Raw genomic sequence first — 102,934 nt, 5'->3', positions numbered from 1 at the left:
GACCCCCATATGGAACTCTGTCTCATTTCTCAACCGTTTGACACAGGGTGACACGCCGGAACCAGGCTGGCCCCCGGGCGGAGTGGGCGCGTTCCTGGGGGTCTGGATGTTCCAGGGACTCCCCGGAGATCCCCGCACAGTACACTACAATACAGTACAGTCTAGAGCACAGTATACAGTACAGTAACTATAACAAAAAATGTATAGTGTCACCGCTCACTTCACACAGGTGTGATTTTTTGTGGCGCAACCACTTCATTCATAAGGAGCTTTGTTTGTCTGTGGGTGGGTGGCACTGTTGTGTCACTGTTGCGCAGCCTAACACACACACACATATTAACTGTATATATGATGATTTCGGGATGATTGACAGTACAGTACAGTGACAGTAGACCGTTTCAGACGTGGGCCGGCTCGCCGGGAACCGGGCAGACACCCTGGGCGCGTTCATGTGCGTCTGGAAGTTTCGGGGACCCCTCGGGACGCCCAACACGGAGTTAGACCACCAATCACGGGTGTGGTTTTTTATTCTGACACTTGCTTAATTCTGCTCAATCTTTTTTGGACCGATTGCTGCTTGACGGTTAGCAAGGAAGTCCCCTTTGAGATCTGCAGCCTGTTTGTCACATGAATTGAATTGAATTGAATTGAATTGAATTGAATTGAATTGAATTGAATTGAATTGAATTGAATTGAATTGAAGGCTGCTCAGATGGTCATGAATGATGAACGCTCAGGCTGTTAAGGCTGTTAAGTGTCTCTGATCAGAGACACTTAGGAACATAAAGGTCTTTTCAGACGGGGAGCGAGTGACGCAGGTGTTGTCGTCTGGATCAGCGACAGGTCTGCTCATGAGGGGCGTGAAAATACGTTTGCGTAATCGCCCCTCAACCTCAATCGCCCCCGTCTGAAAAAGCCTTAAGACCTGGGGGTGAACCGGTGAACTTCCATTTAGCAGACAGCCCCTCGATCAGTCATGTACAGCCTCCCCTTGTACACTGGCACTTGGCACTGTTATGACGACTGCTCACAGCTGCTGCTGCAGACAGCAATTAGGGATGTTATGTCCTGTTAGCCATGTGGAGCATGATGACATTTGAAATGTGTCTTCCTAGTAACAGAGTTCTATTCTGTACACAGTACAGGTGTAAGGAAAACAACAACACTGCATATCAGAATCAGAATCAAAAGTCGGTTTTGTGCATAGTTCAGACCGTGTAATAAAATTAAAAAAAAGATGGTCTAAGAAAGTCAGCCTAACGGCATTGCTTGTCATCGACATGACCTTTTATCAGGTCGCTGGGCAACACTCATGCCTTGCATGTTGACAGACTCATGCCATGCCTCAGCAACCCGACGGCTGTCGGGTGGAAACTGTTCCTTAGCCTGGTGGTGCTGCTCTTGATACCGCTTGTAACAGAGTTCTACACAGCTAGGTATAAGGAAAACAACAAGCCTGCATAGTGCATACACTACTACAGTGCCACGTGCTTTCTATCTGTGTAAAACTGTTCCAGTGGCTATAGGTTGAGCCATGCAGTGACAGTATTTGTTCACCTGCAGAGAGCACACACAGGGCTGCCCACACACACACACACACCCACACACACACAAGAACATACAAACACACACTGACACACACGTACATGCATGCACTTTGCGCAGGCACGCACGCATGCACGCACGCATGCGCACAGAAAGTACTATCTCGTTTTGATTGCAGGAGAACTGAGAAACAGCTCATAGTTCACATACGTTACTGAGCACTGTTAGCAGTACCTGAACTATCCTGCTTCATGTTCCCCGTTAGCTGACCTGTGTTACAATGGGAGCTCATCCAGCACGCCAGAGTGACACATGGAGAGTCACTTTGTCTTGGCAGTACATGAAATGGAACAGATGTGACACACACGCACGCACATATGCATGCACACGCACGCGCATACACACACACACACACACACACGGAAAAGATGACAGACTATTCTCCAAAGCTGAAGATAATAATGATTGCACGCACTGTTCAAACTAGAAACAAGTGTCCTTTGAGCGTTTGGTTGTATTTTTGCCCCCCCACCACATCACGACGTGCACGTGTCGATTTATAGGAGTTTATATATATATAAGCTCACAACACATGGCATTGTGAGCTTGTACAATGGCTATTCTTGAAAAACGTTTGAACGTTTTCGCACCAAGGTTAAAGTGATTAATAATCGGATAGTTCATGGAAAAACTGGTCACGCTTATAATCTTCCATTTCAAGCTAATCTGATTTCATAAAGTTTATCTAGCAAATGTGGGATTTGCTCTAATGTGTTCCCTGCTGCTCTTTCTATTTCAAGCCTCCAGATATGTTTTATTTATTTATTTACATTTTGGTGGTAACCGAATAGGCCGTGAGAGAGAGAGAGCTCCAGACCCCCCCCCCCCCCCCCCCCCAACCCCCCTTCCTTCCAGAGTGAACTTAAAAGCCCTGTGAGGCAAGGATGGGTATCTTCTATATAAACAAGATTAACACTCAACAAGGCTTGGAAAGCGTGGTGACAATTCCATTCCTACAAAATTATGTCTGCCAATTCCCCCCCCCCCCCCCCGTGTGTGTGTGTGTGGGTGTGTGTGTGTGTGCGTGTGTGTGCACGTGTCTGTGTGCCGACCGATAAATACAGGTGTGAAGGAGAGAGAAAAATGAGAGAAATAACAGAAAGTGCAGGTAATTCTTTGTTGTATGCCAAAAATGACATCACGTCGGTCATTTCTGTCACACAACACAGCCTGCAAAACATAATACCCCCTCCGTCTGTGGTCAGAGGCAGACTGGGTGTTAAACACACACATGATGCCCACAAACACATTGACACACACACACACACACACACACACACACACACACACACGTCACGATGTCGATGTTTTTTAACGTTAGGAGTATGAACAAACTATTACACACAGATACTAAATGTAATATCTTTATTGTATAGGAACCTTGCACACAGCACCTTCAAGGAAGTTTGCTAGGACAAACTTTGTTATGGTCTTACTTTTGCTGCTTTTCTTTGATTACCGGTATTCCTTTTTTAGTTGTTTCTGTTTATTATTATTGCTGCTCCAATGTCTGAGGAACCAGCACAAAATGATCGTACGTAGATATTAACAATAAAAAAATCTTTAATCTGTGAACTATCTCAGGAGATTGTGGAAGGGAGCATTGGTGTGAACATTCTTTTTGCATTCACCAGACATCAGTGCTACTCTATTTTCCTACCCCTCCTAAAGGCCGTCAGAGGAGGGATCTGTTTGTGGAGACACAGACACTGGTGTTCTGTTTTGGTGGAAATATGTGGCCAATACTGATAAAGCACCACAGCACACAGTACAGCCGTTCACACTCTGTCTCTCTGTCTTTCACTTCCTCTCTCTCTCTCTCTCTTTATCTCTCCAGCCCCCCATCTCTCTTTTATAGTGTTCTGTAACTAATCCATTGGGTCAGAAAGTCTCAATGTACTGGTACCACAGATAGACAGTAAACAATGTACTGGTACCACAGATAGTAAACAATGATTGAGGTTTATACTGATAAACAAAAGTGATTTACGTGATACGTTGTATAGGGTATAGGCTATGGCACTTTTCCTGGCAGGCATCAAGCCATGGATTAGAGTTGTGACTTGTAGATGTCCTATTTATATTATTGTGTGCAGTCGGTTTACAGTGCTTATACTCTTGTTTATAAAGGCTTCTGGAGTGACAGTATGACACAGTAACCACCCATTATAGTTGCTTCCATTGTGGCTTCATGCTCAGCAAAGTAAGTAAATAAGCTCAGCAAAAACACTGAAAAATAAATACCACCTTTGAAAGTAAACAAGAATGTTGATATTTCACTTCCATTTGAGCACGACTAAAGTCCTCGTGGTCACCAGCCGTGGCTGTCTCCAAAATAATTATCTACTCAAAGTCAGTAAATTACATAGCACTATAGTCTATTTCACAGCTGCTGTGTTGGCATAGACGTACTGTTCATATACATACTCTGGACTGGTGGTGGTTGGGTGTGGGGGCGGGTGTGTGTGTGTGTGTGTGTGGGGGGGGGGGGTCTGAGGGGGGCTTCAAATTGCCTTCTCAAAATTCTCTGTGGACATATTGTAAGAATGTCTGCTTTTAAACGTTCATATGATCCATCCTGAACAGGGACTTTGGGAATATCGGGGGCAGCTGGTATGCGAGTGAGACGATGAAAAAGGAAAACAGTAGAGCAGGAAAAGCATGCGTGGGACCCTCCGGACCCCTCCCCCATCGAGTTCCCACTTCCCAGGGATCGCCGAGGGCCCCTAAAACACACTCTGCTGATGTAACCACCTGGATATGAACCCTGGTCTTCAGCGTGGGAAAACCAAAAAAGGGGACAAGGGAGATATTAGGTTTCTGGTATCCAGGCGGGGCTATGCCCCAATAATCCCAATCCCAATAATCGAATCCCAATGGAATCAAACCCTGCTCTCTGCCGTGGAAAACCACTCTTCGAAAGGGAATCACTCCTTGCCAAGGGAGTTAGTAGGTGATATGAGGAAAAATACTAATACATCTCTCACAGATCCTGAATCTATAATTAAATAAGGATCTTAAGTGAAGTTTTTTTTTCATTTTAACCACATAATTCCCCATTCTGGGGGTGACCCTTCGGCCAAAAATAGCTGATCTACAAGTTCACAACGCATTGCGAGTAATGTAGATGTAGTATTTTCCACAGAGACATTTGGTGTAGAGGGGGAGAAAAGGAGGCGGCCTATATACGGCCTGGGTGACTCTGGTCAACACAGCATAATATAGGATTTAAGTGGCTAAGCATTTGGCCTTTATTGTTTCGAGGCAACGCAATAAAGTTTTACCATTGTTCTTGGCTCCGTTAATGTCCTCCCCTGACGCACTGGCCAGCATATATGTCCCTGTGTTCCATACCACTCCTGTGTTCCATATACCACTCTGATTGATGATTACTTCACAGCTTCTGTTTATCTCCACGCCATGTTCTAAGAAGAGCCAGGAGGAGGAAGGAAAGAGAGGAAAATAAGTCATTCTTTCCAAGCCACCGTTCGAGGCCAGACGTAGAGAGCAAGTTGTTTTGGGGGGGGGGGGGGGCCTGGCCGGAATGAGAGACGGCCATTGTCCAGCATACCCCAATGGATTGTGGGGGGTGGGGGTGGGGTCTAGCGTGCGCTAGGATGGCGAGGGGACTCGGGGGCCGAGTCGAGTGGGAGAGAAATTTGAATTTCTGCAAGGCTCCGTCACAATAACGGGGCTTGTGACAAAGACACACTTTGATATGTCCCGTGGGTCAAGAACTGAACATTGTTGTCTCCATGGTGATTATACAGTATACAGTAATAGTGGGTATTAATCATAAAGAATCCTCCTACTGACATGTCTCACAGACAGCTGTTGGGAGTTACGTATAGAAGAGGAGCTGAAAGATGCATTTTATTGTGCGTTTTATCCCTTCCTGAAGCAGGCTTTATAACACAATTTACCATTGGCAAATTGCTTGATTAGATAAAAGAGGAGATAACATCCTTTAAAAGGGAACGGTTGTCCATGAGTCTTTCTTTTGATTACTGCGATGAAAGTCTTGATATAATATAATCATGATACAATATTAATATAATGATAATGGCCTCAAGACAGCCACTGAGGCACTTTTCATTGCACAGTTAAAAGAGTATGCGATTTGAATGGACTCCACTGTGTGTGTGTGTGTGTGTGTGTGTGTGTGTGTGTGTGTGTGTGTGTGTGTGTGTGTGTGTGTGTGTGTGTGTGTGTGGGCACATACATGCGAGGGGGGGGTCGGGTAGATGCAGTGATATCACACAGGACATTGTACACAGTTACGAGCCAGTGAGGAAGTAGAACCCCTGAAACACTGAGGGAGACCCTGTGCAGCAGCCAGCTGCCAGTGGTCCCAGGTCCTGGGAAGGCGACTTTCACAGAACTCACGTGACGTCACCCCGGGCTGCATGGGGGACTTCCACAGTGAGACCTGACCTCTGAACACCCTCCGACAGCCTGGAAGCAAAGTTCACCAGCCATGTCTGTCTGTCTGTACGTATACAGTAGCCACAGCACGTCTCATATAGCAGAGGGGGAGTGCATTCCATACACCAGGGAACCTTAGGCAACCTTCTGCACGGGTGCCAACATTGGCACAGGGGCGGGTGAATGGGTGATCACAGGCACACTGGCATATGTGTATTTTTTTATGGAGGGACAGACAGTATAGGCCGACAGGAAATGGGGAGAGAGATGGGGGGGGGGGGGGAGACATAGAATAAAGGCTGTCGGGATCGGGAGTCGAACCCGCGGCACACGTACTGCCAGACTGGATTACAAGCCAAGGTGCCTGGACCGCTGAGCCACGGCCCAGGCCGAGAGAGGTTTTTTTTTGTTGTAGTTTTGTTTTTTGAGGGGCCCCCCTCCTATTCTCAGCTTTCCGGGTTTGTGTAAACACAAACATTGAAGACAAAAGTTAAGACAGAAAAGTTAGGATGCAAATTGTGATTGGCCGGCGTGATTGGGTGGGAGATGTGCCATTGGTTGAGCATCGCATAACGACTGTGACACGGGGGACACCCGTTGTTGCCGTTTACCATGAAAACCTGCATTTCCTGCAGTGCGTCGTGTCACGCCTCCGGTGTCACACCTCCATATATGGTCACACCTCATGACATCACGTCTCGTGACACATCACGCCACCATATGGCCGTCTCCATATATGAAGATCACAACACTGAACTCATCAAACCCTGGATAGCCATACATGGAGAACTCTGGAACCTCCTAGATCTGCATATATGGACCAGCAACTGACCTCAAACACTTAGATCTCCATATATGGAGCTGACCTGTTCTGATATTCCATAAGTTGATCCCTCCCCATCCATCCTTCCTCTTCGATGTCTCCCTTTTGGCTGATACATGTCCATTCAAACTCTAGACAGGCCCGCCGCAAAAGTTATTAGTAGAGTTCTCAACAGGCCCGAAAATTAAGGCCAGGCCCTACCTGGGCCCTCATCAAACCCTGTACACTCAAGACACTTCCCCCGCTGCCACCATTGGATCTCCATATATGGAGCCGACCTGTTCTGACATTCCATATGTTGATCTGACCTCATCAAACCCTGTACACTCAAGACACACTCCATACATGGCCAGACCTCATCAAACCCTGTACACTCAAGACACTGCCCTCGCTGCCACCCTTAGATCTCCATATATGGAGCCGACACACTCCATATACATGGCCAGTACAGAATTCATTCCATATCTTGATCTGACCCCCATCGCAAAGCGCCAGTGCTTGCCCAGCAGTCTGCCATCACCCAGGCGGATGCGTGCATGAGACATCGCAAGGTCGCTTCTTGCCCTTACTGGTACAGTATATATGTGGCTGGTATAGAGATGTCAGACATTGCGCAATACTCAAGAGATAATACTTGGACCTCTTAAGCTATACGCCCGTGGCTGTTGTATATATATGATAAGAGGATTGGCTGATTTGGGCTTTTTGTGAAATTGGCTTTAGCTTTTTGTGAAATTGTGATTGGCCAGAATGAGACGATATATGACGACGTATATGATGACAAAACCTTTTGTCAGTTATACATTAAGTCAGCTCACATCTATATACAAATTAATCCTGCACATCATTCTACGTTCATTCATACAACCAAATCTGAATGGGGAGAGAGTCTGGAAGATGTGGGTTATTGTTGAGTCTAAAGTTCATTACATCCTGATGTGAAAAAAAAAAAAAAAAAAGTTGGTGTAGGGGATAAGCGCTTATCTAACCCCTACACCAACTTTATTTGTATTGACGACGTCAGGCGATGATTCAACCATGTACAGGACTGGAGGCATGGCAGGCAACAAGCCACATACCAACAGTCAACTGATCCTTATCTTGCCTCACCACTGTCACCATCAATGGCATCTCAGTTCTGTGGGGTAGCACCACTTTACCACAGATAGCTGATGATGGTGTGTTGTGCTGCAACACCTCGTGAGCTTGTAGATCAGCTATTTTTGCGTGCAACCAGATATAAATCAGGCGGAATTATTTGCGTCAATCCAGAGAGAGAGCACAAACCAGGTGAAAGCTTTCCCTATAGGCTATACTATCGCCTATCATTAAACTTGTGTGTGTGCGAGTGTGCTTGTGTGTGTGTGTGACACTGTGTGCACACGTGTGCGTGCGTGCATGTGGCACCAGCTAAAAACACCAAAGCACTAAAAAAAATATATATACACATTTACCAATAAAATACAAGTGATAAAGTGCAGGGGGAATTAGTGGGTGAGACCATCAGGCTTCTACTTCATTCTGTCGACACTGTAACACACGAGGGCAGCAACCAGTTAATCCGTTCCACAATCATTTACTCTAGTGATGGTTCTACAGATAGGTCCTATACGTTGGCATTTGGCAACACTACAGACTAGCACTGAGAGCAGGTACTTACCCTGGGCCCTTCTGATGATGGCGTTTAGTGTTGCGGCCTCTCTACTCTCTCCTCCGTCCCTAGTATAGGCCAAGTTCACCTGGCTGAACTTGAACAAACTCTGAGGAGTCATCTCGTCTCATCCTCTCGCATCTGGGCAGCCCAGCCCCACCCCCCCCCCCACGGCAAGGGGCGCACACTCTGGTGGTCACTCTCGTGGCCGTGGCGCTTATAGAGTCGAGCATGGCTACCACTGGCCCCCCACGGGGGTCGTGGTCGTGGCACTAGCCCTTCCATTGTCGACATCATGGCTGCGTCTTGGCCCCCAGTCATGGTCACTTCCCTCTTCTCACCTTCCTTCTGGTTCTGCAGTCCTCTTCCCTGCTTGTCTCTCTCCAAACACTCCGAGTCTGTTAGGGCTCCTCATCACTGAGTAGACACACCCATACACACACACACACAGGTGCAAGTCATCAGTTGCAGGTCCTCATTACTCAGTGGGATATTTAGCCAGTCAATGGAAAGAAAATCATGCAACTCAACACAAAGGAAAATATTAAGCAAACAAGTAAAATCACTCGACAATAATCTTATTCTAATGCAAAATATACAAAACACAGCTAACACAAAATCACAAAAACCAAAACCAAAACACAACACATCGAAATTTCCGCTGGCTGACATGCACGTGCGTGCGTGAGAGGGCTGAGGCCACACAGTCAAATCGTCAGTTGTTAGTTTATCCATTTATGTCTCAAAGAATGCACAAATGTCACCAGAACGGACCCTTACGGGTCCGCCCGTAACTGTGGAGAGGGTCAGTACGTGGGGGTAGGATGTGAGACCTGTGGGGTCAGACATTCGACGTGGCCCCTGTAAAACCCGGAGCAGGAACACAGGGGGTTTATGGACTCTCCAGATGGCCTCGGTTAAGACCTCACATCTGAACTTTACACACATGTGTTGTCATGTACAGTATATGGACAATCAAAAGCAGTTGGAATTGTTTCATTTTAATGTTGATGTGGCACACATGTGGCTATCAAGAACATGAAAACATGACAGTTCATATCAAAAAGGTTGTTGACCCCTGCCATAGTCACTCAAGTGACTTCTGCTGCCTAGATCTGTCTGTATGTCGGTCTGTCTCACACGCACGCACGCACGCTTCCAAATTTGTCACAGACTTTTTATCACTTCTGTCTATGATCTAGGCTTTAGTTATATTATCCCGCCCTCAATGTCTTCACATATTATTCAGGCACATTTCAGCCACCTCTTTTGCCCATTATGGCCCACTCTATGCAACCACCTATGGTAACATCATTCTAATCTACAGGCCACAGGTTAATGTCTACTGTTAAAGCAGACATAACAATTCCCAAACGTCCCCTCCACCCTGACAAAGATATTCCTCTCACACACCTGGCTGATGATGATGGAAGCTTTAAATAACTTTAACCCCAGCATCCACATTGTGGGGAACGTTTCGCTGAAAATAGCCAATATTGACAAGTTCAGTTGTGATTGTGATCTGATATTTTCAGCAAAAGTGTTCCCCACAATAACTGAAAACTGAAAAGACACTAGTATAGAATAGAGGCCCTGAGGGACTCCGCTCAACCATATGGGGTTTATACGTGCTTAATGAATTAATCATGGCTCTACAGGTTCTCAAACACAAAGAACATGTAAGCTCCAGGCCTCATAGTCAGGTTCAAAACACACAACCTTCTTTTTGTGGAGAATTGATGCAAAAATAATGAGTGAACCACCATGGCCGGGGGTGGAGGTGTGGCTATACTGACACCAACAGCTCAGGTCAGAGGGGAGGAGGTCAAAACAGCGGCAATGTTAAGAGAAAGCTGGAAGCGTTTGAGACAGTGGGGGAGTTTAGAGAATACAGGGGAAGAAATAGTGAGGTAAGTATCCCTCCTATACATAAGATAAAGTATTCAAGATGGTGATGAAAGTGGGAGGGAGAGAGAGAGGGGAGAGACGAGTGAGACGGAGGAGCAGGACGGAGCAGAAAGGGATGATGGCGGGCCTTCACAGACACAGCCCTCGATCTAGACTCGGCCCTTAAAACAAATTAATGCTGTTGTCAAAGCCTTCTTCATCCATGCCCTCATCTCCTCCCGCCTAGATTTTTGCCAAATACATACTTATTTTGATATGAAAGGTTTGCTTTGCGTAGCGTTAGTCCGACGTCCCAATAATCCAACACCCATAAATACCCAATTGCACGATCGACTACCCAAAATTCTGGCATACTATTTGTATATATTTGTTTTGTTCCCCAACCCCTGGCCCCCACACATGTAAAGCGTCTTTGAGTGTCATGAAAAGCTCTATATAAATCCCAGATATTATTACTAACCCTAAAACCTAACCCTAACCGCATGTGGAAGCCCTTAACCAGCCACGTAGTCGGACTGAAGGGATGTCGGACTAACGCTCGTACGCCCCCCCCCCCCCCCCCCCCCCGTTTTTCAGTTAATGGTTCTATCTGAACTTCTACATTGATCCCATAAAGGTGCCAAAAACATTACAGCATTATTGTGAAATTCATATTCAACAAGGTTAAATTACACTACTTTGTATAGTTCAAGATCAACAGTTCAAATGTACATGAACACATGCACAGCCAGGGGATGCTGTCTAGGTGACCAGCCCTCCCTTCCAGAATCACTATCATGCACTCATGGATGGATGGAAGAGTATAGGAAGGAATGTGTGTTTAGGTCAGATTACTTCATTTCTCTATATGGGAAACGTGCTGCAAACGAGTCCTTAGTGGCTCCTTAGGAAATGCGTCAAGGCCAGGGCTTTTCTTGTTTTACCCTCTCACGTCCATCCTGCTCAAATTGCTCCCACTTCCCAAGTGCCCTGGCTCTGGTGGTGTCTAGGGTCTGTTTTTGTTTTGTTTCTTTGTATTTTTTCTCTCCATTTGTTTGTTTTAACTGAGCAGCTCTGAAGAGAGAGTTTGTATTGGTGGCTTGTATAGAACCTCTCATCACTGACAAATAACGGTGACTTGGGAACTGTTGTTTGTGGCTGTTGCAGGGGGTTGGTGGGTGGTGCCGACTGTCCAGTCATGAAGACAACTTCTACAGTAGCTGCATATTTCACTTTAGATGAGTATAATATACAGTAGGCCTATGTATGTCAATGAAAATATATTTCTTTCTTAATAATTAAGATATGATAAATGAATTCCACCCGGCACCTACTCTGCAATTTAAAATGTAGCCATTTAGCTGATTCTCATAATTTGCGAGTAAATGGCATCAACAACCGACAACGTGCATGAATACATTATCACATAAGTAGAGAACATCAAAGACAACAATTTCAGACTGCCGTGGGAAATGGGGATTATGTCTGCAGTCCTGAATTGGGAGGGGGGGGGGGGGGGGTGAAGGGGAGACTGGACATCATTCCACAGTCCACACCTTGGGAACCAGGAGAGAGAAGCGTCTAGGTCTAGGACATGTGGAACATTGGCCAGGGTGTTTTAGGGAAGGTTTGAACAGACTTCCTGTGTTAGTTAGCAGATCTAAGAAAGCGGCAAGGGGTGTGGGGTTGAATCATGTCCTGAAGGTACAGGGGTGCCATGCCCTTGATTTCCTCGCAGGCCATCGGCGCCAGTGTTTTGTACTAGCCGCTGGGAGCCAGCGAAGGGAAGAAGGGAACGCAAAAGGAGGGAGACGTGAGAATTTGGGGAGGTTGAAGACCAGGTGTGCTGCAACATTCATGCCGCAACTCAAGGCCAGTGAGGAGGGAGTTGCACGGTTACGCCTGGAGAACACTCAAGGCACTTGATAATGGTCATATTATGTAGCCTATACAACTAAATGCTCTGCATTAATTTAACTCTTTAATTAATTATTAAGACATTAGTGAACTCCATATTTGACAGCATTGTCAACCAGTGGATTTGAACCAAGGACCTTTTCGAACTACAGGGCAGGTAACTAGACCACTGTAGGCTTACCATTAGTAGGGGGTTAGGGTTTGAGGTAGGTTGTCGGTCTAATGACTGTCGTACCAATAATAGTGTCGGAAACCACGACATGCTTCATCAGGCATCAGCAGCTAGGTATACCAGACAGAGTTACGACAACTCGGTTCACTTCATGGGGCCAGGCTCTTCCACATGGACTTCTATTGGTTTGTCCCATTAAAAAAGGGACAACCGGACGTTTACGGAATGCATGGCTTTTTTCTGCATGATGTAGGCCTACCTCTAGTCTACAGTGTTGCTTCGCTTGCTGCCAAGAAATTAGTAACGCGTTTTTTTTGTCAGCAAGCAACACAACCTCTGTGCTCTGGCTGTTTCTGGCCAGGGACATCAGCGAGGGGGTATACATGAAGGAAACATGATGAATTCATGTATGTTGAGGCTGGGTCATTCAGGACTCGCGCCTCACGGCATCTCAACAATGAAGAGGAAGGATTTTCGTCTGCCCAGAAAACAAACAGAGGAAGTTGACTATACAGGCTTTCCGCTGGAGCCTGGCTAGAATGCTAGATGCTACCATAAAAGGAAAAGGCCGAGACGCTTACCGACAAAAGCAACACACAACACCCTTTGTACATTCTTCTTCCACTGCTCCAATCCATCCCTGGTGTGTCATTAAACGCTTCAACAAATGTTGTTTTTAAAACATCCAACAACTTGGAATAGGATTTCCCGCCATGATTCATATCAGGCATATAGTTCCTTTTTGGCAGTGGCGGAAGTAGCACTCAGATTTGTTTTAATTTGAGCTGGAATCCGGAACTTATTTTAATGATTCAATGTCATTTTAAACAATGTGTATAGGCCAATGGTAGATACAATACAACTAGCACATCTGCAGTGGTTGGAGGAGGTCATTGCCCTACACTTCTAGCCTGGCATGGAAGATTTATTTCCAAGGGGCGGTTACAAACAGATTCCAAAATCACAGCAAAACATGTCTCACTTTGAATAGTGGGCTCACCCAATTGGTCACCCAAAACTCTGGGGTGAGCGAAATGTAATTCAAACTGAGGAGTGCCAGATCAATCTCCCTGGGGATCTTTTCCGCTGTGTCTGGTTTCCAGGCTACTACACTTCCATTGAGACATTTATGACCCTGCATGGTGTCAGGAAGGACACCTACTGGTTGACAACAAGTAGTATTGCCTGAAGCTTATAAGACCAATATTTCCCCTGTACTGGCCAATGGCGATTCCCTCTTGGATGTTAATGTCTCGTGGGAGATACAAGTCCCTGATAGGACATTCAACTTAGCACTAAAACAATGTTAGTTACAAGTAAAACATTTTACTTGAGTGAATATTTATAGTAGCCTACTCACAGTAGCCTAACACAAACATGGATTAAAGCAAAATAGAATCTCAAAACAAAAGAAATTTGTGTTAGACCAAGTCTTAATCTGCAATTTGAGAAACTGCGTTAAAGGAGCCCCCACACTAATTCAAACTATTTGCACAATATGTACGTATGTACGTACAATAATAATGTTTTGGTAGCCATACAGCCAACCAGTTTGGGGATTGAGTTTTCATTTAACAGTTTTATTTATATATTTTTATATCCAAGATCCAAGGTTTCCTTTTCGGGAAGATTGAACATGCATTTTATTTATTTATGTCACTTAAAATACTCTCTAATCTTATACTAGTAATCAAAAATAGGCTACAAGCTTACAACACGTCGCAGTTTGTATAAAAAAAATACAAATACTCCTAGGCTACCAATAGGCTCTCAGTTCAGCTGTGGAGGATGAGACTCGAAGCCGAGGAAGGAAACTCGGTGTCAGAGTTATTGTTCTGTTTTAAGTGTTTTCATTGTTATTCAAGTACATGAGGTAATGGGAACCTGCAAGATGGTTCAACACGGAAAGGGTTATACTACAGTTATTGGAAAGGATGATTGCACGATTAGGCAGAATTCTCTCCCTCTCCCTCTCCCCCCTAATGTAATCCTGGGCCAGGCGCAGAGACTCCGGGGGTGCCTGGTAGCTGAAACACCCACGATTAAAATAATAAGCCAATATGCACCCACGTATTATGAAGACTGAATTTCCCCTCCCCCTGCTCAAAATGTCACGTAGTCACACACCTTTACGGGCGCTTGGGCAAGAGGTGTTGGGCCGCCCAACTTGGGCATTCAAATGCTAATAAGGTGGCTTTTGTTCTGCTGCCAGGTAGAGAGTATAAATGTTGCATACAGTAGAAGAGTACAGCTTTATTTCCATTTGACTACGAATCTACGATGAAGCACCCTCCACCCGCTGGGGGGGGGACTTTGAGCACTCACAATCATTATTGAAACATGACGCCCCTGTCCTGGGCGCTACACTTCCTCTGCCAACCTGTCCTGGGGAGAGCAATGGACTGACCTCATGCTTCCTTTGCATGTGTTGCTACGAGGAGTCCAAGCCGCTTCTTATCACCTGACAGGTGCAGTTTAATTCCCCGGTTGGACGTATAGTGTGTGTGGAAGGAACACGTTATTCTAACCAGTTCCTTACTTCCTTTCCCCTCCATCAGGCGCCCCGGCTGGCTGGGGGAGGCAGCTTAGAGCAGTGGTTCCCAAAGTGGGGTCCGGGGAGTTCCAGGGGGTCCCCAGCTAAATGATATTGCAACCGGATGGACCCTTGTGGGTCTGTAACTCTGAGAGTGTACGAATAGAACCAAATGGACACTACGGGTCCATTTGGTTCCATTCATACACTCTCAGTTAAATTAACAATACAATATAATTTGTGGGTCTCAGAGATAGAAATGTCATTAAATGGGGGTCCGTAGCGTAGCCTGTTGCATATCAAACTGGGGGTCCTTGAAATTAAAATGGTCACTGCTAGAGCTGTAAAAGTCTTCTCTTATGGCATATAGTTTCAAATGGGGCGTCCACAGGCTAATGAGTCCCCCCCCCCCACTGACACTGGCACACAACAGTATAAATCATGTTTAACTCTAATTCCAACTCCAGCAAGACCTAAAAGTCTAATCCTAGCCTGAATATAACAGTATAAACCAATCTATAAAACAATATTTTTTCAACCATAAAACTGCTTCTCAAATTCTACTATACTTGTGGGGACATAAGGTCTTCAAAAGTATAGAGGGTATGCGTGTGATATCATCATCAAACCCGGAAGTTATGTGGGAGTGCCTATACTGAGTGGCAAAAAACTACTTTCTGGCCTCGACAGCCCATACATCCAAACAGAAAAGTCCAATATGATTGCATTAAACGACGTTAAACCATGTTAAACTCACTTTGCCACTCGATTTGCCAGTCACTTTATGCTTGCGTGTAGCGAACCAGGCTGGATAAAGAGGTTGAAGGCCGACTGATGTGAAGTTTCTTTAATAGATCGACGTGAAAACTAAAAACAAGACACAAACATATAATCAACACAGGCAGACACATCCAATAATATCCATTCATAACATCCAGTCATATAAACAAATGTGTTTACAAATAACTAATAAAAAGGTATGTATATCAAACCATAATACCATATAAACAAACCAATAAAAGGTACATATCAAACCATAAAACCACATGAGCAAAATACCAACTAAACAAAATCCCATTTTTCACCTTGTTCCCTCTCCAGCTCGGTGCTAACTTGTTACCAGGTGTCCCAATATCATGATGTCACTCGACCATGTCATTCTCCAGGAAAGTCACTAAAACCAATAAATCAATAATTGAAATCTGGCAGTTCCATTTCCATTTCATTTGTTATTTCATTTGTCTGCACTCACTTGATCCTTTTGGTGTTCCATTTCATCCTGTTGGTGAGGTTAGGCTTAGCTTTCAATGATCATGGTTTGGAGCACATGAGGAACAAACATTGGGCAAACATCTCTGACTGATTCTGGGCTGTCTTTATCAGTCAGTATGACTCTGGTGAGTGAGCAAGCTTCCTGTTTGCCCACATAGCCTTTCAAAATAAAAGCCTTTCGTCCATTTCATTCCGGGGTCCGTTACACTCCCACCAAATCATTAGTGCTTTAAAAACAGGTTGCATGAATCAAAAATGATTTTACATGAAATTACGTGACCCCATACTCATTTAAAAATTAAAAATAATCGTCAGGAATGGGTCCTGCAGTCTTTCTCCCACCTTAAGTGGGCCACCCTCGTCAAAGAAGGCCTTGAGGGGACATGGGTTGTAGGGTATCTATGTAATAAAAACACACACATGATGATCATAAAGCATGCTTTACATTTCTGGCTAATTTAAAGGACCACTTCACCAATTTCCAACCTGTCTTCAACTCTTCATATACATGGTCCTCACTAATATTCATGATAAAATGGCACAATGTTTTTCTACTCAGTCTGTGTCTCATAGGAGGGCTGTGGGCAGTTCAGAAACCTGTCCACCAGTGGCATCATCGTTAGGCAGATTATTTTTAAACAAGAAGAACGATGGCTTCCATTTTCAGGTCTAGAAAGCCTGCAGTTTCTATTAGCTTGGATTTCCCATCAATGATGTCACTGGTGGACGGGTTTCTGAACTGCCCATAATGAGGACCTATTATATGATGATAGGTTGAAAAGTGGTGAAGTGGTCCTTTAATAGTAGGCCTATATAGCACTTTATGAAAACAAAGTAGGCTAGCTATTAAAAAAAGTCAAATCAAAATCGTACACTGCTTCTATGCTTCATTTTGGGGGGGAAAGGGGAAAAAAGAAAGAAAAATAATAAGCTAATTCTCACAACAGCTGTGGTTCTCAGTCAGGACCCCCCAATTAACACAGTAGGCCTATAGTTCTCAAACTTCTTCATGTCAAAGACCCCAAAATGATATGCATCATTATTGAGAAAGAAAGAAAGAAAGAAAGAAAGAAAGAAAGAATACATAGCTCAATTGTAGATGAAAGGAAGAGAAATATGTGAATTAGGCTTTGTATAACCTCGCCCACCAGGCTAGGCTTTGTATAAATTATTTTTATGAATAGAATTGATTCAATCACCGCATGAATCGCCATCGGTGATGATGTTGCGGGAAAGGCACGCAGACGCAGTTCACGAATCCAATGACTAATATTGCGCAACCATGCGCGCAGTTGTGATCCTCGGGAAGCACACACGGGTCAGCTGACTCCAATCAAATCAAACCGAATCGGAACAACAAGCATGGCGTCCACCACACAACAACAGCTAACATCTCGTCATTTTAACGCCACGTTTGACCATCATCACAAACACACTAGCATGGAATAGTGTACCGGTGTGTGTATGGATGCGGTATGGAGGGAATGGGACCTTTTAAGCTCCACGATGTGAAGAAACGAAGCGGAACGGTTTGCAGCCAGGACGACTTACATTTGAACGTAAACATCCGTTGAGTAACGTTACCGTTCAACCGCACGGTGCTAAGTTTAAACTGACCTGCTGCTGCTTGTCAATGTGTGAGGATTAATGAATAATAACTGTGCATGATGATGATAATGATATTTCAGAGCTCATTAACTTTACCTTGGCATCTGTGTGACTCTGATCTGCCCCTGGCTTGTTATTGAAACGTGACATGCACGTTGCCACGGGCATCCCGCCGTAAGTTTGGCTTTGCTTAGACGACTGTAAAGCAACGAGCTGTCGATCAGAGTCGACGTCCGAGTCATCATGGGTTTGGTGAACTTGGTTATTTCCTCCATAGGGAAATGCGTCGACTTGGTCTCCTTCCTGTTGGACCTAAATTTCGCCATTGTCCACACGGTGATACGGTCCGTCATAGCGCTGATGACGTTCATCAACAACCTGCCCATGCTGACGCTCCACTGTCTGCTCGAGCTGTGGAACTTGCTCCTCGTCGGCCTGATGCTGGCGGGCTCGGCCGCGTCCAACCTGGCCCACGGCGCTCTGGCCGTGCTGGGCAGCTGCACGCTGGCTCTGGGAGGGCTGGTGGAGACCCTGAAGATGGCGGGCTACCTGTCCACGCACCTGTTCCTCCGCGGGAAGGAGCACCTGTGCCGCGCGCTGCTCTCCGTGCTGGAGGGCTGCGACATCGCCGTGAGCCTGGCCGTCTACCTCGTCAACACGGTGGTCAACTTCGTGCTCATCGCCGCGCAGAACCTGTGCTCGGCGCTGAGCGGCGTGTGGCAGGCCGTGTCCAGCCCGCTCCAGAAGGTCCTGGAACTGGCGCTGACCCTCCTGACCTTCCTGTACAGCAGCGTGGTGGGCACCACCAGCGTCCTGTACGCCCCCTGCACCTTGCTGCTGGACCTCCTGGCCTCGCTGACGCACGTCTTCGTCAGCGTCTTCGTCCTGAACGGCTACGGCCTCCTGCTCGCCGCCGGCATCGCCGCCGCCGCCACCGCCTACCTGAACCCGGCGGCGAGCCGCCAGGCGGCGCGGCGCGTGGCGGACTACGTGGACTCGGTGCCCGCCCTGCGCCGGGCGTCGGTGGCGCTGCGGCGGGACCTGCGGGACGCGCTGCGGCGCTTGCCCGTCGCCGCGCGGCAGCTCCAGAGGCTCCTCCGTCGCCTCTACCTGCTGGAGAGAGGCCTGTGGCGGCGCCTGTCCCACCAGAGCAGCCGCCTGGGCCTGACCATGAGGACCTGGCTCCACGGCCAGGGGGAGGGGGAGGAGGAGGAGGAGGGGGAGGAGGGCCACAACAGAGTGGGCGGGGACGGCCACCCGGGAGGAGAAGGTAGGCCGGGTTGCAATAGTTACAAGAATCGTGAATTGTCCAAAACGCAATTATTTGAGAATTACTTTATCGTTTCCACATGGCGAAAAATGTTCATACATTAAAAAAAACACGCTGAAAATGAAATGGCTGATCTACAAGCTTGCAACGCGTTACGAAAGTGATGCGTTTTTAAGCTTGTACATCACACATTGTGAGCTTGTAATCTATTTTGTTTTCCTTTTTATTTATTTATTTATTTAAGTATAAAAATAATGAATATGTCAGTAATTTCTTCATTTATTTCAGGTATTTATCAATCGAAATGTATTGTGTATTGTCCATGTTCCAATGTTCAATGCCAAAAACACAATTAAATAGTTAACCGCAATCACCTGTGCGACAATTAACCCTCAAATGTGTAATTGTGCCAGCACTAGGAGACGGGCCCAGGAGGGACCCCCCGGACGGCAGGGCGGGGGATGGTCATGGTCATGGCCGCCGGGGGGAGCAGTTGGCCGCCGTCCTCCCCAGCTCCAGCACGGACAGGCCCTTAAAGAAGCTGTCCAAGTCGTCGGGCAAAGACGGCGGCGGCGCCGCGCTCCCCAACGCCGACAGCCTGCTGAGCCTGCTGAAGGAGCAGGAGGAGAGGAAGAAGTGCGTGATCTGCCAGGACTGCACCAAGACGGTGGTGCTGCTGCCATGCAGACACCTGTGTCTGTGCCGAGACTGCACCAACATAGTGCTGAGGCAGCCCCTCTACCAACAGAACTGTCCCCTCTGCCGGCACATGATCCTCAACACTATGGACGTGTACCTCTGAGCCGACGAAGAAGGCCAGCGCAAAGCTCATGAACCTGAATGTATATGTAAGGATCACCGCGGTTCCAGACTATACCGCCGTTCTAGTGTCATCCTTGCTAGCCGTTTTTTATCTCACCCGAAATGTTGCGTCTCTGATGCGGTTTGGCTTTAACCACTTTTTCACCCAGGCGTCCTCCCTATTTTTGGGCATGTCATTATGTTGTCAAAAATAGAAAATCTACAAGTCATGATGACATGGAGCTTGTAGATTTGTGATTTTTGCTATTTGTCATATGATTCATTTTATAGGGCTTAAGCGGTTAAGTGAGGGATAATATCTGGCTTGTCGGGAGATAATTCACAGACGGGGAGTTTAACCACCAGAGTTTAACCAACCATCCTGACAATGACCGCCTAGCCAGATATTATAGCCCGCTTATTACATAGCTACCTACCATGAATTAATAAACACAACAAAAAAGGTTTTCCATAAGCAGCTGGGTAGACGCTGGCTGCGTTTACCCAGCTGCAGGGATTGAGCAGTCGGGGAAAAAAACAAGGAAGTGAGTTGATCAAATGGAATCCATTTTCGGGTACTGCTTTTTCTATTTCTCGCTCAAATGTTTTCAAAAACATTTTTGAGAGCAATGTTTAGCTGTGAATTACATTGTGTGTCACAGTGTGTGTGTGTGTTTACATGGCTGTCATGTTGGAAACGGCAGTAATTCAGCGGGGCCCAGCAGGTAGCTCAGAGGGTTTGATTACAGGCAGCGGTCTGTTAGAGCAGAGCGGTCTGTTATCAAGAAATAACACACTACTGAATTCAGCGATTGACCAATCAGAATCAAGCATTCAACCAAGCCATGTAATAAAGGGGGATAAAATCCTTGCTTTGTTTTTGTAGTTTGCTTCCAGTTTGGGTTCAAAAACCACTACAGGGTAAAAGCATGGAAGACTGCATGAGATTGACCTTACAGAAGTTACAGTACACTGGTCAACAGTGGGTAAGGGTATGTTAAGATTTAAGTGTATTAATATGCAATGTTTGACCAGTGGCATATAATGGACCATGGATATAATCTCACACACCCATTTTAATAATTGTATTATCTGTAGTTGTGTAGCTTACATCACTCTAAGTTCAGTCTTATGCAGCCTGCCATGTTTTACCCTGCCATAGTTTTTAACCTAAACTGCTAAACAAAATGGAAAATCAGTTTCATTTCGCTTTAAGGTTCTGGTTGACAAGGGATGTAATGTATGCAGTCCACACACACAGTCGGCTGATTGGATCAACGCCAAAGAGTGCTTGATCCAATCAGCCCCCTTCACAGTAGACGGGTGCATTTTGTCTTTAAAAAAAGAAATGCCTGGTCACTTAGTTAAAGAAGCATACAAGTCCTGTCCCGGATGCTGAAATGTTTACTGCAGCCACCGTATGTCTTAAGATACTTTGCCATCAGTGGGCCAAGCGAAACGTAATGTCTCTGTCGAGTGGAAACCTCATACGTCATGTCCTACTGTTCAGAATTCAAATTCAAAAGCAGCAGAAAAGCTCAAAGGTTTGTAGACCAGTGTCCTGTGCTTTTGTGTGACACAGTAATATGATTAAGTAGGGAGTTGATTTATGAAAACGACAAAAAGCAAGTTCAAATATGGAGATAAGAGGTTTCTGCCCAAGAGCAACGATAAGATAAGATTCATGTCACTCAGCGCTCACATTGACATCTTTCAGTGCAAAGTACGGAACTGTCAAACGACTATTTTGTCAAAGCGTAAATTAAGCGTGACACTTTTTTTAATAATGTTCCTATACATAGAAGATGCCTGCATGTCCATTGTAAAGCACAATGCCTTGACAAGTAATCGACACAATCAATTCAGCTATGTAACATTGTAACAAAAGTGCATTTCATGAATTTGTCTAAAAAGCAATCCCAAAGGGACTGGAACCTCTTGTAAATGCTGTTTCTTAACGACCTTTTTTTCCTCCTTTCTTTTAATAGTGACCACTTGACCTTCTCTGCTTAGAGCTTTTCATGTGGAAGCATGTCGGGAACAAAACATTAAATATATTTAGTCTTTAGGGAAAGTGGTCAATATTTGGCCAGTTATAGTTGGTGTCCGTAAGTTTATCAGTTCTGTTGAAAGGGCTAATTCTAATATTCCACTACTGACGTATGACAGTCACTACCCAAGGCATTAAAACAAATGGTTGCGTTTTACAATAATTGTAATACGTATTTTTGGCAATGTAAAATGACATTTCCATATGTTTGGGGCTAAATGTTCATTGATCAATGTTTACAGCACATCATTTGCATCATTACTCATAATAGTATACAGTGGGCGTGTTGGAGAATCATTTCTTCAGAAAATGAAAGTGCCATATTTGATATTATGTTCTATTCTATTTACCAGTTTTTTTTTACAAATGTTGGAATGAGTGAAGAAGGGATTTTGAGTTGTAGCTTGTGCTATTTCTTTTTAGAATATCCTTTATTCAAATAGTCCCCTATTACTTGTCTTTAGGTTATCACACTATCCACTTGAAGACAAGTGATCGATTCTCTATAGATGTATATTGGCAGAGAATCCAAACCAAAGGTGAAGTGTTTCATCTACCCCAACTAACTACTGCTTTTATCCTCATATGCCCTGTATCACGGTGTAAGTTTGTATTGGCAATGCTCTGAATCTTCTTTTTTTTCTTTTCTTCTTTTTTTTTTAAGGTTTTGTTTTTGAATGATATTGTTATAGAGACCAGACTGTTTCCAGACCTATTTTCCTCAGGTAATCTTAAAGCCTTTCAGAAAATGTTAGTGGCATTCTGAACTGAAGATGCCAGTGGATTGTTGGCATTGCTGAAGAGCCAAGAAAGACTGAGTGACTAATGACTATACAATTGTTTGAAACTATACAATTGTTTGAAATGGTGATGGAAATCACAAAATGTCAGGAATGTGTTTTTGTAAAAACAAAAAATGAAAGAAGTGTGCTGACCAATCTTAGCACCTAATAAATGATGTTTCATGAATTACTCTTGTTGCATGGGTTGATGTAGCAAATGGATACCATGTGGCACAATACACCTTTTTCCCATTTCGTGTATCAGCAGTAGCAGATCTACAAGCTCACAACGCATCGCAGATTCAAAGTGCATCATGTTGTGAGCTTGTAGATCTGCTATTTTCAGTCAAGTATAAATCAGCCGTCATGATAATTTAGAACCTGGCCTTTTATTTGATTTCACGTCTTCTTATCCCACAAAGATAACATTAAAGCTGCACTATGTAACTTTCCTCTTCTACCCCAGATTTGAACCCGGTGCTGACATTATTTTAAGCTATTAGAACCTGCCTGCTTGCTCAGGGGATAAATTTAATCTTGTCCATCACGTCCATTCAAGTCAGATCCTCTGTCTAGGTGAGACATGACCATTGACACCATCTAAATTATGTCTCAATAGAAGATCAGGGAGACAAAATGCAACCACCCCAATTGCACAAGTTACATTAAAACCACCATAAAATTGACACAATTAAATTTGATTAAATTAAAATGTTATAGAGCTGGTTTAATATGAACAGTCCCAGACAAAAATGTCAAGAGAAAATTGATAACCAAATCATGAAGATTATGCATTAATTAATTAATTCATATTGGGGCAATAACTGAGGCATGGCCGTATGTGCTTTGTATTTGTATGTGTGTAGCATTGCATTATCTTCAGCCTGAGCTTCAAGTTGCATTCTTTCCAAGCTTTGCCATCTCCTCTTTGACCAAATTTGGTTTCATTTCTATATCTTCCCATTTCTGACGTACGTATAAGATTATTTATCATGTGGATGGAGATTTATTTATTTCTTTAGCAGTTCCTGGACTGTAAATGCAGGAATATGAACCAAGGTACAGATCCCTCATCTGGAAGGAGGGCAGAGAGTTTACATCGACAAAATTCAGTGTGTGTGTGTGTGCGTGCGTGCGTGCGTGCGTGTGCGTGTGTGTCTGAGTGAGAGAGTGGGAGAGACACAGGGTCAGGACTGGGACCCTAACGTCCACATGGGACCACTTCAACCTGACTATTCACAGAAGCTTCGTGGTTTACAGTTCCAGAACGGCCAACCCTTTTCCCAATGCGCACATTAAAATAACCTCAATTTAGCTTGGCTTGTCAACTGCTACAATGAAAGAATGCAGTGACTAGTATTACTAGATTATGACCGTTTTGTTTAGAGAATTTAAGACTTTGAGGCTGATTTGAATTTGAGTAAGGAGGACACATCCTGTTTGATCCTATCCCTTGTCCTTTATGAAGACTTGTCACTCTATTGTCACTTAAATGCTTAAGTCCTATCTCCTATTTTACAATTTGGCTATTCGAAATAGCCGATCTACAAACTCACAACACATTGCATCATGATCACATGATGGGAGCTTGTAGATCTGCTGTTTTGGAACATGAAATTCAGAGAGTAGCCGGTTTTATGATAACACAGAGTAAATGGTCCAGCCGGCCCGGGAATCGAACATGGGACTTGCTGATCAGGCATTTCACAACCTGCCTATGCGGCTAAAGTTTTGAAAGATTTTGAAAAACTTAATGTGGCAGATTCAGCTCTCTGTGAAAAAGATAGAAGAGCCTTGGTGCTCGAATTGCCGTCATTTGAACCTGACCCTACCTACATTTGTGTCTTTTGCATTTCTCTCATAATTCAGCTCCTTGGACATCTCCCTAAGAGCAAAGGCCAAGGGTCATCATCATCATCCATATAGCCACAACAACTCACACATCTCACCATGTTTCACACTATGAGGTGTTCACAGGTTTGCACTAACCTAAAGACCACAAAGGCCACACTGGCTCTGTCAGAGACATCAAAGAACAAAGGATGCTGTGAGTGATTGTGGCTTGCTGACCCCGTCAGCCTCAGTCCCAGCGTGGCTGTTTACGTGGCAGGACGTTAATGGGGACTGTGTTAAGTGAAAAGAGGAAGTTGGATGTCGGGAAAAGCAGACCAGAGTAAACGAAGAAGACTTTAATACCTCCTGGGAGCCGACCCTGTCGTTTTGACCCCCCCCCCCCCCCCCACCCAACCATTCTGCCCCAAAGCACTGTGGGAAAAAATGTCTCAAACCACAGTCCAACAACGAGGTTCACCCCTGGCTCTCTCTGTTACTGTTTCTACTCCCTTCCTCCTCATTCCAGCTATTATGTTACTCTGTATTGCATTTTTCACATATACAGAGATATTTATAGTGCAAAAAAATACAAATACTGTGACTTTCTTAATAAAAACTTCACGAAATACAATCAAATGAAGCTGCCGAAAGTAGCCTACAGCAGAAAATAAAATAAACAAAAAAGGGTTTTGCCAGTCAGCAAGGTATGGCCTAAAATCCATACCAAAGTGCAAATTCATATACCTTCTACACGGTTTTCTATATTGTTCATGTTTATATATGTTTATATATCACCCACCCTTTCCCCATTCTGATTATGATACTCTCTCTGTTAATTCTTCTTTCTCTATATCACTCTGTTTCATCCAGTTTGCTTCAGTAATGCTCCTGTTCCTGATAACTGGACATCACACGGCTGACCCGGCGTAACATGTCGTTGCCCCCATAGTTAACTCAGCAGCATCCTGATAACCCCACAGTTCACACCAGATAGAAGGTGATGAGAAGAAAGACATACTGAAGTGATGTGAGGAGGAAAGGAGATTTAGGGTATACCGTTCTTAGCTGACACAGAACACCGGGTCTTAAACCTTTCAGCTCAAAAGGGCCCAAAAGCTATACATTTGGTTTCTCCCCCGGGGACTCTTATACAAACTTGACAACACATGATCGGCTATGTTCACTATTACGTAAAAGTAGTCATGTTTTCTATTTTTTTGCATTTCTGAGTGGGTCCCGGACTCCCGGCCCATTGTTTGCGAAACACTGACATAGGAGATTATTACCAGTGACCCCAAGCCGGCACTGATATGCTTGAATAAAGCCTGTGTGTCGCCTGTGTGCTGGGCTGATGATTAAAGCCGGTGCCTCCTGATGATGGCTCCAACAAAATGGGATGATAGCCATCGGGGTCAGAGGTCACAGGTCATGTTAATGGCTCCTTGGTACTTGACCCTTCACCCTCCAGTCTGAGGGGGGGAGGGGAGGGGGGGGGGGGGTAAAAGGTCTGGCATGAAACGTACCACTGTTCCTGCACAAAAGAAAGTGTCATCTTCGGAATGTGGTCGCTGTGACACTGCTGTGCGAACCCCACTGCTCGACCATGGAGGAGCCGAGGAGGGAGAAGACAATTAAAAGTTCAAACAATGCCTGGGACTGGCCCCCCCCCCCACAGGAAGTATGTGTCATGCACGGATACATTCTTGTCAAATTTCCCCCAGATATATAAACTTATACAGTATGTGGTCGCATCCTCCTGTATAAACACAAGAGTTGCAGAGAGGAGGGAAATCAGACGTGGTTCCAAATATGAACAGTCCCCAGAGTGAGTGAGTGAGTGTGAGTGTGTGCGTGAGAGCTGTGGGCGGCCTCAAACCACACTAGTGGTGGACGTGACAAAGCCAATGTTGACAAGTTGTTGCTGTCACAGTCAAGCTGTGAAGAATGAGCGAGCCCTTCTCACAGCTACTCCATCCAGCTCTATACTCAGAAGAGGGAATGAATGTTTGCATAATTTCATTCACATTTCACACACTGTCTGATCAATCTGTTGCTAACGAGTCTGACTGCCGGAGTCTACTGGAGGTCATTATGTGGCTAAAATCCATTAGTGTTTTAGTCAATAAAAATCACTAATGGATGATCAAGATGTACATCTATTTTGTTTAAGAGGAGTAGTTAAGTATAATATCAGATTATCTAATCTATCTATCTATCCATTGATCCATCCGTCCATCCGTCTGTCTGTCTGTCTGTCAGTCAGTCTGCCTGTTTGTCTATCTCCCAACCTGATGATATTGCATCATTGGCAAAACACTAATATTTGAATGATGTCGAGTGATTTTTGTGGGAACAAAACTTACTTACTTACTTACGCCTATTACCCCTTCTGGGGTTAGGCCGTCAACAAGAGTTCTCCAAGCATCTCCATCCTCAGCCAACACTTCCTGCTGTCCCCAAGTGAGGCCCATAGTTTTCGCATCGGCCTCCAGGTCTCTGCGCCAGGCCGACCTCTCTTTCTTTTCCCTTGGGGGTTCCACTTGAGGGACTGCCTTGTGGTGTTTGAGGCTGGTTTTCGGAGAGTATGGCCTATCCATCTCCAACGCCTTTTGAGGATCAAAAGAGAAGAAACAAATGACATTGTGGCTTGACAAATGTATTTCTATTGTGATACAGATAAATAGGAACACTATTACTAAATATGAATTATTAACATGGAAAATGGTCCCCAGATAATCATAAGTTTAACCACAAACAACTGTACAACTGCAGTCTAATGTCTACACAAGACAACTCATTTGTAATTTGACGTTCATATCTGAAGTGATGCAATGCTGCCCTCTTGTGGATAAAGTAACAATTCAAAGTTATGAGCCACATGAGAATTTGGGCGTCCCTTTATTTTAGAGTCTAGACAGTAGACACTTACCTACTACTTACTTACATAACAGTAGACCTAGAATGGCTGTGATATTACATAAATTTCAGGTATCCTGATCGTAGATCACCGCATGCTCTCCCAGGTACTCTTATTGCGTGTTGGGTGAAATCAACCCACCTTGGGGTCAGCTAACTGGATGTTCTTACCGGGGCGGTACACATAAAATGTAGTTGTATTGAATTAACTTTGTTTTCATGTCTTTGTAAATCAAGTAAGTATACAATTCTGTTTTAATAGCCTTATACTCCAAATAAAACCAACGCAAACCAAAAAAGCTCCTGGATATAAAACATTTATTGCATGTTTTATTCAACCATTCAGCATTCAACAAAGGCAATTCGCCTTAAAAAAACAAAACAATAACAAATGGATGAAGAAGTGCTTAAGGACTTTTTGCTGTACTGTTTAAGAATAACATCAGTACTGCAGTGAAGGGCCTGAAACAGGTCTGGATTCAGTTCCCTTCGGGATTTTCTTCTCAATCTAAATACTGACAACCAACCCATGTGGCTCCAAACCAAATTCACGTTTGGCTTCGTATTCAGCAGTTTGAAAGCTTTGGGATTGTGTGTCATTTACAAACCCTATATTTGACACAGCCTCACTTTGCTTCATTATCTGTACATAACATTGCATAGCAATAATGCTCTTATGTTAATTGACCAAACATTGTTGAGTAGACTAGAAACCTTGTATGTCCATCTATCTACGTCCCTCCCCCCCATAAGTGCCCTTTTTTATATTTGTTCATATGACAGTGTCAAAGAAAATAGCACATCTACAAACTCAATGCGTTGCATAATCATTACGGCATTTTTGCCCAAGAGGGACCCTAAGCTGAAAATGGTTCAATCGTCTTAATTACCAATATAAACAAGAGCTTGTGACTAAATAACTAGGATCCATTGGAATACAGTTCCCCCCTCCCCATTTCCTGTTTTGGACATACAAGGTTTCTACCCCACAGTGAAGAAATTAAGTTTTAGAATTTAGAACCAGTAGCAGTAAAACCCTCTGGCATCCAAGGGAACCTTGGTTTACGGTTTGTATCATGTGTTTTTTTTTTTAACTTCAGCAATACATTTAATGGCAACGCTAGTTACAGCTGAGGATCTCCAGACTAGTGGCCAATATTTATGGTAGATCCGTTCATGAACCCCCTGAGGTCAATTTATGGTTTGCGCAAATGTCTTTGACGTTGAAATGTATGAAATTGAGGTCAAAACCACGGAGAACTTCTCAGAGGGTGTACCTCTTGAAAGGTATTCTCTTCCTTGTTTAAAATGTGTAGTGATGTCGATGAATCGCGGACAATATGAACGCTCAAAACATTGAGAGAGATGTAGTGTAATCATGCGCCATTTGACAGTTGTCGCTTAAAGCATAAATTGACCTTTACAGAGATATGTATGCAAAAAAATAATAATCCTATGTTCCACATGGATCTAAACCATCACCTATCAGAGTATCATCCTGACTCCCAACCTGGGGCTCTGGACCCTCACAGGGGCCCTCCAGAGTGAGGACAGGAGCCTCTAAATGATTGCTCCTATTGTACCAGTAGGAGCAAGGCACCAACACTTCATGGGTTGGGGGTTCTAATTCCTGTGTAGCTGGCGATGGGAGCGTCTTGCTCTAGCCATCATGCCCCCCCCACGGGGGAATAGAACCCACAACCCTGGCGGTGTTGGTGCAGGAGGAAGGTGCAGGTGAGGGTTCAGATACAGCGTTCTGTTGATGCAAAGGAGCAGAGAGGAGGAGGAGACGTACTCCTTACTCTCCCAACTCCAGCTCCTCCAGCTCCTTCAACAGCTGCTCCTCTTTCTGCATCTTCTCCAGCTGGGGAGGGAGAAACCACATGGATTAAAGCAAAAAGAAATACATTCTCACAACTGCGACGTGTTGTAAGCTTGCAGTGATTTATTATTATTGATGATTACTGAAATCAGTTGACTGAGAAGTTTAATCCGTAAAACCCATTGGACATGAGAGGAAACTGACCCTCAGAATATTCAGGTAGTTTTTCCACACAAGCACACACTGACCTGGTTTAGCTGCAGGGGTTTACCAGAGGCCTTCAACTCCTTCAACTCCTCAATGGCTCTCAGCTTCTGCAAGTCACAAAACAGAAGACATGTACTGTATAGGGCTTGGCAATTGATAGAATTGTCCATTCAATTCCAATTTTGGCTTTGAATATCACAGTGGAGATTAAGCGACTATTGTGGCGAAGCTGGATTTCGTATCACTCTCGTGATGTTTTGTATTATGAATCCAGTGCAGCACTTACCTTGACAGCAGGGTGCGTTCTCGCCCATCACTACAGACCTACTCACTCGCTCCTGTTCTGACATGCAGTACTGTAGGTGGAGGGCATACAGCAAAAGGCCACAAAAAGGCCATTTGTTTCCATCTCAAGCCCGACACACACCGGGTTCACAGCGACGCGGCACAGGCGAAATAGAACAGTGGCGTATCGGAGCGTCAGGCGAGGCGTGAACGCGCGTCGGACGTCGCCGGTGTGCGATAGGTTCATTGAAAATAACGGAGGAGGCTGTTTTGACGCGCGGCGTTCGCAGACGGTGTGTGCAGCCCTTAACCTGACCATGCTGCAGGGCATACAGCGACACGAGAAAGAAAACGTGATAGAAAGGGGCATTTGTTTCTGTCCAAGCACCTGGTACAGTCTTCATTACTGCTCATTTGTTTCTGTCCAAGCACCTGGTACAGTCTTCATTACCGTTTCTGTCCAAGCACCTGGTACAGTCTTCATTACTGCTCATTTGTTTCTGTCCAACCACCTGGTACAGTCTTCATTACCGTTTCTGTCCAACCACCTGGTACAGTCTTCATTACTGCTCACCTTCTTTACGCTCTTAATCTTCTTGTCTGTCTCCGGGTCACCAGACGTGGGTGCTGCTGATTGGCTGTTTGTGGCGGCGGGGGTGGAGTCAGACGGAGGCTCTGGGGCTTCCAGCTTTGCGTCCTAAAACATTAAACATAATTTTAAAGCTATGCCTACATTGTCATCATTTCTTTAGCACATATACCCAGAGGCTGATTTATTGACAGAAATTGTGTTTGTTCACACTTGAAGACCTGTCTAGTGTGTATGCCGTATGTCGCTTAGTTATTCCAGTCTCAGTTCAGGGTTCCCACCAGGGGGGCAGTCAGACAGATATGTTGTGAAGCCACTGAGGAAATCGGGATTTTCATATAATGGCCTGTTGTGGCGCTGTCCCATAGCCCCATAGAAGTCCATGTATTTGGGCCCAACTTCACCTAGACTGTATTACCTTAATAAACATGGTCATGAATACTTTCTGCTTCCAATCACTAGTTTAAAGTCTCATTTCTAATGTCATAATATTCTTTTTGGAAAATGATGGTCCCATTTATTAAAAAAATTACCATAAAGCAGCGTATGTTCTGAGGGGCGTGGCTACCGTTACAGTCTATGATCGGGATTCCCCTCCCACTCGTGTCAAAATAAAAACCAACAGAGAAGAAGGGGGGAAGTCCCGCCTCGTTGTCTGGGCCAGCCAATGGCCAGCTGGGCCAAAACGGATCTAGAAAGATGGCGACTTACAATACAAGGACTGACAGGCTTCATTTTACGTTCATGTTAGACCCGGAGAACGCTTTGTCCATATTTGTTACAGTCTATGGTTCCCACACATTTTTACCAATTCATTTTCAAAACCTTTCTAGAATATTTAACCCAATTTGGGCCTATATAACAACCATTCAGCACAATAATGAGTCTCTTACCCCTATGTGCAATGCCCAAAGACAGGCAATGTGGCAATAATAAAGCATAGAATAGCTATAATTCCATTCCAAATGTTTTGCTACACCACCTATCCTAGGGCATAGGATCACGCTGCAGCACGTTGTGAGCTTGTAGATCTGTTATTTTTGTCATGTTCAGTACACATTAGGCTGCAATCACACTTCCCGTTTGGCAAATCATTTACATATTTCGTGCAATGTTTTTTTTTTTATTATCCAAACCAATAGCTAAAAACAACGTATAACAATTTTTCCAGGACCCTTGATAAATTCAAAACATTTTCCGGTACTGGAAAATGTTTTCTTTTCCAAATTCAAAATACTTTATGACGGTGGGACCCCTGTCAGTTGTGTGTGTATACTGTAGACTGTATGTGTGCATACTGTATAATTGAGTGTGACCTGTCGAGCAGCTTTCCTGGCCTCTCGTTTCTTCTGGTTCTTCAGAGCAGCTTTGGAAGGTTGGTTGTCTCCAGCCGCTCCACCACGCATGTTCTGAGGGGGCTCCTCCTCATGCTGACACACACACACACACACACACACACACACACACACACACACACACACACACACACACACACACACACACACACACACACACACACACACACACACACACACACACACACACACACACACACACACACACACACACACACACACACACACACACACACACACACACACACACACACACACACACACACACACACGTGTCAGTTATTTGCCTAAACGTATTTATCCTAAACGTATTTTCCATTTTTGAGTAGTGCAACAACTCCAAGGAACAGCAATGTTAACCTGTGTGTGACTATGAGTAGCAGTAGGGGCAAAAGTGGCGCTGTTGTGCCAGAAACAGAGAGAGAGATAGTGCTGCACTGTTGCCTGCTAACGAGAGACAGATAGAGAGAGAGGGGGGGGGGGGGGGGAGTTGCACCACCCAGTTCACACGGGTGTGATTTTTTACTATTTTGAAAAACCTTTTAAAATAGTTCAACCAGCCGATCTACATCGACACGTTGTGAGCTAGTAGATCAGCTATTTTAACTATTTTAAAAGGTTTTTCAAAATAGTGAAAAATGGCAAATAGGTTTAGGGATAAGGCGTAAGGGGGTGGCGTAAGATATAGCCCAAAGTGTATAGGATGTGATCACTCAGGCCATGTTGTGGGAAAGGGCACACGCTTCCAGAGGTCTAGCTTTGTGTGGGGGAAAATGCCACAAATTGGGTTTAAAATTAAGGTAAATTACAATGAATGCTGTCATATATGGGGTGTTCGAGATTTTGTTTTCGTAGAACAGGAGTTTTACTGGACCGTTATTTGCACAGTTGTAATTTTCAATAAAGTATATATAAAAAGTAAAGAGCACACACGTGCGGTGTTATAGACCAACCAACACAACACAGCCTATCCCATTATGCTCCTCCTCACCAGTTTGGAGCTGGCTGTGACTGGTTGGTTGCGTAGCGCTGGTGGCCTGTAGGCCTGTGCTGGCTTGGCCTCCGTGCTGCCCAGCTCACTGGGGGCGGCCGTGTACTTGACCGGTCGCTCAGGGAACACGTTGTCTGGGAAGGACTGCCACAGGACCTGCCACAGCTCCGCGCCTTGTGGGGTTTCCTGGAAACGCCACAAAACCTCCTGTTACACAGAATCCTTCAACTGATCTACAAATGAACATGAAAACCTTTGGCACAAAGAGTTAAAACACTGCTCAACACCCTCCGCTCCATTGTTCAAGACGGAAATTAACATACATTGGGGAGAAAACTAAAATGCATTGGAAACCTGTCGTTGCATACATTTAAAAGGTATTATTATTCAACATATTACCGATTCCATGGCACCATTGACCCCGGCACTGTGGGGCCAGTGCCAACAGAATGCACGAAAAAAGACTCCGAGAACCGGAAGTAGTAAATTGGCCATTTTCGAGCCACCGTGGATCCCTTTCTCTAGCGTTAGAAAGGCTAATATGCTAACCGCTAATATTTTATTGAGCTACTGAGTTTTGGGATTTCAATGACGTCACAAGTAACGTTGCCTAGCGACTAATCCATTAATATTAATCCATTCTGGATTCATATTCATTTAACATTTCTCGTGTTCTCACGTTTGGCACTGGAAGGTTTAATACCTAAACACGAGATTTCTCGAGCATAGATTGTGTTATGTTCAGTTTTGAGGCACCGCTCAAAAATGTGTGTGACTGTCACTATGTATGTATGTGTATGCTTCCCCGTACGGCATACGCGTCCCAGCACGGAAAGCTGCACCACGATAACTCCGTCATTTCTCGACCGTTTCGGACGTGGGGCAGCTCGCCGGAACCGTGCCGGCCCCCTGGGCGCGTTCCTGGGGGTCTGGGTGTTGCGGAGAACCCCTCGGAGACCACCACACGGTACAGTTGCACTGCTCACTTCACACAGGTGTGTGTTTTAGCGTTATCATTACCTGCTGGTAGAGAACAGAGCCGGTGTAGTGCCAGATCTTGTACCCATTAGACACGCGTAACCGTGGAGCGCAGGTTGCCGTGACAACGTGCTCGCCGTCTGGACACCAGGAGAAGAAGGTACAGTCTGGAGTCTGGGGCTTACAAACCTGCGTACAGCAGCAATACATACGTGACATCACTGCACATGTTAATACATACAGACAGTACAATGAAACCAGACTTGTATATACAGAACATTAATATGTACAAATTGTACATGACATGTGGTGATGTCATGTACATCACATCTGGTTAGGAATTAATACATACTGCATATATCCATACATACATAATGCTGCATACATAAATACATACAGTACATGATATAATATCACTGCATCACTTTTCGACCGGGACACAGCCCCCTCATCTAGAGTGAGTGGCAAAACATTCAGTAGTTTGGGAGCTTTGGAGTTTGGAAGCGCTCACTGGAAATCACTCACCCGTCCTGCGTGCCACCTCGTTTCTAAATTGCACATAATGCAGGCGGCAGCAGGACGTTTCGATATTTAAAACGAGTGCTTCCAAACTCTTACAAAAATAAGCACCTGCACTGAATTTCAGAAAGTAGTTCATATGTCTATGGTGGATTTTTATTAAACAAAAACATTGCAGATAGAAAGAGGATAATTGAAGCCTTCCGTACAGCTGCAATGTTGGTGAATTTAATGTTGCTAATAATACAATCAGAAAGGACTTCTGTGTTTGGATGTATATGGGCTGTCAAGAGAGAAAGTTGAGTTAACATCCGGGTACGGTGAAGTCACGTGCAGAGCCTCCATGTATAAATGCATACAGTACATATGACTGCGGTGCAAACATACATGACTATAGAAACCTGCATGCATCAATACATACATGATATTAAGACAGGTTGTCTGTACTTTGTCACCTGTTTGTATTTCTTCACATCCCAAACCTCCATCTGTCCTCTCAAGTTCCCAAACCCAGCTAACACCAAGATATGACCCTGAGGACTGGACAGAATCAACAACACCTTCAATAGTAAGAATTAGAATGAAGACGACACACAAAAAAAAAAAGAAGACGAAGAGGAGCCAGCGTTTCATTTCCTCACCTGTAGTAGGCAGCGTTTCTGGACCCGGTGCCGAAGTCAAACACGGGGTCACATTTGAGGTTAAAGACGGTGGCCTTGGCCGGCATGAAGCCATAAACCACGCAGAACTCTGACGAGTTTGGATTCCACACCACGTCATATATAGGACCGTTCTTAGCTGTAAGATAGAGAGACACATACCACACCAGGTCATATATAGGACCATTATTAGCTGTAAGATGGAGAGATACATGACACACCACGTCATATACATAGGACTGTTCTTAGCTGGAAGAAACACATACACTCGGACCACACCATGTCATATATAAGACCGTTCTTAGCTGGAAGAAACACATATACTCAGACCACACCACGTCATATATAAGACCGTTCTTAGCCGGAAGAAACACATATACTCAGACCACACCATGTCATATATAAGACCGTTCTTAGCTGGAAGAAACACATACACTCAGACCACACCACGTCATATATAAGACCGTTCTTAGCTGGAAGAAACACATATACTCGGACCACACCATGTCATATATAGGACCGTTCTTAGCTAGAAGAAACACATATACTCGGACCACACCATGTCATATACAGTATAGGACCGTTCTTAGCTGTAAGATGGAGAGACACATTCACACCACGTCATATATAGGACCGTTCTTAGCTGGAAGAAACACATATACTCAGACCACACCATGTCATATACAGTATAGGACCGTTCTTAGCTGGAAGATGGAGAGACACATTTTTTCTCATGCGACAATCTCGCGAACACAGAGCGAACGGCACATACATATTCTGTGACTACATAAAAGGTATGGACAAACTAAACTAAATAATCATTTACTCTTGGCAGTGAAAGTGGTTAAAGTGCAGCAGTGTGTGTGTACTAACGTAGTTGGACCACAGCACTCTCTCCATTGACAGCCACGTAGTGCAGACCCTGCTCTCCGTAGTATGACGCGCCGGTCTTATCGACCTCGGTGCTCGTGGACACCAACACCGCTGATGCTGCACGCACACGCACACGCACACACACACGCACACACACACACACACACACACACACACAGTCTTTGTGTGAATTTCTTTTTTTGAACTTGTTTATTGCCATTATAAAATAATTTACAGGCAACTTCATTTCATATTACATATATTCCAGAAATATGTTCCTTTTCTCTCCGTTCTTTTTTCTTTTTTTAAGTGTACAAGTAAAATAAATGACATTACAAGAAAAAGAAAGAAAACTAAACAAAAATACATAGTAATATATAGTATCGTATTGTTTGCCTTGAGAGTGCCTTGGGGATAATTACATAATTACTTTACTTTTCACTGTGATATGGGAGGTTTTTAATTTAAGGTATCTATATTTTTAGTTTTTAATTTAGTGTATCTGGGCAGCGTCATTTGTAGATTCTGCTTCCAGATATTCCGCCACTAACTCCCATCTCTTTTTGAAGTAAGGAAGCTTCATTTGAAGCTGGGCTGTCATGTATTCCATCTTACATATTTATTTATTTTTTGTGTGTGAATTTCTAAAACGATATCTATATTTATATTTATAGTGCTTGGTGTGACTGACCGGCCCTTTGTAATGCCATAATTATATCTCGAATACAAATTGTATAGCAGTGAAACTATTCCTCGTACTGGAGTTCTAGGTGGTTTGTGCCGGAACAATCATGTGTGGATACTAGTGACTAATCTTTGACACACAAACCTTTTTTGTTCCACAGCATGGACACTCTGTCTCCTTTGAAGAAGCTCTTGTTGGCCAGGGCTGCAGACGGACCTCCAAAATTGGGGTACTGATAGAGACGCACGAAGGACGGGGACCCCTTCACACCTGGAACATACACCGCCACCTACAGGACGCAACACCACATTACATCACTTCACACGGCTACAATGAGGGCTGTCACGAGTCCACGACTGATTGTCATGCAAATATTTGCTACTAGCCAAGAGATTATAATGTGATAATTGTGACAGGCCTAGTTACAATGCATGTTGTCCTACCTTACTGGGATGTCCTCCTGGTGACAGAACAAAGTCTGACACCTTCTGCATGTGAAGCTTGTTGGCGATGGTGTCTGAGAACACAGGTAGTAACAGTTACAGTTACAATACTAGTACAATGGGATATAAAGCCGGTATTTTAATTAAATGGATCATCACAATTTAGGCATTTAGCAGAAACTTTTAAAATATATGTAAATAATCACATAAATAGAATGTAGAGAGGAACTACAGTGGCCCTCATTTATCAATGGAATGTAGCTTATATTTTAGAAGTGGGATTTATCAAGCAATCCTATACAGCAAATCCTAGCGTACATTTGGTCTGAGCTTTGATAAATCTTACGGTTGAAACAGACAGTCAAATACCACACCCTTAATGCTGCTCGCATGTCTACGATAGAACAACAAGTCAGAATGTCACACTAGTGGAATGATAAATTCAGACAATTGTGGTGATCTTGCCGTACGACCATTATTTGTCTACTACACCACTTCGATAAATGAATTTGTCTAAACCACATGCCATCTAAATAACATTATGTGCCTTGTAACTATATGCAGTGACGGATTAACCCCTCTCAAGGCCCTGGCGCTTCACCAAATCAAAAGGCCCCTACTGATTCAGCCAATTAATTAATTAACATGCATGCGTTTAGCGCATATCCACTGCTGCCTGCGCTGCCTGCAGACACACAAGACACATCAGGCACTGCCGCACTGGGCACAGCCTTTCCAACTTCAGTCTGCTAGTGCTAAACTATCTGCAATTTCCCCGAAAAATAATTAGCCTACAAGCTCCATTAGCAGGCAGCAGCATGTTTTGTCTAAATTGTCTTTGTGGCCAACAAAATAATAGCTACATTTGCAAACAGTGCTGTTGACCATGTTGTTACATGGTCCATATAACATGTGTGCACCAACAGACAATGCCAATATGCTATATTAACATTAGAACGTTTTAAAGACAGATTAATTATTGACGACAATGCAACCTGTGTCCAACGTCACTGAAAACTTTCATAATGGCAATTAAATTAATTTACTCACGAGTGCTGAAATCGTGAAATGGAGGATGTAAGAACACACTTTTGTTGTATTAGAGCAGGGTAAATATGAAGTTTTGCTCCAAGGTCTTGTTTATATTCCTCTTTACATAGGCTGTATGTTATTGTCGCAATTTGGTCCGTCTGAGATCTGAGTGAGGGGGCCTTCCTGGCGAGGGGGCTTCTGACGGCGTCGCTTACTCGCTTCCCCTCTGTCAGAGGTGGAAGCGACGCGCAGCCGTCGGGAACCCCCCCAAACCGACTGCCCCCCCCTCCAGAAAACTGCTACAGAAACTGTCAGACGAAGACCAAAAAAAATAGCGGGGGTTCCTATGTTGCGTTATATTTTTCGAAAGAAGCAACAGCTGTACCTATAGTCTCGTACCGGGCCCTGCAGCTTAAGCTCCACCTAGTTCCATTGTTAGTCCGGCTCTGACTATATGCCACCAGGTAAACAGTAGGCTAGGCTCCGCCTATGCTTTCTATGGCATAGGTTTGATTGATTGATTGAAATATGTATTAACAGTTTGCAGAATTACAGTACATTTCAAGCACAAACTCAATACAAAGACTGTTAACTGTGAGTGGACGACCCAATTAAGCCTTACACTTGTTTACAACAGGGTCCACATTGTTCAATTCATCAAAACATTTAGAGACAAACAAATAGACACTTCTATGTAGTTAAAGAACAGAACAGGAATTCATCATATAGGAAGCAAAAAGGGAAAAAATACATAAACAGTGAGGGGAAAAGGGGGGTAAAAGAAAAAGAAAGACAGAGTGTAGGGCGCCTGCACACAACACCATGCGTTGATGCCATGTGCGCACATGTGCAGGCACCCATCACCACGTCCATACAAAAACATAGTACAACAGATAAAAGAAGGACAAAGTGCAGGGCGCCTGCACACAACACCATGCGTTGATGCCATGTGTGCATATGTGCAGGCACCCAACACCACGTCCATACAAAAACATAGTACAATACAGATAAAAACTCAGCTTTTACAAAGGCCAGTTTCGAATTGCAGCCATCCGTAGGTGCCCTTTGAGAGCAGTTTTGAAGGAGTCAAGGGATTCACATGTCTTAATGACTGTTGGTAGGGCGTTCCACATTTTGGTGGCATACGTAGGAGCGAAAATAATTTAGTCCCTTATTTGTGCCGAATCTGGGTTGTACATGGTTTGTTGCACTCCCTCTGGTGTTGTGGGTGTGGACTTCGTTTACATTAAGGAAGTATTTAGACAGGTACATGGGTATCTTGGTGGTGTATCGAATCTTGTGGACCAGACCCATTGCAAGATGCTGTACTCTGTCGTCGACCCTAAGCCATGCCGGCCTGTCAAAGTGGGCAGGGGTGAGGTGGGTTCGGGGGGTGAGGCCAAGTAGGAGCCTGACCAGTTTGTTTTGGGAGGTCTGGAGCCTGTTTTAAGGGCCTTTGAGGTGCTGTGGTACGAAGAGGTGGATGCATAGTCAAAGAAACCTTGTACGAGGGCTCCTGTTAAGGACTTCAAGGTGTTTTTGTTGACCAGTGAGGAGATCCTGTAAAGGAATCTTGTTCTTTGATTGACTTTTTTGATTACGTTATCACCGGAAAGATCCTTCCGTGTGATAATATTGTCACCCACTCTAACCAAGAAGCCATCTGCCCTTTTGAGATTACTATTTGATCCGAAGAGAATGGATTCAGTTTTTCCCAGGTGTAAGGATAGTTTGTTATCAGCGAGCCAGGTGCAGATTCTACCGAGTTCAGAGCTGAGGGTTTTTTCAACCTGCAGTTTGTTCCTGTCCGAGACCAGCAGTGCTGAGTCATCTGCGAACAGGAACAAGTTGCAGTCGCAACTAGGAGGTAGCTCCGAGGTAGCTCCCATCCTGCCGAATCTAGACGCAGCTGCGCAACATGAGACTAATTAATTAGAGCGACAGAGAGTGTGTGTGTGTACGGGTGTGCGTCAATTTGACAAAGGTGCAGACGATCAGAAATCAGCAGAGAGTGATCGAAGTTGGCGCTACTGTATGCTGTATTGAAGTGGACTTGGTCCCAGACTTTCTTTTTTCTCCCTGGAAATAAAAACGTCTGGGTTTCCGAGGCTAGGTAAAGAGTGACTCAAGCATCCGTCTTGTAAATAATATGCTATCTAAATCACAATCTTAACACGGTTATTTTATTTCCAGTATATAATAATATTTGATATAGTTCTATAGTCTTTTCTATGACCCTATAGTCCTGTAATAGGTATATATCAATACAACACTAGGTTGTCTCTTACTGAAGTCGTTGTTCTCATAGAAGTGGAGTTCATTGTTGACGCTCCGCACAGCAATTTTCTCGTCATCTGACCAACTGGGACACCTGAGAAAATAACACACCATACAATAACACACTGTACAATAACATAACATAACAGATCATAAAATAACACTCTTCTTAAAAACAACATACAGTGAGACGCCATACAGTAATAACACACATACAATAACAACACCATTATGATAACATCCCATTATTAAAATAACATACAATAGCACATCATGCAATTGCATAAGGTCTCTGTCAGGTGGAAACCTCATATGTCCAAAACAGTTACTTTTCAGGATTCAAAATTTTAAAAATAGCAAAAGTAGCAGATTGACTAGCACAATTGCAAGCTTGTGGATCTACGACTACAACTTTTGATGCATTTGTGACGCTGTTGTATGATCAAGTAGGGTGTTCATTTAGAATAACAAACACAATATGGAGATAAGAGTATTTTCTCTTTCTTTTTTATCTCCGCTATTTGAACATCTTCAGAAAGGCTTTCCGAACTACAGTTCTGACAGAGAGTCAGGACATCTAGAGGTGCACGGATTTCAGAGGATTATGTTCTGGCCCGTCATCTACAGTAAATCATGACTTACAAAGAAACTGGCCCACGGTCAAATTGACTAGCACACCCCTGCTACCATAGTATACACACCATACACAAAACACACAACACAACACAAGTGACATCACCGTCAACAATAGCAGTGTTCTCACCATAAATCAACCTTCTTCTGAAAAAGAGCCTTGAGGTTGCTGCCTGTCTCTAGGTCCCACAGCTGAAGGTTAGGGTCCCCCTGTGCACTCTCCTGGCTCTCTGAGAGAGAGAGAGAGAGAGAGAGAGAGAGAGAGACACACACACACACACACACACACACACACACACACATTTAGCAGACGCTCTTAATCCAGAGCGATTTACAATAAGCAATAACAAAAAGGCATGGCAATACATCACAATAGAAAGTAGTTATCATGAAACACGCGTAAGCTAAGAACATAACAGTGGAATATCTACATAATTAAAAACTATACATATAAACTATATATATACTATGAAGTGCTATGACTACACAAAATGCAATTCTAGTGCCGTCTAGGTAACATGCTATAACTCTGTATAAAATGCTATCTTTAGTCCACACACAACACACATACACACACACACACACACACACACACACACACACACACACACACACACACACACACACACACACACAGTATGACACCACAAACCAACAGTGTCTACTGTTTTTGATCATTGACCAGTAGGTCAATGACCAGAAGAGAAACCACAAACGCAGTAGCCTGCCGTGTACCAAAATAATTGTGACGTGCACAGGTACGGTACGGAACGAAACAGTGCACACAAAATGCACACTAGAGCACGTCCTCCTAGATTTAAGACAATTTAGGGGGACCTAACCTTGTGTCACCACCAGACTTTCCAAGATGCACAAAGTACCCAGTGCTGAGTGGTCTAGGTTTACTGGCGATGACCATTACACCACTGGTTAGGATTAAGTTAAGCTTACCAGTCATTAGTCCTTCAACTACAACCTATCTTAAACCCTCACCCTAACCTCCCACGGGGCAGCACACCTAAACCTAACCCATGTCTAACCAATGACTAGTCTAAACTAAGTATGCACCCCATTTACTGAGGTTACGTTAAGGAATAAGGTTTGGTTTAGGGAAATCATAGTTTTACTGAGGTTATGTTTAATAGGTTTTTTCCCTCTAGGGGAACGGTATTTTAATGACGTCACATACACACGCACATAATGAATATGATTAATATTAATTTTACTTAGGTTTATAGGTGTATAAATAGTAGTAAGAAACATGTTTGTATAGGAATAGACTATTATTTGTAAATCTTCTCAAGGAATGCCTTGAATTATACTAAAAGATTGTTTAAAATGCTGCGTTGCTTACCGTGTATGTGAGGTGTGACGATACATTTGCACACCCGTTATGAAAAGTAGCCATTTGGGGTTCCCATTTACTTGAATCGAGGGGGGATACACGTTTGCGTGCACATCCGTAACATACCTGTGCATGGCTGCATGCGAGTGAAAAAGTACTACTGAAACGCTGTGTGCCCTGCATAGCGACCAAAACACCACTGGTCATGTTTAGGGATAAGGTTAGATTTAGGCATAGTTTTACTCAGGTTACGTTTTGGAATACCTGGTGGCGACTGTTCCGAGGCCACTAGATTTGACCCGGTATATATACTGGTATATTATATACTTACTGGTGTAGGGTTGCCAGGTAGCTAGGATGGCATTGAGGGGGGAGAACTCCAGTTGGGATGTTTTAGGCAGGTCAAAGGTCGAAACCACTGACCCATCAGACACCTTCACCACATTTACCCTGGCAACACAGACATAAAACTGTTTATTGTCGTTTATGCGGTCTTGACAAGGTGTCATTTGGAAAAGATGGTGCTGCTAATTGATATTGTCTTATGTGTTGCATAGCTGTACTGTATTCTTATAATAATCATCTCTGAACATATAACCATACTGGATAAAAGAAAAGGAAAATCTGTTTGAAAATAATAATTAGTTAAATAAATGAAATGACGTGGCTAAAACCAGACAGGGGTTGTAGGTCAGTTACTTGTCTCCGTTGCACCATCCAAACAAGGAGCCGTCTTTACTGAAGGTCACATGTCTGCTCTTTCTGTCGTCCCTGGAAACAACACAATCACACCCGTGTGAAGTGAGGGGCGCTCTTATCATCATACATCATCATGGCGTAACATGGCGGTTTTCTTAAACACATATGACGTATATTCTCCTATCATTGTCATTTGCCAATGGCAAATGTGACACAAGTTATGACAATTCACAATACACAAACATACCATGACTAATCAAATAGATTAGCTACGGTTTCTTTGAGATGAACTCGTTACATTCCTATTGTTGTGTCATTTTTAAGGTGTTTCCTAAGAACACCCAGCCACACCCAGCTCTATTGTCCCCCTTGTTTTTCATTAATGCTGAGATGTTCACACAGCAGTGTGACCATGTTAGTCTCATGTTAATTTCAAATTTCATATTGATTCTTTGTGCAAAAAGCTTAAATTCACTTTGGGTTTCTTCTATAGATTGAAGGCTTGTTTTTCTTGTTCAGCTCGTAAAAAACTTGTCATTGGTCTCTTTCTGTCCCAATTGGATTACGGTGATACCATGTATAGGTTTGCCTGCTCCTCATCCTTGACCAAATTGGATCCCTTGTATCATGCGGCCCTAAGATTCATAACAAATGCACCTTTCAGAACGCATCACTGCACGCTATATGCTGCAGTCGGTTGGTTTTCATTGGCAGCTCGCAGGCTTCAACATTGGCACATTTTTATTTATAAAGCCATTCTGGGTGACTTGCCTTCTTATATTATATCTAAATTCGACCTGGTCCAAAACGGCCTAAATCTCAGGTCAAATGCTTGGCTGCGGTGTGTAGTGCCAGCATTTAAATCTGAGGGGGGCAAAAAATGTCTGGCCTTCTTTGGCCCTTGGTCATGGAATGACCTACAGTCCAGAATAAAACTGGCTTTGAAAGTTCCTTTGAGAACTTTCAAGAGAATCATCTTTGATGTACAATCCAACACTTGCACATGTCGGGATATGTTCTAGCTTATTTTCATGCCTATATATCGGCTAATTTCGTGGAATTTGTGTATACTGTATTGTGTATTTTGCCCTGCTACTAAAAAGAAAAAAGTAGGTCAGGTGACTTGTTGTATTTATGTATAGGTATTTTAAGGTGTATTACGGATGTTGTATTTGCTGGTTCAAAATGTAACTTTGATGATGTTGTATTGTAGTGTAATTTTTATTTCTGCCTCTTGGCCAGTTCCCACTTGTAAAAGAGACGCAGTCTCAATGTGACTTTACTGGTTAAATAAAGGTTAAATAAAAATAAAATGTTGTTTGTTGACACTCATTGCTATCTCTGTCTGTGAGTTTGTCAATGAGGAGGAGATAGATAGATAGATAGACAGGGCACACAGAAAGAAACATTAATGGATGGATTCAATTCGATCAATGACATGGAGCGACATAGTAATGCAAAATGTGTTAATGCAGCATCACAATCATTTTAACCACCATCTATTTATGTTGGCTATTAAGAATAGCAGATTTACAAGCTCACATCGCATCATTTCGTGCCGTGCTGCGAGATTCTACATTGGCTATTTTTGATAAACAAATATTGAAAAAAATATTTTGAATTCTGTTAATGGGGGTCCGTGACCAAATATATCAATTGACATTACAAGGTTTGAGAACAATATAGACTATAGAGAACATAACATGTATAGTCTAATAGTGACAGTCTAGTGCACTTGACAGCATTTCCTGCATTACTTGAATCCTGTATTATTTGAAAGCAATGCTGCACCTTATGCACAAGTTACTTTAGTTACAAATCCATATCGGTCTTTAAAAAACGCTGCTAAATTATATAGATGCACTTTACACCTTTGTACTTTCCTTGTGTATGTATGTTTTTCAATGTTTTTTTCCTAATGTAAGGTACTGTTTGCTTGTTTTGTTTTACCGTATGTGGGGACTGAGGATGAAAATTAGCATTTTTGCTAAATCCAGTGTACTGTATTTACATTGCATTTATGTAATGTCCATTAACATACATTGTAATGTCCATTAATATGCATTGTCCCGTCTAAATAAACAAATAAAGTAAAGTAAATAAGAAGACAACATGGTCAACACATGGTTCTGTTTATCAAACCTCTGGAAGGTGGGACACTCCTCACAGAGTGGTGGTCCGCAGAGCAATGTGGTCCCATTTGAACCACGCACTGTTGACAGAGACAGAGACAGAAACACACACACACACACACACACACACACACACACACACAGAGAGACCCAATAAAAGACAGGAATATTCATTTAATACGACTTAAAATCGTATGGTTGCTACTTAAACTGACTTATTAATATATTTCAAACCACGTTGACGGATTAGCCCCTAGCATTGGGTTCTGCTTGTAGGGCTAGTTGACGGATATGAGTTCAGTTAGTTGGCATATGTACATGATGAAGCCATTCACCAGGCACCAGCATAGCAACACCAATTTTGAAACATTTTAATAACGTGATTCCTGCACTACAATCGCAATGTGAACGGGGTAAATTACTATGCGACATAAGTGCGATAAAATGTGCTTCTTGGTAGAATTAAAATGCAGCACCTGCAAGAAGGGGAGTGGGAGGCGCCATCTTGGATGTTCCCGGAAGCAGAAGGCCGGCAGAGAACGGATGTGACGGGGAAAAGGGCGGGGCGGGCGTGTTCTTCAATGCCACATCAGCACATGATAGTATTAAATGTTGTTATTCTGTACATTATCACATAATAAACATTATACCATATTTTAAATATTGCTATTTTATTATCACATAATATCGTGACGTGTAAAATGTCTTTTAGAAATACAAATAATAGTTTATGCCTTAATTGCCGTTATAATCAACTACTTATACTGTGCAATGTATCGATGCTCCACGTTCAAAATATACAGCACTAGGACTATTAAACTATTACAACCTATAACACTGTAGAATTGTGATAAAAGAATGTTGCACGCCAGTGACGCCACTATTAAACAAATATAATTGTGTGCAAAAAAAAGAAGGGTAAAAAATTATCTTATGTCTCGTAGTGACACGCCGCAGCTCCGAGCGGGGGAGGAGTTCTAGTTTAGCTTTAAACCTAAAATCGCAGATCTACAAGCTCACACCACGCCGTGCCGCAACGCGGTGTGAGCTTGTAGATCTGCGATATTCGGCGAATCGACTTTTTTGTGCGTACGTAGCCTATGCGTGGGGAGGAGCCTACATTAGTGTGTACGTAGACAAGTCTGCTGGTCTCTCCCTCAGTCCCTCTTCAGACCTGCAGCCTCTTTGAGAGCCAGACGACGCTTCAATTATCCATCTAAAAACTTTAATTTAACTTCATTAAAGCAAACTACATCTAAATCTACAGCAGCAAAGATGGTGGCTAAACAGAGGATACGCATGGCCAACGAGAAGATGGCCAAGAACATCACCCAGAGAGGGAACGTGACTAGATCCGCTGTAAGTTGCTCAAATGTAGTTTTTTTTTTCATTAACTGACATATTTTTAATGCCAGTCAGTATTGTTTAAAAACTACAATGTTGGTTTGTTTTAAATAGAGCATGAGACTTCTGTATAATAAGTATCTTGGAGTATTTTCTCAGCTATAAAATCTGAGTTTAAAGTTTGGTAATAAGATTACGAAAACGAAACGAAAATCATGGAAATCAAATTTCCAGTATATTATGTGATGGTATATATTCATTCAACTAATGATTCTTCATGTGTTTTCCATGGCAGAGAACCCTGGGAGATGACAAGGGAGTGGGTCCATGGCTCCTGGCTCTGTTCATATTTGTTGTCTGTGGTTCAGGTAAATATTGAATACTGATTCCTTCTTGTCTTCTATAAATCAAGTTAGATGTTGAGTGTTTTGTATTTATAAAAAGGCGTATACATACATGATCATAATTAATAATTATCGTCTCTGTCGGATTAAAACATTTTCAGGATTCACTTCAAAAGTAGAAGATCTACAAGCTCAAAGCAGTTGCTTGTGGATCTGCTATTTTTTACACTTGTGTGATGCTGTAGTATGATCAAGTAAGGTGTTAATTTATGGGGAGGAAAAACACAACACGTTATGGACATAAGAGGTTTCTGCCCAATATCAACACACACAGTAACTAGTCTAAACTAAAGCATAAAAACACTAACAAGCTTGAGACTTCATACCCTTTGAGTCCTGGAAGGTCTGTGTCAGTGTCGCACTGTAAAAATCCTCAGTTTTAGACCATCATTCCTGCGTTATATATAAATGTATATTTTGAGTGGCTATTGAGGACTTCAACGTTATGTAATTGTACGTCAAAATGCAGATGTTGAGGGACCAACTGAAGTATCAAAGTCCATATGTTATCATCTGCCAGCCAGGACCATGATAATCTTTGGTCTCTGTCTCCTCTGAGTGGAATTAGAGATTATATTTCTACCTCTACTGTCTGTGTGTGTGCTCATCAACTGTCTAAACACATACTGTACGCACTTGAGTGTGTTTGTAGCGTAGGCTACTTTATACTGTACGTGTGAGGGCCAAATGTCCCCACAAATATAGTAGTAGAATTTGAGAAGTAGACATTGTCAGGGGAAAGTTTCCTGGTCCTCACAAGATAAATGGTTGTTTTATGGTTAAAATAGATTTTCAGAGTTGTGCTCCAATTACAGTAAAACAAGATCTGCGGGCAACTAAGCATTTCTCAGGGTTGGGGTTAAAAGTGGCAAAATAAATGGCATTTATAACTTGAGAAAAACAAGAGTCCCACACTCCATATGCTGTAACTTTAATGATGATGTTTCGGCCTTCTGGCAAATTTCAACTCATTTGTTGCTTTTGAAGAAGACCAGAGGCCAAAAAGTCATCTAAATCAACACATTTTGTTAATTTTTAAGAAGGCCTGAAGGCCCGAAACTTCATCATTAACCACTTAAACCCCAGCATCCGTATTCCGGGGAAGATTTTAGCTGAAAATAGCAGTTCTTACAAGCTCACAATGAATCGCAACACTTGTAGATCGGGAGCCTACGCATATGCATATGGAGCCAGAGTGTGTAACACTTTCTTCCTTTTTAAAGTTTATTCCCAGCACCTCACCACAGCCTTTGGTGTGCATTACTGGCGTTCCTAAAATGATTTCCTCACAATAATAGTCATACGTGTGTGTGTGTTATCAGCTATCTTCCAGATCATCCAGAGCATCAGGATGGGCATGTAAACGTGACATCATCATCATGGGATGAAGAAAAAGAGACCATCCATTGCTCCACCGACAAGATTACAGCAAACGCCTTGGACCACTGCCATCTTTACACACACAAACGCACCACCAAATTCCCAGCTACCCCTCTCCACCCTCCTCCCCTGCCCCAGGCAAACCATTCCTCCTTTGTAAACTTTCCTTCATGCAGGGGTTTTCATTGCGTTTGAACCAGGGCCAGGTTTGTTTCCCAGCCTTTCTAACCTTCAGATCAAAAAAAACCACTAAAGCCTTTCTGAGGCCACGAAGATGATGATGACCCAGAAATTAAGGTCCGCGTTCGTTTAGGTTATTTTTGTCCTTTTATATGCTTCCTACAGCTACACACAACTGCCTCAGATTGAGTCTCTCTCTACCAGAGAGGAACCGTACCTATATCTACCACACCTCGTCTTATCTAGCCAGTGGTTCTCAACATGGGGTGTGGGGACCCCCAGGGGTCCTTTAGTGGGGGGCTTAAACAAACTGGAAGTCTCGAATTAAAAAGGTTGAGAATCACTGGTCCAGGATATGTTTCTCCACACATTTGAGGTGCAGCACAAGTTTCAGTCACCTTTAGAGAATTCCTTAACTTCCACAGCATGTGGTTTCTCCACCACGCTCGTGGGAGTTTTTCTGGTTTGACTTCCACACTTTCCAAAAAAATCCAGGAAACTTGTATTTGATCAATTCTCTTTCATACCCGGAGGACAAAAGCTACGGTTTCTTTGAGTTGAACTCGTTACATTCCTATTGTTGTGTCATTTTTAAGGTGTTTCCTAAGAACACCCAGCCACACCCAGCTCTATTGTCCCCCTTGTTTTTCATTAATGCTGAGATGTTCACACAGCAGTGTGACCATGTTAGTCTCATGTTGTTTGTTGACACTCATTGCTATCTCTGTCTGTGAGTTTGTCAATGAGGAGGAGGACATAAGAATTTGTCTTTATCTGTCACAGACTGTCGTCTATCGCTAATCTCCATCTCTTTGTGTTGCTATGAGTTGTCAAGCCTGATTTCATTATGTGTCAGTGTCGCACACTAAAATAGCGGATCTACAAGCTGCTACAATCTGAAAATAGATAAAGTGCTTATCAGCACTTCATTACAGCATTACTGCTGTTATTACTGATGCTCACATTGTTCTACCTAACATATGAGCTGCCTGCAGGTAATAAAAGAAACAAAAGCATTTTATAGTCTATCATGACATGGTGAAAGTTACTTGACTAACAAAAACACTGTTTCCATTCACAAGAGCTAGTAGATCGGCTATTCCCGGTGTGCAATGCAATGCACAACCAAGTATAAATTAAGGGTCAGTTTCTCCACATCTCTCTTTCTCTATGAGATGTAATTCTCTTCATCCACGCTGGACTGCAGCCTTTATGACCAGGACAGTATTCATACAATAATCTGCTTCCATTTCACCTCCAGTCAGTGTTCCAACACAGAAGTTGTTCTCTGAATGTCAGTTTAAATATTTTATTCAAAGTGCCTAACTGTCAATCAGTTCCTCCAGCAATGTTTATTCCAAACTATAGTCTTGTGCTTTAAAATGGTTGTAAGACCCCAGTATCTGGTGTTTACACCTCTCTATATCTCTTTTGTCTACACAGTAGCCTATATTTGTTTGTGTTCTATCTTACTTGACAGAATTCATGTCTCTTGCGAACGGGAGGATTTGAATGTAGGGAGGTGGCAGACTGCACTGTGTGTGGTCTCTCCACCTGTCTGTCAAAATAAACATGTTTACATAATGAAATAAATGCTTGTTGAAGAATTATCGTTGTGTATGATTGTCTGTTACTGAAAAATAATCATACGTGAATTATATACTGAAGAAACATTAGGTCATGGACATGAAGGAGCTTTATGCATGCATAATAAAACAGATAGATTATTAATGGTTTGTTCACTAGTGATGGTGCAGGTAGAAGCTAAAATGCACACTATAATAATAGCTGTGTTTGTACACTAGGTGGCGACATAGACCAAACGTACTTAGACTCCTTCAAAACCGCTATCAAAGAGCATCTACAGGCGGCTGCGATTCGAAACTGGCCCCCATAATAAAGTCAAAGTAGTAGCCCCTCCTATATCCAGCTTTTGGTGTGAGAGATGGGCAGTATTTGAAATACATGTATTTGAAATACTTTTTTGTATTTTGTAATTTGTATTTCGCTGGGATGGAAGAAATGAGATGTATTTTGTATCTAAATACTTTCAGATTGAGTATTTTCTGTATTTCAAATACATAAAATACTTTTTTTGTTTTAATGCAATTTTATTCTCAAATGGACAAATGATAAACATTTACACTGCCTCAGGTTTAAACTGTAGGGGCAAAACACACGCACCCACCCATACACACAACACAACACAATGTGTGATGTGACGTCACTTCTATTCCGCCTTCTGATTAATCAATCAGATTGATTGATTGAAATATTTATTAACAGTTTGCAGAATTACAGTACATTTCAAGCACAAACTCAATACAAAGACTGTTAACTATGAGTAGACGGCCCAATTAATCATTACACTTGTTTACACAGGGTCCACCATGTTCAATTCATCAAAACATTTAGAGACGTACAAATAGACACTTCTATATACAGATAACAGAACAGGAATTCATTCTATTCATTATAAAGGAAGCAAAAAGGGAAAAGAAACATGCAGTGAGGGGAAAAAGGGGGGGGGGGGGGCGGTGGGGGGGGGGGATTCAGATTTTATGGGGGCCAGTTTCGAATTGCAGCTGTTCACATGTCTTAATGGCTGTTGGTAGGGCGTTCCACATTTTGGTGGCATAGGAGCGAAAATAATTTAGTGTACAGGTTCAGACCTGTACATAGGACATGTTTTCTGTTGGAGAGAGACCGACCTTTACACAACTCCGTCTGATAAAAAGGGGGAGAGAGAGAGAGAGATATTAATTCATCAATGATTTAATTGCGAACGCATGAGCACTTATTATGAGACCTAGCAGATCATGTCTGTCTGTCTGTCTGTCTGTCTGTCCCGCTTTTGTGCCCATATATGAAGCTGAGTGATTTGTGTCACCATGACTCAGCCATAACCATATAAGGAGTCCCCAAAGCAGCTATACGTCCAAAACCCAAATATGTACGAGCTGCGTTCGCTTCCCGCGTTTGCGCGTCTTACTGGTTAATAAACTCAGTTTATGAATTAAATAGACCTTTAATTAACAAACACAAGGATATGTTTCCATTGTTTCCAGAGCAAAAGAGGAAACTCACCAACTGGATCTACAAAGTCAACATGGTCCACAAAGTCTCTCTTGGCCATGTAGACTGCAACCTGAAGCAGAGGAGAGATTATATACAGACATCTAAAACAGTGTGATTAGATAAAGGAATTTACTTTTGTGTGACATTGTAGTATAATCAAGTATAGGCATTCATTCCGCCTTTACATGGAGTTTACTGCAGCCTGAAGCCTAAACACACATCCTACGTTCCATAGACTTGGCTGCCATATGACGTCATTTCAAAAGGGAGGGACTAGCGCCCCTCAAAAACGCAAAAAACGTAAAATATGCAGTTAAGATAAGAGGTTTCTGCCTGACAGCAACGATATACTGTAACAGTAATGTAACATTGTGTCTTCAGTGTTGACTCACCGACTTGTCTTTGGAGACCTTCTTCAAAACAACTTCAGTCATGGCTGGTGGTCTGCACGCACGCACGCACGCGCACACACACACACACACACACACACACACACACACACACACACACACACACACACACACACAAACAAACAGCATGATAGTTCACAACAATGAGACCCATAGGGCCATAGAAGCAACCATGAGGCCAATAGGGCCATAGATTGCCCGAATTTATTCCAGAGAAATATTCCTTATAAACTTTTTGTGAAGTCATGTGGGTCATGTGTTTTGAGTTATAATGACGCAATAGCTGTAACGCAGTCCAGTTTTCAAGTCACAGCTTGGAAACTCACAGACTAGAGACATGGTCTATAGCAAAGGCGGGCAATTCAACTTTTTTTCCCTTAATTTTCTGACGCTTGCTCCAATTTTATGTTCACCCTCTCCTTACCCATGTGTGGAGACTTAAAGCCCACAATGCAACTAGTCATGTAAAAAGCCCAGTCCACTCCAACGTTATTATTCGTGCCTTGCAAACAGTTATGTCCGGACTGACCAGTTGCAAACCGCTGCCATTTAGGGATAATGCTTGCAACTTGCAAGTCATTGCAAGTAGTTGGTTGCATTGGTGTGGACTGGCTAAATGGACTGATTAAATGGGCGCCCACTGGCCTAGTGGTCTAGGTGCATGCCACATATAGGCTCTGGCCTGATGACAGCATGCGTGTTAGTCTTCTTCTTCATGACGACCTTTGCTGCATGTCTCTCCCCTTCTCTCTCTCCCGCTTTCCTGTCCATCGATTCTTCACTGTAGCTATAACTATAGCTATCAATATAGGCACAAAAGCCAAAAAAACGAACAAAAAAACTGTAATTTACCAACTACCGGTATACAACAACATATAAATAACACGTACAGACTGAGACAGACAACACACCTTAACATAATGACAGATAGACAACAAGAGAGGCCAACACACCTTTACACACAGAGATAGACAGACAGACCTGTAGTTGTCCTGGGTGCAGATGTGTCAATGAAGTTTTCCAGCCGTAGAATACACAGTACACAGGCCAGGAGGTGGTATTTATAATCTACACATGTTTTACTTGTCATCTTTTTGTCGGCATTAGGATTATTAATGGATGGAACTGCTCTTAATCCCTGTAAAACAGAATACAAAGCCCATTAGAATTCATTAAGCCTCAACAAAATAGCTCCTGTTTTGGTAGCGTGAGGCGATGTTTAGGGCTGCTGTGGGCCGGGTCTTGACTGGGTGCTACAGACATGGGACCCAGCTGCAAAAATCTAAAAGTGAGCACCAGAACCTTAATATGGACCCTGAAATGAACAGGAAGACGTGCAAGAGGCCAGGGCTGGAGTGATGTGGCAGTGTGGCACCATCTGCTGGACCTGGTTAAAGGACAACTTTAGTTTTTTTTCAACCACGGTTTAAGTTATTAGACAAAAATGTAAAACGAACCACCGCTCATGTCAAAAACAGCTAAAAACACGAAAACTAAAGAAAGCAACAAATGAAAAAAAGATTAACACTCATCTTTTACTTTCTCTAATAACCTAAAACATGAACCTTCGCTGAAAACTAAAGTTGTCCTTTAACGATCTGGCAGCAGCATTTTGAATTAGTTGGAGGCGGTCCATGGTGGTTTTACTGAGGCAGGTGATTGCAATAGTTGAGGAGACAAAGGCATGGAAAATAATCTGTAATTCAGTGTATGAGACAGCTAATCTGAGTTTAGCAATGTATACCTACTGTATAAGTGGAAGAAACAATTGAAGCGCATGTTGGGTTTGAGGGGCCCAATACAGTCAACCACCTTAGGAACAATGCTCTCGGGGGCAACAATAAGCGCCTCAGTTTTGGCTGGAGGAAATTGTCTGATGATGGTTCATCATGACATGGTTCGTGTAAATTGTAAAACATTCAAATTTAAATGAGCAGGGCACGTGGTGTAAAACAAAAAAGGAAAAAAAAAGAGATATACAGTTGGATATCATCCGCCTAAAAATTGTAAGATAGGCCCATTTGTGAGTTTGTCGACCCCTGCTCTACACTTCACCAGGACAATCTTATATAGAGCTATGTACACATTACTCTGTTCACATCTTCTTACCTCCCTTCTGTCCTGTCCTGATTACTACCTTTCACAATGTATGTGGTTTATTTCATGGCACTGGGTGAAGACCAATTCCCGGTATGTAGGCCTGTGTGTCGTGTTGAGTAACCACTTAAACCCTATACTGTATAATTCATCGACACCTCCGTTATTCCCTCTACAACAAATCTCGTTTGACGAAAATAGCCGATCTACAAGCTCAAAACATTGTGGCTATTATAAAGAAAAAAGGGATGCCAGGGCACGAGTTGTGAGGGTCCAGTGTTTGATTAAGGTTGAGCTGAATTAATGCCTTGCTGCCCGTCTCAGCAGTCAGCACACTGTCTGCTGAGCTCAGCAGTCTCCAGCTCATCATCTGATTTAACACACACTTATGTAATGAATGTATATAGTATCTCAGCACCTGAACAGCTAGCCTTGCTTGTATACATACTGAACACGGCTGCCTAAAGCTCCTTACAAACCAGGGGTCTCTTGTTTGTGCGATTAATCCACACACAAATCTATTATTTCAAACTGTTGGGTCATGAGTTCATCCACACAGAGCCTGAATATCACACTGCAAAAATCAACCTGTAAGAATGAGGCATCAGCTATGCGATTAGATTTCATGCAAAATACTCGCTGGTGATTATTATTTTTGAATGTAATGGTGAGGTTGTCAGCCAGCCTCATCTACTGCATGTTTTCAACCAACTCCCTAGCTCCCCACACTGGCAGGGAAGACTTTAACACAGACAGTAATTTGATGGACACCACCAAACGTGTCATTGACCTCATTATCCAACAGCTTGAGTAAATACCTTTGCACAAAGACGAATGCCTCATGGGTGATAATACACAAAAAATAAAATAAGTGCAATAAAAAAAACACTTCCAAGATTATAAAAGAGCCTATCTAGATGTATTGTGCATTATGTTAGCTTCCATCATCCTATAAAAAAAGAAATCTGTACCAATTTAAATTCTAAATGGAAATCTCCCCTTTGTCTTTTCAAAGGGAAATATTTAATATATGGAATAGTGAAATGCAAATTAGTTGGCGTGTTTACAAAATAAAATAAAAAATTACAAAATAAAATAAAATGTCACCTTATACTTCCCAGAGGATGAGACAGCCAGCCAAACAGCAGGCAGTCCACTTTGTCTTTGCTTTTCCAATGACCAGAGGATGAGTGATGTAATGGCTCAGTGTCTCCAGCAGGAGGAAACAATCTCTCCAAATAAACTGTTTATCTATGGCTTTCATCCAGCAGTAGTGCCCTCTAGAGAAAAACAAAACAAACTACTCTTTGAAACAGTTGAGTTCTTCTGGTGTTGGTCAGTGGTAGATAGTGTGACAATCTCTAGAAGAGCTAGACAGCCCAACTGTCTTTTAGCTTTTTTTTCTCTGTGCGTCGCAGGTCATCGGTTTAGGAGACCAGTGACCACAAGTAGGTTGGAGTCTATGGATTTCAATGGGAACATGTTTCTGACCCATTCTTTAACCCCACCATGGTTGTTGGAACTCAATATTCGACCAATTGCCCTTTGTTTCAACTTAAGCCACACAATCGTGGCAAGAACGTTCTGACCCTAAAAAGCCTTTATTTGTTCTCCAGAAACGAATCAGTCTTAGTGACAGACTGTTCCAAATTGTTACGAACTCAGTCAATGAAAACAACTTTTTCACCCTCTGTCTCAACAATCACGAGATAAAGAGAGATCTGCCATAATATTAGTAGACCAGTGTGTGGGGGTTAGGCTCTTACCAAATTAAGCATCTTTGCTGTAGCATCGACACCTTCATGAGTTTCTCATTCTGCTGCTGACCAAACCAAAACGAAACTATGTGAAACTGGGCCATTAACAGTCATGGCACCTTCAACAAACCTGGGATTACAGTGCACAGATTAAGTAGTAAGCCTTGCCGAGCCATGAGGCCCATAGCTCAGGAGCCCTGGACATGACGCTGTATGTCACAGGGACTTACCCCCAATCCAACCCTTGATGCAGAGTGTCAAGCAGGGAGGCATTGGGTCCCATTTATCAGTTTTTGGTATGACCCAGCCCGGGGATCAAACCCCGACCTCCCAGTCTCAGGGCGGACACTCTAACCACAACGCCACTGAGCTGGTGGCACACTAGTGCACAGTCTACATTGAGAAAATGTACACGGAAAATACTTCTGCAGTGCACAGTGTATACTTAGTTGTGCACCAATGTCACGCACCATATACTTTCATATACTAATGAAAGTATAAATCAGGCTTTAATGCTCACTTCTGTCCACAAAAAGATGTAGCCGTCACATGATATCCACATGGCATTTTACGAGGCTATAAACTATAGGCTCTCTCTAGAGCGCACAGCTACTTTCATTCTTGTCATGTCGTTTGTGATGTTCAATCATAAACAATATTGCCAACCATTTTCCAAAGCATACAAAAAGGGCTAAACGTATACCAGATACAAGTCCTTTACAATTAGTTGACCGGGGTCCCCCATGGCTCTACACTTGCCCCCCCCCCCCCTCCAACAAAACAAATTAAAAAATAGTACCTACAAGCTCACATGTGCATGCGCTGAGCTTGTAGGTCAGCTATCGTTGGCGAATGTTCCCCCCAGTATAGGGACAGTGTTTAAAGCGGTATTATGTACTTTTTTCTTTGGGAATAACATTTTATTTTGTCCAATCTGTAGGGTACAGTACATTAACACAATATAGCATTACAATTGGGGTTGGCTGCATTTTGGTCTCCCTGCTCTTCCATCGAGACATTTAGATCCCGTGTCTAGGTTAGACAACTTCTGACCCAACGCAACCCCGTTTCTTTAAAATGTTTGACCCTTTGAACTGAAGGTCAAACAGTTTCTCCCCTGAGCAAGGAGGAAGGCTCTATTAGGCTCAGTGGTACAAAACAGTAAAGTTACGTAGTGCAGCTTTTAAGTACAACCTGAACCCTCATAATCCATGAAAAAACAAACACAGTAGACAGAATTCATTTTAAAAGCCTATCGCAGCTCGGTTTAAATTAACGACAGCAACAAAACACCACAGCCTTGGAGTCGGGGTTTGTTCCCCCCCGATGTCAACTGATATTTTCTCTTTCTAGACATCATACATTTTATATAGTTTCACTCAACTCCTGTCTTCATGCCACGGTGGTGGGGTGGGGGAGGGACAGTCTGTCCTTGTGGCATGTCTTCCCATAGACATAAAAAAGGTAGACGCCTCCTTCGGCTCTGGAGCGTATATGTGCAAAAGTGAGGCCAAGCTCCCGTGTTGGTGATTCACTAGTCTCGCACAGCCAGAAAAACTATTGCGAGGTGGCAACAGTCTGGCAACATGAGACTAGTGCTTCACAGAAGCACTGGTCACAAGGTATATGCGGCGTCAGAGCGGACGTTCGGGACAGACAAGTCCCGAAAAAGACACCGTGATTGGCCAGTAGGCCCTTGAGTTCCGCCCTCACGTCGCTCCAATGAACTGCAGCAGCCAATGAGGCATCTATTCTTTTTTTTCTATCCATCCTGCTAGTCTTCAACCGGCACCGCTTTGAACCCCTGCTTCTACGAAAAACCCAGACAAGTAAACCAGAGCCGATAAAATAAAATGGCCCCTTGTGGCATCAGGAGAAAACAGGTGTTGTGTTGAAAAGGTGCTGTTGGCTGTTGTCAATCGAACAATGGTTCTCAAAGTGTGGTCCATGGACACCAAAGGTTCCTTGAAGGGGGTTCCAAATGGACTCCAATATGTCTGTAACTCGGACTGTGTACAAATAGTCCTTTTGTACAATCTCAGTGTAATGGGGAGGGGGGGGGGGGGGGGGGGAAGGTCCTTGAAATTAAAATGTTTGAGAGCCACGGCAAAATAATTCATTAAACAATGCTGTACATTCAACATACGTACACACACACACACACACACACACACAACTGTACATTCAACACACAATGCAGCACATACAACACACACACTTTTGGGTTCAAGTGAGAGCCGTCCGCCATCTTGTCTTTGTTCTGTATCCATGGCAACAACAACTATCAGGGAGGGTACGGACACGGGCCCCCAGGCTCCGACATACAGACGAGTCCCGCCTCCGTAACGGACCCCTCTGGTGCGCCGCTGCGTCTGTACAGACCAGGAGGGGGCGCTCCAGGAGTGTTCCAATCACATGTCAGACCAGAGGACACCCTTGCTCCCCTTCTCCACACTCACCACGTAGGTTCCCGACGGTGACCAGGACACAGAGTTGATGGCCGAGCTGGAAGACACCAAAACATCACATCACAAACTGGCATTTACTGTGATTTCTTCATTTTAGAGGCAAGGCCACTTCTTGGCCTTTGAGGGCACAAAGGAAAAATGCCAGGGCAGAAAGGCCAAATAATATTATATTTTTTAAGTCAAATAAGCGTTTTTTCACAAAATAATAGGTCATACAGTACTTGCTTAGCCCTGGACTAATCACAGTAACTAGATTAACTTTGAGAGATGGGGAATCGAGGGTAGTTAAGAATTCAGAATCTCAACAAAAGGCACTAGCGTTTTCTCCTCTGCCCGTTCCTGTCAATACGGTTTTTAAACTCTTACAGACACACAGGGTCTACAAATGAGACAGCGGGCCCACTTCTGGTACATTAGAACGGTGTACTGCAGGCCAGCCCATAGAAATTCAACTGTAGTTAGCCTACTTTTAAAATAATATGAAATTAACTGAAGTGTCTTTGTCAACATATATATTGACGTTTTCTCAGTAGAGGATGTATTTCACATTTAATTTACCACTTGAATGAGTTACCCAAAATGTTAACAGTGCAGAGGGGAGAAACGGCAGCCAGGGAACCTGTCGCATTTAAGGGATGTCACTGCCTTTACAAGGCTACGAGCGCCGACTTTGAAGAGTGGAATCCTCGATAATAAATCCCGATCCCGACTGACTTTGTTCATTCATATTTTGAACACGTATGTCATGGGCTTATATGCTCTACCTACCGTGGAGCTCCGACGGTGTGTTTTTTTGTCAACTTGTATAATTAACTTGGCTGAATAGTTGGAAAATAAACCAGCTAAATGGAGGAGTGACATATCCTGACATTTTCAACTACCTAGTAAAGTATTAATAATTTGTCTTGTAAGATGCCGTTTGGATAATGTTCCACAAATACATAGCATATAAAACGAAACACAACAAATATATCTGGGTATTGAAAACCTCGAGGGATGTGACCGTGACGTATATACCGTGCGACCACTTTAACTCTGTCAAAAACGTTTGGTTACGTTTTTAGCAAGCAGAACGTGTGCCAGAACGTAATATTGCGTTTTTTTCTTTTTAAATTAACGTACGCGAGACGTGGGACCGCTCATTTTATTTGTCCTTTTTCTCTGGCACCTGAACAACATTTCTGTCCAACAGGAGGCACTGCTTTTAACTTGAGATTTACAATGCTAGCACTTTTGACACACTGATGGGAGTATATTCTAGTTACATTGTGGGTTGTATATTGAGATGGCAGGTATGTGACATTGAAAAGGCAAACATATTGGACACTTTATTAGAACACAAAAAGTGAACCAGTGAAATTAGGGTATTTTATGATGCCTCTCATAGGGATTGCATTGACAGCTGCAGTACACCGTTCTAACGGACCTTGAAGTGGGGCCGCCGTCTCATTTGGGGGCGTGACATTTGTAGTCGCCTTGTGTCTCTAAAGGCTACTCTGTTGAGTAGTGTAGATGAAAACTGGTATTGTGTAGTCCTGTAGTGTTGCGATATAGTGCATTGGTTCTTAAAGTGGGGTGCGGGGACCCCTAGGGGTACTCCATGGAGTTCCAGGTGGTCCCTAGCTAAATTAGAGTTTAGTTAAGAGAGTAGTTATGAACCAAATGGACCCTTATGGGTCTGTAACACAGAGCGTACAAATGGAAAATGTACACCACTCAGAGTTAAATTAACAGTGATTTTAAATGTAAATTTGGGGTCCTTGACATGAAAAGGAACCACGGATAGTGTAGTATGGTGGTCGTGTTCACCTGTGGTTCTTGTCCAGGGTTCTGTCCACCTTCCCAGTGAGAACGTTCCACACATACAGGGTTCCATCAGCAGAACCTGCCGCCACGTAGCAGCCGTCGGGACTGATCCAGGATGAGAGAAACACATCGGTTAGGATCAATACTTTCATGGACCAGGGACAAATATTTGGATCAACAATTTAATGTTATTCAGAGAAACGTCAAAGGAGGGACTTTCACTCACCTGAATGTTACTCTGGTCCAATCTGCACCACACTTGAAACCCTGCGCACTGCACACACAGATAATACAAAAATTGCATTTTCACATCTCGAGAAAAATCTATAAAAAAAATAGCATTTTCTCTCAAGAAAATCTATAAAACAGTCTGAACCACAACAACATGTCTGTCGGGTGGAAACCTCATGTCCAAAACTGCTGCTTTTTCAGGATTCAAATTCAAAAGTAGCAATACTTTTGTGTGATGCAGTACTAGTTTAGACAGTATTTGGTTTAGACTAGTCATTGGTTAGACCAGTCATTAGTCCTACAACTACAATCTATCTCAAACCCTCACCCTAAACCTAACCTCCCACGGGGGGGGAGCACACCTAAACCTAACCTTAACCCATGTCTAACCAATGACTAGTCTAAACTAAGTATGCACCCCGTGATGCTGTAGTATGATCAAGTAGGGCGTTGATTTACAGGGGTTTCCCATCAGAGGTAGCGTCGATTGTCAAAGTGTCCTTGAGCAAGACGCTGAACCCCTTTGTGCAGGTTGGTGACTTGCATGGTTTCCTCCGCCATCAGTGTGTGTGTGTGTGTGTGACACACAATCTATGAAAGGCACTTTGGATTTAAAAAAAATTGTTCTATATAAATGCAACATTTACCATTTACAAGAGGTTTCTGCCCGACAGCAACGATATGTTGAAAGCGTGAAGAACATTTTGTTGAGGCGGTATGAAAATGCGTTCCTAACCTGAAGGTCTGTCTGATGGCGTTGGTTCTCAGGTCGATGATCTTGAGCTGGTCGTCTCTGGAGCAGCTCAGCAGCTCCGTTCTGTCGTGGTTCAGGTCCAGCGACGTCACCCTGCCCTGCATCTCCAGCTCTCTGACTATACTCTCCGCTCTGCATACACACACACACACAAAAAAGAACTCTCATCTTAAAATAAAAGTAGTTTGTTGAGGGGGTCCCAGGAGGCCCCCGGCTAAATGATTGATTTTAGAACCAAATGGACCCACATCAACCCATTTGTGACTGACTCTCAGAGGGGGGGGGGGTCGCTCAAATTTAAAAAGATTTAACAGATTTAACCTATAATGAGGTGACTGATATGAACTACAATCAGAGGTCACTGATATCTATTATTACAATTGTCAAGTTGGTCGCCAATGAAAAGCGGCAAAAGATGTGAACAGGTCGCCAACTAGCCAATGAAAAGGGCCAAAAGCTGTGGACATGTCGTGAAGCGGGCGCAAAATTCTAGTAAACTACAACGAGAGGTCAATGATATGAACTACAATCAGAGGTCACTGATTTATACAGTCAAGAGGTCTCAGTATCAAGGTGAGATCATTAGCCATGCCCCGCCCAGCATCCTGATTGGTCATATGTGGGATATGTAGCAAGCCAAAGAGCCAACGGTCTGCAACTACTGGCATTATTCACATCCTGTAAATAATGTCTGCAGCCCCTGGGTACCAGCGCTGCATCACTAGAGCATGCTGGGTAAAGAGCAGGGGCTGCTGGAGCTGTGGCAGGGATGCAGGCCTCAGACCTTTTACGTAAACATCACTGACCATCTGCTGCAGGTTTAGATTCTCTCACATTCCCAACAAGAAAACCAAACTGTCTGAAACTGGCCGATCTAAAAAAAAACTCTCATCTTAAAATAACATATGAAAATAGATGTACAAGCTCACAACACGTGTTGTGAGCTTGCAGATTGACCATTTTCGGTGCATGACAAGTGGTGAACATTAATCCACGACACAACTCAACATTTTCTCAAACTCATATGGTCTTACTCACAGACACTTGAGTTCAAAGATTTTCCTGCCAACATTTATATTTTAATGTAAGAGTATTTATGATTGGACTGCTCTCCCCATTTCTGTGGAGATTTACTAAAACGTGTTTCTTTATCATTATTCTTGCTTGCAGAGCGGAAGAAACTACCAAGATTCACAGATTACTGTAGCTTCAAAGATATTAACCAAGCAACAAACATGACACTGTAGCAAGTGTGTCTACAAAGTTTTCTGAGGACGACAGGAGAGACAGGACAGCTGAGTGGGATAGAGAACTAGTATAGGATAGACTGTAGGAGACAGACAGTCTGTAGATAGACAGTAGGAAAGACAGGCAAGGTCTCACCTTATGTCCCAGAAACGGATTTTCTTGTCAAAATGGCCGCTCATGACACACTGCTCAGTGCAGACGATATCGTTGCAGCTGGAACCAGCAAACACTGTCTTCATACCTGGAAAACAGACGTAACCAATCACACATATTGCCTGGACAGACATTGTACAGTGACAACAGTACCATATGGTACAGTTATAATAACCTTTTCATGTGATGAATGTGTCTCCCATCAGTTCTCTGTACCCGTTTCCTGATAGGACCTTGGCGTTTGTAATCTTTGTCTTCTCGCTACATCATACATCACATTCCATGCTCACAACAAAGCTGTGCATAGGATGGGCTAGCGCCCCTGCTCACCATCTTCAAATGTCACTTGAAAGAAACAGGCTTCTCGATTTGGATTAATCGAAAACATATTTGAACCAATAAGCAAAAAGAATAGTTGTGAAGCCAAACTTGTGACACTTTTGACCGACTGCAGATTAGAACACACATTCTGTTAGGACTGTGCCTAGCTTGCACACACACACCACAACCATTCAGTATTTTAGCTGTGACGTGAGCGCCCCCTCCTGAGATTCATTCCGGGTCCTACTTTTGTGTCCCCATGTAGAGTTATACTGTGACGCTCCATCGGACTAAATCTGAGACGAAAACAACCACGAAAGTCTCATTTTACCACTTTCCTCGCAACAACAAAGCTGCGCTGCTCTCCCAAATCTGGCTGTGACAGGCTGTCTGCCCCGCCCCACATGGAATACTATCGCCATTTTATTTTATTGTGTCAACTAAATCCTCATTAATGCAAACTAGATTCAAAATACTCAAGGCTGCACAGTCTAAATATGCCCCCGAAATATTTTACAGAGCAAATGGACCTGTTGCCACCTTCAATAATAATGATAATAATAGTCTTTGTCTCCACATCATATATTTTTGTTGTCATGGACACTTGTACAAAACATTAATAATTCTACTGGAGTTGGAAGCATTAAGACACATTTTAACCCTCAATGGCGTCCTTTCTGAAAAATAACGTCATTGTAAAAAGATTCACGCGTTTAGATATTCTATTTACAATGAGATGCGGATGCTGGTGCCACTTGGACCCGGCCATAACGTAGCACTACGACTTAAATACTGAATGGAAGCTGCAGGACTTTGTTTACATTTCAAATACTTGGTCCCCAGGGGTTTATCCTCCTTGGCCCTTGCCATTTTTACAGAATGTTAACCTATCATGACATGCCCAGAAGATTAGGGATGCTATGGTTCATTTGATTAAGAAACTTAAATGTCTCTCAATGCACAGTGAACAATGCAAACATCACGTACAGACTTTGCTGCGGAGGTCCCATAGTTTGAGCGTCCTGTCGTAGCTCCCGGAGACGATGCGAGCGTTGTCCAATAGGAAACGAGCCGAGAGGACCTTCCCACTGTGACCCGTCAGCGTGTGCTGGAGGGGACATACGTACACACACACACACACACACACACACACACACACACACACACACACACACACACACACACACACTTTGACCTATGCTGCCTTCTAATATAACACTGTTAAGTAACGTTTGGTTAACCCATTTTGAGCGGGAACCCCTTTGTGTTTTAAACATTACGTTATAATTTAGCTATTGAAAAATAGCAGACCTACAAGCTCGTAGCGCACCACGAGCTTGTAGGTCTGCTATTTTTGAAAAATCGTGAAAATATTTATTTCAGAAAACTGGAGGATTTAGAAGGTTTTTTATTAATTTCGAGGTCAGGCCTAAATGGGTTAAAATAAGCATTGCAGCATAGCTTTAATGTGTTATCCTATGAATCATTTGTGTTCATTTCAACTACAATCAGAAGGGATGTGTTGGGGGTCCCAGGAGGTCCCCGGCTAAATGATTGATTTAGAACCAAATGGACCCACATCAACCCATTTGTGACTGACTCTCAGAGGGGGGGGGGGGGGGGGGGGGTGACTGATAAACTACAATCAGAGGTCACTGATATAAACTACAATCAGAGGTCACTGATTTATACAGTCAAGAGGTCTCAGTATCAAGGTGAGATCATTAGCCATGCCCCGCCCAGCATCCTGATTGGTTATATGTGGGATATGTAGCAAGCCAAAGAGCCAACGGTCTGCAACTCCTGGCATTATTCACATCCTGTAAATAATGTCTGCAGCCCCTGGGTACCAGCGCTGCATCACTAGAGCATGCTGGGTAAAGAGCAGGGGCTGCTGGAGCTGTGGCAGGGATGCAGGCCTCAGACCTTTTACATAAACATCACTGACCATCTGCTGCAGGTTTAGATTCCCTCACATTGCCAACAAGAAAACCAAACGGTCTGAAACTGGCTGTTCGAGGCCTCAGTTGGGCTGCTTCGGATATTAGGTCGTTATATGGTTCCGTCCACATTTCAGTAATCACTGAACGGTGGGTTAGGGTTTCACTTTTAAAATTAGTTCTGGGGTCATTTTCAAGTCTACTCTGATTTTTATGTGCCCCGCACAGTAGCTTGATTCAATATTAATTTGCTCAGACAAGAACCCTTCTATATAAGCCCATTTTATTCATCAAACCCTCATTGAAAACACAAGCTTCTGCTCGCGGCGACTGATATCTCCTAATTAATGCATGGTCTTCACTCTTCAGGGATTTGATGCATGGACTTACAGGACTCCTTGATGCAACATTACAGTCTGTATATTAAAATAATGGGTGCACATAAAAGACAGATAGGAAAATTACACCACTAACGGAACTAAACAAATGTTTTAAAATAATGCATTCGCTTACACAAGCGTGTGTGTCACTCTGCTAGAGCAGCACAGTCAATTTGTATACACAGCGAGTTAAGACCCCGTCCCTAGTTTGTACAATGACGTTTAAATCGGTTTACATCAGGAATGGGTTATAAAAAGGTTTATTCAGGTGCGACAGTTATTTTAACGAGTGTGTTCAGCGTTTCATTTGTACTCACCCTCAGCCTGAAGTCGTCCACAGTCCAGATACGACTGGCAAAGTCATTAGAGGCTGCCAGCAGGTACGTACCCTGTCAGGAAAGGTCAAACACATTGTGACTCAACACCGCATCCCATGTCAACGTACACTTTATATCCCCGTCGGTCATCCTAATGGATACAGACACGCCCGTCATAACAGCCAATGTATCAACTTACAGCGCTGTCAAACTCGATGCTGGTGATTCCAGCATTGCTGCCCGTCAGAGATCCTTTGGGTTCACAGCGACCTGCACGCACACACACACACACACACACACACACACACACACACAGAACATACACCAACAGTCAAAACCATGTGAATGAAAAGATCCTTCAAATGTCCATGAGAAGCTAAAACGAATGGTGCTTTTTACAGTGTTCAAGGTCTCAGATTGAAAACTTGGGATCATATTCCCTAAGCCCCTCGCACACACCGCCCGACACTCCTTGCCGATTGGTTGTGTTGGATGTCAGTCATCACTCGGATCCAGTAAGGTCTCTTAACTGTCTCACACTGTGATGTCACATCCCGTTATGTCAGCAGCCCCCCGGGACCAGCACTGCACCACTTGAGCATGCTGGGTAAAGAGAGCAGGGGCTGCTGGGAGCCAGAGGCAGGCGGGAGGGGATTGTGTGGGTAATCAGACCTTTTACTGTTCATCACTGACCTTCAGTAGAAGCAAGAACATGTCTAGGTAATGGTATGCAAATGTTTTCTTTTTTTAAGATGTTTTTTTGGCCTTTTATTGATAGGTTGAAAGTAGACTGAATGGGGAGAGAAATGGGGGGGGGGGAAGACACACGGCAAAGGCCGTCTGGATCGGGAGTCGAACCCGCGGCACGCCGCCAGGCTAGCTCAGGAGCCTAGGTGTGCACATTGTCAAATCAAAACATTAACCAATGGTTTGCCTTATCGATCGTTCATCGACCAATTGATGAGCGTTAACGTACACAGCTACGTACGTCCTTCCAGATAATGTAGGCTTTTGCTTGCGATAATCAACGGTTTAGGTGCCGATGAGCAAAAGTGCAGAATGTAATAGTTTAATTTGAAATGGATATTCAATCTATTGTTAACATCCCTAGTCTTTCTGGCTAGCTCTCAGTCCGTCTCAACGCCAAGGAGGTTCTTTATGGAACACATTTGCTCTACAATTCTGACATCGAGTTGTCGTCTGTACTCGGCCTTGTGGGAAAGAGTGACTGCCCTGAGACTGGGAATACAATTAAAAATAATACTCAATGAGTATAATCAATCACATGCCCAAAATTGAGATGCCAGTGTAAAAGTTGCTACGCTGTTTTCAAGGGTCATTTTGTGCCATTGAGCAGCATAATGTCTGTACTAAAAGGGTTGTTGGTGAGACGCAAACCACACATACCAAATAACTTAATGGCGCTCAGCTCAATTAACACGTCTATTTTGTTTGAGTGGTGCAACAACTCTTATAGACAGCTATGTGTGTCCCCGAGTCTGTCTGTCCGAGCACGAAAATAGCCTTCACCACCAAGTGTCACTGTTGCACAGCCTAACAGGGAGGAGGGCTTGTACAGCACAGCACAGTACAGTAAAGTACGACTCACTTTAGACGGGTCTGATTATTTTATAGCTTATTACCCCTTTTTCTCCCCAATTTAGTCAATATATGCCAATTGATTCCTCCCCACACATCGGTCTGTTGTATCCTACTGATCAGTGAGGAGCCCCCACTGGGAGGACATAGCACCTGTACTCCTGGTCGCCCAACAGGTGCCGTCCCAGCCCATAGGAATACATGCAGTGACCATTATCACCTTCCCCAGTCACTGCCCGGCTAAACCCCATAATACTCAGAGTTACAGACCCGTACTGGGCCATTTGGAACCCACTCAAGGACACTTGAGACCTACTGGTGTAGCAGAGTGTTTCCAGTGAGCCAACATACACAATAGCAGCACCCTGACTCTGTTTGAACAGAATGGAACAGAGCCTTCATTAGTATCAGCGGTAACACCTAAGGTAAGGAAGGGGCCATGTTCTTTCCAAAATGGCGTGTGTCCATATTGGCCATTGTGTTCCTACAGAAATCCAGATGCACCACAGTGGATTCAAAGTAACAACCTCCGTGGTGCTGGGCAGACACTTTACTTTACCACAGCGAGCACCCCTCAATGAAGACATTTGCTTCAACTTTTGACACAATAAGTGAGGACAGCATCCAGTGATGAGAGGCGTTTTGTAGATTGGCTACCTTGCACCACCTCCCACAGTTTGACCCGCCTGTCCATCCCGCCGGTTGCCAGGAGACGGGAGTTTGGGCTGAACCGCACTGCATTCACCTCTCCATCGTGGGCTTCCTGGGGACGGACACACACACACACACAGACACACGACTGAACACCGATTCTATAAACCTATGTAAAGCATATTTTTCATTCATGGTTTTTGTTCGGTCTCAGATTGAAAACTTGGGATCATATTCCCTAAGCCCCTCGCACACACCGCCCGACACTCCTTGCCGATTGGTTGTGTTGGATGTCAGTCATCACTCGGATCCAGTAAGGTCTCGTAACTGTCTCACACTGTGATGTCACATCCCGTTATGTCAGCAGCCTCCCCGGGACCAGCACTGCACCACTTGAGCATGCTGGGTAAAGAGAGCAGGGGGCTGCTGGGAGCCAGAGGCAGGTGAGAGGGGATTTTGTGGGTAATCAGACCTTTTACTGTTCATCACTGACCTTACAGGTGCATGTTTTTTGAGGTGCGATAGCGCCTCCTATGTCCAGCTTTGGCTTATTTTGGTTAAATATTCCTGGCAGTAAAATGAAACAAGTTAAAAGACAGGGAACGGGGGTACTTACAAACACGTGCAGGGCGGTGGAGGGGAGGCGGACGTCTGCACAGCCTCCCGACGGCGTCTCCGCGCTTTCTGGCGACGTGCTGAACGAGTTGGCCCCTCGCCGGCTGCAGAGACGGACGGGTAAGCACATCATTCATTCCCACACATGGAACATGCGTGCGGACAGCTAGTAACGACTTTAACATGATTACTGAATCCATTTCATTCTGTGTGCAGCTTCTGGGCTCGGGAATCAAACGTCAGTCTGCATCAGAGCCTATGTAATTGTACTCGCCAAAACCACTCGGTCGTCAGTTCCCAAACGCTATTTTTACAATAGAACTGTGGAAGTGTTCCTTTCCCATTAAGTCATCTTTGCTCCATGTTTTTTTTTTTTTCAGTAAAAAAAACATATTTTCTATCCACTCGCTTTGTTGACTCCCATTTTTGCACCTCATGTCTGAATTAATGTACATAAAGTTTCGTTACAGTTTAATTACCCCACCCCCCCAATCTTTTTTTCCCCTGAAAACTGAGCTGGCACAAAACACCTGCATACTTAACTAATAAAGTTGATTGTGGCCAATGTTTATCCATTTAATAAATCTGTTTTTTTTTTTTAAGTGTTATGATATTTTTGTTTGTTTGTAATGATGCGTTAGTTTCCCCAGGCACAATAAGGGGAATGCATAACAACAAAAAGATCAGGCTATGTTATTCAGCTCATATCTGCATCAATATGAGCCTACCTGTACCAAAGTTTGCCGATTGTGTTTTATTGTTAAAACCTGGGGGCAAAGGAGTTAAATGTATGTAGTGTAGGCGGGTTAGTGAATGTCCACTGCAACATGTCAGAAATTAAATAATATTCTGTTAAGTTTTAATACACTGGCTTTAAGTCCTGTAAAATTATGTATTACTATATGATAATATCATTAATATTACACATAGGTATTTGATTGTGTCCATATTAATATTATTAATATGGCCCAAGCCCTACTCTTACAATGAATCTATCTTGCTACCATCTGCTATATCGTCTCCATCACGTGAAACCTCATGTCCAAAACAGTTACTTTTCAGGATTCCAAATTCAAGAGAAAAACAAATAGCAGATCTACAAGCTCAATTTTTGAGCTTGTGGATCTGCTACTTTTGATGCTCGTGTGTGACGCTGTAGTATGATCAAGTAGGGCCGTTAATTTACGAAGGGGGGATAAATATGGAGATAAGAGGTTTGTGCTCGACAGAAACGATATGTCTAGTGGAGTTATATAATGGCCTAGTATTTCCTCACACAGACATGTTCACCTGTAGTGTGGTGGGACGAGTCCAGGCTGAACACAATCTGACACGCTGCAGACAGACAGGTAGGTAGACACAGACGGATAGAAAGTCAGACAGGTGCACAGACAGATTGGACAGACGGTGAGAAAACAGTTTGACTTACATACCCAAACATGTTGGAGATGGAGTCTAGTAGGCCGCTGGGAGGAGTCTGAGACATCCGTTTACTAAATAAAAAAAAACACCACAAAACGGTCAGCATATCGAGTCCATAGAGACTGCCTCCATTTCAAAACCTGGTCAATGTGGCACATTTTTACCTGGGGTTCTTTTGTCAAGACGTCTGCACCTTGCAGCCATTTTGTTTTGAACATTTTCCAGCTTTGTGGACTAAAATGTTAAGACTGAAACAGGTACATATCTATATGAACATAGCACTGAACTCAATGCACAGTTGAAAAGCAGGAAGTCGAGATATGCCTTAACTCGGGTAGCATCAACTAGGCCGGGGGGTGTCAACACTCTCCACAGGAAAATAAAGCAAGAACTTAAATCAGCATGACGAGAAGAGATCAAATGACAAGGCGCCAATAAGAATGAATGAATACACATCCATGGCGGACATGGTATATCTTGACAGTTTGATACAGTATGCATTTGATACGCATCTTTATCTCTGGGACACTAATCTAACTCAAGAGTACAAATGGAACCATTTGGATTCTGTATACTGTGAGTTACAGAGCTGTAGGGATCACGTGGAACCCCCTGGGGGTCAATGAATGCCACATAGTTAACCCATTCTGACCTGAGATCAGATTCATACGAGGTTTCCACTGGACACACACACTGGTCTGATTGACCCATTCTGACCTGAGATCAGATTCTAAAAAATGTCAGTCGCTCTTCGATTTTTCAAAAAAATAGCAGACCTACAAGCTCGTAGCGCGCCACTCGGTGGCGCGCTATGAGCTTGTAGATCTGCTATTTTTCAATAGCTAAAGCATAACATGATGCTAACACCAAAATGGGTGCCCGGTCAGAATGGGTTAAGAACCAGTGAGTGCATTAGACTCAAAGAGATCCATATCCTGACCTGGAGGTTCTGCTGAGAGGTCTGTTGGGCGACGCCTCCCCTGTCGGTTTCCCACCGTCTTCTGCCAGGACCTCGATGTCATCGTCCCTGAGAACAGGAAACAAAGTGGCATCACAATTTAGACATTTAGCAGACGCTCCTAATCCAGAGCGATTTACAGTGAGCAAGAACAGAAACATGGTAATACGAATCATACGTTAAGCTAAGAACATAACAGTGGACTATCTATATAATGAAACTATGCATATATACTATAGAGTGCAAAATCTACATAAAATGCTATCCAAGTTACATAACCGCCCAATATACATCACCACCAGAACCTTGTACATTTTCAAATCTCATAACCAATATATTCATTTGAACCTTTAATGGTTATCAATTAAAACGATTATACACTTAAAGATTAAGTGAATTGTGAGTGTGTGGGGGTGTATGCGTGTGAGTGTGTGTGTGTGTGTGTGTGTGTGTGTGTGTGTGTGTGTGTGTATGTACGCTCACATAATGTTTTCATTTTATTATTATCCTGTCTGTGTGATCTCCTACAAGCATTTATAGCATTTATCTACTGTTTTTACTTTTTATTTACCGAGTTGGCAACACATATTGTAATGTTCGATTGTTTGTCTTTTTGCTTTCTGTATGTCCTTGTATGTCATTTCTGTTCATGAAAAATGAATAAAATTTAAGTTGAAAAAAAAAAGATTAAGTGAATTAATTAGATTAAAGCTTATACACTTTAAAAAAGTATTGGTCAAAACGTCGGGAAAGGGTGGTCTATGCCTCCCAAAAATCGGGATGACTCAATAATCTGATGTCAGTCAGTAATACTTTGAACCACTGTTAACCATAGAAAAAGCTGGACTCACTGGTCGATGGGCAGAGGTTCTTTGGCAGCATCAGCAAGATCCTTCTGAAGTTTGGCTTGTCTGCGTCTGAAGTAGCACAATAACAACATTCTCTCATATATATATATTTACAACTTAAGGTACCGTTTCATGACAAGGACCACACACACACACACAGACACACGACTGAACACAGATTCTATAAAACCTATGAAAAGCATATTTTCATTCATGGGTTTTGGTCTCAGATTGAAAACTTGGGATCATATTCCCTAAGCCCCTCGCACACACCGCCCGACACTCCTTGCCGATTGGTTGTGTTGGATGTCAGTCATCACTCGGATCCAGTATGGTCTCTTAACTGTCTCACACTGTGATGTCACATCCCGTTATGTCAGCAGCCCCCCCGGGGACCAGCACTGCACCACTAGAGCATGCTGGGTAAAGAGAGCAGGGGCTGCTGGGAGCCAGAGGCAGGCGGGAGGGGATTTTGTGGGTAATCAGACCTTTCAACGTTCATCACTGACCTCATAGGTTCATGTTTTTTGAGGTGCCACCCTTTTTTTTTTTTTTAATGGGACATGCGTGCGTAGTACCTGGTGTCCTTCTCGTTCTCAGCGTTCAGTTTGTTGGCCTCCTGAGCCTTCTCCGCCATCCACCTGGACACCAGCTCCTGGTTGTCATCCGTTGTTCTCCTCAGCTTCTCCTCCAGGGCGCTGAAGGTGATCTGGAGGGCGTCGTATTCATCCTTCAGGGTCTGGTTGGCTCGCTCCAGGTCCTGAATAAACATGACATGCATTTAAAAACCCATTCAGGACGGGAACCCCTTCGGACGGAACCCCCTTTCGCGATTCTTGTTGCCATGTACAGTATTAGCACATAACATTTTTGTAATGTTTAAACATTTTCAGAAAAGGATTTTCTTTAAATCTGCCTTAGTCCTAAAGGGGTTAAGACAATGGCCATTGAAGGGAAAGGTTGCAGGATCCAAAGACAACAGCCTCTCTAAAACCACAGCTAGATATACACAAGTCATATATTCAAATAATGATGCGTCTGTTCTGTTGTGCAATTTCATAGGGTATAAGGGTAAGTATTTATGTAACTTTGTTTGTTGTACGTTTATACTTAAGGTGCTCTGATAAAAATAAATTGGGACCGATCCCAATAGAGGGTATGCGCATGCATAATGTCAATGGAAAATCGAGTGGCAAAGTGAGTTTAACGTTGTTTAATTAATACAATCAGATAGGACTTTTCTGTTTGGATGTATGGGCTGTCGAGGCCAGAAAGTAGTTCACCTCTCCATCGTGGGCTTCCTGGGGACGGACACACACAGACACACGACTGAACACCGATTCTATAAACCTATGTAAAGCATATTTTCATTCATGGTTTTTGTTCGGTCTCAGATTGAAAACTTGGGATCATATTCCCTAAGCCCCTCGCACACACCGCCCGACACTCCTTGCCGATTGGTTGTGTTGGATGTCAGTCATCACTCGGATCCAGTAAGGTCTCGTAACTGTCTCACACTGTGATGTCACATCCTGTTATGTCAGCAGCCCCCCGGGACCAGCACTGCACCACTTGAGCATGCTGGGTAAAGAGAGCAGGGGCTGCTGGGAGCCAGAGGCAGGCGGGAGGGGATTTTGTGGGTAATCAGACCTTTTACTGTTCATCACTGACCTTACAGGTGCAATCACGGCTAGTGTCATTTCGAGTGTATCGGCAGATAACCGATCTGAAGGCAAGTCCTCAGTATAATTATCTTTTGGTATGCCGTCAATTATAGTTACCTGAAGGCAATTCCTCAATTCTTTACATTCTCCTTCTAGACTAGCAATCTGCTGCTGGTACTCCAACATCCTAAACACACAAACAGACATCATTTAAAATTGCAATGACAATAATGATGCTAATGATAGTTATTTTAAGCTTCCAGGATGGGGAGGATTGGGAAGGGAGTTGTGGGAGAAAATATAAATAGGGTGTGTATATATATATATATAAATATAAAAAGTTGTATTTTCTTTTTTGTGAAACTTGCATATGATGCCATGCTCACACTCTTTGAATAAAGTTTATTTAAAAAGAAAAAGAAAAAGAGTCAACATTTCAATAACGGTGCATCCCTAGTTTTGTAATAAAGAGGCATTGCTTTTTTAAAATTCATTGTTTATAAGCCTTTTTCCAGATTGGCCACATTATATTATTTTAATACAGAATGAGATCATATAGACATCGGCCAAAATGTGCCATCGGTACATCCCTAAAATGGACCCTTACCGATCCCTTTGGGTCCATCTCCAAAATTAAAATTATTGTTAAACATTTGCATTACTTAACTTACAAAAAGTCTACACAATAGACGAGTTATTTTGATCAACGTTTGCCTGTCATCTCTTCTATGGTACCAACATCAATACAGCATGGAAATGTGGACATATTCTTTAGTTTGGGGTCTGCAAGGCCTAAAACTCATCAAATGGTGGTCCGTGTCTCAAATGCAGAATATATAGTGGGCCTTGATATGAAAAGGGTTGGAAACCACAACAGGAGACGTGTAAAACCAACACAAGTCTAGTGTTTGCAACTTTGCATACTCAAACACCTCATCTTCTTGTGTCAACAGTGTCGATTATAATACCGAAACAGGTTCTTTCGGACAACATATTTGATTGTGATCGTGCATGTCAGCCTGTGTGTGTGTGCTTGCGTACTAACTTGGCTTCATTGCTCTGGATCTCCTTGTCCTTCAGTTGGATTTGGTTGTTGAGCTCTATTACACTGGATGCCAACTGGAACACAGGGACATCAAACATTAACACCTCCTCATGCTTCATCATGTAAACATAGAACACCTCATCTGACTGGCAAAATGTGCCAGGAGGTGCGAGTGGCTATTACATGTTTAGGTATTCCGAGATTAACGCCACAAAATAATGTGGAAACGTTCCTTTTAACACCACAGATTGGCAGTGGTCCAAGTGCAATAGAGGACAACGCACGGCCGAGAGCACTGACGCTATACAAGGTTTACAGTTGGATTGCTCTTAAAGCTACTGCATAAAACACAATATATGTTGCAATACACCAGATTGATAGTGCTGTACTATACGACAGAGGCACAGACAGACACACAGAAAGAGACAATTCTGACCTCTCCTCTTTTCTTGTGCAACTCGGTCAGTTCCTCTTGATGTTTAATTCTCATCTGTGACATTTCCTGCTGCAGAAGCTCGTTCCTGCCCGGGTCTGACCCCACACTAGTAGTACGTACACACACACACACACACACACACACACACACACACACACACAAACACACACACACACACAGAGGATGTTGCTCTGCGCGACCAAAGGAAATAAAGGCTTTGTAGTACTGACCAGGACAGGCATGACTTGGCAGGACAAGCACGGTCAATATTTTCTGGTATTTGCAACTTGTATAGAGTTGTAAGCTAGATCGAAAAACGTTACAATGACTGACATTTCCATAACGAGCACATTGCATTTGCTTTAAAGTATCCGGCTGGGTGGGGATGAGTGAAGAAGGACAGTAATTTTAACCCATTAAGACCTGAGGCTGATTTTACAAATGCCTTCTAAAGTAGTCCTCAAACGTTTGTGCCAAGGACCACGAGAATGATATGCATTTGACGGTAGATCCCCCAATTTTTCAAAAACTTTCATGTACAAGTACGCAGCACAATAAGTGATACGCTGTGAGCCATAGATATTTAAAATAGGTCTATGCTGTTATTTTAAGTTTGAACCCATCTCAGATTTCCCACTTTTAATAGGCTAAGATCACATATTCTTTCTAGAATTTCACAAGACAACTCTCACGTGGAATATAATAGATTCCATTCAAATGCCTCCACAATTTTATAATTACTCTGACGTCCTGGAGACTGACTGCCGTCTGCTGTTCAAGTTTCCAGCCATGTGATCGTTCTACACATTACTTCACTTTTAACAACCAGAATGCAATCGCAGCAATATTCCATGCCACTTCTCATTCATTGGAATAGTAGACTACTTGTTTTTAATACATGTATTCATTGTGCATTCATTGGGTCCATGAGCCGAGTCACCATACACTACAGGGCTGTAGAGTAGGATGGTGGGAAATTTATCGTCTAGCTTCATAGTACCAGGTTCAACAAGTCAATGAAGATCAGATTAATCCATGTAGGCATTTAGAAGACTCTTAATCCAGAGAGATTTACAGTAAACACGTGGCAATACATCAAAAGCATAGATAGTCATCTGGGATTATAGGCAATGGATGAAAAGGGGTCAGCCTGTTGAATGCCTTCCTAAATTCCTACAATCTATTTTCATGCAGTGAGGTAAGCCAAGAATCAGCAGTCTACTCCAAACAGTCAAAAAATACAAAATAGTCTGTACATTTAATGATTTAAACTATAACAAGTTAACTCCAATACCAGGTCAAGTTGGTCAACAAATTAACCTGGCTACGATCAACATAACATGCTATCCAAATTATTATTTTAACCTTTGCATAAGCATGCACGGTCATCAAGACTACGGCAAGTGCTACTACGGGCCAAATAAATTGGCGTCTAAAGAGGCAAGTCTTCAGATTACAGTGGAAAATTGGCAGTGAACCTGCAGTTCTAACTGCAATGGGAGTTTGATGAACCTGCAGTTTCTAACTGCAATGGGAGTTTGATGAATCTGCAGTTCTAACTGCAATGGGAGTTTGTTCCACTCATACATTTAAAAGTGTTCTTCACCTTAATGTTGCTGAAACAGTTACTTGAGAACAGACCAGCGACCGTCGGTGAAAGACTCTCTTGGCTTCATTTTGACCGCTCATTTCTACATAGGAGAATGAGTGGCTTCGATAGGAGCCTCCGTCGATGAGCAATTTGTCGGAATCAGGTCAAAACTTTCATTAATATATACATTTTTTTAAACAGGAACAGTTAAATAATCCAAGGTTAACATCTTGTAGTTATCAAGACAGCCAGAGGGGAGGCCCAAAGATTTAGTAACGACTAAAATTGTGATGTCTCCTTTAAACAACGTGCTGATGGCATGACTCACTGTTATTTGCCTGATGAAGACCTCTTCCTCTAGGTCCTAGACCTAGAGGGTCAAAACATTTTTGCCTTACTAAAGTAAGTCTCTTGCGGAGCTCTAACAAACCAGTGTGCAGATGTTTCTTCTCCCTTTTTTATGACTCATCACTGACTGGATGAGAAACCAACCAGGTTCGCTTTTATTTGAGGAGTTTCACAAGCTAAGAACATTTGAATTGATCTGTATCAATTATATTAAGCCCAGTGCATTTTACAACATTGCAGCTGTTAGGAAGAAACATGTTTCCCATTATCTGCAGTACGGAGGGCCAAATTAAACCTGCACCTGAAGTCTGGTGTGCGTTACCGTCACGCACAGAAAATAGGCATTCTACAAGCTCAACACATTGCTTCCTGCGATGCGTTGTGACTGTGAACCTGTAGATTGACAATTGTTGGTGCATGCTCCATGGTAATTGCTCCTAGTGCGCAACCAAGCACAAATCACCCTCCCATCTTCTACAACCAAAATGAAAATAATGAGTTTAAAGTGCTCACGACTATGCTCCAAAACAAGGAAAGCTTGAATCAAAACCTAAAGTCAGTGAATGATCAGTGAAGATGACAGACTCTTCTAGAGTGGTTCTACTCTTACCTGGTTTCATGTCCCCTCTGGGCGTCATATTTATCTGTCTGGTAGCGCTCTGACAAAACAGTCTGGAGGTCCGACTTCTCCAACAGACGGTTGTCTGTAGAAACAACACACGTAAAAGGAATGAATGCATTGAAATGTAGTGATGCCAAGTCATAAGTTGTGGACAACTGTTCAAGTTTTCCTTCCAAACAGACTGACACCAGCTGATTTCACTGATTGAGAACAGCTGATTTCATTGATTAAAGCTGGACTTACACTACAGGGGGGGGGGTTTGGGTTGGAAACGCCCCTTTCGACAATCATGGGGGCATTCCCAGTTTGAGGCGGGTCAGAATCACTTATCTGTCACTTAGCGATATGAAGATACACACTGAAGCCTGACACTTTGAGCAACAATTCAAGTAAGGTTTCCTTCTCAGCCAAGCTTAAACTCTAGCATAAAATGATCGAGACGGTGCCAACTGGTGTAGAAAGTTGGGTATTTTTCGCTGTGGTAAACTGCCAATATTGTCCCATTGTTACAAATTAAATCAAAATGCAATCAAGCAATCCTTTGTCTTGCTCTACTAGATAATAGCATGGTTCTGGTTGAAACAGGAACAGCCAACAAGCTCCATTGACTACAGTCTCTGCAGCATTACTCGGCCAAATGGCAGTCAGCATTTCAGACCATGCTGCAGTGATGCACTCCCTGCAAAACGACATTACGGTACGTCCAAATGTTGGCAAGAAACCATATGCACTGCCAGAACATTATCTCACTGACCGGTCTTTCCTACACCGTCTCCATCTTTCATGGCCTACTAGCTGTCTCTCATACACGTGTCCCTCTCAACTTTCCTACTGTCTGTCTTTCCGCTATGCTACTGTCTGTTGGTTGCACTGTCTCTCTACAGGTTGTCTTATTGTCCATCTCTCTTACACAGTCTCCCTCTCAGCTGTCCTACTGTCTCAACTAATAATGATCTATCCGAATACACCTCAGGTAGTGAACTAGCAATACTCGATTGTAGAAAGGAGGAAAGAATAATCACAGTTGTGGCGCTTTAGGAAGGAACATAGTAAATCAGGAGTGGAATTATGCTCCCGTTCTAGAATAGACCAGTGTGTGTTAAGGCCTATTCATAGTCTGGATTTTCGGTGGTGAGGTGACCACCGCTCCGGTGGCGAGCTGACCACCGGAGCTGAAATAACGTTGAGCGGTGGTGAGTAAAAACAGAGAGAAAGGCTGTAGCGGTGACTTGCTTTTCACCGCGGCTCGTGACGTCATGTTGTAGTTCGGTGGTCAAAGTTAGCTTGTTGTGTGAGATATACGAACATTGGTGGATGATTTCTTCAAAGGTGTGTCGCTGAACTCTGTCTCTCTGTTTCAGCTGCTCGGCAATATGTCTTTTCCAAGTACATTCCACACGCCGCTCCATGGCCACCTAATGAAAAACATGCAACAGCATGACATGTGATAACCCACTATGACTAGTATGTAAAAACACCCCCCCGTGCAAATTCTAAATATGAACCGATTTCTCCACAGTTCATTGGACATGGAACTGAAACGTTAGATGTTGAAACGTGTCATGGTTTGTGTCATTTTGTTTAGTGATATTAAATAATCTGTTTTCAACCCTATAGTTTATCAATCTCAGGAAAACATAGTGTCATTTTGGACAACATTAGAACACAATATATACACAACATACGCCAAGGAAATTAGCCTTGGATCAAGAGTAAGACTATCATAGATGTACTTTATCGAGTCTGACTTTTACTTTATATCTATCTATCTCGTCTCTGTCCAGTGTGCACAATAGACCTTTGGCATTGGCAACTACGAGTGTGCGTCTATACATTTTTTTCCTAGGATAAATCTATAGCCTACACTACAACAAAATTTGCCGGTGGAAAAAATAAACTGCCTAAGGTAGTTTATTGTAGCTGGCTCGTTTATATGTAGACGTCTTACTGGCTCTGGGCCCCAGAGCCATATAGTAAGACAGCTACATATAACGATCCTGCTTTTCCACTATGGACTCGCAACGTAGTTCTGTGGCACGGTATTCATCTGCCATAGTAGAAGACTGCTCATCCTAAAGAGTTTCACGCCTATTGCACGTGTATTGATATTGATTCGTTCACGCTACACTTGTTTTTCTCTCTCAATACCGAGAGATCGCAGTCTATAACGTCACCTTTACTACGGTGACTTTTGCCGACAAGAACGTGTCTACACAAACAAGCCGTCCTTGTCAGCAGGCGAGACCGTCGTAGTAACGAATCAGCAAGTATAGGCTTAATTAGCAGTGTTTGTTTACTATTTGGCTACTGACAAACACAGGCGAAAACAACACGAGCCGTGACTTGACATGCTACGTTAGCCTAGCATGCTAAAGCTAAAGTCGCAACGCCCCAAAGAGAGAATAAAGAATAAACACCTTCCAACTCACACCATCTAAACAAAGTGTTCTCGCGCTGCTGTGCTGTATGACCACCACGTCTTATTGGAGAGAAACGTGTAGAATAAAAGTCAGTAAAGCTTCTGTTTTATCCAACATCAGCTCCTTCTGTTGCCTGATTCGACTTCACGTCCATTTTGGCTCAAATGGTACACTTCCGGGAATGTCGCAGAACAACTACGTCATGTGTTATTTGCATATAGGTTAGTCACGTGGGCGGGGCGATACTCATCGTCCAATGAGCGAGCCACAACAAAGGCCACGTGGGTGTGCGTAATTTAAAATGTGAAACCGCGCTTGGTGGATCGATTGAACATTTTATTTCACAGTAGTAAAAAATAATAGTATGCACTATGGTACAGTACACTATGGTACAGTACACTATGGTACAGTACATTTCAAACGGAATTACAGGTCAATACAAAAACTGTTACTTGAGGATAGAAGACTTGTTTACATAAATGTCCTCCATTTTCAATTAATCAGAACTGTTAGAACATTACATGATGTACAAAAAAAGGAAATCATCAAACAGTAAAAAAAATCACATCCGTGTGAAGTGAGGGGCGCTCTTATCATCGTACATCATCATGACTTACGTAAAATTCTCCATTCTTTGTGTCAATCTGAATGTAATGTTTGTGTAGGACAGTTTGTGGACACAGAGATAGTTAAATAGTTAAGTGTCGTCGAAGGAAATTAAATATATATACGTTTTAAGGAAATATTTTAAACGATGCAATACTGCCTCATCAAAGTTGGTGTTGTGACTTTAGATATTGTCAATTACTTGCATGAGAAGGAGAGAGGTGGTGGAGTTAGCTGCTTTATCAGACAGTTTGATGGTCCAATGGAGTTAAGAGGTTTTTTACTACTTTCCATTAGTTATTTTCGAAACAACACACAGATGTAAAGGTTGTTCAATAGCACTGATTTATGGAATAAAATCAAAACCTACAAAATGGACTTATGAGGTTTGCTCCAGACAGGATTGTTCATTACCCAATTATCTCAATGCCCCAAATGCTGCCATTATTGTAATTTAAAATTTTACAAATCGTAGCCCCATTAGTGAGTCTGTTGGGTGTAAAGAGCATCCTGGCCTCTAGATGGTGCTAGTGGGGCGTTTAGACCATCCCAGCACCTGAATATGATGTGCATGACTGCAGGTGAAGATAGATAGCTACTAGCTAGACCATAATATTATGAAGCTGTTTAACCCATGGTTCAACCAGAGGTCCTTGAGGAGGTCCCAGGTGGTCCCCAGCTAAATGATGGAAGAGTTGGTAACCAAATAGACCCTTTATAGATCTAATGATAACAACATATTACATTTTGAGTCTGAGAGGCTAAATCTCATCAAATGGTGATCTGTGGCTCAAATGCAGAATAAATAATGGACCATTGATATGAAAATATAACTGGGTTATAATTAATAACCAGTAAGGACTCTCTTCCTGGCCACACACAGTGACCGTGTCCCCAGTGGAGCCAGTATGAAGAAAGACTACACACTGCGCCCTCTGCTGGCTCTAAACAAGGACAGGAGAGGTCTGGCCCTGGATGGAAATCTCAAACACCAAGACACAAACCTGGCCTCCTCCAGCATGTAGGAGCACACACACTGCTACACAATACACAACAGAAACACACAACATACTGTGTATATAAATACAAGTACACACCTCGATTGTTGCTGTCAGGAAACCTCATTTCAACATGTTATCCATTTAAATGTTGGCTATTAAAAAATAGCAGATCTGTGCAAGCTCACATGTGTCACTTCATGCTGCACTGAGATCTTAGTTCACCTGCTATTTTTGAAAAAGTTTGAAGAAATATCGAAGATATTTGGAAATTGTTAATTGAATACTTTTCAAACACAAATCTTCTGGGGGTCCTTGACTTGAAAAAGTATGAGAACCACTGGTTCACTAACTATCATTTACTTTCTTAGAGATGTGTTGAAAGAGGTGCTGGGTATTCTAGTTGCCTATAAGGTGGTGGTGAGGATGTCTGTCTGTCTGTCTGTCTGTCTGTCTGTCTGTCAAGGTAGTTTATATAAGACGGGCAGGGTGAGGAACAGGATCAGAATTGTATTCGGGATTACATAAGCATTGGTTACATAAGTGGCGGAGAGGGACAACTTGACATTGAACTATTATCATATTTAACACGAGAACTATACACGTACTGTACATACAGTACTAATACATAGTTACACATACTATACTGTACAGGCCTTGATGAACACATCCTCCACTCTGTAGTTTGTGATGTTCAGTTGCCAGCTATAGCAGTATAACTTACCTGTTCTTTCATACTACTATCTCAGTCATTATAAACCTATTACGTTCTTATAATACATACTCAAATATATTATATTCTTAATCATGATAAAACTTCATATTATGCAAAGTTTATACATATCTTAGTCGTTATACCAATTGTACCATGTAGAAGGGAGTTCCAACCGCGCCTCTCCAGGCTATAGCAGGCCAGTCTGGTGCATCTCAGAAGCAGGACAGGTAATGTGCGAAAAAGAAGGCACTGGAGCAGCTCAGATAATTTAGGCCCTGTTATATTAAACTAAGACATTGTCTGAGTGGCGCCTTCTTTTTCACCAATTGTACCATATTTGTCATTATATATCGTCTCTGTCAGGTACAAACCACATTATGTCCAAAACTGTTACTTTTCAGTATTCAAATTCAAGAAAAGCAAAAGTAGCAAAAGTATAGCAGATCTACAAAGCTCAAAACGAGTGGCTTGGCATCACGCTTGGAGCTTGTGGATCTGCTAATTGCTCTAATTTATGAAAAAATCACACCTGTGTGAACCAAGTGGTGCAACTCCCCCCCCTCTCTCTCTCTCTCTCTCTCTCTCTCTCTCTCTCTCTCTCTCTCTCTGCTCCGTTAGATTAGCGATTTGCGTCCAGCACTTGTGTAAAGTGAGGGGCACTCTTATCATCATACAATGTATGATGATAAGAGTGCCCCTCACTTTACACAAGTGATGATGTATGACGTACATCATCATCATGCCGTGCTCAGTCAACCGAATCATCACATTCCGTGCTGTAAACACATTCCGTGCTCAAACAGATATATACCGGTATACACAAAGCTGTGCATAGGCGCCCCTCAAAAAAGAAGCGACCCCCTTCCATGTAGCAGAGGCGTGTAATAATTAAAGCAAACCCCAGTTTGGAGAAGGAAGCTATAGTTGTAATACATCATGTCACAGTGTCATTGTCTTGCACAGCTGTATATGATGACAATCACGCTTATTATGTTATCTTCAAAGCTGCTTATGTAACGCTTAAGTCCATACAGAGAGCTACTGGATAGGGACTGTGAATCATAACGCTTCCTCCTTCCTCCACCATTATCCAGGAGACTTTCTATATGTCTGCTTATTATAAGCAACTTTGGATCGGCCATTTTCAAATTTCTGATGCATAGTGCTCATTTGGCCTATTATAGACGTTATAGTCATAGTCATGGTTGCTTGTTTTCGGTCACCCAAAGCACTGCATGGCTCCGTGTGGACGAAACGGCAATACGGAATGGGGCCTACAACCTAAAACGTCTTCAACTGGACATCGCCTTATTATGACATCTGAAACACATGTTTGAACACAGGACTTAATTATCCCGACACTCTTTCAGAGCATTCCTTTCTTTGTTGTGCTAAAACTCCACCTCACCTCATAAAGATTTCCTTAGCACAATCCAACTGTTGCATAATGAGATTGTGTTCAACAGAGAGTCATCCGAGCTGTCAATGTTGAATAGAACGCACAAATGACACAAATGACATAATTGCTATCATTGTAGCTTGGCTCATATCATGTTATCATTTCCTCCCTTGCTGATCTCAAGTCATCACCTCGAAGCTTCTCGGCTATCTTGAGCTTGTACAATCCTTTCAACTCAATAAAAATATTGTCATCGCAGAAGTGCGCTCCTGTGAAATTGATGCTCGCTTGTGCACGGACCCGCGGGCGACTAGACCTGGATTGTGGTGAGCTTTAATGTCACGTTGCTGATCCAAGCGAGAACGCGGCCTGCATCACGTGTCATTGTCATCCATTTCCCCTGAACAGACTTGAACTCATGCCTGAGTGTCCAAGTTGCTCCTTTACACCTGACAGGGGGGGAGTTTCCCTGGTTGGACGTAGCACGTGGAAGGAACACAATATTCCAACCAGTTCCTTTCCCCTCCATCTGGTCAGGGGGCGGCAGTTTAGAGACCAGAATTACTGCATGTTTTTTGTGAGGGTACCTACCTTAAGGGACACGGGGAGAACATGCAAAGACCACACAGAAGTGCCCTTTCGCCAACCCCCCCTCTGGTATGAGCACTGATGATGTGGAGGAGAGAACACGCCGCCAGCACCCACAGCGTCCCCAGCGGGAATCGAACCCAGGACCTTCTAGCTGTGAGGCGACAGCTCTACCAACTGTGCCACCGTGCGCCCTTAGGCTGGCTTTTATTAGGCTTTGTTCAGACTGCAAGCATGCAGGCTAATCCTGTTTGTTTCTCAAATATGATACTCGCAGGCGATCAGATCATATACACTGCAGGCTGCTGTGAGTAAGAGTCGCTCACATTATGTCAGGGGTTCACAACCTTTTCAGGCCATATGACCTGGAATTGTAGGAGTTGAGGCAACATTTTAGTTTGACTCTTTTCCGCACATAAATATTGTGAAAATAGCTGATCTATAAGCTCTCGATAGCTTGTAAATCGGCAATTTTCACGATGTTTTCCTCTTTCTAAAGTAATATTTGACAATGACCAGTTTCTATATTATAATTTGTTGATGACTTTTGATGCAGTAATGGTCTTTTTTTTGAGGGGCGCTAGCCCTTCCTACATCCAGCTTTTGGTTACCGTCCACAAACTTCGTCTTAAACAAACATTAAATTCCCATTGACAATGAATGGAGAATTTTACATCATTGTCTGAGCAAATAGGCATAGTATCTATTTTACGTCATGATGATATACGATGATAAGAGCGCCCCTCACTTCACACAGGTGTGATTTTTCTTTTAATTTGTTATGTATTATAAAAGGGCGTTAAATTGTCACTTTACTGTCATCTGGCCTCTTAGTGACCCACTGTATATTCCAATAGCATAGATCTAGTGTCCTATAGGACAAGATGTAACCGATAACTATTAGACAATAACCGTTTTCAACTATGGGACATTAAAGTCCCATAGGATAAACTTTGGGCCACATAATGTGGCTTCCCACCTCATTGTTTATTTCTTTACCAGGTTGTTCCCAGGTGTCAATGTAGGAAAGGAAGGGTATTCTTCAAGCTATAAAAGTCGCTCAGATTTCATCCGATATCCATGGTTTTGATATTACGTATTGGATGCATGTCACTCGTCCCATAAGCGTCTTTGTTGTCCTTGTAAGCTTGTTGTGAGCGGGTATTGTGTTCTGTGTCAAACCTTGGGCCAACTTCCTCACAAGGTGTTAAAGTAGAACTTGTGGGTGTGTGTGGCGGAGGTGTTGGCATTGTGTAGCGTGCTGAATGACTGGTTGAACCCATGAGTTCCAAACTATACATGATACGCTTTCAGACACAATGGGCTCTCGGAACCCTAGGATGACACTTTAGCAGGTGTGGGACAGCGGTGCGGGAGAGCAACAGAGACGGAGGGATCCGTAAACAAATGCAGGCGGAGAGGTAGAAAGTCATACTGTCATGTCTGAATGAAACTGTAATTGAAGGCCACGGTGTGAAGTTTTGTCTGCCTTACTCTCCATCTTCTACCGGTCTGAGACTGACTGACGTCCCTTCCTCTGTCCCGTCACTCTGGTCTGTTCGTCTGTCTGCCTGTCTGTCTGTCCGTCTGTCTCATCTGTTCAGAGTGGACCATATAAGATGTTTTCTCCTTCAGTCCATAAAAGGTGACCATCCACAATGAAAATGTGTAAATGATAACCGTGTGCAAATCTTTAGTCTTTTAGGTAACTGGGTGTGAAAGGGATCCGGGTGGGCCTTTGCAGCCAGGCTATACATGGAATGTGTCGTGTAATGTTTGGGCGACAAGAAAGACGGTTATATAACATTACAGGGAAGCTCATTGTTTGTGTTACAGAAACTGCAGTTTCACGTTGAATCAGTCACGTTGAATCAGTCACGTTGAGTCCGTCACGTTGAGTCAGTCACGTTGAGTCAGTCACGTTCAATCAGTCACGTTCAATCAGTCACATTCAATTAGTCACGTTGAGTCAGTCACGTTGAATCAGTCACGTTGAGTCAGTCACGTTGAGTCAGTCACGTTGAGTCAGTCACGTTCAATCAGTCACGTTCAATTAGTCACGTTGAGTCAGTCACATTGAGTCAGTCACGTTGATTCAGTCACGTTCAGTCAGTCACGTTCAGTCAGTCACGTTGAGTCAGTCACGTTGAGTCAGTCACGTTCAGTCAGTCACGTTCAGTCAGTCACGTTCAGTCAGTCACGTTCAGTCAGTCACGTGTCACGTTCAGTCAGACGATCCATGTAATCGAGATTCGCCTATATTTGTATTGAATCGTCAGTGAAGTCTATAAGGGCTCTATTTGGGGAAGCCTAATACAGTATAGCCTAAAGGACCACTTCACCACTTTTCAACATCTCTTCATATAATTGGTCCTCACTAATGTTCATGATAAAACACAATTTTGTGTCTCATAGGAGGGCTTTGGGCAGTTCGGACACCCGTCCACCAGTGCATACTGCATAGTACTGGTACAACATCAGCCCCACCCCCAGTACTATGCACCTCCGTACCATTTATGTGTTGTTGCACTTTATTTCCTCAAGGTTTAAAAAAATATAGCATATCTACAAGCTTAGCCTACAATGCGACACGTGAGATTTTGCATCATCATCTCTCTCTCTCTCTCTCTCTCTGTGGGTCAGGTGACATGGTGTTTGAGGACTTCTATAGGTCCTACTTGAAGGGGATGATCGCCGATGACGATGAGTCTCCCACTGAGGTGTAAGAACAAAAATGGCCGCCTTTGGGCCTATCCCATCCATCCTGCCGCAGACAGTCCATAATCATACTTAGACAACGTTGGATTGGCCATGTGCTTGTTAATTTGTTAAAACTCTCATGCTCAGAATTTCTTATGGATGACAAATGACAAATAGAAAGACATTAATCATATTGCATGCTAATGCTGTTCATATTTGTTCATCTATTGATGCACTATTGTACACTTAATCATATGACAGTGTTGTGCTGAAGTATCAGAAATAGGCAATCATCAAGCTCACAATGTGTAGATATGCAACCTTTTTGTATTTTGCCAAAATACAGAGGCCAGCTTGAAAGTGGTTAAGTCTGTCTGTGGGGTTGACCAATGTCATGAAACATATTAACAAGAGTTAATAAAAACACAGATTTTTGGGCCCGGCCAATCAGAAGAGGGCTGGTTTTGTTCCCGACCAATCAGCAGAGTGCAGGTTTTTGGGCCCGGCCAATGAGAACAAGGCAGGTTTAGGGCCCGGCCAATCAGAAGAGGGCAGGTTTATGGGCCTGACTAATCAGAAGAGGGCAGGTTAGGGCCCGGCCAATCATGTTGGCTCACTGGAAAGACTGAGCAGCTACACTAAATAGAACTACTGAATTAATGATTTAATGTCAATATGGCTATTAAAGGGACACCCTTTTTGCCAAAACATTTATGTTAATGACGTTTCTAAGATTTAGAACACTTTCCTGGGGTCTTTATGTGTGTAATATGTGGTATTACAATTCCTACATTATGGGACTACAATTCCCATAATGCTTTGGTGCACTGCGCCTCCTTGTGGAAAGGGGGTGGGCTGTCTTACTGAGACAACATGTAGTCCAGGAAGTAAGTGAGCCCAGTGTCCAAGACATCAGAGACACTGGGCTCACTGCCAAAATCTAAAATATCTAAAACCACATATTGCAAACTAAAACTTCTAAACGACATTAACATATTTATTTTGTGAAAAGGGTGAAGTGTCCCTTTAATGTCAAAAAGCATATCCAATACATTGCTACCAGCAGTGTTTTTTTTATGTTTTTTTTTTGTGGCTTTCGCCTTTATTTTATATATTTTTATGGAGGTACAGACAGTAGGCTGACAGGAAATGGGGATAGAGATGGGGGGTGACATGCAGTCGGGATCGGGAGTCGAACCCGCAGCACACTGCCAGACTGGATTACCACTAGCCAAGGTGCCTGGACCGCCCAAGCTACTAGCAGTGTTTTCATGTTGTAAGTATTATTACGTTGCCTGGGTTGCCATCATCAACAAGGAATTTTAACAAATCAAATCACACACACAAGGACAAGCAGATGTTTTCCAGTGTTTTATTAGAGAGATCTTCCAAAACAATGTACAGTAATTTAAAGATATTAAACATTTTAAATACTCTAGTGGCCTATAGTCCCTAAACTAACAAAGTATATGTAAGTTCTGTTCTCCTTCACAACCATTCACTCATTAGGGTCATTTCCAACCGGTGGCCACGATGCTGTCTCATTCTTGCTCCCTGGCCGTGTGATATAGGGACGGCAACATGGCGGCCATTAGAACACCACCTGGAATAACTGAAATGTTGTCGTTGTCGGGCAGAAACCTCACATTCCAACCTTTTAATTTTCATAAATTAATTCCCTATACTTCGTCATACAAGAGTATAGTGAAAAGTAGTGAAAATAGAACATTTTCAAAAAGAAATATTATTGTTATAATTTTTTTTTTTAATATATAATAATAATAAGGGAATGATTTTGTAAATGCAAGGTTTCAACCCGACAGCGACACATGGGAGACACATGGGGTCCTCTCCTCTCCTCAAAGATCACATGTACAACACAACACACACACACACACACACACACACACACACACACACACACACACACACACACACACACACACACACACACACACACACACACAAGTAGTAACAACGCAGTGACATCAAGTAAAATCTGTCAAAGATTTTTTTTTCTTTTCTTTTGCTGTTTGGCCAAAATGTTTTCAAGTTGTGTGTTTCTATTCACACTTTGTAGAGCCACTGCCTTCTGGTCACTCTGCACTGCCCAGTTCAACCAGTCCTGCTTCACACCACCACACACACACACACAGATCATGTTTCTGGCTTTAGGGGGATTCATCGGTCACTGTTGTTCAGAGAGGGGAGAGCATTACTCATCCACACTTTCCCCTGCCCCAGTTTACCCAGCCGGTCAGGGAATTCTAACCGGCATCCTTGAAGTTCACTTCCTTACAAAAGGATGAGATCTTATCAACAAATACTTGTGAAACAAAACAAAACGATATAAATCATGTATGTCCCTATGTTCAGAGTAAAGGAACAGGGCAGGGCCCTGTGCCCAGCTGAAAGCGAGAGGCCTCTTTGACCCGAACCATCTGATGTAACAAAGGGAAGCATCTAAACATGTCTCCTATCTCGTCTTACAGCGGCAGCGTTACTTCAGTGTCTGGGGGGCGATCAGATAACGGTCGGACCGTAAAGATTTTTGAAGCTATATACCAATTGAGACAGAGACGCCAGGTTGGATGAAACTCATGGATACTCTGACACACACACACACACACACACACACACACACACACACACACACACACACACACACACACACACACACACACACACACACACACACACACACACACACACATTGACACAATAGCTAACAACAACAATCACCGCAAAAACAACCGCAAGACAGTAGTAACACAATCACTGTCATGTACACAAGCTATTGTCAGAGGAGAGGAGAGGGTCAATATTTGCCGGGGAGAAGAGAAAAATATTTTTCTTTTCACAATGATGAATAGAAAAATAGACTTGATACTGTACGACTTTGGATATGATCACTTAAAGGTGACGGACAACATGTAAAGGAAAAAGAGAGCCGTATAAAGAGATGAAACCAATATGGAATAAACACTGAAAACAGATGCATTATTGACCTACTGGATTAAAACACATAATAACTTACTTAAACAATATCTTCCTTCAGTCTGAGCAGTAGTAACTTCTATACAGAACTTCTATACAGATCTAAAGGTAGATGTTTTTTTCTTAAGTTAGTACTAGCTATTCTACACACATGGATGTTGGCACTTTGTTGGGCAGATTTTGCCCGCAGAATTTGGGATTCCCAAAATCAGCGTTGTTTTGAACATGACATTTTATTGTTCAGAGAACGATCATGGATCCACTCTCAAATGGTATGTTGATGTTTTGTTCAGGGCAATAAAGTTATTTAAGCCTATATGTACTGGTTGACTAAGATAAATTATTCATCGTAGCTATGGGTCGGTTACGGTCATTCCTTCGGGGTGGTTTGGTGTGGGTGGGGGTCTGCTCTGCTGGCAGTCTAAGGCTCCGCAGATTCCCAGGTAAAGCGGTCTCCGTCGTACACGAACTCGCTGCTCATCCCGTCCGGACCGTCCCTCCCCGTCATGGACACCTCACAGCTGTCCGGGTTGAGCAAGAACACCGAAAAGGTGCTGCTGTCCTCCGAGCTGGTGTACAAGCCGTTGGTCAGGATGCTCTTGACCTGAAGCCAGACGCCGTCGCCCCCGTTCAGGTGGAGCACAACCTGCTGCGAGGCGGTGCCGAATTCGCTGGTCTCGGTGCTCTTCACGATGGGGATGTAGTTGTGGAAGAGGCCGACCTTGAGGATGCGCTCGCGGACGGTCAGGTGGTAGCCGATGACGTAGGTTCCGGCCACGGGCGCGGTGTAGATGCCACTGAGGGGGTTGTAGTGGCTCTGAGGGTTGTAGAGGACGTTGGCGAACACCACCGGGTAGGCAGGCTCCGGCAACACGGCGGACAGGGCGGCGGAGAACGAGGACTGGACGGCGGTCATGCAGGGGCCGGGAACGCCCATCATCCCCATCGGCCCCAGTTCTCCCTGCTCTCCCTCGATTCCTTGTGACCCTTGGTCTCCCTTGGCCCCTATGGCGCCAACATCTCCTTGGTCTCCTTTGGCACCGTCGCTTCCCGGCGCCCCGTCCTCACAGTTACAGTCGCCCTCTGGGCCCAGGTCGCCCTTGACGCCGGGCACTCCGGGAACACCGTTGACTCCCGTCACACCGGTGCCACCCTTGAGTCCAAGGTCGCCCTTGGGGCCGGTGTTTCCCATTGGGCCTCTGGGACCAGCGAGTCCGGGCAGACCACCGGGACCTGGGGGTCCTGGCATGGTCTCGCATCTGCCGGGGCACTGTCCATCAAGCCCCTGAGGGCCAACATCACCTGTGGGTCCGTTAGGACCATGGTCCCCCTTATCACCTAGAGGACAGAGTTGATTGGTTGATTGATTTAGGGAAAAAATATATATACTATATGTATATATATATACACACGCAATATGTAGTAAAACGAAATATGTATCCAATGTTGTACTTTATCATACAATGATTTAAGGTGGCAAGGCAACACAATTCATAACATAAAACTTAATTATGCACATCGATTGGTACATTTTAAACTTAATTAAGTCTGTAGAATAACTTTTATTATTATCATTATTATTTTTTACCTTTGAATCCTCTCTCTCCTTTGGATCCCATGCGTCCAACTCCACCTGTGTCTCCTTTCACTCCCTCATCTCCTTTCTGTCCTGCAGGACACACACACACACACACACACACACAAGGACAATGTTGTGATATCGGAAGTGACTGATATAGTACTGCTGTTTTTGCAGTGGTGGAAAACGTATATATTTTCATTGAGTGTTTGCCCCCAGAATAATGATGCTAGTGGTTAAGTACGAAACACACAAGATAGTTTTTTTTCCCCGGATTCCAAGAGTCGGGTATACCTTTAATTCCTGTTCTTCCTGAGAAACCTGGCCGACCTCTGCCCCCAGTCAGACCCCGTCTGCCAGGGCTGCCTGACATACCTGAGAGAGAGAGAGAGAGAGAGAGAGAGAGAGAGAGAGAGAGAGAGAGAGAGAGAGAGAGTGAGTGAGTTATATCTGATAAGATCAAACTGTAATGAATATGAATGAATGAATGTGGGTTGTCATGTAAACATCAGAACTGAACAATAGTCAACGTGCAGTGGTGGAAAAAGTACTCAATGTAGTAAAAGTATGAATGCTGCAATATAGAAATACTAAGTAAAAGTCCAGGATTCTAAATGTACAAAAGTATTATGCATCATAATGTACTTAAAAGTACCAAAAGAAAAGTACTCATTATACAGAATGAATGTCCCATTTCAAGTTTTCAAATGTATAAAAATCATTCGGAAATAGCAGATCTACAAGCTCACAATATGACAAATTATTGTGGGGGGCACCCACTGCTCTACGTCGTAATCAAAGTACGTAATCAAGTGGGGGGGGGGGGGGAATATATATGTCAATTGTTGAAACTACTTATTTGTACTGTAAAGAAAATTAATAAACATATGTTAAAAAAAAAAAAAAAAGTACGTAATCAAAATCTCTGTGTGGCTTGAAAGTGTCACCATTGATAAAATAGACACTTGACATTCTTGTGACAATGGGGTGCAGGTCTTTTTTCTCATGTCTCATATTGATCCGAAACCTCAATCCTAACCTAACCCTAACCGCAAGCACGGGAGCAGCGCATGTCGGACCATCGCTTTTTCGCATCGCAGCGAATGTCCCCCCGCTGCGGATCGGATCGTTGCCCCGTCGGCTAGAATGCTGTCGGAAAAATGGCCGCGGCCTCCCGTGACAATGATCTTCTCAACTTTAACTGTCTGATGACATGACCAAGCTGCCACTATTTTTGGAATCCAATTTAACTTATCAAAAAAGTATTTGGTTTTGGTTACTCAACATGTAAGCAGTAAAGTAGAAGATAATGAAAAAGAGTAAAGTATGTACATTTGTTATATAGCATATTTTAGGTGCTTGAAGGTGCATTTCAGTGATGGAAAACATAAAATATTGTACTTAAAAGTAAAAGGTATAAAATGTACTTTAAAGTACCAAAAGTAGAAAGGATGCATTATGCAGAATGGCACATTTCACAAGTTCTCAAATGTATAAAATCTTATAAAATAGCAGATTTTCTTTTTCCATATCTCCAAATGGCCGATGGCCACACCCAACCTCACCGCATTGTAATGTTAACGTTACCTGGCAATCCCCGATCTCCGCTGTCGCCCTTGGGTCCGAGGCTGGCTTTACAGCGATTGCAGACACAGGACCAGGGAACCTGGCTTGTCACCATATCACAGTAAGAAGAATCTTCTGTCATGTCTCCCGGGCCCTCTGGAAGAGTTCCATTCATGTCAAAGAAATCAGGCATTGTCCTGTGACCCGGTGAATCCCATTGGTCTGCCAAAACAGACGATAGAGCTACCAGCAGGAACGGAAGCACCGATGACATGATCTGTAGAGGAGGGGGGATGGAGAGAGAGTTCACTTTAATCCCTTGAGTAAATGGTAGAAAGGATGTTTTTGAATGTATAGGCCTATATACATAATAGTAAACATGTAACGATTCACTCAACTCACAAACAATTCGATACGAATCATGATAGCCTACTACTTTTTTAAACAAGTTTATTTTCCACGTTTCTTTTTTTATTATTTCTCTTACACAAATCCAGTATTGTCTTTCTTTTTTAATTTCCTTCTCTTATCCTCTTTTCAATACAGTAGCAAATTACTGAATTACTTTTTTTATCAATTCTCTTACAAACATCCTGTATTTTCTCTGCTGTGTGCATCACGATTCAAATTGTGATTTAATCACGATTTAAATTGTCCCAGTTTGAATAGATTTTAATCGATTTACGATATATCGTTACATGCATATATAGTAATATTCACTTTTGGTCCAGTTATAGTATATTTTTTAAATATTATGAGATAATTGTAAACGAGGAATGTGTCCCAGAGAAGAAATATCCAATGTATAAAGCCTGAGAAAAAAATAAGGTGTATACTAAAATATATACAAATATAAGAGCCAGACCGGGTCCACAGTAGCAGGATGGATGCTGGAGATAGATGTCTACTCACCAAACCAGGAGCTGATAAGTGAACCATGATGGCTGATGTTCTGACGAGGATATGACTTGCAGCTGTACCGGCACCTGTATATATACACACCTGTACAGCCTCAACCCACTAACACTCACACTGTCACATGTATTGTGTGTGTGTGTGTGTGTGTGTGTGTGTGTGTGTGTGTGTGTGTGTGTGTGTGTGTGTGTGTGTGTGTGTGTGTGTGTGTGTGCGCGCGACAACTAGGTCTGTAGTTTCTGGTTTCTTGTCTCTATTCAGTCTATGCTGACCCCATTAGATATTCACATAGGACGCTAATAATACAATCAATAGAACACAATGTATGCCAGCTGCCTTACACAACACATAATGACCTGTACACTACTAACCTATTCTGAAGTATTCACTCATACACTTATAGACTATGTCTGTGTGTGTACTGTATATTTGATTTGATTAATTTGATAAATTCATGATACAATTCATCCAAAGTGCATAGTATATAGTAGATTTATCCGGATAGCACAAATGTCAGACTTACTGTATTTCCATTTCGATCCCAAATAAATAATTGCAGCATAGGTATGGTATCTCACTGAGAAAACATGTGTTACCGTATTCTAGTAAAAAAAATCACTATAATAACATTCAACAACAAAGACAGAAAGTCAGTGTACAAAAAAACAAACAAACTAAAGTTGTCCTATATGTGACTGCATTCATTACCTTCAGTTATATGATTATAGATGTCCCGATACTGTATCGGTATCTTTGACCTTATTTGGACAAATCGGTTCATATATCGGTATCAGCGAATATATAGTCTAACCACAGGTCCTGGGCCTGGTGGAGACAATAACTGAATGTGAGGGCGGTGATGGATCCACCGCCTGGGAATCAGAAGGTCACTGGTTTGACCTCTATCAGAATACAGACTGGTCAGCGGTCGGTCACCAAGTATTCTAAAAGTAACCTCTAAAACTATGCCTAACCCTAAATGACAGGTAAGACAACTCTTCCGCTTAAGAAGATCACATAAACTTGACTTTACTTGGTTAATGACATAGGATAACAGAAGTACATTATACACATGATACACTGAACATAAAACCTGACACTAACTTAAGATCCAGCACTGAACAAACACAAGGCAGAGTTTAAATAGTCACTGGAGCTCATCACCCAACCTGGCTCAGCTGGTCCCAACAGGTGATGGCACTCAGGGCAATCAGAGTCAGAGGAGCAGGACTTGGGAGAGACAGAGGAAAATCATGGACAAACGGAGGGGCTCAGGACGTGACCATGACAGTACCTCCCGCCAAGGGACAGATCCTAGATGTCCTTCTAGGCCACTCTGGACCACAGGACAACTCAGAATGACGGGGGTGGAACATGGAGATCCTCAGGTAGGTGGGGCAGGAGGAACTGCAGGGAAGACGTGGTCAGCAAGGGCTCTGGTGGGAGCCTTCTACTACAGTGAATGGAAAAGTGACTGATGTTAGTCTGCCTCAAACGTTACTCTTTTACCTGCTTTATACTAACACTAACATTACGAAGATGCCCAGAACATCGGGATGAACCTGTGTAGTTTATGGCTGCTCCAACAGTAGTGGCAACATGAAAACACGGAATGTCAAAATATCTACCGCGGTGGCTGAGACCAGAGCCATATAGTAATGGCTGAGACAAAGCAGTGAAAGGTCCTGAAAGATACATAACGTCAGTCTTACGCCAATACCCAATCTTTCTCTTTTAGGAACACAAGGCTGCTGCTGTACTTTATACCTCATACTAAGCATTAAAGTATGAGGTGTAAAGTACAGCAGCCTTGTGAAAAGTAAAAAGCAGGTACAATAGTAACATTTGAGGCAGACTAACTAAATCAGTCACTTTTCCATTCACTGAAGTAGAAGGAGGTGTGGAAACCACAGATATGTCGTCTTTGCCCATACAGGAAATACGTTGCCTGCGACCATGAGACGTTTCTGAATCGGTCTATAGGCATTTCCTTTAATCCACCCGACACTGAAATATATATCTTTATTACGTCACCATTGAGAGCCAGTTATACCCTGGCATTGGTATATATCTTCATTACGTCATACGCAGCCACGGCATACGCATAAAACGACCTCAATTGGTTGTTATTAATTAATCAATATATTAGTCAATGTTTTTAAATCGTTTACAATGAATTACGATCATTTACAAGGTTCTAAAGGTTCAAGGTTCATTCAAGAGTTGTCAAATAAGGAATATTTTCTTTCAGTCCAACAGATAAACCCAAAGAAGATACTTAAATATAATAGAATCTAATAGGAATACAATAACATACAGGACGTTCAAACAGTGCAGTGTGACTCTGATCAGACCATAGTGACAATCAAAGCAGATGGGGTGGGAATTATTCTAGGAGCGTGGCAACAATCATGGACATCTGTAAGGAAAGTTATACCAGGAATGTCCCCATGAGGACTGCAAGGACAAGATTGTTGACCTTTTGAATGGAAATTACCACTGTGAGAAATGTAGAAGAGAATTTCCTGAGTTCGAATATAGACTCAATATAGCAGACTTTCGTGGCGAGAAATTGGTGTCATGCTCCCAGGAAATAGTTGAAGTCCTCCTGGCACAACAGTACTTAGTAGCACTAGTAGGCCTACTTGTGTGCAACACGCAAGTAGGCACTCAACAGAGTGCAGTTCTAGTTGTATATAGTTTCTAGCCATTTCTGCTTACGTTTATATTGCATCTTGAGATGTGTCCTTCTCGTATGTACAGACATACTGATAATAATGATGCTAATTCCTCTTCTGATCTTAAAACTCATGGATTTCAGGTGAGCCCACAATAATCTTCATTACAAAGTAAGGGGTGGTTCAGAACTCTAGAATTCACTCTGACAAATCTCTTGCATGATATTTTCCCTTTAAGCTAACATCCAAAATACAGTACAATACAACAATACAACAAGACCTATATGTCTATTCAGCAGTTGACTTTTTGCATTTATTGTTTGTGCCGTTTTTCCGTGCCACATACGTACCTGGATCTGTTACATATTTTCTAGTTTACTGTAAGTTGCTATACATACATGATGCTTGATAACGGACACCCGACACCAGTGAGGGATACTGATATCCCTGCAATATTTAGTATCATATGTTTTGCATTGTACTTTAATGAATGTTTCAACCCAGTTTCCCTGCTGGGATCAATAGACATGACCTGTAATAAACGATCAGAGACAGCTATGCGAACGACTCTCAGGGTTGGTTACACTGGTGTCTTCTACCAGCTATGCAAACATGTGATATGGTGCCTCGGATGTTACAGCAATTTACCTGTGAAACTGAGCTGCCTAATACTATTATATTACAACACCATTCTACTACTGTCTGTTGGTCAGTGGAAGCTGACCAGTACAGCCACAGTCCCCTGGACCAGTACAGCCACAGTCTACACTGGACCAGTACATCCACAGTCTACTACTGTTGGTCACTGGACCAGTACAGCCACAGTCTACTACTGTTGGTCACTGGAACCGGTACAGCCACAGTCTACTACTGTTGGTCACTGGAACCGGTACAGCCACAGTCTACTACTGTTGGTCACTGGACCAGTACAGCCACAGTCTACTACTGTTGGTCACTGGAACCGGTACAGCCACAGTCTACTACTGTTGGTCACTGGAACCGGTACAGCCACAGTCTACTACTGTTGGTCACTGGACCAGTACAGCCACAGTCTACTACTGTTGGTCACTGGAACCGGTACAGCCACAGTCTACTACTGTTGGTCACTGGACCAGTACATCCACAGTCTTCTACTGTTGGTCATTGGGAGCTGACCAGTACGACCACAGTCTTCTCCTGGTGACCACCGGAAAGACCCAGTGAGAAACGTTGTGTGGCTAAGGCGACAAGTAAACGTTACAGGAGCATCGGGAGCCAGTACTACCAGACTTCTGAACAGCTTCTACCTGTCAGCGATCAGACTGCTGAACAAGAGCTAACCGAACTGATTCATGCAGACTTTTTATTTACATTCGTACATTTTATTTATTATGCACTCATAATATTATGAGGTATGCACTTTATATGCTCCTCTCTTTTCTCTATCTTCACTGCAATGATGAGCCTGAACAACCAAGTTTTTCACCCAGTGATGTGACAATAAAGATTGATTCTGATTCTGTGCACGATTCTTCTGGTGACCTTGCTCACGGTCTCCTGGATAATGGTTGAGGAAGGAAGAATAGTTATGATTCACTTCCGTAAACACTCCTTACATAAGCAGTTTTGAAGATAAGATAAGACACTTTATTGTCATCGTCCTGCTGTGCAAAACGAAAACAACACAATGCAATGATGCATTGGAAGCTTTCTTCTCCAAACTGTCAGTTGCTGCCACTCCTGTACATAAACCAAAATGAGCGTAAATACGTGACCTGTTGCATTTAGGGTTGCCAAATAAATAACTAGATAACTAACCAAAGCAGCCTTTGATTCGCTGTGTGGCCTCACTGGCCTGGCCTACATTTAGTGTAATGCGGGAGCTGGCGAAAACTTCTGGGAACTCAGATTATACATTTAAGGACTGTGTGGTCACGTCTGGTTCTCGTTTGTCAGAAAAAGCTAAAGCATGTTCATAACATGGCTGAGTTATGACCTGGCTCTTGGGCCATAACAAAGGAGGAAGACACACGGCTGTTTAAAAGTGCACAAACCAATATTTATTTACATTATAATCAACTTAATAAGACTCAAACAATAATACAGTACTAAGGTGGAGTGTGTTAATCAGTAGATCAGTAGTGTAAGTGAGTGGATGTGTGTGGGGTGTTGAATGGTGCAAAGATGCTGCTGCTCTCATGGAAGGAGAGAGAGACTGAGCGTGGCCACACCCAGCCTCTTATAGTGCACCCTGGGAACACTGATCAGGTGCACCTGATCCCAATGCACCTGATCAGCAACTCGGCAGGACCTGTGGGAAGCACCAGACTAGGCCTACCTGAAACAAACCACACAGGCCCTAGTAGCCCAACTACAGGGGGCTGTGACAAGTGGATAACATTGTGATGATTACTTTCATCTGTTCTGTGTGAATGCAACTATTTACTGTAAAAAAATGGAAACATCCAAAACACACAATTTTGACAAGTATACACACACACACACACACACACACACACACACACACACACACACACACAATGAGTGTTTCACAGTGTGGAAATACCTTTTAAACTTAGACTTATTTTACTAGTACTTTAGTATACTTATTTCCGAACAGAAACAAGTACTGTGTTCATGGTGCATGCGTATATCTCCTGGAATTCTAACCCAGGTTTCGGCTAAATAGCAATTCCTCTTTGGGTTGGAGATACAGTATTAGGCTTTTGGTCATCAAGCAGATAGGCTATGCCACTACTATACACATGCGTACACTACACAGCTGCTTCCAATTCAAGTCAACTTGGAGGTATCTGTGAAAGAATTCGTCATAACCCAGCATTGGTTTGACGTCAACCTACGTTAGATAGATGATGAATTTTGGTTGGCCTATGTTAAGAACTTTATTTACAGGCCACATTGTATTTTAGTTGAGAATGAAATGTCAATCCAATTTTGGCATGATGTCAATCTCGTTTTAAGGTGAAAATACAATAGCACACAGTATTATTTGACAAAGTTTAATAGAACAACATTATTAAATATTTCATTAAACATGTAATTGGCACATTGGAATAAATATGCAGGTAATAGTCATATTGTTGTCCAAAGAGTTACAGGTTTCGTTAATAGGCTCATAGCACAAATTGCCTTTGTAGGAAAACAAATTATAAAACTATGAAACTATAAAATTATTAACCAATTCGAATGGATGAAAACAATATAGTGCATCTTTGAGGCATGTCTCTAAAATATGTACCAAAGGCATAAACGTCAAAAAGACTGAATGAGAAATAACATGGAGAAACTTCACTCCTGTAAATACAATCACCTAAAATTAAAATGTAATTAGTACATGAAGGAGAGAAAGGGGATCTGTCGGACCATAAAGTTAGAACGTTTATGAAGCTATACCAAGCAGACAGAGACGCCAGGTTGGACCAAACTCTATTGACACAATAGCTAACAACAATCACAGCGAAAACAATCGCAAGACAGTAGTAGCACAATCACTGTCATGTACACAATCTATTGTTAGAGGAGAGGGTCAATATTAGCCGGGAAGAAGACAAAAATATTTTTCTTTTCACAATGATGAATAGAAAAATAGACTTTGGATATGATCACTTAAAGGTGACGGACAACATATAAAGGAAAAAGAGAGCAGTATAAAGAGATGAAACCAATATGGAATAAACACTGAAAACAGATGCATTATTGACCTACTGGATTAAAACACATAATAACTTACTTAAACAATATCTTCCTTCAGTCTGAGCAGTAGTAACTTCTACTAAAGAACTAAAGGTAGATGTTTTTTTCTTAAGTTAGTACTATAGCTATTCTACACACATGGATGTTGGCACTTTGTTTGGTGTGGGTGTCTGCTCTGCTGGCAGTCTAAAGGGCTGTATTTTGCGTGTCTTAAGTACCAGGTCTTATTCCCTAACTTGAGTAAACTAAAGACCTGGAGGCGTGTTCAATGCCATTTGGCTATTCTGAGTGGCCAAAGAGCATTGACCACGCCTCCAGGTCTTTAGTTTACTCAAGTTAGGGAATAAGACCTGGTACTTAAGACACGCAAAATACAGCCCTTAATAAGGCTCCGCAGAGTCCCAGGTAAAGCTGTCTCCGTCGAACACAAACTCGCCGCTCATCCCGTCCGGACCGTCCCTCCCCGTCATGGACCACAGCTGTCCGGGAGGAGCAAGAACCCGGAAAAGGTGCTGCTGTTGTTCTCCGAGCTGGTGTACAAGCCGTTGGTCATGTGGTCCTTGACCAGAACCCAGACGAGGTCGCCCCCGTTCAGGTGGAGCACAACCTGCTGCGAGGCGGTGCCGCCTGTATGCTCGGTGCTCCCCACGATGGGTTTGTAGTCGTGGTAGAGGTCGACCCTGAGGGTGGGCAAACGGACGGTCAGGTGGTAGCTGAAGACGTAGGTTCCGTCCACGGGCGCGGTGTAGATGCCACTGAGGGGGTTGTAGTGGCCCTGTCGGTTGTTGAGGACGTTGGCGAACAACACCGGGTAGGAGGCTGGCTCCGGCAACACGGCGGACAGGGCGGCGGAGAACGAGGAATTTTTTGCGGGCATGCAGGGGCCGGGAACGCCCATCGGCCCCAGGTCTCCCTGCTCTCCCTCGATTCCTTGTGACCCTTGGTCTCCTTTGAGCCCGCTGGCGCCAACATCTCCTTGGTCTCCCTTGAACCCACTGGCGCCAACATTTCCTTGGTTTCCCTTGAGCCCGCTGGCGCCAACAGCTCCTTGGTCTCCCTTGAACCCGCTGGCGCCAACATCTACTTGGTCCCCCTTATCACCTAGAGGACAGAGTTGATTGGTTGATTGATTTAGAAAAAAATATAACAAAATATATATATATATATATATATATACGCAATATATAGTAAATCTAAATATGTATATCCAATGATTGAATGATTTAAGGTGGCAAGGTAACACCATTTATAATGTAAAACTTAAGTATGCACATCGATTGGTACATTTTAAACTTAATTAAGTCTGTAGAATAACTTTTATTATTATCATTATTATTTTATACCTTTTAATCCTATCCCTCCTTTGGATCCCATGCGTCCAACTTCACCTCTTTCTCCTTTCACTCCCTCACCTCCTTTCTGTCCTGCAGGACACACACACACACACACACACACACACACACACACACAGGGATAATGTTGTGATATCAGAAGGGCCTACTGCTGTTTTTGCAGTGGTGGAAAAAGTCTTTATTTTCATTGAAGGTTTGTTCCCAGAATAATGATGCTAGTGGTTAAGTAGTAGCAGACTGTACAAAAGTTAACAAAACACACAAGATAGAAACCTGACCTCCGCTCTCTCCTTTGGATCCCATGAGTCCAACTTCACCTTTCACTCCTTCCACTCCCTCACCTCCGCTCTCTCCTTTCTGTCCTGCAGGACACACACACACACACACACACACACACACACACACACACACACAGTGGTGGAAAACATAAAAAACATAAAAAACTGTACTTGAGTAAAAGTACAAACGTATTGGTATAAAATATATTTTAAAGTACCAAAAGTAAGAAATTATGCAGAATGTCACATTTTACAAGTTGTCAAATGTATAAATTATTTTATGCTAGTGGTTAAGTAGTAGTAGACTGTACGAAACACACAAGATAGAAACCTGGCTGACCTCCTCTCTCTCCTTTGGATCCCATGAGTCCAACTTCACCTTTCACTCCTTTCAGTCCCTCACCTCCGCTCTCTCCTTTCTGTCCTGCAGGACACACACACACACACACACACACACACACACACACACACACACACACACAGTGGTGGAAAACATAAAAAAGTACAAACGTATTGGTATAAAATATATTTTAAAGTACCAAAAGTAAGAAAGTATACGCATTATGCAGAATGTCACATTTCACAAGTTGTCAAATGTATAAATTATTTTATAAATAGCAGATTTTCTTTTTCTGATATTTCCAAATGGCCGATGGCCACACCCAACCTCACCGCATTGTAATGTTACCTGGCACTGCCCAAGACATGCTTAAACCATCTTCCGGTACATGTGGCGTTGCCAAAACAGACGATAGAGACAGAGCTACCAGCAGGAACGGAAGCACCGATGACATGATCTGTAGAGGAGGAGGGATGGAGAGAGAGAGAGTTCACGTTAAACACTTTTAACTATAGAGTAAATGGTAGAAAGGATGTTTTGAATGATGTTTTTGAATATATAGGCCTATAAACAAGTCACAATACGATACGAATCATGATAGCCTACTAGGTTTACGATACTTTAATTCATTTATTTTCCACATTTTCTTTCATTATTATTTCTCTTACACAAATCCAGTATTTTCTTTCTTTTTTAATTTCCTTATCTTATCCTCTTTTCAATACAGTAGCAAATGACTGGTAGTAAGAACTTACCTTATACCGGGAGAGAAGAAGGCAGTCCGGACAGCGTTTCACAAAGATCTCTCACCATGTTCAAATTGAACATGGTTAATATAGCATAATGTAATCAATACACAGACAAACGTGTCCAACAACAAGGTCAAAAAACACATTTGTTTACAAAGGGACAGATAATGCAAGACGTCACTGAATATTGCATACAGAAACTATCTCACGGGGCAGAGATAGCGC

General features: G+C 43.0%; 4 protein-coding genes across 8 annotated transcripts; 2 read left to right on the top strand and 2 right to left on the bottom strand.

The window, feature by feature from the left end:
- Positions 1-17,648: 17,648 nt before the first annotated feature.
- On the top strand, positions 17,649-22,160 carry LOC308321504 (E3 ubiquitin-protein ligase RNF26-like). 2 transcript variants are annotated; one of them, XM_080772435.1, is made up of 3 exons: positions 17,649-19,163; positions 19,577-20,011; positions 21,953-22,160. In XM_080772435.1, the coding sequence occupies exons 1-2, from the start codon at positions 18,137-18,139 to the stop codon at positions 19,963-19,965; spliced, it is 1,416 nt and encodes a 471-aa protein (XP_080628561.1). In that variant the 5' UTR covers positions 17,649-18,136; the 3' UTR covers positions 19,966-20,011; positions 21,953-22,160. The 2 variants fall into 2 exon arrangements, with proteins under 2 accessions (XP_080628561.1, XP_080628560.1); XM_080772434.1 differs by lacking the exon at positions 21,953-22,160 and having other exon boundaries at positions 19,577-20,191.
- Positions 22,161-27,846: 5,686 nt separating this feature from the next.
- Positions 27,847-45,597, bottom strand: LOC308320730 (eukaryotic translation initiation factor 2A-like). 2 transcript variants are annotated; one of them, XR_013964555.1, is made up of 18 exons: positions 45,546-45,597; positions 45,080-45,149; positions 42,938-43,009; positions 42,570-42,688; positions 41,024-41,123; positions 40,272-40,354; positions 36,952-37,025; positions 36,653-36,797; positions 35,824-35,940; positions 34,933-35,089; positions 34,747-34,831; positions 33,815-33,961; positions 32,795-32,980; positions 31,765-31,878; positions 30,434-30,556; positions 29,616-29,681; positions 29,224-29,409; positions 27,847-29,071 (listed from the first exon to the last, which is right to left on the bottom strand). XR_013964555.1 is itself a non-coding variant. In XM_080771380.1 (17 exons), the coding sequence occupies exons 1-17, from the start codon at positions 45,571-45,573 to the stop codon at positions 29,344-29,346; spliced, it is 1,752 nt and encodes a 583-aa protein (XP_080627506.1). In that variant the 5' UTR covers positions 45,574-45,597; the 3' UTR covers positions 27,847-29,343. The 2 variants fall into 2 exon arrangements, 1 of the variants encoding a protein (XP_080627506.1); XM_080771380.1 differs by having other exon boundaries at positions 27,847-29,409.
- Positions 45,598-46,214: 617 nt separating this feature from the next.
- LOC308320922 (stress-associated endoplasmic reticulum protein 1-like) lies at positions 46,215-49,381 on the top strand. The gene is made up of 3 exons (XM_080771666.1): positions 46,215-46,428; positions 46,709-46,781; positions 48,140-49,381. Exons 1-3 carry the CDS (start codon positions 46,345-46,347, stop codon positions 48,178-48,180), a joined length of 198 nt encoding a protein of 65 aa, XP_080627792.1. The 5' UTR covers positions 46,215-46,344; the 3' UTR covers positions 48,181-49,381.
- Positions 49,382-56,622: 7,241 nt separating this feature from the next.
- atg16l1 (ATG16 autophagy related 16-like 1) lies at positions 56,623-79,716 on the bottom strand. 3 transcript variants are annotated; one of them, XM_080771707.1, is made up of 21 exons: positions 79,554-79,716; positions 78,443-78,551; positions 77,125-77,218; positions 74,576-74,681; positions 74,140-74,213; positions 73,212-73,281; positions 72,009-72,190; positions 71,434-71,499; positions 70,565-70,651; positions 69,636-69,695; positions 69,493-69,537; positions 68,204-68,306; positions 67,594-67,699; positions 65,537-65,607; positions 65,338-65,409; positions 63,688-63,808; positions 62,362-62,467; positions 60,961-61,110; positions 60,220-60,267; positions 59,997-60,098; positions 56,623-58,224 (listed from the first exon to the last, which is right to left on the bottom strand). In XM_080771707.1, exons 2-21 carry the CDS (start codon positions 78,543-78,545, stop codon positions 58,131-58,133), a joined length of 1,860 nt encoding a protein of 619 aa, XP_080627833.1. In that variant the 5' UTR covers positions 78,546-78,551; positions 79,554-79,716; the 3' UTR covers positions 56,623-58,130. The 3 variants fall into 3 exon arrangements, with proteins under 3 accessions (XP_080627833.1, XP_080627834.1, XP_080627835.1); XM_080771708.1 differs by having other exon boundaries at positions 79,566-79,716; XM_080771709.1 differs by lacking the exon at positions 69,493-69,537.
- Between the last annotated feature and the right edge of the window lie 23,218 nt (positions 79,717-102,934).

This window comes from Protomyctophum bolini, assembly GCF_963924005.1.
Source record: "Protomyctophum bolini genome assembly, chromosome: 9".
Taxonomy (NCBI): Eukaryota; Metazoa; Chordata; class Actinopteri; order Myctophiformes; family Myctophidae; genus Protomyctophum; species Protomyctophum bolini.
This window is presented reverse-complemented; position numbering and strand designations above follow the sequence as displayed.

Bases quoted from the DNA above. Each gene is read 5' to 3' on its own strand.
- LOC308320922 (XM_080771666.1), top strand. From the start codon at position 46,345: ATGGTGGCTAAACAGAGGATACGCATGGCCAACGAGAAGATGGCCAAG. The intron at 46,429-46,708 runs GTAAGTTGCTCA...TTTCCATGGCAG, and splicing joins GGAACGTGACTAGATCCGCT to AGAACCCTGGGAGATGACAA. The intron at 46,782-48,139 runs GTAAATATTGAA...GTGTGTTATCAG, and splicing joins ATTTGTTGTCTGTGGTTCAG to CTATCTTCCAGATCATCCAG.
- LOC308321504 (XM_080772435.1), top strand. From the start codon at position 18,137: ATGGGTTTGGTGAACTTGGTTATTTCCTCCATAGGGAAATGCGTCGAC. The intron at 19,164-19,576 runs GTAGGCCGGGTT...TAATTGTGCCAG, and splicing joins CGGCCACCCGGGAGGAGAAG to CACTAGGAGACGGGCCCAGG.
- atg16l1 (XM_080771707.1), bottom strand. From the start codon at position 78,545: ATGGAGCGGCGTGTGGAATGTACTTGGAAAAGACATATTGCCGAGCAG. The intron at 71,500-72,008 runs GTACTACGCACG...GTGCTACTTCAG, and splicing joins GAGAACGAGAAGGACACCAG to ACGCAGACAAGCCAAACTTC. The intron at 61,111-62,361 runs GTGAGACCTTGC...GTGTGTATGCAG, and splicing joins ATCCGTTTCTGGGACATAAG to AGCGGAGAGTATAGTCAGAG.
- LOC308320730 (XM_080771380.1), bottom strand. From the start codon at position 45,573: ATGGCGCCTCCCACTCCCCTTCTTGCAG. The intron at 41,124-42,569 runs GTAAGTATATAA...TCTCTCTCTCAG, and splicing joins TACCTGGCAACCCTACACCA to AGAGCCAGGAGAGTGCACAG. The intron at 32,981-33,814 runs GTAATGATAACG...TGGCGTTTCCAG, and splicing joins GCTCTGTTCTCTACCAGCAG to GAAACCCCACAAGGCGCGGA.